This window comes from Vicugna pacos, unplaced genomic scaffold, assembly GCF_048564905.1.
Source record: "Vicugna pacos unplaced genomic scaffold, VicPac4 scaffold_106, whole genome shotgun sequence".
In the NCBI taxonomy this organism is placed as follows: Eukaryota; Metazoa; Chordata; class Mammalia; order Artiodactyla; family Camelidae; genus Vicugna; species Vicugna pacos.
Genome location: NW_027328786.1, coordinates 1 through 144,179, shown reverse-complemented (window position 1 = coordinate 144,179; position 144,179 = coordinate 1). Strand labels below are relative to the sequence as shown.

Below are 144,179 nucleotides of genomic sequence, written 5' to 3'. Positions count from 1 at the left end.
TCCGCTGCCGCCTCCCAGGAGCAAGCTCATCTGGAGACCCGCGTCCCGCCTCTAGGGCAGCAGAAGCCGCCCCTGGCTCCGCCTCCGGGGAGAGCGGAGCGAATTGATCGGCTCCCCCGCGGCAGCCTCCCTCCCCCCGTGGGTCCCGCACCTTAACGGCCCCGCCCCCACTCCGCACTCAGCAAGCTGAGTGGGACAGGAGTGTCCGGCGACCTGGGGAAGAAGAGGCCGCTCCCAGGCCCAGCAGCCGGGACAAGGCAGCTATTCCACCCGTTCGCCTGGGGTAGGCCCGCTCCGCCCCTCTGCCGCTGCCACTGCCTTCTGACCTAACCGCCCCACCTCCCAGGAGCAAGCTTACCTGGAGTGCAACATCTGGCGAATCTCCGGCGGCCAAGCCCCACCCCAGGCCAGGCTGCAGGGAAGAGAAGAAATCGATCGGCTTGCCCGGGGAGCCTCCCAACCGCCACCGCAGCAGCCGCCGCCCAAAAGCATTGCAATAGCCCACCGGGGTCAGGCTGACTGCAAGGATGTGCACTTGCCTTCTTATCCTGGCCAGGTCCCTGAGCACCTCCCTGCATCCCTACACTCCCTGCACCTCTGCACCCCTGCTACTCTCTGCAATTCTGCATCCCTCCACCCCCACATCCCCTGAAATGCCTGCGCCCTCCACAGCCCCTGCACCCCTGTCACCAGTTACACTTTTGCACTGCTTACACTCCTGCACCCCTGCATGTCCCACACACCACCTCTTGGGCCTTTGGCAGAGTCTCTGCTGTTAGACCAATGCACAGTGACTCACTCTTTGCCAGTATATGATGCATCAGTGGACGTCAGGGGTTGCCTGCAGGAAGGTACATGTTCCCGGTCACTAGCCTGGGCCACTAGGGTGATCTCTGTGAGGTCACCCAGGACGGGTTCAGAGATGCTGTTCTCTGGGAAGAGAGGAGTTGAAACCGGTCTTGAGGGCAGAGCTGTGCTCACCAGGCCGTCCACGCTTCATGTTTTACACAGGGCTTCGGAGAAGTGAAATGGATCCGGCCAAGTAATACCGGCCTGCTGTGAGCCCACCTCAGTCCTGGGCTCTGAGTCAGACCGACTGGCTCCCACACTCAGGGCCCAGTTTGGGCACCTGAATGGTCCCTTTGAGGCATCCCAACAGTTCTCAGGATGAAGTCTGGCTGCTTCCACCCCATGGCCCTCCCTCCTACTGTGCTGGCCTCAGGAAGGTTCCTTATATGGGGAAGAAGGCAGCCCACACCCTACCCCACCCCTCACCTTTCTCTAACCCAGGCTGGTGCTCTCTCTGCCCCTCAGAGTCTGGGAAGCCATCCCTCTTCAGTTATGTCCCTTCTGAGATGGACTTGCTTCCACTCAATTCTAGGCGAGGATGCACCATGGAATGCACTGGGTAAGAGAACCAAAATAAATAATTTCTTCTGTGAGGTTGTCTGTTTATCTACTGGGGCTGGGCTGTGTGTAGTTTGCTACAGCTATTGGTGTGAGAGGCTAAAACAGCCTGTGTGTCCTTGTTTTCATCTCCCCGCTGTCTTTGGGTTTTCCCTAGACACTCCTGAGACATTTACTTCTGTTAGTATTATTCCTGTTATTACACACGGGCCCTACTGACATGGAGGTAAGGTGTTGGGGGAGCGGGACAGAGCAGGGCATCTGCAGTCCTGTGATTAGTTCTCATTGAGCCTGTGCCCTGAGCTGTGACCTCCACAAGTGTGTCTCTTTCCCCCCACCCCAATTTGGGTGACACAGAAGGGATTTCCCTTCTCCCAGGTTGGTTAGGCTCTGGTAAAATAATTTCTCATTAAAAAAACAAACAAAAAACAACTTCCCCCAATGAAACAGAATGTTCTGGGTGTATTTCAATACAGTTATTTTCTCCTCTCCAGGCAGGAAGCATGAGGAGTTATCCTCTGACCTTCATTCTGAGAACAGGACATGGTCCTGGATGTAAAATACATGAAAAAGAGCATGGGGCCCCTCTGACTGGCCCCCTGGACTTGTCACACTCTGATTTCCCCACACTGAGCCTCCTGCTGGCCTCAGGGACCTGTTAAATCTGCCTGCCCCCAGGGTTCTTACAAAAGCAGGTTCTGCCTTGGGAGCTGTGACTCTCCAAGCCTGCCCGCTGTTCCCTTTGCAACCTCTCTGAGTTGGAAGCAGCTTTCCCTCTCAGTCTTCTGGGATCTAAGAAGAGCAGTGGGTTTGCAGCTCCCTCAGATCTGGTGTTATTTTCAGGACAGGAGGAAGAACTTCTGAGCTCCACACGAGCTGGACCAGAGGCTGGAATCCTCCCTTCCTCTGCCACCGTGCAATCAGTGGCTGTGGTTCTAGCCGAGTTTCTGAAGATGTGGACTTAAACACACATATCCCAGCCCCCACAGGAGCACACAGTCCCATAAATCCCCCTAGTTTCCACTGGTAACTATGGAGCGGATGGGGACACGGGTTTCGGGACCACAGAGGCCTGACTGCACGACTTGCTCCGTGGCCTATTTACGTGGTTGCTCCGGGCCTTGTCTGAAGTGGCTTGCTTACCACACCTGGTACGTGGGAAACACAAAATAAGTACTAGAACCTTCACTTTTTCTCCCTCCAGGGCCTTCAAACGTAGAAAGTAATAAGTGAACTCAGACAGCCTAGTCACCACAATGAGGTCCGTCCAGCCTGGCTCTCCTGAGTGATGGGCACTGACTTGCACCTTAACTCGGAACAGTAGGGGAACTGCCTTCCTCTAACTGGGCCTCTCCCCACACCAGGCACGCCCGCAGCTCAGACGGGGCCAGCTCCCCAACTGAGGTGTGTGCTGGTGGCTTCAGTGTGACCTGGCCCTGCCGGGACATGAACCTGCAGTGAGTGAGGTGGAGGGTCGGGTGGAGGGGGGTCCCTTCTGGGGTGGCAGGGGGCCCGGTAGCACCCCTCCCAGCCTGGTGCCTGGGGCTCCCTAACACCTCCTACAGCTCCTGGGTTGGCTCCGGTCCTGGCCACTCCACACACCCTCCCAGTATCTTTTCATTATGTCCCTTTTCTGCTTTTATCAGCGAGAAGTGGCTTCTGTTGCTTGTTCAGTGAAACAGTACATCGGGAAACCAGACTACTTCTAACATCAGTAAAATACCAACCTCGGTCAGCTCGCCGGGCAGACCGTGCAGCACAAAGGCCTGAACAGGGCTGTGCGAACGGCTTACGTGAAGGGTACTCAGCATCTGTCTTCAGAGATACAGAAGCTGATGGTTCAGGTAAAACCTCAGGGTGGGATTGAGGAATCCAAAGCTGGTTGGTTTCAAAGGCTAATTGGTCAGACCAGACCCCTGAGCTGTGGTCAGAAGCCTGGCTCACCGTCACGCAGACTCAGCGCCCTAAGTGCTGGGTGGGGCCGGTGCTGTTCCCTTTGTAGGCTCTCGTTGGGGATTCAGTGTAGCCCCTTAAATACAGCAGAAATTCCAGCCCCATTAGCCCCCAACCTGAGTGTTCCATGACACAAATCCCGGGAGTGTTTAATTTTCATCTTTGTTTAGGAGGATGAAGGTGGTTCAAGAGAAGACATAAATTCACACTTAGTGACACAAGGTCACAGCCAGTACTTCCTCCACGGAGAGCTATGTGCTCCCACAGTGGTGGCTGGGGGCTGGGCAGAGACCCTCTGCTTGTCCCAGAGGGACTCGCTCATCTGGCCACAACTCATGGGTTGGACAGAAGATCCAGAGGGTGACAGAGCATCTTTCCTGGGAATTTGGAACTGACACATAGAAATCAAGTTCACTCATCTGGAGTTTGGCGGAGGGGAGGGGCGGTGGTTGGAAATCAAATGAAACCAGAGCATGAGAGAAACTTAGAAGTGAAAGAGCGAGAGACAGAGAGACTGAGCTTGTGAGAGCAAATAGTCAGAAAGAAGGCAAACAATCAGGGGACAGAAGAATTCCAGCTCCTGACTGTGTAGTCTGTCCCAGCCCATCAATGACCCCGCGAGATGTTTAATAACATTCCAGTTTTGCAGATTAGGAAACAGGCTGAAAGAGGTGGGGGCTGGGTTTGGGGGCACAGTTAATTCAATTGCCACTGGACCCCACACTTCCCATTGCCTGAAGGCACCCTAATCCTCACTGGGACCCCTGTGGTCCCCTGACAGCCCAGCACCCTGATCAAAGGGACCCTGCGGGAGTGGGAACCCCTCTTGAGTGTGGAGAGTTCCCTGCCCCGAGATGCCATGCATCAGCAAGCTCCCGCTCACCCCAGGTTAACATCAGCCCAGCTGTACAGTCTCCCAACCCGCTTCCCTCCCTGCCAGGCACCCCCATCCTTACCACCGAGTGTACTGCAGGAATTCAGGCACAGGGATGCCCAAATCAACACGAGCCCATCGGCTATAGAAAAAGCAGACTCCCAGGCCCACCTGGGTTGCGAGGGGACAGAAGGTGTCCTCAACTTTCATGTGTCTAAGACAATCTTCAGCTGGAGGTTCTAGAGAAAAATAAAAGGTCCAAAACATAGTTCGGTGAGGAATTCCTCCAAGGACCTGACTCCAGTGTCTACAACCATGTGTACCTACCCCCGGAATTGGGGTGAAGGTGGATTATTGATCAGCACAACCCCTGGTGGCCCAGCTCCTTGGCTTGGCTGCCCAGAGGGGGCTGGGGGAATGGGTAAGGCCAGGGCACTCAGGAAAAGCACAGAGGACCTGAGCTCTCCCTTCTGCACTCGTAAACCCTTCCCCAAATCTCAAGGCATTGGACAGAGATCCGCCACAATAATGAGATGCTCCCATCTCTTCACTCACTCCTGTCGGTTCACTTACATGCTGAGCATCCACTGGGTCCCAGGACAAGACACATAGGATGGCTGATGGGACAGGCTTGGTCCTTCCCCCTGGAACCTGTTCAATCTGATCAAAGAATGATCACTCATAAAGAGTTTCTCAAAATTATACAGAGACCAAAGACCAACTGCAGAGTGAACCAAATTTAAAAATATATATGAAGATCCCCCAGTCTCCCCGCCTAAGGTTAACAGCATAAAGCAAAAAGTTCTTGCCTTTAATCAGCAGGGAAGTTGTCACCCCCTCTCAGGTGGAAAGGAGAGTTATTCTTTGAGCACGTCACAGAAGTGCTCCAGCGGATTGGACCAGGGCATCTACATTCATTCAGCAAATGTGTATAAGCTCCTACTACATACGGGAATCTCCTAACTAGACCGTTCCCAAGGCTCTCGGGCTTTATCAGTCAACAAAATAGACATGACTCCCCATCACTGGGGGCTCAGAATTTTAGCAGAGGAAACAGGCAGCATGTTGGGGTAGCAAGAGTTTGGAAAAATTTTTAAAAAAGAGTGATATGAGCAAACTCGGGTGATGGCGGTGGGGTGGGAGGCAGGCAGGAGAGAATAAGGCAATCCTGGCAGATCTCACGGAGTAATGAACTTGAAGCAGAATAGATCCGGAGGAAGAAGGAAGAGCCGGAGCCAGAGGCCCCCAGAGTGAGGGGGAGAGTGTGGGCAGAGAGGCAGAGCACGCCGGGTCCTGAGGCCTTTGTGACGACTTTGGCTCCTAATGACATGGTGACCCGTTTAGTGAGTTTTGAGGGGAGGGGTGATGTAGTCCAACTTATGCTTTTGTGTTTGTGTTTTTTGGGGGGAAGTAATTTATTTATTTTAATGAAATGTGCTGGTGATTGAACCCAGGATCTCAAGCATGCTAAGCATGCGCCCTACCACTGAGCAACACCCACCACCCCCAATGTATGTTTTTACAGGCTCCCTCTGACTCTGTGTGGATGAGAGATTGTAGGAAAGCAAAGATGGAAACAGAAGGCTATTGGTATCCAGGAAAGGCTGAAGGTGGCTCTTAGGAGGGCGGGGAGCAGAGAGCAGGTATTTAATTAAGACAGAATATCCAGAATTTTCTAACAAGCTGGATTTGCTGTCTGTGAGTGTAAAAGAAAGAGAGAGAAAGGACATGGTTCCAACATCTGGGCCTGGACAATGGGAGGGATGTCCTCTCCGGATGGGAAAGGGGATGGGAAAAGGTGGGGCTGAGCAGGTGGAAAGGGGCTGGTATCAGCTCAGTTCTTCAATGTCATGGTTAAGGGGTGTGTTACATATTGCCACAGAAGTGCCTAATAGGTAGAGGAATCTGTTTTCTTTTTCTTTTTAACATTTAAAAAATATAATTAAACATATTAATTGTATTATGTGAATGATTTGGGAATTTTGTTTCATGCCAAGTTATATGTTATATATAGCCAAATGGAGCATATATCAAAAAGGGGAGAAATGAGGGCTTTCACATAAACTGACTGTCCGTAACGTAGGTAAAATTTCAATAAAACCAGTCTTCAGGGCAAAAACCTCATCTCGGTGTTACATAAAAATAAATGAAAAACGACTATGTTGATGTACCATTATTTCATGTTACATAATAGCCCCAAACTAACAGTGTTTAACTATGAGGCTTGTAGAAATACTATTCGCTTTATTCACATAAATACAGAAGTGCAGAAATGTTCTAAGGTAGAATTAGCATCTTAGTGGAAATAATACATATTTGAGCATTTTACATGATATATATGTACTGATTCAAAATTTGGAAAAGTAATTTCATAGTAGAACATATGTATGAATGTGAAAGCAAGATGAATGAAAGGAAAAGAATGTGATGTGAGTCTCAGGGATAAAGGCTCAGATGGAAAGGGGAAATCAGGGAATTTTGGAGAAATCGAGAAATTGATGGCATGCCAATTTCCAAGGCTGGGTTGCTTCCACCAAAGGAATAGCAGAGAGAGAGAGGAGAGGCCCAGGAACCCACCCTGGGGAACACCCACAGTATATGTTTGGAAAAAACAGGAGACATTGGCAAAGGACCAGCCAGCAGGCCAAAAGCAGAAACAGACAGAGAGATGGGCTGGGGGTTGAGTGAAGCAGGAACACGGGGTAGGAGGGATGGAAGAGCTGGGTCAAATGCTGCCGAGGGGCCAAGCATGATGAGGAGTCAAAATTGACCACTATATTTAGCAACATGGGGTCACTGATGGCCTTGACAGGGCAGTTTCCATAGAGCGAGGGATCAGGCGAAAAGCCAGAATGGTTGTAAAAGGGGATGGCTCAAGAGAAGATGCAGACAGTGAGTTTAAACAACTCCTTAAAGATTTGCTGCAAAGACACAGGGTGGCAATTGGTGGGGGTGAATTAGAGTCAAGGAGTGCTGTTGGTTTAAGAGGATGGACGTTTATATACTGATGGTGCCAACTAGCAGGAGAACAAAATAGATGAGGCAGTGAAAGAGAGGATGGTTTTGGGAGTGACAACCCAGAGAAGATGGGAGGGATGGGGCCTCGGGGACTTTTGGAGGAACTGGCTTTCGATGCCACTTTTAATAAGCGGTGGGGCACCGAGAGTGAGGTCACAGACATCAGAAGGCGAGCGGATGTGCTGGGAGTTGCTTGTGAAATTTCTCTTCTGTTGGCTTGTTTGCTTGTTCAAAGTAGAAAACTAACCTTACCAGCTGAGGAACAAGGAGGAAGAAAGAGTTACTGGAGCCATGAGCAGAAGATAAGAAAGAGCCTTCCAGGGAGAATGGGACAGTAAAAAGGGCAGGGGGAGGCGGGGGAGTGCGCTCCCAGAAAGTTACATTTTCTCTTTGACGTCCCCAAATGTGTGACGTGTTATTACCCTTCCTGCTGTCTACAAAATAAAAATTAATTATGGTTCAGAGGAAATGCTATTTCATTCTAAGAGGCTGCCTGTTTCTCAGGAATGGTCATCTTAAACTGCAAATATTACAAACAATGTTGAAAAGATGAACCTGTGTACCTAAAATCCCCTATTTTCTATTAATCTGTTTACTACTTAGTTCCCCTATCAATAACACATAACAAATACTGCCATGATGGAGGTACACCGATGCTTAAAAGGAAATGAGATCTGTATCCTTTTGCTAAATTCCATGGCTTCCTTAATATGCAGTTCCACTTGGAATTTAGGAATGTCTGGTATAAGAAGTGAGAAACAGTTTGAGAAAATCCCGGCTCAGAATTATACATCACAACCACATCTCACAAGTATATACAGCCGTAAAAAAGTTTAAAAGCAAAACTCCGTAACTACTCTTAAAGACCTTTGCAAACCTGGGCCTGCCAAGATGTTTCCAAACTGGAAAGGAACTCCAATCTCTTGCCTGGTACCGGACCAGAGGCTGGCCAGCCTTTTCTGTAAAAGCGAGAGAGTAAATATTTTCAGTTTTGCAGATCATTTTGTTGTAACCATGCAGGTAGGCAATAAGAAAGCTAAGAGCACTGGGAGATAGGAAACAAACGGGCATGCCCACACTCTCCCTTCCACTCAGGGCAGCTTCTCTGTGGTGGGGAGCTTTGCCACAATCACTTGCTTCTTTTTTCCATTGGTTTCTTTGTTTCCACCTTACTGCTCGAGCTCAGAACTTCAGGTGGGCCTGGTCCTTCAGCATCCATGCAGAGAAGGCTGAGCGGGGTTGGGAACCCCACCTGATGGAGAAGAGAGATTACTGGGAGGGACATTGTGGAGGCCACCATGACACGAGACAATCACACCTTCCGGGGTGAAAGGGAATGAAGACAAGGGAAGGACACAGTAGTGGGACCCCTAGGTCGCCTGCCAGGCTTGTTCTCCCTCCACGGCAACCATGGGGGCCTGGGGGGTGTTGGGCTTCAGCTACGGTGATTAGGATGAAGGGACTCAATATAAAGGACCCTCCAACTCCTCACTAGGTTCCAAACGCAGCCCCTCTAAGTCCACCCTCTGAGTTTCTGGAACTCTGCTGGAAGAATACATGAGCAGGCCAGAACCAGAGCCCAAGCCAAACATGACAGGGGTCTCGTGGGGCTGTAACCCCATGCTCAGTGGTCGGGGACTCCTTGCAAATCTGCAGAAATCCCTGTTCCACCTCATTCCTGGGAGAAACCCCAGATCTCCTCCTGCTCTGTCTGTTCTTCTCTTGAGGCTATTGTCCTGGAGGGATGCTGAGTCCTTGAACCTGGTCCTCCAAACGTACATAAGCAGCCTGTTCAATAAAACAAATTATGCACTTTTTCACATTTGCCAGTTTTTTGATTCCAGAAAGGCTGTGGGACTCATTCTCACAGTCTCCTGTGCCCCCACCACATGGTGGCCCTCTGCTCATGTAAACACGATTTCCCACAACTGCACCCTGCCTCCCAGCTTGTCAGAGGGGAGTGTCCCACAAAGACACAGGTGTTTGTGAGGATCCTGTCCCCCAGCAGAAAACCTGCTCCTGGAGCCACGGTCAGGGATCTGGCCTCCTAAGCCGCTCAGCTCTAATTCAAAGCCTAAAGTGGGGGCCCCGAACATTGCTGAATGACTTTCTGAATCACCTGGACTGGAGGGGACTGATTTTCTTTCCAGGAATGGAGGTAGCGCAGCCTCCATTTTCAGGGCTGACCTTGACGATGGATCTAGTTCCCCCGACTGCAACACAGGAAGGAGTGGCCCTTCCATCCCACAGGTTGGAGACCCAACCCAAGGGAGTACTGAAGCAGTGCATTGCTGCCAGGTCCAGCATCCCTGCAGAGTGGCCTCTGCCCTTGAATGACCCCCTTCCCAGGGCCTTTCTTGCCCGGACACCACCACACCCCAGGCTGTGCCAGAGCTCTGGGGCTCTGCGTGTCCAGGGCACACAGGTGGCACCTGAGCCAGGTGTCCCCTGGGCCTCAAGGGAGAGAGGTCTGCTTCTGCATCAGGGGAAGGTGACCCCACAAGGCTGGCAGGACACTCTCAATATGGACCTCCAGGAGCCCTGGGAGCAGTTTCCCTGCAGGTGTTAAGAGCCATCATCAGGAGGGCAGGCCCCTCTTTGTGCAGACCATCCAGCAGTGCTGGGCCCACGTGCTGACCTCAGAAATCTACATGCCCCAGGATACCCCAGGCAACCTCACAACTTCGTCACTTGGTGACCTGGGTACCACGAGCTCCTTGGCCATCCCATGAGGGTGGTCCTTGCAGGCATGGTCTCCAGGTTCTCCTGTTGAGAAATCCCCCTGGGTTTCTGTGGTCACAGAGCAGACACCAGAAGATTCTAGTCCTGCAGTGACCCCCACAGCAGTCAGCTCCCCTGTGCATGTCCAGGGACAAATGACAGCAATTTATTGCCAGGTACCGTGATGAACAAGGGGGTGGGATTCCATACTAAGTTCAGGATCCTGGTAACTCACTCTGCACCCCAAAAAGCTTCCATGAGAAATGTGTGTATTGGGATGTCTGTGCCCCTAGAAGAGCTGTTCCTGAGGGTTCCTGGGACCCTCCAGCCCCTCTCAAGGTTCTCAGATCCTGGGTCTAAATTTCTATCTGCCTCTTTTGGTGTACGGCCACCTGTGTCTCGTGGTCATGGGTCACTTTATTGCATGACTTGGCATGTTCTTAGTGCTCGTCCTCCACCCCTGCACTAGACTCCCAAGATGTTCCCACTGACCCTTGGCTCCCTGGGTGGCTCGGGGGGCCCTAAGTCTGCACCCTTCACTCTCCTCCTCTACCCCCACCTCTGGGGCCACCCCTAGGTGGACTTGGAGGTGTTTGTAAATGAGTCTTACACAAGGACATGTCTGGAAAAAGCAGGACCCCACCCCCGGAAAACTCACCTGCTCCCTTCTCAGAAGAGGACCCCACAGCCCCACATTGCCTCCCAGGGGTCTACTCAGGACACAGTCCCCCAGTTCTGGACAAGGTGTCTCCCTGGAATCCTTGCTTCCAGGAAGAGTCTCTCTGTCCTTCTTCAGAGTTTAGAGGTGTTCCCATGTCCCTGACCACCAAGATGCCCAGCAGAGTCCCTTCAGTGACCTGGAGAGACAAGTAACTTATGTGGCCACAGGTCTCACAGGACACACCTGCTGGGACCCCAGGCTAAAGGGCTGTCCTTCTGCATTCTCAGGTGTGGCTCCCATGGTAACTTTTTGCAGGGGGCCCAAACGGGGAGTGTGGCCCAAAGCAGTTCATGGGGCTCTCTGGGCAGGGAAGACTTGGGCCAGGTGGCCTTGCCTGGTTTCCCTGCTGGGCCACTCTGAAAACCCCCGCTCCTCTGGCTGTGGCTGGAGGCCCCTCAAACCTCAGGGCGGGGCTCTTTCTCTCAGCCTCCACTGACTCCAAAGCCACGCTGGTGCTGGCGAGGGGAAAGAGCTTTCTTGCCTTCTTTTGGCCAAGTTGCCACAGGTGGATGCTGCGGGGAGCTGGAGAGAGAGGTAGCACTTGCTCAGATGTGAGTGGTTAAGCAATTTGACACCCTGTCAACTAGCCTTAAACATTGGAATGAGGTCTTTCCCGGTAAAGCTGGAAGTTACTTTCAGTAACTTGTCTAAAGATTTCTTTTTTTTTTCCACTTAAAGACTCATAAAACCTCTCCCAGGTCATTCCTGGTATGGACCATTATCCAGGGATCAATCAGGAAATGCAGGAGGAGAGGGGTGGGGGTGGGGGAGAGGGGAGGTTAGATCAGAGCCCACGGAGAGGAGATGCCCCTCCCAGGAGCCTCACACTGGGCAGTGGCTTCTGGCATCCAGCTCTCCTGTTCTCAGGCCCATTCCATCTGCGGGGTTTTCCAAAAACATAATGGTGGAAGGGCCATGGAGGACACCTAGAACTTCCAGAATAGACAGGGGGAGCAGAGTTACCATGCTGGCCCTGGGTTTGGAGACAGACCTGCAGTGGAGACCACAGGCTTCTGAGAAGCCAGTTTCGAAATAAAGGCAGTATGCACTGGAATACCCGGCTCGAGAGAGTGCTTTATCATAGACATGTAATTTACATAGTTCTCACCACTAAATTCTGTGTTCCCAACACGCTACATGAATGACGGCTTCAACACACATTCATTTCTGAGATGTGAAAAAGTGTAGAGCCGCTCTTTCATCCTGCATAATGGGCATGGCTACACTTAAGAACACTTACCAAGATTTCTCAGCAAGAGCCAATTTCGAAATAAAGGCAGTTTGTGCAGGAAAACCCTGTTGGAGTGAGGGCTTCCCCATACACATGTAAGTTATAGAGTTCCCCTCACCATGAAACGCTGTTCCCAACATGCTACATGCATGAAGGCTTCGACACACATTCAGTTCTAAGCTGTTAGCATGTGGAGAGCCGCTCTTTCATTCAGCACAAAAGGCATGGTTACACCCAGGAAGATTTACCCAGATTTCTCAGCTGCTTCCTTCAGCCAGATTCAAAATAAAGGCAGTTTGTGCTGGGAAAGCCTGTTGGAGCGTGTTCAGAGCTGTTTCGGGCTCTGTCCCAGCTGGAGGGTGCAAAGCCCAACCTCCAGAAAGAGGGACCAGGACCCCACCCGCCAGGTGGTGTTGCCTTTGTAGGGGAACAGTGATCTTTGGGTAAGATATATTGCGGCTCTCTCTAAAAACTGCTTTGACTTAAGTTTGCATCCTAGTCACCAGTTCCAGGACAACAGAAAAGGCATACCCTACATCCCTTTGCACTCAACTCTTCCCAAAAGAGCAAATATTTGTCCATGAAAATACCAGCTGCTCTTCTAAGGCCCACTAAATACCCAGCAGTGTGGGCGGTGCACTCTTGATCAGGGACAGGTGGAGAGGGAACAGCGGTCCTCCAGCAGGCTTGGCCTGGTGTGGCAGCTGCGCTGTGGGTGCGTGGTGGGGAGGGAATGCAGGGAATCCTGTTTGAGGGGCCTCTGTGCACGCCTGCATTATAGTCTGAGGTTTCATACAAAGGCTCCAGGCATCCTAACTGGTCAGATACAGCCCCCACCCTTGGGCTGGAACCACCAGGAGATAAGTACCTGTAACAGGGACGGTGCCTGGTGTGGGGAGAGGTCATGGGACCCTCCGGGGGCAGGGGCGGTGGTGCTGGGGAAGGCAGGGGATGCAGTGAAGGGTGGAGGGAGCAGGGTCCTTTGCTTGGGGGTGCGAGTTTTTGGGAGACCACAGGGAATGGCACACATCATCCCCACCCTATACCCCAAATTCCTAGCCCCGCCAACACAGGGGCTGCTCTGCACCCTCTCAACGTGGCTCTCCTGTAAGACCGCACCCAACCAGGCATCTGGCACCCTGCCCTACCTCCCCTCTTGGGACAGATCCCGTCTTCTTGGAAACTGCCTAGCAGCGCGTATTCAAGGCCGGCACCCGGCCTGGCAGATCTGCACTTCAGGTGCCCTACCTGGCCAGCCGTGCCTGCCTGGGCTCAGTCCTCTATCTTGCCCACCGGTAGCCTGGGTCCACTTCCGGTGCAAGCGGAGGCCGCGGAGCCCAGGCTGAGCCCTGCACAAGGACAGGTGAGGGTGCCCCCGCCCCGCTGCCCCGCCGCGGCGCCCACTGTTGGCAGCATTGCCCCAGCCTCCGGCCGGTGCCACCTGCAGCTGAGGACCTCCGCGCAGCCCCGCCCGCCCCGGCCCCGCCCAGCTGCCCCATAAGCCTCCCCCCACCCCCGTCCTGGCCGCACCCTTGCTCCCATTGGCTCCGAAAGTTCTGCCCTTGCACGTCTAGCCTCGGGAGGACGCAGACGCAAGCGCTAGGGGAGGGCCCCGCGGCGTTGCCATGGATAAAGACGCCGCGCTCCTCGCGGGCTGGCGTGCGCTTCTGGGGCAGGCAGCGGGCTCCGGAAGTGTGCAGCTGCCCGGGGCCATGGCGGTGTTTGCTGCTGGGGATGGCGGCTTGCTTGGCCGGGCCACTAGTTCTGGCCGCGTCAGTCGGCGGCCGACATCCTTTCTGGGGCGGCGTCTCACAGACGGTAAACGTACGGCAGCGCCGTTGGCGGGGCCAGTGGACATGGACCGGGGTGGGATCCGGGTTGGTGTGGCGGCCGGGGAGGGCTGAGGTCATGATGGCAGCCCTTCGTGGTGAAACAATAAAATGAATAGCCATTTTCACAAGACCTCTGAGTAAATCTACTAGGGAACTTCATCCTGGACTGAGGAAGAGGACTGGGGAGGAGGGGGCATTCAGGGGCACAGAGAACCATGGGCCACCTGTCCCACGATGGACTTTAGACTCACCCTCACCCTTCAGGAACTACTAAATACACACAGACAGAGTGCTATGGACAAGATTTTTTTTTTAAACAAATCCCTGAATCCCTAGCAGGTCTTGTTTCTACCCATACACAAATGGCTTATGTGCATAATGTTTCACAAAAGCCTTAAAATATTATCACCCCAACTTGACACATCAAGAAACTGAGGTAGAGAAGTTTATCACATTCTACAAGATTAGAGAGAGGCCACGTCAGACACCGTATTTAAATCCAAGCCCCTGCTCCAGTGCTCACACTAGAAAGTGTGACATACTGCCCCTTTCCTGCCCTCTCCCTGCAATCAATCTCTGAAGAGTCTTTCCTGTGTCACCTGGAATCACAATCACATTCATTTTCCACAAAGAGCTATGTCACTCCTTGGAGGACTTTTCAAAATCTAAAGGGTTGGTTTGAGAGGAGAGATTTGCATTTTCTGTTTCTCAAAGGAAACATGGCTTTAAAAGAAACTGAAAAGTAGTTATCTAGTCTAAGCCCTCATTGTGCAGAGAAAAAACCGGAGGCTCAGAAGAGATGAGGAAAGGGCCTTATTAACAAATATTGCCTCAGTGCAGCACCAAGCCAGACCTGGCACTTCTAGGGGAGGATCTGGAAGGCCCAGGAGAATGAGTGCTAGAAAACAGAAAGAGAAGAAGCATACAAGGCCCCGTCTCTTCACCACCATAACATGAATTTCCACCAAATTACCCAGAATGGGTGCAGCCAATATTAAGTTTGTCAAAAGAGGTTATAGAATTCTCAACCATAGTGGAAATTCCAACATTTACTGTGCTTTTTTCCCAGTTCAAGCATCAATTCAGTGGGCACTCTGTACCAGGGACTACACGAGGCCTGGGGTTCTCCCAAATACAGATCTCTATTACCACGTGTGCAAACCACATTAAGGCCACCAGAAGAAAAGCGCCCACAGATAAGATGGAATTACTGAAACTGAAAGCAGCAAAAGAGCATATATTACTAGGAAAAACGGTGCTCCTAGTAATGGACACATGGACATAGAATGCAAACTGTGTTTAGCAGGCAGGAAAGGGGGGATTAACAGATACAAATTAGTAAATATAAAATAAATGACAAGGACCTGCTATATAACACAGGGAACTATATTCAATTTCTTGTAGTGATTTATACTAAAAACAATCTAAAACATATATATATACATATGCATATGTTTATAACTGAATCTCTGCTGCACACTTGAAAATAACATTGTAAATTGACTACACTTAAATAAAAAATAATTTTAAAAACTAAGTAAAAATAAATGCAACGCCATTAAGAAAAAATAAAAGAACTCTCTAATCCCCTTAACTGTAGGTGGTCGAGAAATCTAGCTGCAAACACCAAGTCCACTGGATCACTCCAGCACTGGCTGTCACTCTTTCTGACCATCAGAGAGTCACTTGCTTCACTGAGGTTACTTTTCTCTTCTGTGAAAGGCTACAGTTGCAACTAACGATGTATAGAATCTCATCATTCACAAGCCCAAAAAGTAGTGAGAACTTCACATGGGCCAGGCTCTGGTCAGATGAAAAGTTAGGGTCCCAGATATATTCATGGGTAGAAGAAGTTTATGCCATAAAGTTATAAATTCTTCCTGTTTTGATAGACAGATTCATTTCAATTCTGGTTAGAATTCCTACCAGATTTTTCTTGGAATATAACAAGTTAATTTATGGTCAGGAATAGCCAAGAAATTTCTTTAGAACCACCACTTGGGAGGGGTGGATAGGTCATTCATTTCCACTGCTCTTTCTGAAGTGATGAAAACGTTCTGGAATAATAATGGATGCACCACTGTGAATATGCAAAAAGCTGCTGAATTGTACCATTTAAATGGATGGAATTCATGGTTTGTGAACTATATCACAATAAAACTGTCCTATGAAAATTATTTCTTGACAATTATTTTTCAGTTTATACACTAGTCTGTCCCACAATTTAAGAAAAACAAAAAACCTAAACAAGCCAAACTATGCCAGGAGCACTTTAGGACTGCAATATGCCTGGGTCTCCAAGGCCTCTGGTGGTGCTGTTCCTGTTAACACACAATAGCTGGGCTGGGCTAGTTAGGGACTGTAACTATCTTTTGAAAATCGAGGATCACTCCTTTCACCCTGGGAGAGGGAAGGAAGGAGGATGTCACAGCCTCATGCCTTCAGCACATTTTTAACAGAACCAAGCCCTGCTTTCACCACTGCAATCCCTCTCACTATAAAAACACGTGACATCAACAAGCACCGCCATCATAACACCTGAAAGTGTTCAAGGTACTTACCTGAGGCAGAAACATGGAGGGGGGAGACAGAACCTCGCTTAGCAGTGACGCTCCCTTTTCCCGACTCCACCAGGAGAAGCTGGGCGTTAGAGCCGGAGGCTTTCAGCCCAGGTAGCAGCGCCCACGCCACAGAGCTGGTCCTCAGGGAGCGGGAAAGGGAGAGCAGGGCAGCCCCGGGGTCGCGGGGCAGGGAAAGCGGGGAGGGGGACGCGGGCTGCAGCCTCGCTCGGAGGACAGCTCCAGCCACAGTCCCAGGCGCCCGCCCCCGTCCGGGTCCGCAGACCCCGCCCGCCCGGGACACAGCCCGCACAGGGGCGGGGACGGGCGGCTGAACAAGAAGAAGAAGCCCGGGAGGAGAGGACTAGCGGGAGGGAGAGGGGAAGGGGACGCCAGCCGCGGACTGAGGGGATCCCGGCTGGGTGAGAGATGGCAGGTGCACACCAGGCCCTGGACACTGTGGCCGGGACGCCGGGGCAGGTGGCGCTGGCAGAGGGGTCTGGCCTGAGCAATTCATCTGAACACGGGCTGACTAGCGCCCTTGGGGTCTGTGACAGGCGGACCGCCCTCCCGCAGCCGCCTGACCCCTTTCCCAGGAGCCCCCCACCTTGCACTTCCACAGTCAGAGGCCCCGACCCCAGGCAGGAACCAAAGGCCTACCGGGCGACGTAGTTGAGAAGCCTTTGGGCCCGATCCCCGGCTCGGATATGGAGCTCCCAACCAGCGGACCACTTGGCACTGACTGCGCATGCGCAGGAGGGCCAGCGATCCTCTCTGGGTTCTGTGAGAGAAGGTGGGACAGCGAGGGAGGGAGAAGATGGGAGCGGGTGGAGAGGACGGGAAAATTGGAGGGATACAGATGGACAGGATGAGCAGAGAGAAGGAAGGGATCTGGAGAAGGGAGGGTCTTAGAGGAGTTGGAGAAAAAAAGCTTTACCTCTGGGGCACCCCTAGGCGGCAGACCTGCCTCTGTACCCTTCTGTTACCCTTCAAGCCCCGCAGCTCAATTTTACCACCGTGATCCAACCCTCCGTCCGATGCTTCTGCAGAAACCCTAGGGAGATCACACCCGTTGCCCCCATGCGGAGCTGGGTTTTCTGTTGCTCTGAGAACCAAGCACCCGCAGGTGTTGTCGCTCAGAACTACCTTGGGAAGCGCACATATTCCCCTTTTACACGCTGGGAAACAGGCAGGCAGGATATCTGCCTTAGCTCCACTGTCCCAGGTGTTGGGCTGGCGGGGAGCGGGATGGTACAAGATCAGAGCCCCAGACAGAGCAGACTGCCTGAGTGTTGGTGCATAGTCCCCATCCCTCCTGGGTAAACCATACCCCACCCTAGTGGAAACATCAAGGGCTCACAGTAGTTCCCTGGGTGTGGGAGAGCTGTCCTCATGTGAAGGAAAAGTCCAGCTGGGCTAACAAGCTAAGTCACAAATCTAAGTGTGATAAGTGTCAGTTTACTGATCTAAATTCTGCTGGGCTATCTCGTAAATCTGAAGTTTAGTGTCAGTTTATTGGGCTAACAACCTAACTCGTAATTCCAAGCTCAACAAGTGTCAGTAATGTGATCTGTTACAAATTGATAAGCTCCAGTGTACTTATTCCTTGCTTTTTGTTCTTTGAGCCTTATTGGCTAAGCCCCCTTACTTGTAACTAAGCCTTTAAAACCTCATGTGCACGTCTTGGAGGTACTCAAAACTTCGGAGCCGAAGCCCCTCTGAGCCCACCGGCATAATAATTCTGAGTACTCCAACACTCCGATTGGTGCTTTTGTCTTGGCTGGCCTGTTTCCATAACACTCAGCTCCAGTGCCCAGCTTTCTAGGTAGATAGGAGTGTTACCAAGTCGAAATTAATTCTCCTCAGTGCAGGACAGGCCAATAATTTGGGAGACCAGATGTTGGGGCATGGAATAGCAAGTTTCTGTAGACCTAGATGGCAAACTAATGTCCTGGAAAACCATCTCCCCAAGTCACAATTCAGGCTCCTTTCCTATGTGCTTGGTTAGTGCAAACTTCTTAGTGTAGGAATTCCTTCTTGTTAGAATCCTTTCTTCTTGCAGCTATCTGCGTGGGTCAGATCCCTGTAAACCTCCAACAAAAGAAACGTAATTTTCTATTCTGCAATTTGCTATCTTTTAATGAATGAAAAAGTGTTAAATATCCTTAAAGGTCAGAGCCTTCAGAATAGGGTCTCCTGTTTATTTCAGGCTCTAGGCAACATTGTTTTACAAGCAAGATGAAGCCTAGGTGACAGAGCATAGGGTTAAATTCAAAGGAACAAATCTAATATGGAGTCAGATTTGTTCTGTTATATTACCCGGCCAGATGCCACTTGAGGATTTAAACCCCTTTAAGTTAAAAATAACTAAAATTTTAAAGGAATTTACATACATAGGTGGGAATGTGCAAAGCATATCTGGAAAAGCACCCAAAGGATAGTAAACAGAGGCATCTCCAGAGAGGGCTGAAAGAACAGAGGATGAGGGAAAACATCTTTCACTTGTGTATTTTTGTTCTCTGAGTTTTTTTTAAACCATTCCCTTGTATTTCTTTTTCAGATAAAACAAATGTGTAATGGAGCAAAGGAGTAATTAGCTTAGCAAATACAGCAGCCATGGAATCACTAGTCATCACTTTTGATTTAAGCCAGAAAGCATTTTTTGACTCTCTCCAATGTGCTCTGTCCTGTTTTAAGACTTCTATTAATATTATTATTATTATTATTATTATTATTATTATTATTATTATTATTATTACTACTACTATTACTACAACTACTACTAATATTACTATTACTATTATTACTATTATTTTATGAAATAATAACACGGTTTACCTCACCCCTGCCCATGGCTGGTGGAAAACCAACCGAGTTTTTCTTGAGTTGTTTTCCAAGGAGTAGAGATGAGTTTATAAACAGAACACATCTTCAGGGTAATACAGGCAGAGTGCTTTTCCAGCAGGCCAGAGAGCTATGAAGTGTTTTCAACAGAGGCGCCCAGAAGCTGAGAGAGAAAGCCTCCAGGACACTACAAAAAGCTGCCCAAACTGCCGTCTCCATGGTACTACTGAAATAGGAAAGAACAAATCTGACTTCATATTTGATCTGTTTCTTTGAATTTAACAAAGCCAAGTTAATATCCTCCGGTCTTTTCATGGGTTATGATGTCACAGAGGAAACGGACAGGTCAACAAGGAACCACTCTGCCGTGATCCCGGAGCCGGGGAAAGGGATGGGCTGCAAGATGTATGAAGCAGCCGCAACTGTGCCCGTGCTTCTAGGCAGGTATCCAAAATCGCCTCGACAAGGTGTCAAACATTTGTGCCCATGCCCTCATCAACAGACATGTATTAAAGACAAATGGAAACATATAAAAGGCCAATACCCTTGCTGGGTACACCGTCCAAAGAACAAAGTCTCAGTTTGACAACTGGCCATCTCGGTTCCATGGGATTCATTCTTGGAGAACCTTAAAAACCACTCTTCTGTCCTCAAGAATTGCTGCATATTTGTCCTATCTTTGGCTCAGGGATGGAGCACGTTCAAGTGAACTTTAATGTCTGCACAGATTTGACTGTCTTTTTCCAGGTTCACTTGTCCATTCCAAAGAGGCTTGAGCTATGTCCATCTTCCGTAAGATCTATTCCCTCCAGTGACAGCTCATTGAGCCTGCAATTAAAAGCCAAGTGAACAAGACTGTCCTCAGCTAAAAAGTTCACCCACCCTTCACTGTTTTCTTAATCTCCTCTCCTGGCTAATTGCAACAGACTAACACCTCCCTCCACCGAGATACCCAACTATGTCATTTTTCTCCCCAAAGGGAAAATAAGGTCCATAAAAGAGGAGACAACTCCATAGTCACCTCTGAATTCTTAGCATATAGTAATGTCAATAAATACAACTCAGATTATTGTTAGTTTCCTTTAAAACCTTTCTGGTTATTTGAATGAGACCTTGGAAGAGAGGTGTTTGCTGTCCAGTATCTTGATCCACAAGACTCTGGAGGCCTTTTTCGGAATAGCTGTTCACTGATTCATTCAAAACACAACTTATCAATCAAGGAGTAGCTGTGGTTTTCTGCCAGGAGTTTGTGGTCACTCTCATGCCAGAACAGCTTTAAACTATATCCTTAATTTGGATTTGTTATTTTTCCCCTCTTCCACCAAAATTGACTTTTCTTACTTTCTTGTCTTGAGGAATTTTTTTTCCTATTTCACCCTTTAGTAAAGCAAGATTCTCAGGATGGGCTTGGCCCATTTTATGATCACCCATCCAACTCCTAGTGTGAGAGGTCTGGGGCTCACCTGCTTCCCTCCTGTCAAGGCAACTGAAAATCAGTTCAGGAGCCAACCAGCACACCACGGCTTCTAACGCTCACGTATCTCTCAGAAACCCTGCTTTCTCGTTTGTCTTGGCTTCTGAGAATTTTCCCTCACTTTCTTGACAATGAGTTGTGCAGCTTGAAAGATGAGGTAGGAAGGTTTTATTTCTCAATCAGCGTTTTAAGGAACTTGTGTAATGAAGGTTTTCAGGAGTTTCTAGAACCCTCCATTGCCGAGACAGAAAACACACTAGACATTTTCTAAATTTAGTTCTCATGTGCATTTTTTCTTTGCTTTTTTTTTTTAACTGCTAACAGACATTTTTTAATTAAAAAAAAATAAGGCCCCAAAAAGAATAGAACACTGAAGGGGCAAACAAATTAACGGGCAAAGACAGAAAAATGATAACTACTCTACAAAGTTAATATAATACATACACTATGTATCAGATCAGCAATTCTCAGTAACAGCTAATTGAAACATGACCATGAGGTAAAATTTCTCTCCTGTCAGGACATGGCCAACAGAAAATACAATTAAACCAACAAACTAATATCCTAAGTCTGGCGAGGTACAGAAGTCTACAAGCTAAATGTGTCTTATTCTAGAAAAGAGGGAGTCTCACCAGCTCTTTTCTGTGGAGCCTGAGCCCACGGGAGGATGGTGAAGTGAGCTCTGTAAGTACACAATTAGCAAAGTGAGTGATGAATAAATAGACGTGAGCTTTGATGACAGGGATAATACTACTATTCGTTTGTCCTTTAAAGTATGACTTCACGTTCAGTGATCAATACTTCAGCGTCCTTAGGAGTTGAGATTTTAGGAAAATGCACAACCTGGGCTCAGATCTCCTCTTTAAGCTCGTGACACTGCAGTTAGTTGTCTCAAAGGCAGCTCCAACTCCACATGCAAAGAGTTGACTTCACGGTGTTCCTCCCATAGCCGTCCTTACCAGGGCCCCTGGTCGGGGGGTAAGGTCTCCCTGCGTCTCCCAACTCAGGCCCATCACTCACAGATGTGAATGGACCCCTCCTTCAGGGACCAGATATCCTCAGACTCCGAGTCCCACTACCCTCAACTGACCTACCAGATACTCACTGGCACTCACTCAGCACTGACTCTCTGCTGGAGACCACGCTGCACACTGCACAGTGTATCTCACTGGATCTCCACAATAGTCCTGGGAATTGGGTACATCACTGCTTCAATTGATTAGATAAATTGTTTCACTTCCTTGCGTGCGTCCTTCAAACTGACACGGCTACTAAGCCACAAGCCTGGGCCTGAAAACCACTTGAAAATTGGACACTGCTACACCTCGCAGCCACCCTACTCTGACTCATCACATCATCTCCTGCCAAGCCTTCTAAATGTTTCCAAACATTCTAGAAGACAAATATGAACTATGAGAGCACCCCACTCTCCTACTTAAAATCTGTCAATGATGGTTCACTCCCCTTAGGAGAAAGCCCAACCAGGCCTGAGCACAGCCTAAGGCCCCAGCATCCGCTTTCCCTGCACGGCCGCGCCGCCTCACCCACCACGCAGCTCTACACGTGCCGTGTCTAGGACAGGGATGCTGACTCCGCACAACCCAGGGCTTGTCTCACTCGAACAATGATCACCTTCTTCAGTGTTCATCTTCTTCATTGCTGACTCTCACAAAAATGTTTTCTCATGATGAATCAATATCTTTTTCCTTACAACTGCCCATCATTAATAATGAGCTCCTCCCAAAAGAGAGAAGACCTAATTCTCAGTCTCCTTATATGTAAAGTGAGAATAACAAGGAAATATGTGAGGTTTCAAGAGAAATAATATTCATGTGAGGCTGAGGGACAATTCCATCATACAGTAAGCATTCAATATGTGCTTACTTAATATTAATAAGAATATATTGCATTCTAGCAACCTTCAATCAATGTTTTATGACTTTGTCCAACAGACTACTGACAAACTGTTGGACGAACCACTTTGAGCAGATCAGCACAAGCATACTGGGAGAGGTAAGTGCTGACTCCAGTTACAGCTGCAGCCACCCAGCACTACGGGGCGGGGGCAGTTTGCTCAAACTCTTACATGTTGCTTGAGCATTTAGTTCTCATTATAGAATAAAGACAGTTGTTCTTTAGTCAAAGCTCCTGAAACATAAATCTTCAAAGATTGATGCAAATTAGGTTTCAAGTACAACACTCTCACTAGAATTTATTTGAAAATTATAGTCTTAGCTACTCCGCACATCAAAAGGGCATAATCTTAATGTATCTGACTAAATACACTGAAAGGGTTGTTTAAAAGTAATTAAGAAGAAGCCATTCAGAATAAGCTCTCAGTATCATCTGCACAAAGACCCACCCAAGGGTCTCATTTCTCTCTTCCACATAGGTGTTTTCAAGTAGCTTACCTTGGGTCTTGGTTTCTTATAACACGGGGCGGGGAATAGTTGTGGATAGATTTATGTAGCAAATATATACCAAGGGTATTTGTTGTGAAGGAATTCTACAAATAAGAAGATTGATACATAGTCCCACCCATAAGAAATTCAGCCTTTCCATTTACAACAGCATTAAAAATAAAGTGAGAGATACATTTAACAAAAATTTACAAGATTTGTACATTGAACTTTTTGAAGTATCACCAGAATAAATTTTAAAAGATCTACATATATGGAAGACATCCCATTTTCATGGAATGATTGACAATATTATTAAAAATGTTAAGAATCCTCAAAGTGAACTATATATTCAGTGGAATCCCTATCAAAATTCCAGCTGACTTCTATGCAAAATTGAAAAACTGATCCCAAAATTCACATGGACGTGCAAGGGGCCCAGGACAGCAAAAACAACCTTGAAAAAGAAGAGTAAAGTTGGAGGACTCACTTTAAAGTGTACTAAAATGCTATAGTACTAAGTCAGTATGATACTGGCATAAGTTTGGATAAATAAGTCTAAGAGACACAATAAAAACCCACGGGGAAAAACTTACATTTACAGACACTTTTCCACTAGGGGGCCAAAAACACTCCATTGAAAGAATAGTCTATTCAACTAATGGTTCAGGGACAGCTGGGTATCTGCAGGCAAAAGAATCAATCTGGAATCTGAACACCCATATTTTATATAACAAATAAAATTAATTGAAAATAGATCACAGACAGAAATGTAAAAATTAAACCTATAAACTTTCTAAAAGAAGACACAGTATAAATCTTTGTGGGCCTAGGATAGGCTTTGGTTTCCTAGATACAAAACCAAGAGCACAAGTGATAGAAGGAAAAAGCAGATAAACTGGACTTCATCAAAACTAAAACCTTTTTCTTACAAAGGACATCATCAAGAAAGTGAAATGACAGGGGAAAAGGGTATCTCAAGTCAGAGAGTGCGTGCTTTGCAAAAAAATAAAATAAATCTTTACATCAAACTACCTCCCTTGTAAAGAAATTGTTTTAATGTTTAAAAAAATATAGTTAAAGGACAATGTGCAGAATAGAAGAAAAATTTTGCAAAGCATGTATCTAATAAGAGAGTAGTATCCAGGATATATAACGAATGCTTACAACTGAACAATACAAAAAAATACACCCAATTTTTAAATTTACCACGAATTTAAATAGATATACAAATGGCCAATAATCATATGAAAAGATGCTCAGCATCACTAGGGAAGTCAAAAACAAAATGAGATCTCATTTTACACCCACTAGGATGGTTATAACCAAAACATGGACAATAACAAATGTCGTTCAGGAGGCAGAGAAACCTCATATGCGGCCAGGGGAAAGGAACAATGTTGCAGCTTCTTTGGAGAAGTCTGGTATTTCCTCAAAAGCTTAGAGTTATATGTCTCAGCAATTCCACTCCTACATATAGAGTCATCTCTCAATATCCTTGGGGGGTTGGTTTCAGGAACCCCACACCCTGGATACCATAATCCAAGGATGTTCAAGTCCCTTTACAATCAACCATCTGGATTCATGTAGTGGAAACTACAGATATGGCGGGGCAAATGTACAGCCAACAGAATGAAAACATATTCTCATAAAAAATTTCACATCAATATTCATAGCAGTATCATTCAGAGTAGCCAAAAGTTACTAACAATATCCATCCATCAATGAACGGATAAACAAAATTACCAAGAATAGGCCCACAAACTTTTGGTCATTGAAACTTTGACAAAGGAGGTGAGAACATACAATGGAGTAAAGACAGCCTCTTCAGCAAATGGTGTAGGGAAAACTTAACAGCTGCATGTAAATCATTGAAGTTAGACTACTCCCTCACAGAATATACAAAAATGAATACAAAATGTGTTAAAGACTTAAACATGTAGACAAGACACTATAAACCTCTTAGAAGCAACCATAGGCAAAACATCTGACATACATCTCAGCAATGTTTTCCTAGAGCAGTCTACTCAAGCAATAGAAAAACAACCAAACATATACAAGAGGGATCTAATTAAACTTACAAGCTTTTGCACAGTTATGGAAACAGTAAGCAAAACAAAAAGACAACCAACCTATGGAATGGGAGAAAATATTTACAATAAATGAAACTGCTAGGGGCTTAATTCCCAGAATATGTAAACAGCTTTTACACTTAATAAGAAAGAAAAACAAACAATTCAATTCAAAAATTGGCAGAAGTCCTAAAGAAACATTTCTCCAATGAAGACGTACAAACGGCCAGTAGCCACATAAAAAATATTCAATATCATTATCAGAGAAATGCAAATCAAAACTGCAATCAAGTATCACCTCTCACCAGTCAGAATAGCCATCATTCAGAAGTTCACTGACAATAAATACTGGAAAGTCTGCGGAGAATTGGGAACACACCTACACTGTGGTGGGGATACAGTTTGGTGGAGCCATTGTGGAAAAGTGTATAGATGTTCCTCTAAAGACATAAAATTGACCTCCCAGATGACCCAGCAATCCCACTCCTGGGCATATATCCAGAAGGAACCCTAATTGAAAAAGACACCTACACCCCAATGTACACAGCAGCACTATTTACAATATCAAGACATGGAAGCAACCGAAATGTCCACTGAGAGATGACTGGATAAAGAGGTTGTAGCATATTTGTCCAATAGACTACTATTCAGCCATAAAATAATAATAAAATAATGACATTGGCAGCAACATCAATGGACCTGGAGAATGTCATTCTAAGTGAAGTAAGCCAGAAAGAGAAAGGAAAATACCACATGAGATTGCTCACATGTGGACTCTAAAAAAAAAAATAGAAAGAAACAAAAAAATAAATTTATCTACAGAACAGAAACAGACACAGAGACATAGAAACCAAACTATGGTTACCAGTGGGGAGAGGGTGTGGGAAGGAATAAACTGGGAGTTCAAGATTTGCAGATACTGAGTATGTAAAGAATAAACAGCAAGTTTATACTGTATAGCACAGGAGAATATATTTAATATCTTATAGTAACTTATGTTTAAAAAGAGGATGAAAATGAATACAGGTAGGTTCCTATTTAGCTGAAGTGTTGTGCTGTACACAAGAAACTAACACAAAATTATAAACTAACAAGACTTCAATGAAAATATTTTTAAATAGACCAAAAACGAAAACAAAGGAAAAGGATATTATCAAGCAAAAAGAATAAAGTACTGATTCAGGCTACAATTATGGATGAACCTTGAAACTTTATGCTAAAATAAGCCAGACACAGAAAGCCAAATAGTGCCCTTTAAAGTGAACTGTATCTAAGCGTTTATTGTACTACTCCTGTAAATTTTCCAGAGGTTTGAAATCTATCAATATCAAAATAAAATGTATTATGCATTAAAAACTTAAAACGCTTCCTCACAGGAGGGCTTTGATTATTAAATGCAGAAACGCATATAAAGCTCTTGGAAAAACAATTTGCACGTCCACACACAGTCACTGCTGTCACTGCCACTCAGAGGGTGGTGACAGCGCTGATGAGAGCTGCCTCCACTCGCTCCCCTGCAGAAAGGAGTGAAGGCCTGAGCTCTGACAGGCAGGGTGAGCGTGAACCTGAGTCATACACAGCCACGTTCCAGACTCTGCGTTACCCAACTTTCTTATACAAACTGCAACATGTAATGTAAACACGCTAGAGGGATGTATCTTACAACACAGGGAATACAGACAATGTTTTACAGTAACTATAAATGGAGCATCTATTGTACACCTGAAACTAATATCATATTTTAAATCAGCTATATTTTTATGAAAAATTAAAAAATATTTTTAAAATGCTATCACTTTAATATTCAATTCGGTTTTTAAGTTACTACTAAACAGCTCAGAATGTATAAAAGCATTTAATTGTGCTGTTTGCTTACATATTTATTTACATTCAGCCTCTTGCTAAAAGAGAATTTAAACAATTCTGTTAAACACAGCTTAACAACCATAACAACAAAAGGCAAAACGGAGAGTGAAGAGAAAATGGAGATTCAATACTTAAATGAAACCAGGGGGAAGTAAACTCATAAAAATGGATTCCATGAAGTCAGGGCAAGTGTTAAGGCTGACTAGAAATTCAGCTGTAGGATTCTTGGCAGCGAAACCAAAAAGAAAAGATGATGGGGCGGGTGGTAGAGCGTGTGCTTAGCGTGCACGGGGTCCTGGGTTGAAGCCCCAGGGCTTCCACTAACAGGTAAATACATCTAATTAACTGCCCCCCTATAAGATCACCAAAGAAAAGAAAAAGAGAAATTTCTTTCCCAAAGAACCCTGATATTAAATTTGGATTAAATATTAAAAAAAAGAAAAAAAGAAAAATTCAAAAGATAAGTGACACTGAAGGAAAACCACAGCTGGCCTAACAAGCTAAGTCACAAATCAAAGTGTGATAAGTGTCGGTTTCCTGATCTAAGTTTTGCTGGGCTACCTGGTATATCTGAAGTTTAGTGTCAGTTTACTGGGCTAATAAGCTAACCCGAAAATCCAAGGTCAACAGTTGTCAGTAACGTGATCTGTTCCAAATTGATAAGCTTCAGTGTACTGATTCCTTGCTTTTTGTTGTTTGAGCCTTATTGGGTATTAGCCCCATACTTGTAATTAACCCTATAAAACCTCATGTGCACGTCTTGGAGGTGCTCAGAGCTTTGGAAAAGAAACCCTTCTGAGCCCGCCAGCGTAATAAATCTCAGTACTCCAACCCTCTGTGTGATTCTTATTTCTTGGCTGGCCTTTTGTTTCCATAACAACACAAGCGATAATGCCCGTGAGATAAATCTGGGGAGGCTGCTGATAAGTCGCCATGTCTCACGTGGGAAAATCTGAAACATCCTTCTCACCACTCAGAGTCATCATAAGCCCACACCACACCTCCTGCCGTTAAATGCAGGAGCACGGTTAGGGCCCGGCCTTTGCTGTCTTTGTGTCATCACAGTGATACAGGATGGAAGGGGGAAGAGCACAGCCATTCAAGGAAGGCCGCAGCAATTGACATCAAAATGGTGAAGGATTCAACCCCCAATAGGCCTTGAGGCTCAGGATGAAGAGATTTAACTTCTAGCAGATCTTGAGATTCAGTAAACATCCATTGTAATAGTAACCTGGTGAATAACATGCCCCAGGCACCATGGCAGTCCCAATGATAGCCACAAAAGGTCAAAGGGTGGGAAATGGCCAACTCCCTGGGAATCCTAGCCCCTTGCCCTAAGGCTGGCCCTTCTACTTATTAGCATATGAAACCACCAAGCCCAAGAAAACAAGCAACACAGCGCCACCTCGCGGTCACCACTCTCTGTCCCACTTTGGAGAAGACAGACCTTCTGTCTGTGGGGTGTGTACCTACTTCTAATCTGTGCATGAAACCCCCACACCTCGTGACGTTTCTCTTGCATTTCAATGTATCTGTCTGAATATATATACCTTTACTCAACACTGGCTTGCTCTTGAATTCTTTACTGCATGAAGTCAAAGAACAAAATCTGGTGGGGCACATCCCAGGGGCTCAACGAAAGCCTGGGACACAGCCCTTCTCATGCCCAACGTTTTTTATTCTTGTATCAACAGGACTGGGCTGTGAAGTGACGTCTGAGGCCCCAGCTAAGGGACAGAACCAGCTTCCAGGGTTCCAATTTGCGGGCAGCCTCTCCCCCAGCTTGGGCCTTGGGGTCTGCCCGGTTCTCTGTGTTTCTCTGTTGTGCTGACTCCCCAGCCATACAGCGTACTCCTAGGCCTGTCCCCACAAAACCCTTCTCTCCAAAATACAAGCACGTCATGTCACAATCCTCTTGTTCAACCAGGAAATGTTCAGCCCACTTTTTTCCTCCCCAATAAATTACCCAACTGTCCTCCCTCCCATCACATCACTTCTTTCTTTGTGAGAACTCTGCACTCGCCACACCCCATCATGAACACAGGTGTCTTGCTGGCTGTGACCGAGATGTTTCTTTCTCACACAGCAAGCGTCCTTTCACTTTCCCCTTGTTACCTTAAAAAAGCCTTTCCTGAGTCACCCACCCCTCTGATTATGAACTCACAATGTGCTGAAGTTGCAGTCACTATGTGCATACATCCCAGTTTTGGCTAGGTTTCCATCACAAGATCTTCATTAAGGAGCTGCATCAAGAAGTTATACAGGGTATTCTTACATCAGAGTGGAGGAACCTGCAAAAAATTTAAACGGCTTTGAAGAGAGTGTTAACCAGGGACAGAGATGTCGCGGGTCCTAGTCAAAAGTGTCATGAGGAAAAATGTTCTCCCAAGGCTCAGAGTGGCTTCTGAACACAGAATCCTCAGGGAGGAGGTGACAGGCAGTGATTAGGGTGGGTGATACAGGTTACGCTCCCCCAGCTGGGGAAGAATAGGTTTTTTTCTTGTTTTCCAAACAATTTCTTACTATCTTTTTCTCTTATTGCCACATACCATTTCCTACGAATTAAGCATATCAATGTCAGTCACTTGGGCCACTTGGGAGAAGCTACACGATGCCATTCACAGGGATGGGGCATGACAGCCACACCAGTCTAGGTTGAAAGACCAGTGGGGGTATTTGCAAGGTAATCACGGGCATGCAACAAACTCCCCAGCTTCAATGACCTCATCTCAAAGCTGGGGTCAATAAAACTACCAAGCAAATTGCGTGAAGATTATGGCCAATGTTTACTAGGTAAGTGCCCGTGAAAGCTGCCGCTTAATGGGGAATGAGTACGATCAATGAGGCCCTGTCTACCTGCCCACATGCGCCCTGCCTTCCTGCCTTGCTGCAACAGCAGAACTTGTTTAGCTGAGATGAACACCCCCAGAGCAGCCCAGACGGAAAAGCTCTCAGCTCTGCACGGCGAGACGTGTTCCTTTCCTTCTCAGAGCTGATCACAGTTTGCTGTCGTCTGTTTTTATGTTTATCCCTTTTGTAACTCCCTCTCCTCCGGAGTTTTTGCTCAAGCAGCACAGGGCCAGGTGTGTCTTGGGTCCTGCCGGATATTCTGGGCAGGGAAACAGCCAACTCCATATCTGGCTCTGGTGCTGAACGGAGAGAGCAGAAGGCCCAGGGGCCCATGCTGAACTGAGGCCCCTGCACCCAAAATTATGGTCTGACCTTGGGCAAATTACACAGTCTTCTTTACCCTGAGATTCCTCATCTGTCCATGAAAATAACTGCCCATGTCACACAGAGTTACAAGTATTAAAGGAAATCAACAAATTCACAACCTAGCCAAGGGGCTACAAGTGCATCCTCAACAGACAAATGCTGCCTTTACGGCTCTGACGCACGCTAAGCGGGGCGGCCCCACACAGTGAACACTGCTAAGTGCCAGGGTGTTAAATGCTTCATGTGTGCTATAATACTCTTTAGATCTTACAACAATCCCAGGAAGAAATGAATATTATCATGCCCATTTCACAGATTCACCAACAGGTTGAGAGTATGCATTCTATTCCAAGGTCCTATGGTGAAGAAATGGCAATTTAAACCGGAATCTGGGCCCAGGCCTTGGCTCCATCTCTCTCCCATCCACCTGACCACTTGCCTATGAATTCCACCTGTCCAATATAAAAGTTTGCAGCCGGCCATCTCTTAAAAGCAATGTGTGCCACCGTTTGTCAATGTTGTTTAATTACCATAAACTGTTCTCAGAAACCACTACAGTAAAGAAAGTTGGACTTAAGGAATTCTGCATTGCGTTCTCCTGCAATGTGCAGGATCCCTTTCCTACACCTCCAAATCCAAGTGTATGCTTCCTCCGTGTTTATGTTTGCACACGGCTTATTAAAGCAGAAGGTATCTGCAGTAATTCCATCTCGGTTGCTTTCCAAGTTTGCAGATTATCCATATTCGGTCTGTGAACGAAAATACTACAATGTGAATGAGAATACTGCAACCATGTCAGTAAACAAAGAATACTGATACCAAGTCATTAAAGGCTTCCGCCACTCCCCGGCGAGGACAGGCCTGCAGCCCAGCCACTGCAGCAACTCACAATGGTGCCCTCTGAGCAGACTCAGAATAAGAAAGGACGGGCTACTGGCCCGAGATAGCTAGGTGCTTGTCTAAAAAATGAATTCAGTGAGTCCTAATATTTGCTTCCTCCCATTCATACAAAATCACTAAATTCTTGAACTTGAGATACCTGGCTTTCTTTAGATAACAAGTAATCTTTTATTGTTCCAACAACCTGGTCTTTGTTGTAAAGCTCCTATATATCCTAGCTCTTCCTCAACCTCTTGGGAGCAGTCCCTCAGAGAGTTCTGAGAGACGGTCATCCTGGCTCGAGTCCTCCCGCCAAATGAAACATAACTCTTAACTTTTAGGCTGCACGTTTATTTCAGTCAACAGTTTTGGACACCATGAAGCACCACAGCAGATTTCTCTCCACCTGAACTCTCCAAGTAACCAGAGCCTTGGTACCAGCAGTGGCCCTTTGTGCTCATCCGCCTCCTCGGGGGGTCCAGATGAATTTGGCTGAGTCTCTCCTGGTTCTCAGATCTCACATATTGGTTGATGATCCTAAGTTTTATCTGGCGGTGTATCCAGGTACGTGGCCCTCCAGTTGAAAGAAACTGAGGTGAATTACCCACCCAGTGGAGACATCCCGAGTGGGTCCAAGTTGAAAGACACTGGGTTCAGGACTGAGTGGTTAGGTAAGAGGCTGGTCTAATGTTTTCCTCAATTTGGTTACCTCCATTGAATTTTTCAGGATAAAAGTAAAACTCTTATGAGGAAACTTTCAACTCCAAATTTTGGACCATCCTCCTGGCTGGTAACAGCATTCTCGGGTGACAGGGAATCTTCCAGGAGTGGTAGACACAAAGACTTCATGCCACAGAGTTGTCCCTGTGGGAAATCTTACTAGCAAATTTATTCTGAGAACCCGACCTTACAATGGGGAATAGAACTTTCAAAAAAAAAAATAAAGAACAGAAAAGAAAAGAAAAAGAAATGACAGATTGCCAGTCTCCAAGTAAAACCCCAGCCAGATTTATGTACATACAAAACTTACAACATTAATCGGGAATAAGAAAAAAAAAAACTCACTCTGGAAATAACCAGGCCTGATAAAAACATTTTTTGGCATTCTGAACTTATAAAAACAAAATCCCCTTTAGTGGGAACTTGGATTTCTCTTCCTGTGTCCTTGAAATGTAAACGTTTTATCTTTCTCTGGATGTTTTAAGTGTGTGCATGTAAGTATATATATGTTTAGTTTAGTTTTTAAAGGAAACCTTGGACTCTGCCATACAAAAGGTTCAAGTATTGTGTACATACGGTGGCCACGCAAATAAATTGGGATTCTAAGCAATTCTTTGATTGTACCAATTTTCAGATATTTTGCCATCTTAAACTTTGTTGCATCAGCCTGGACCACAAAGGCTTTAAGCTTTTGGAGAGTAAACCTTTGAATTTTATTTAGGCAACACCCCGACTCTCATGTGGAAGGGCCTCTTCATCTTATTGGTTTAAAATCACTATATATATATATATATATATATATATATTTATTTATATATATATAAATTGATGGCCATATGATGGATTTTTTAATTTGGAAAAACTTTTTAATTGGTGAAAGTTTAAAGAGATCTCATTATAAACGGCTGTTTTATTGGTACCTATTAAAATAAAGTTTAAATGCAGAAAAATATATCTAATGGTTAACCTAAGAACTCAGATATAAAAATATAACTGGTTTGAAAAGCTACATTTTTGTTTTTCCTTTCTGATAAATGTTTCTAGAGATGCTAATAAAAACTTAGTATAATTAATGTTAATTAGGTTGAATAACTGGAAAAAGGATTGTAAAAATGTCAAAAAAACAGATAAGTGGCTTATCCCAAAAGGATAAATATTTTTATATGGTTATTTTGAATGAGATAAATAAAATGGACATTTTTGGATTTACATACAGGGTTTTGATACTACACTACGTAAAGTTAAAAAAAAAGGGCCAAAGAGTTCACCTACTCCCCCCCAACATTAAAGTTCATACAAGTCCGTTTTATTTACCACAGTTTAAAATATATTTATATGTAGACTGAAATACTTGATCAAGGATTGGGACAACAGACCAATTAATGAAATTAAAAATCGAGAAGGGCCTAAGCTCTTTGGCTGAAACTTGGGCATCCTAGAGACTTCTATAAAATTATATACAATGTACACCCACAAAAAAAAGGTTTCTGTCACTCCTTCTAGAAATAAGAATTATTGATTAAACTTAATAAATATAAAAATTAAAGGTATAAGATTTAATAAAATTGAGATAAAAGTTTGTGAAATTGGTATATTTAGATGGTCTTTATATAAACCTTTTGCTTATGTTGTGGGATAGATATGTTTCAGTGGAAAAACGCTTCCCCTTCTTGGTATTATAAGGCTGGGCACATGTCTATCCCTCTGAAAATATTAATTGAACAAATTAAAGGAAACCAATATAGTTACTTGAGACGTCCAATATAACGTAAATCTAAAAAGTAATTTGAGTAGCTAAAAAAAAAATATAGGTTTACCCTGGGTTTAACTTATAACTCAAGGAAAAGAGACCTTAATAAATGTCTTATGCAAGCTTTGGAAGACAAAATAAAGAAAACCTTAGTTTTAAAACATGGAATTCTTTGTTTACAGCTCTTCTCACTGATACAAAAATGCCAATTAAGGAGATAAAATTGGGTCTGGGTGACAGAGCAGTTATCTGGGGACCTGGAAGAGAGTGTCTTTGTCTTGCAGATCAGAAATATAAATACAACAAACAGTGACCTAGGACTGAGCCTAATTAGCTCAACGAAATAAAACTTGAGGCCATGAAATTTTTGGCATTTTAGAACTCAGAACTCTGACGGGTCCTTCAGACTTTGTGAGGAAATCTTAATTATCTGTTTCATAAATAGTAAGCCTTAGTGATTTGAGCAAGCAAATTCAGCTTACTCCAACTATTATTATAAATATAAGTAAGTTTTAAAGTGAAGCTATGAGATCTCTAGCTTTTGTCTGTTTATAAGCCTGCATACAGATTATAGAAGTGAGATATTTCTACTGCTAAAAAAAAAAAATTTCGAAGTCAAAGAGCTCTGCTTAATTGATGTAAAAATATAAGAGCTTAAAAATTAAGTATTTTTAAAATAAAAACTTAACAAATTGACTTTCAGTGTCATGTGAATTGGAAAATATTCAATATTAAGGTAATATTTGATATTGTTTAGTTTAAGTATGTTCTAATAAATATAGACATCTTTAAAATCATCCATCTTAACTATAATACCTTTACTGTACCTAGGTTTAATGAAAGTCAAATAAGATCCTGTTATATCTGTTGCAGATTTGTCAAAAAAAAAATAACAGTAATGTGCTGTGGTAAAATTTTAAGTAAATTAAATGCAAATGAGATGAGAGCTTTGGGTAAATATTTAAAATATATTTTTAAAATGTATGCTTAAAATAATCTCTAAATGTTTGATATCTTTAAATTCTAGAGTTGTGCTAAATTAAGTTAAATGACAAGATTTTATTAAATATCTATGCCATTTTCAGATAAAATAAGATTGAAAGATGAATTACTTAACATTTAACTTCCTCTTACAGTGAAACTAAAGGTGTTTAGAAATATCAATAAATGGTTGGTGTCACACAGAAATAGTCTCTATTAGTAAGGGAATGATCTCAGTATCCTAGGAAAGTAATATAAATGCGTAAAGGAAGATGTAAGAATGGAATAATACTTTGTTAATGAAAAATAGTGACTTTCTCCTGAAGCTGGTTACCTCTGAATGGAAGACAAAATAAGGGACACACTAATATAAGTATAGAAAGCTGTGGAAGGCTTGTGGAAAAGGAACCCTGAGGAAAGTTTTGTACGTGGTCAGAATTGGCTAAGTTTAGAATCAAATTGGGCAACGTAAATGAATCTTAGAAGTTAGCTGGAACAAGATTAGATTTGGTTTTCTCTCTGTTAAGAGGAAAAAATTTTCTTAAAATATTAATCCACCTTCAGTAACAGATTGTAAAACTTCTTATACCACTTAGCTGATCTGTTCTGCCTTTACTTTTGACATATTTTCTTGTTAATGAATTAGTACTACATTACAGTGATCTATATGTTTATCTGATCAAGTGTTCTGAAATCTTTCAAAAAGCTCCCCAAATATAAAATTCTAATTAATTAAATAAAAATTAATTTAATTAATTAAAATTCTTTTAATCTCCAGTTAAGTTTGGGATGCTACAGAAGGCCCCTGAAACATCCCAAAGAGAGATTTTTAACTATAAAGTTTCATTTGGCATTTTAAATAACATGGAATTGTCAAATGAATCATAAAACTTCTAAGGTTATATTGAATGAGAAATATTATTAATATAGGTATTGTAGAAATTATATGGACTCCCTAAAATTCTGGTTTATCTGAAATGTTACCAGTGATAATTATGGGTATAGTGAACAGGTTTCTTTATTGATTATAGTGTAACGGTGTTTAACCATGCTTTTAAATCTTTTGTCATTTATAGACAGTTAATTGTTTTCTTCTGATGGTTTTGCAAAATGCTTTCTCTTCAAGGAGATTTACTGATTTCTAATAAATTTCAAACTACAGCACTGAACTAAACTGGGTAAGACATTTTAAAGTTCTAATGAAAACTCTCATTAAAAGAATTAGTTACATGGGACTGATTAACCAGCTGAATATGGTTATAATTTTTGATATTGTTTGAAATACTACTGCCTTTTAACCTGTTTCCCAGACATAAAGAATCCCTTCTCCTTAAGCTAGTTATGGTTCACAGCAATTTGATAAATTATAACTATGTATACAGACTTGGAACAGTTATCTTTTCTCTCTATCTGATCCCTCAAAAGACTAAAAATACTTAGGTCCCCAGTGGCTCTATCAGACAAATTAGGGAGATCATCTCCTAAGAGATATAGGAGTATAAAGGTATTTTAAAGATTTTAAAGAGAAAAGAATTTACCTAAATCTGTAAGGCAAAAATCCATGAAAAGCCTTGACGTGGCTTTCTTGGCCTTAGAAAACCTTATTAACATTCTACCCTGAGACTCCGTATTAAAACTTCCAACACAGTCAATTTAAAAAGCCTATATGATCAAATAATCAGATTTAATTTGTAAAGAAATTAATCTTGATTTGGCTATATTTGAGAAAACTGAGGGTAACTTTAGAGAGAAAAAATTATATTTTAGTTGATATTAAATTCTAGTTTTGTTAATTGAGGTCCATATTTACTAAGACACTTCCCAGATCATTCCTTGCTGTTATGTCACACTGCTGTACAGTTTAATTGAATTATGAAAAGAATACTCTAGGTTTGATTCTGAAGCTCATTAATCTATCCTTGGGTAAAATTCCAATGCCCCATGACCTGCAGCCAGGGGATTATACATACTGCAACAGGCATGACTTAAAGAACTGTCTCCAACCTGAATGGAAAGACCCTTTTTCAGATACTCTTAACTAGACCATACACACCAAAGCTGAAGGAAACGGAGTCTCGGATTCATTTCCTATCTGAAACAGCCCCTGCAGTGCACTGGCTTATAGAGCGCTGCTCACCTTAAAACAATGCCCAAATGGAGAAAAAGCTTCCATACCAGGATGAGAAGAAGACGACATCTGAGCTAGACTGCTGACCCAAGACACCGGACCAGGACTGTATACCAATTACTTTGATAATTTCTCCAACCTTTGATTATGAACTACTCCAATTGTTAAGTTTATGATAAATTACCTATATCTAGTACTTCTGTGTTACCTTGGTGGGTTTCCCTACTCCAAGGCTCTAACTAGGTAGCCCTCAGAAACATTATTCTAAAAAGAAATTATAGTTCTGTTTAGGCCACTGTTGATCTTACAAGGTGGGAGATTTCAACTGGCCAATTAATACCTGCTCTGACCCTGACCATAAATATGAACTTTCTCATAGGATCAAACTCAGAAACACAAGCAAAATTTTAACCCAAAAATACAACTTCTCGACTATTAAATTCTTACTCGTGACTTTATTAACGTTACTAGCTGTATTACTTATATCCTGTCTATTTTATAAAATTGTTGTCTATTACATTTCCCAATGTGTAACTAGGCCCACAAGATGGATGATGGCTAAACATCTTGAAGAAACAGATAAAATTTATAACCCTGAATAAAATAAATATAATAGTGTGATTCTATTTATGGGAATGAGCAAAGATGGGTAAACACTTCCTGGATCATAATAGAGTAGTAAGACAGGTGATCCAGAGAACTTTTAGTATCAACAGGGCCTGATAAAAAAAACTAACACCTTGAATGGCAACTCAGAAGATTCTTCACCTGAACTAGGAATGAGCCATCCTAGCAACGTGGGACAAAATTGGTCATGAAATTTCTCTCAAAATATTGGTCGAATTTAGGACCAAGGGGGAACACTGTGAATGAAAATACTACAATGTGCATGAAAATACTGCAACCATGACAGTAAACAAAGAATGCTGAATCCGAGTCATCAGCGGCTGCTGCCAAACCCCAGCGAGTACATGCCTACAGCCCGGCCTCTCAGCCACTCACAGTGGTGCCCTCTGAGCAGACTCAGAGTAAGAAAGGACAGGATACTGGCCCTAGATAGCCAGGGGCTTGCCAAAGGAATGAATTCAATGACCCAAATGTTTGCTTCCCACCATACATAGAAAACCACTAAATACTTGAACTTGAGATATCTGGTTTTCTTTAGATAACAAGCAATATTTTATTGTTCCAATTACCTGATATTTGTTGTAAAGATTCTATTTATCCTAGCTCCTCCCCTACCTCTTGGGAGCAGTCCCTCAGAGTGATCTGAGAGGCTGTCATCCCGGCTCGAGTCCTCCAGCCAAATAAACCAAATCCCTTAACATTTAGGCTGAACGTTTATTTCAATGAAGTCCCAGAATAGACACAACTCATCAATTCTGTAATGGAACACACTGAATCAGGAACCAAAAGCGTGTTTTAGTCCAGAAAATCTCCAGGTTCCTATTTCTTCCTGTCATTATACAATCCCTCCAGAACTCATTACTTTGCTGTCTGCTCCTCTGGCAACCAAACTCAGAGAAGAGTCAACTCAGCAGAGCACCATGCTGGGGAGAACCCCCCGCAGAAGCACTGCAGGCTGCCGTCCCTCCCGCACGCTCTGCTGACCCTTGGTGTCCTCCGTGGAGACCAGGCCAACACAGCTCTTCCCAACAGCTGCAAAGTCGCTCACGTTAAATAAATCATTTTATTTTATATGATATTTTACGTATATACCCATCTCTGAAAACAGCTTTGCCAGAAGCCCAAATCTTCAACATTAATCTGCAAAGGCAAATCAGGTCCCCAAGGGAAAACAAGTCTTAAGACGACGCTAAGGCCTCCAAAGTCCTCTCCACGACCATGAACCAAACTGCCTGCAGGTCTGCAGCTGCAGGAGGCTACATGTCTGCTTTTAAAGCAACCCCTTTCTGCCCTCGGGTGCTACAATGCCCTTTTATGCCCTCCCATCACAGGGCAAGAGCAGCCGCTGCAGAACCTTGCAGGGCAGCACTGACAGGACTGGACAAAGGGGATCAGAGTTAAACAAAGCATTCTGATGACACGAGCTTGTCACTGTGTCTCTTTACAGATGTAGACATATATAGAGAGAAGTGGGGTGATATTGCTCAAAGTCACACAGCTAATAAGTGGCAAAGTATATAACTCTGCTCCTCCCTCCTGTGTGACGCCCAACTGGGACAACCACAGGGTTCTCTCGTGGCTGCCTGAACAGTCTTTTCCTATCACTCATGACACACAATAGTGTCTGAACTTAGCCTGCATTTGCAGCATCTTTTCCCTCCAGTTTCTCAGGAACAAGGCTGTTCGGGCCTGTATGAATTCCGGCTTCCTGAAATCTCCGTGCTCAGGCTGGTCTTGCCTGTGCATCCGGCCCGCTGCTCAGAGGCTCTTCCTCCCCTGCAGGAGGACGTTTCTAATCTTCACAGGGACACAACCTCAGGGGAGCTCTCCTCTCGCCCTCAGCATGGCAGGTGTCCCAGGCCTCATCCCGAGCAGCCCCGTTAGGACGGTGTCTGCCCAGCTCTGCTAGTCAGATCAGCAGCCTCACTGCCAGGGATTATACCCAGGTCACACTGCAAACCTACTGCCCGCCTCACAGCCCCCAGCCAGCAGGTCACCTGGAAGTCACAGCAAGTGCCCCACCCAATCCAGAAGTCTCTTCTTTTGCCAGCACCACTGATGAATGGTTTCCAACCTTCGGTCAGTTTCGCACAAAACAGCACCTTCAACTGTGAAATGGGTGGTTTTTCTTCTGCACCTCATCCTTACTGGAAACGTAAAGGGAAACCAAAAGGCCTTTTCTCAACCCTTTTCTGATGAAACCCTCCCACCCACAATACTCATATGCTCAAGAGCTTTGGATCCACATGATTTTCTTTCTCTTAGGCTAAGTGGCTCAAAAAACTAAGGGATTCTTTCTCCTTTGAGGGTATTAGCACTCAGTTTCTCGGCTTTAATCTGTTTTTGTCTCTCTCTTCAGTGACCCTAGCAGTTGCCACCTCTTACTCCCTTCAGCAGCCTCCCTCCCAACTTCTAGTCTAGGAAATCAGCTGTGATGAGGGGCATGGGGGCAGTCACAGAAGATGCAACTAAGGCACAGAGAGGCTACATAATTTGCCCAAGAAATCACCTTGAACCACCAACAGAGTGTGTCACGTCCCTCTGTTTAACTCTAATGCTAAGCAAGTTAACTTTTTGTAGATTATGTTTATAAACAGATGAGGTATGAAAATACATACAAGGACACACATCAACTCTAAGATATTCATTAACTCCACTATTTTGTTTCTATTTATTTTATTTCTATTAAAAAATTAAGAACCCCTGCAGTCAATATAGCAAAATGTTACTGGGTTTTAAATCCAGAATATACAGGGGTTGTGTCATTACTCATTCTTGTATGTATTTTCACAAGACAAAATGATTTGAAAGTCTCTCTCCCCGCCCCCTACTCACTGCTGGCTCTCACCAGAGCTCCCAGACCACACATCTAACAGCCTTTCACTTTACCCACAGCTGAACTCATCAGTTTTCCCCCAGAACTCCCTCTGCTGCTTTCCCTCCTCAGAACACAGCAGGACCATTATTTAACTCATTAATCCACCCAGAAACCTGGGCCTTACTCCATCCTACCTTCACAGAAATCATTGATCCTTTCCTCTTTACCATCTAAACATGCCTTCAATCTGTTCGCTTTTACCCACTGACCGTCCCACCGCTCAAGTGGAAGCCAACAACACTGCCCACCTGGACTCATGAGTCTCCCAAGTGGCCCCACAGCCACTCTCCCCTACTTGAGACAAATGTGATTGTGTCTCTCCCACGCTTTTGGACTCATTTCAGACCCACTGTTCTTAGAAGAAACTTCAATTTCTTCACCTGGTGAAGGTCTTTGCCATGAAACTGTCAGCTCAGGAAGGGCAGGACACACCCTCGTCCCTCGGCTCCACCATCTGGCAGAGCATCAGCTTGGGAGGATTGAGTTCTTAGCAAACTACTTCACTTATCCATACAAATCCATGGTAGATTAGAAAGATTTTAGATGTTGAGCTTGACTATTAATTTGGGGATTTTGCACTGGCAACCTGCAAGTATATATTCCAATTATTGTGTCTTCTTAAAACCATAGCCAGATTAAAGGAGTATTTGTGGAATGTCTTCGGAGTAAAAGGGACTGTACTTTTACAGATTTTATGTTTTAAAATATGAACAACCCGGACAGGGTCAAAAATAGTACCGCCTCACAAGTGACAGAAGACAGGTGAGACGCATATAGCAACAGGTCACAAAGATGGTAAGAGCAAAGTTGTTTCTCCAACCCCCGAAAAAATTCCTCCAAGAACTGAAAACTCAGAAATTCGGAAGGACGGCTTGGATGCATGCTTCTAACTGAGTCACCGGCATTCTTACACTGCAGGGGGAAATGGAGGCCCTCAGCCAAGAGCACAGTTGTTCCTGTCATGTATCCCAGGCCGTGCCTCGGGGACTCAGTGTACTGTAGCAGTCTGGCCCCAGGTGAGGACCCGCAGCGTGGCCCAAGCAAGCAGGAGGGGCACTGTGCTTGAGAAATCCCATCCCCCATGGGGGCAAGAGGGGCTGGTGGGGTTGTGTGAACCTATAAATGCTCATAGAAATACACCTGCATACATTGAAGTGATAAAATTAAAAGTAGCAGGCTATTTAACAAAATTTCAATTGTCAGTGTTAATTTTACCATTCCATTCCGCTTGTCCCCTGCACTCTGAGACAGGCTTAGGCTCTCTCACACATGCAGCTCTGATGCAATAGTTGTGAAGTTATTTTACTTTGCTGCAAGTGTCTTCGCTCCCAGTGTCACTGTGACAGTCGTCTCTTAACACAGTCAGATATCTTCCTGGATCTCTCCCTGAGTTCCTTGCTCCTGCTTCTCAGATCCTGAGATAAAGAACAGGTGAAGGCACTTGACTGGAAAAGTCAATGTGGACTTGACCAAAGTCCTCAGTGACCCCCTAGGTGAGTGCTGCCCACCCCTTACCTTCGATTCTCAAGGTTCTGCCCAGGGTGACATCCAGCCAGGAGAGAGTCCTGGGCCCTATTAAAAGCTGTGTGGCTTGGGTGCAGGGAAAGCTGCAGGAGCTGGTTCTGTAGCCGGTCCCATCCACACCTCTGCTCCTCTCTCTCCCGAGGCAGCGCTGCCAAGCCCCCAGGCTCCCTGAGCTTCTGTCTTTCTCTTCTACTCTACTTCAAGCCCTTTTCCTCTTCCTTTATTCCCTGATTATCCCTAGCTGGAGTGATTTTTCTATCATAGAATCTGAAAAAATTTCCTGCAGCTGAAAAAGAGGTGCCAGAGGTCAACGCGCATATGGTGGTTCCTGAATAGAGCCCCTGGTTAGGGGGACCCTCACCAACACTCATGGGGCATCAGGCATGTTGCACCACCAACAAGAGTTTGCTGTGACACCAAGGCACGCACAGCATCCCTGCTCACTAAATTGTAGTTGTAGTCCTTTATTAAGAAGCAAAAATAAAAAAATTGCTCATGTTTCTTACTAAAATTATTTATGAGGGAGAAAAAGAAATTGTAATAGAAAGAACAAATTTCACTCCATGTTAGATGTGTTCATTTGGCTTTAATCCTGTACCTTGTTTTCTAGGCTCAGACTTGCTATCTCTGCACCTTTTGTAAAAGAAAGTTGCCTTTAGCCTGAAATATCCAGGAGGGTCTATTCTCCGGGCTCTGACCTTTAAGGATATTTGCTCTTCTACACTTATGTATAGATGGCAAGTTGTAAAATAGTGAATAACCTTTCTTTTTTTTGGAGGTTTTACAGGGGCACCATAATTTGACCCACATGGACAGCTGCAGGAACAAAGGATTTCAAGGACAAACAATTCATACAGCAAGAAGTTTGCAACAACCAGCCACATCCCCGCCGCTTTTTAGTATAAAAGGAGACTGAATTCTGCCCTGGGGAAGAGAGTTCTACTGGATAACAATATGCCATTTTCTGGGTCTGCCAGCTTTACAAATAAAGTCTCTTTTCCTTACTCCAACATCTCATCTCCCGATTAATTGGCCTGTCATGCAGCAAGCAGAACGAGTTTGGACTTGGTAACAAATTGACTGCCTTAGAGGTAGTATGTCTCCACTGTTTCCTCATTTCCAGTATTTCACAACCTATCAATTTTATATGCTTTTTAACAACATGAACAAAAAACCTATTACAAGGAATTGATTCCACAGAAATAAAATTATTTCTACTCCTTCAAAACTTTTTTCTTTTCTATTTTATTTTGTTTTGCTTATTGAAAAGAAAATAAATTCAAATCTTTTTATTTCACGTATTTTTATAACTAGATATTGTAAATACTACAGATATTTAAATTGCAATAAAAATTGTTCATATATTAGTATAAAGATATATACACAATCAATGCAGATTAGGAAAGGAGTACATATTTACTAAAAATCCACTGCACATCCAGTCTTTTACAAGCATATCCTGGAATATAAGCTCTATTATCCAGGGTCCCCCACCCCCAATCTCACTGCGGAGTCCCTTAGTAATCAACTACCAAGGCACCAGCATAGAACCATGAGATCACTATTTTAGGTATAAATGAGAGTATTAGCTCATTCAATTCTAAAACAGAAACCTTAAAATAAATACTGAACTTACTTACAGATAAACAAATTTGGACACAAAAAGTACAGTTTCTCCCCAAATTCACAAAGATAATAACTGGTAAAGGCAAGATTTGAACTCATCTGCCTTGAATATAAAGCTAAGTTGGAAATCCCCTTCAACTGTGGAGGACCAGCAGCACAGCCTGTCACCCTATCTTTGTTCAGATCTGGCTTTAGACAGCCTGAGACAGCACCCCTTCCTATGGAACTCGAGGGCAAACAATAACAATAAGGATTTTATATTCTGTAGTTTCTTAGGTCTCAATTATATAAAGTGTCAGCAGGTCAGCAGAAAACTCTGGGAAATATGAGTGGGTCCAGAGCTTTTTGCTGATAAGAAACTCAATCTATCAGGACAGAGTGACCTTCCCATGAGAGGCCTCATGGACATAAACTAAAGGCAACTGAGCAATGAAAACTAGCAAGAACATGGAACTCAAGCAAGAAGGATCCCTACCATCCCCTGCCCAGTTGCCTCTTCACCTTTGTGGACAAGACGGCAGAAGGTCCATGTTCTTGTCCAAGTTACAACATCATGGATTCTCACCCATATAATATTACGACTCTATGCTGTCTTAAGTCCTTTCCAACTAAAATATGATGACACCAATATCTCAGCGGAATGTCTATGTCTCCACTTTCTCTCTTCTATTAGGAGACTATATCTATGGCCACAAAGCCGAAATTCAATTAAAAACACCATGCACGAAGCCTGGTGAAAGTCTGTGTAAGAGACATTGTTCTCAAGCTCAGTGAGTGAAAACTCAGAAAAAGTGGTCCTTATCCCTCTGCAAGTGGAAGGTAGCCTGATTGTGTGTGTGTATGTGTGCACACGTGTGTGTGTAAATCAAATACAATGTATTGTGGGATGTGCACAGATTTTTTTTATGTTACTCTCATTTCATGAGGATGAGCCAACCTTTAAAGTAATTTGAATCTACTATTCTGAGAGAGTCTCAGGATCTTTTGGTGGAGGATGGGAAAGGGGAAAGGAAAGGAGGAAAGAAGTAAATGAAGCAAAGCTGTAAGTATACTGCTAGGGAAAGGCAAGACATTAATTTTGTTCCTACTTGCATCACACACAAATTAGGGACTGGCTTTCCCACATGTCTTGTCAAGCACTGAGTTGCAGAAGAACAGGTGACAGCCCATTTCTCACTGAGCTTGTGACTGTACGTGGCATCTTATAGACACTAATTATTTAACCTGATCAAACAATCTGGCAGCAGGCTGTAATTCTCCTATTTTGAGAGATAAGAAAACAGGAAGTGAAATAGGGTATATAGCTTGACAAAAGTCAGAGGACAAGTAAACTAAAGAGGATGAATTCAAACTCAGATCTGAATGCAGAGTCTGATCTTCCCACTCCGAGGGCTGGAAATTCCTTAACACACAGGGTCCCCAGCTCCTCTGCTTTGTTCCTGGCACCAAGCATTTCCCATGGCGATATTCTCCAGTTCTCAGACACAGCGCTCTGTGCAGCCAATAACCTCCATTCGACCTTGATCATCTACCTGTCACGCCCACCAGGCTTCACCAGGCAAGAAAGCTGGCTTTCAACTGCATACAAAGCCACCCCTGTTTTATCCTGGACTCTTCAGCGGCTTTTCCAGCGTAAACACAGCCATGAAAGTGCTCACAGTTTGTACATGAGCCACACTACCTCTCTCCATCTCTGTCCCCACCTATACTACTTTGCTATGACCATTTTGAGAATCTTGGAAACAAATTTTTAAAAACAGAAAAGAAAGGATTCTGTAACAAGTACTTAATACTTACAATTTTAAATGAGAAGTTACAAAGTGAGTATTTACAAACCGAATCTGCCTTCCTAGGTGTCAGTTTTAACAGTTAAAATATACAATAGCAAAAAATTCTGACTTAAATAATTAACAAAAACATCAACAATAATCTGGAATAAACTCAAAAATAATGCCCATGTTGTACATGGTGGAAGTACAGGACTGTACTGTGGGGTAAAGTAAGAGGTGTGAAAGTAGAGACATCAACATTTTGTATGGAGGAAAGCAGTTTTGTAAAAATGTACGTTCTCCTAAAGATAATTCAAAAGTACTAAAAAATCCCACGACAGCACTTCTTTTTTTTTTTAACTTGAAAAATTATATTAGAATTCTTCAGGAATAATAAAGTCATAATACTAACCAAGAAAATTTGGGATCGAAAAGAGAATCAAAAAATCGCACTGTCAGATATTAAATAAATGTTTACAATATGTAAGATATAGTGCTAGTGTAAGAAAGTAAGATTGATAAAAATAAACCATGAGCTCAAAAAGAGACTCTAGTGTACATAAGTATTCTTTACAGGTGGGATTTCAAGTTAAAAAGCAAAGTAGGAATTCAATAATTGTCTTGGGACAATCAGAGAATCCCCTGGAAAAAACAAATTCTATTCCAGTCATAATGACCGCAAGAAAAATTACAGAATGTGATGTGAATATTAGAAAGTACTAATAACAGCGAATATAATTCTTTGCTCATATTAATTCAACTTCTCTTCACTATAACAAGTACCATCATCATCTCCATCTTAGAGATTAAAAAAACCTACAGAAGAAATTTATACCATTATAAGAAAGTATTTCTAAGAATAATATCAGGAATAAAACCCAAAAAGAAGACATTTACAATCTTAAGATTATTTTGGGCCACAACAAAAATGAACCTACTGAACAAAATGAAAGGCAAAATATGACAAGGAAAAGCTCTCTGATACATGTTGATGAAGACAAGGGGTTAATGTTCATAATATACATAGAGCTGTCACAAAGCAACAAGAAGCTGCCTCACTTAAATGTGTGCAAAGGACAAAAGAGATCATTCACTTTTTAAAAGTCAGATGGCTAATGAGTGAAAAATGCTCAATACCTCACTGGTCATCAAGTGCAAATTAAAACAATGAAAAAGTACTTTTGCTCATCATATTGGCACATATTTTTAAAAGATATTCTAGCTAGTGTCCATCTTTGAGAGAACAAACTGTGAGCGATCTTTTGGAGGATGACATGTCAATGGATATGTAAACTCTGAAAAACGTGTGTACACACAGGCTGAACTCCACATTTTGGAATCGTTTCATTTAGAAAAATTCAGTTCAAAAAGATGTACTTATCAGAGCATTTACACAGCACTGTTTACAATGGTGAGAAGAAAAGCTGAAGTGAAATCATATCCAGCGATAGAGAATTGGTTACATAAGTTATTCTACATCTTTTCATGCCCCACAGGAGAAGGAATTTCTTGATTCACTTGAAAGGAGCCTGTGATTTATGTAGTTGTCACATCCAAGGACTAAATTTCCAGAAAACTTAACGAAAATAATACTCATACAAGATCACAGGAATGTTTGTATAAGAAGTATGCCAGTCAAACACCCTTTCTGACAGTGGAAAATGGAGAAAACTTAAGTGTCCACCATCAAGACAATGATGCGGTAAATCACGGTGAGCTGTGGGCACTAAAGTTCCGGTGTTTCGGCGTGGTCCAAGGCCTTGTCCACAGTACGCTCCCACGAAAGGTGTCCTTACACAAGAGACCAAACCTGCATATCAGGAAAACCCTCTACTCTATCTGAAAGGACCGGGTGAGTCTGGAGAGAGAGGACGTCTGTGATATATACCTGAGTGAATAAACCGAGCTGCAGAAAACATATAGTATGGCCTTATTTTTCAATAAAGCATATATACACACACATAGACATAGATTTCTCATATACGTGTATGTATGTGTTTATTTATATGACATAGGCATAAAGGTCATGAAATATATACTCCACATTGTCAGCAGTTTTTACTCTCAGGAAAAAAGGGGAAGGGATGTAGGGGACTTTCGGTACCACAACAGATCTCTTTTCAGAATTTCAGTTAAGTATACTTGGAATTTAAAAGTTTATTTAAGTCCAAAGTAAAATGGACGAGGACTCCACAAGACAGAATGCTATACTAGTCATTAAAAATCATGCCAGGGGAGATAGAATATTGTAGAAAAATGTGTAATAAGCCGAATGGAAAATGGAGGTCTCCAAACAGTATACAGGCACACATTGCTCGCTGGTTTTTATGACAGAGGTAATACACACTGATGAAAAGAACAGAAAATAGATGTTAATGTGTTAATTATTATCTCTGAGTACTGGCACCAGGATAGATCCATTTGACCCTTTTTTCATACATTTATATTAAATACACACTATTTTTCATCTGAAAAATGCATTTTTAGATGTCTAGTACCACACATTGGAAAATTACACGAGTACTTACAGGAACAAATAACTAGGAGACACCGCAGCAGCGTCACAAAGTGTAGAAAGGGCGATCCTGAATAACACCGCGCAGTTACATAAGGACCCACAAAGTGAGAGCACCTGCTGTAACAGGGCGCGGCCCCCTTCCATTTGTCAGATGTGTCTTCAGGGCTGAGGCAGTTCTGAGCACGGCCAGTGTCAGTGCTGGTGTCTGGATGGATGCCACTGGAGGTGAGGGCACCTGCAAGCCGAGAGGAAGAACAGAAATCATCCTCTGCTTTCTCTGTCTTCTTTCCTTGTTACTTTTAAAGAGAGGCGGAAATAAGATAAACTGGATCTTTCCTACTGAAATTTCAGTAATGAAACCATTTTTAAAGTGATCACAACTTATATTCTGCCTATGACTGTCTTTTCAACAAAGCATCATATTTATAAAAGGTTAATTAACTCAGTTAATTAACTCCCTGTTGAAACATTCTAGTAAAGAGCATGAACTGCAGTATGTAAAAGAACCACACCTGCAGTGACTAGCTCAGCTGTCTTGACGGCAGTGCAGTCAGCCCCCACCATCCCGTGGCCCTGAGCTCCTGATGCTGGTAAGAGAGCGCGCTGCTGCCTCAGATGGAAAGAAAAGGTGAAAGCATTTTCTGAAATCTACAGCACTGACAAAACATAACTGATAAATCCCAGGCTCCTTTGAGGCTGTCATTTTCCGTTTCTGGCCAACACCCGTCAATGAGCAGAACCACCCCATTCCCGAGTCATGGGACTCACGTGGGCAGAAGTTTTGGAGAAATTTCCAGGTATAGAATGTAAACCAACTATACATAAAACTCTGAAAAAGAAAAGATGCAATAATCTGATTTTGGAAGACACTAAAATATTCTCCTAAGCCTTAGTACTTGGAAAGGCTGGGCTTCTACTAAGCCACTTATTTATTTCACAGCCAATGAGCATCTCCCACAAACCCTGTTTCCCTGTGTCTGCTGGGAGCTTCAGGCACATTGATGTTGTCTATCTTATAAGTCACAAGGCAGAGGCGTGTGTCTCACGCTGGCAACTCTCACACAGGCTCAACTCCTAGCCTCACTGTATGAACTTGGCCCCATTTTCTCACCTGTTTATTTGGTACCTGTTCTTCTGTAAGCTGCCTGAAATGCTTATTGAAACAAGTCAGAAGAATGAGTGGGTAGAGAAATGGACAGATGGACAGGTGAGAGATGGGCAGAAAAACAGAGAGTCTCCAAGAGAAGGGGAGCAATCAAAATTACCTATGCAAAACCCTCTTCTAGTCAGGGAAGGAAACCACCACGGAGAAGTGTGAAGAGGCAGGTTGCTTAGGACTGTTTCCTGGATTCCATGAAAAGTCACACCAAGAGATGAGAGGGTAGAACTATAAATAATAAAAGAAAAAATCATGCATGTTTGAAAGATATATCTACATTATGTACTTTCTAAAGAATAGAGTCAAATTAGCAAGGCCCAATAACACAATCCTTGGGTATATACAGAAGTGAGAATCCCATCTCCAATCTGCAAGGCATCCCTTTGGAGCACTGAGAGTCTACACGGTGCAGTCATAAAGCCATCACCGCAAAAGCGATGCTATCCTGCACTTACGAGGAAAGAGCAGCTGTGCTCGGTCTGCCTACACGTGTCTTTTACACCCCTCAGCACCTCTACGGGGGAGGGACGCCTAGCGAGCCCCATCTCTGCAGGACAGAAAACAAGTCCAAGAGAGGCTAAGCCGACCTACCAATTCTCCATCTCACAGGACTTGTCACTCCAGACCAGGACTCGAACTCGGACCCACGTTTGTAACCACAGTACTACCGTATTTTATGTGCTTTTTGTGTGTATAATACATTTGTTTCTGGCATGAAAGGGTATTTAATAAATGATCGGTTGTCTTGTCTATCTCATTAGTTCACAATCTTTATATTTTTGAATTGTACTCTTCCCCTGGAGAAAGGAACGGAAAGAGCGGGGGTCAGAATGAGGTGGGGCTCCATTCTTTATCTGTTGCCTCATCTCATCCAAGTCCCCAAACAGGGAGAAAGAGCAAATGTTCTCTTCATCATTTAAAGAGAGGGCTCCAGTGACGGTGACTTACTCAACCCCAAAACCAAGTCTGGGGGAAGGGCACATGCAGCAACGAGAGCAGTATCACCTGTAGGAAGGCAAAAAGAGCTCAGGGGATGGCTCAATGGGTCAGCCTGATTTCATTTCAATCGATAATACAATAGCACACTCTAAAAAAACTAGAATGCAATGGATTTCCTCTTTCTTGACATCTAGCAAGTTTCCACATCTCACATGTAACATTATCACGAACTAGTGAAAGGAAGAGTCCACAGACAAGGAAAATCAATGCCACAGGCAGGCTGAAACACAGGCTGGAGGAAAGGAAGGGAAAGGGCATAGTAAAGAAGAGGGGAAATTCTGGGAAAAAGACATCATCACAAGGACTCTCAAGCATCATCCAGCAATCATATAATCATTCTTTCAAGAGAGAGTTACTTAGGTCCTATTTTGTGCAACATTGTACAGTGGGCGAAGCAAGAGCACAGCGTCCATGGTGGCAGCAAGCTGCGGAGCTCCAATACACTTCTGATCCCGGTACCTTGCACACTTGTCCTCAGTATAAAGGCAAAATATATAGTAAAATAATCCAATGTAAACTCTATGCAATGCTGAAAAAAATTAAAGAATACCTAAATACCTGGACAGACACACCACGCACATTCCTGAATCAAATGACAGCATTCTTGGGATGGCAGTGCTCCCCAGAGCGATCCATATATTCAACGTGGACTCGATCACAATCCCAGTGGGTTCCTCTGCAGAAACTGACTATCTGCTGCTACAATTCATATGGGAATTCGAGGATCTCAGTAACCAAACCGTACTTGAAATAGAAGAACAGTTTGAGAGGACTTGTAATTCTCAATTTCAAACCTTACAACTGTATCTCCAGGTGAGATTAGAGGCCATTTTTAAGTTATAATTGTGTTTATCCTTATTTTCTAAATTCTGTACAACGAATATACCTGTTAGAATAAGAAATTTAAAAAGTAAGGTATCTTTTAAAACATGCAAACCTATTCATTCATTGGGAAAAAAATATTTTGACTATAAAGAAGTAAACAAATATCTAGTGAAAAAGGACTATTTAAAAACAAGAGTGCATTTACATTTTTTGTAAATTGGAAACTGGAAAGCACAAACACATCAAGTTTCTAGGGAGAGTGTTGCAACATATTAATTGTTATTTCCAAAATTCTAATTGAACAATGAAAACTCAAGAAAGAGAAAATCTTGATTGACAGCCAACTGCAAACACATGGAGAGCAAAGGCCTAGAAATCACAGTTCCTTTAACTCTGCTACTAACTCAATAGGAGAGGAAATTCCTCAGTGAGGGGACAGTGGAATCCCATGCATAAGACAGGATACACAGTACAAACTGCACTAGAATTGGGGGTGATTTCCATAGAAGAATTCTAAAGTTACAACATTGATGAAAAACTATAAAAACACTGACAGACAGATTAAAACACACAGTCATATATATTATATAAAAACATATGAAGTCTGCCCCCATGTTGCATAGAAATACAAACATATTTGTTCATTTATGGGCACTGATTACTTTATCCCAGGTAGAATATTTCAACTAAAATAGATAATCAATAATACACTCCTCTTGTCAAAACTAGTTGATAAGTTACTCTGCTATGTATGCATAATGTGTCTAAGATAGATTTAAAATTAGTGAAAAAGATTTTTGTATGGTTTCTTGAACCCTTCTCAAAACACCAAGCTTAATTTTAAAATAAATCTGAGCAGTATTTCTATATGATCTTTTCCCTTGTGAAATGAACAACACAGTCTGTTGTCAAAATTCTTTCCTTACAATGATTCACGAGCACCGTATACTCACAAAACTGCTGGACAGCAAGGCACTATCCAGACACTGTGACAAATCAAATGAAACACAAGGAAGACAGTGACCCTATTCTGCAGGGCTTATAATCTGTTCCAACACCGGGTTTTTATTTGATTTGTTTGATTGGTTAGAAAAATAAAATCACTCAGGTACATTCTTCTTTGAGCATTATGTAAATCATGACTCTCTTTTTAGTGTCATGAGCAGGAAAGACTTGAGTATGAATTGATTAGATCAACTAGGCACAATCATCGCTGGAGCCTGTGTAATAAATAAGTACATGAGATCTAAAATAAACCTACACAGATCTCTGCAAGGAAAATGAAGAGGTGAGTTCCCCAATGAGAAAACAAACAATCAAGAAATCAAAAAAGGAAAACTTTTTCATTAATGATTCCAGGCAGTAGTGGAGCATGGTGGTGAAGATCACAAATGCTGGGGACAAACATGAGGGTCTGAAATCCCACAGCACTGGGTAGCTGTGACACTGATATTTCAGTGAAATTTTCTGCACCTCAGTCTCCTATCCATAGACTGGGGACAGCCACAGCACCCATCTCCTAGAACAGTCTTAAGAATTAAGTTATTTTTTATATAAAAGTTTAAATAAAATACCTCAGATTTTAAATATTACCCCAAAAGCTCAAGGAACAAAGAAAACAGTGATAAATTGGAGTTCATCAAATGTTAAAAATTTGCTTCAAAGGACACCATCCAGAAGGTGAAAAAACATCAGAGAGGAGAAAATTTTTTCAAATTATTTATCTGATTAAGTATTTGTATCTTCAAATAAAAGAAAAAACTCCTACAACTCAACAAGAAAAAGAGAACTCAATTAAAATGTGTATAAAGTATCTGAAAATGTATTTTTCAAAGAAAATATACAAATGGCCAATAAGCACAATCAAACGATGTTCAATATCATTAGCTGTAAAAGAAATCAAGTCAAAACCACTAGGAGAAACCGCTTCACACTTACTACAATAGGTTATAATAAAAAAAATGTGTAACAAGCACTAATGAAGACACAGAGGAAGCGGAGCGCGCAGCCCTTGCTTTTGAGGATGTAACACAGGGTGGCCACTTTAGAAAACAGCCTGGCAGGTCCTCAGAGAGTTGAACATTTGGTTTATGAATGACCCAGCATTTCTGCTCTCTGGTCACACAAGTAAGAGAACTGAAAACAAATGTCCACATAAAAATTCCTACAGGAGTATTCACGGCGCCATTACTCTTCACAAACAAAAAGCAGACACAACACAAACGACTATCACCTGATGAATGGGTAAACAGTAGGGCCCAGATATACAGTAGAATATAATTCAGCAATAGCAAAGCATAGAGTACTGACCCAGGCCACAACCTGGAAATACATTGAAAAAGTTACTCAGTGTGAAAGAAGTCAGTCACAATAGACAGTTCCATTTACATGAAATAACTTGTTTTACATGAAATGTCCAGCACAGGCACATCCATAGAGAGAGAACAATGGCTGCCTGGGGCTGGGGGAGGATGAGGAAGATGGGAATGACTGCTTGTGCATACAGGGCTTCCTGTTGGGGGATGAAAATATTCTAAGATTGACTGCGATGCACAATTCTGGGCTTTGAGTAAAAACCGCTGCACATTTTAATGGGTGAATTGTATTAAAACTGTTAAGGACAAAAGCACCTAGGGCCAGAACCTTCAAATAGTAAATGCAAATTGCTAACTTTTATTACAGGAAGAAGAAACTGCCCTCAGCATGAAAGCAGGAGATCGGCAAATATGGGTTAACAGAATTGGACAAGAGCATTTCACTTGAAAGAGTTGCTGAGTGTACACGAAATATTCAGAAATAGGAAAATCAGCTTGACATCACGAAGAAGCATTCTGCTTCAAATGCAGATCAAGGATTCGGCAAGCCCAGCTGCTAGAAATAACCAGAGAAGAAACCTGGTTCTTACAACAAGCACCAGAGCCAACAAGGAAATGGTGGTGAGGAAAGCAGGCAGCCAAAAATCTGGAACAGTTTGCTACAAATAATTTCTCCACTGAAAATTCAAAAATAAAATGAAAGTGATGCAATGCTGAGCTGGCCTCACGTTAAAGGGCTTCCTCTGCTGCTCGACAGTTCTGTAACCCCGAATGAGAGACTCAGGAGAATCAGCATGGCTCCTGGCAGTCCCCAAGTGACTGCCCTCCAGCACGTTTACCACCATCACATCTGCCAGGGTTGTATTGCAGAGAAGAGACCAACTTCTAAAAGGCACAGGAAATGTTTACCAGGGAAGAAAAGGCTGCTGTCAGTCCTGGGACAGAGGCAGTGTGAGCAGAGGCCAGAAGGCTGCAGGTGAACTGGAGCAGACCTGGGGCAGGAAGGGACCACGGAAGAGCAGATCTCAATTTTCTACTCTCTCTCCCTAGAGGTAGGAGAGATAAAGCCTGCATCCTTCTCACCTGGAACTGTGGGTTCTGGCTGGCAGAAGTCTTACGTACAGGGAATGAATACTCAAGACTCTGTGGAAAAAGTCACGAAAGAGAGAGGGCGTAGGGACCCAACTCCACGAGCCTCTCAAATGATCCCATATTTATTGTGTATAATCAAAGGAAAACGTCATTAACAGTTGTGTGATAGTAAGCAGGAACTTGGGGAAAGAAGGATGAGACAGAGATTGTAGAATCCACCATGAGTACAAAGGCTTAGTGTATCTTTAGGTAAGTCATGGGGTGAGGGGAATAAGATACATTCTTTAGACATGTGAATTACAAAGCAGACCACCAGACCAGCTAGGTCCTTGCTTGGGGGATAATAGAGTATCTAACTGCACACAAGCCCAGCCTTTATAGCTGTGGGCCTGGGTCATTGCTTTGCGATGAGCAGAGTGCTATCTAAAACATCATCTACGCAAGCAAAGCATTATCTCTGCTTTTTAAGGCAAGGAGACAGGAGTGAGGATGCACAGGCACTTGCTTGCAAAGCAGTTACTAAGCATACGTTTTCTTCTTAAATTTGACAGGCGGCTGGGGTCTGTTACAATTTGTTAACCCAATCATGGGCTCCCACATGGAACCATTATGGAGGACACCCTAAGGTGACAAATCCTGGCTCTGGGTCTTTTCCTGCCAGCTTCAGCCACTCTAGCAGAGTCTAGGCACATTCCTGAATAATGATCATACAGAACCACCCACACTGTTAACTCCTGGTGCTTGAAACTTAATTTTAGCTCTACACAACTTAACGTAGAAAAGTTTCAGAAATAAAAGATATTATATTTACTTTATATCTCATCATAGGACTGATTTTTCTGATTGCTCTAAGCTGCTTCTTCTTGGTAAAGCACCTAATTCTGCAGGTGAATTCAGTACTTTCTTTGGGCATAACTAGCCAGTTTGGGCTCGCTAACTTCTATTGGTCAAATACCGATACACTTAATTGATTTCATTGTTCATCAATTTCAGCTGGGAGCAGAGGGAGTGTCACTCTGTTCCTCAGCCCACCCTCAACCCTTATCATCAGCAACTCAGGCCTCCGGAAACCAAAAAAAGCTTTTGTTTCCCTTCTACAGTTTCAACAAACCCAACAGGATACATAAGCCTGGAGAAAGAATTCAACACAAATGTTAAAACAAAAATCAATAAACCTGAAGCAACTCCATCTCCGAATCATGATACACAATGACATGAGATTAAGTGTGTCAGGCCCAAAGCATGGGTGAGCCTGACCACCTGATTTCTATTCTTCAAAGGAAGGAAAGTTTTCCTATTTTTTATTATCACTCTGTCATTGTTTCTGATTAAGCCAAAAACTAGTTTATGAAATAATTAAGCATTGAAATAACAGATTTTTGTTGTATCAATTACAGAAGGCATTCAGAGGTGTTAGGAAAAACCACCTCTGTAAAAAATGCAAAATTTCTTCCACTGTGAAGAACACGTATACAAAATGCAACAGAGAATTCAAGCTCTTGTGGAGAGGAGCAAAAGCCACAGAATCAAAGCAAAGTCATTACTATGAGTCAACTCAAAATTCACTGGACAATCATGTTCAATGCATTCAATGAAATTTAAAGGCATACTGCAAACCATACACTTAATGATCTGCAGGCTAGAGGAAGAATTTCTCTCTTTAACAGACAAGAGTAATCAATAGGGTGCCCCACCAAACAAGGACCAAAGAACAATCAGGTTTTTAACAGTTCTGATATATCAGCATTTTCTAAAGATCAAAATCCAGAAATATTAAACATTGATTCACACCACAATGAAACAAGCACTTAAAAAAAAAGAAAAGAAAAGAAGCACATAGAACATGTACATAGATCAATGAGAATTTCTTGAGACGCTGGAAGAAACAGGCTATAGTCTTTTACTTGAGAAATAAAACTACTTTTAAAGATAAATGCTAAAACACATTTCATCATTCATGTTGCCTTGAAAAATCTGAGGCACTTGTATCTGATTAGAAAAGCAATTCTGAGTAATAGTGTGTTACAATTCAGAGCCAGTTTGCTTTAGAAGAAAAGAGAAAAGAAAAGCTACCGTTTCTCATATACTGCACAAAGTGTGAAGTGTCTCCCTGCCTCTTTCTCCTCCCGTTTTCTAAGCTCATGCTTCCCAACCCTTCTGAAACAAGTATGAGAACCTCTTATTCCCGCCAATATGCCAAATGACAAAAGAAAATCAATTTATTTGTGTAAGTATATGCTTAAACCTTGAACTGGAAGAGAAAGATATCAGAAGTCTATATGGAACTTATTTCTACATTCCTGAAATCACACACACAAACGTTCACACAGACACAGACACAGACACATACCCCCTGGATTACTGGGAAATTCACAAACTTAGGATTTCCATCTTCTAGAAGATAACTTTGTAGTTAGTTTAAAATACAAAACTGTCAGCTTTGGAAAGCCTTGATCACCTGCTAAACCATCCAAATATCAAAGAGACCCAATTAGCCTTCTCGGTAGAATGTAATTTCCCATGATGGCAAAACATACCCTAAAAAGTCCTGGATCTAAGTCTCGTGTTTATCACTAGCTATGATCGTTTTTAAGCACATTAACAGATTCAGAAACTTATGTCTCAACAGCATTTATTCTTATTGAAATAGTATACGTGTTCATTTGCCTATACAGAGACCAGGTCCCATGATGGAGTTTAAGAGCTATTTTGTGTATTGCAATATTTATTTTTAAGTGCAGAAAAGGAGGGTGGGTATTACTCAGTTGTAGAGCACCTGCATAGCATGCACAATGTCCTGGCTTCAGTCCCCAGTATCTCAAAAAAAAATAAATAAAATAAGGGCATATTTAAAAATGAGTAAAGTTATAAAAAAATGCAGACTAAAAACCACTGCAATCTAGGAGACACAATTACAATAAAAAAAAACAAGAGTTTCTATCAATTATTGGCTATTTGCCAATCGCAGAGACAACCAGAAATCACACCTGATAACCATCACGTGTGATTCTCAGCAACCCTACTAAGTAGACACGGATGGGAAACCAGGCTCTGCAGATGAGGAGACGGAGCTCAGAGGAGCCGGGGACGCTGACCGTCCTGCTTCCCGTGACACCACATCAGCCCAGGGCAAGCGCTGACGGAGCTGCAATGAGGGGACACCCAGCTGCATGGAACCTTGGGGCACTGGGGAGTCCCAGAAAACACTAAAAACTGTTCCGTGAAAAACCAGCTCAAATATAATACACTGTGCCACATTCTTTAAACAGGGAACATGAGTGAGACCTTTTTGATGCCTCCGTGTCCTTTCTGCCATCGTCAGTTACTTGCCCTCACAGCGTGACCAGTGATGAACTGGACCCCATATGAAGCGCACTCAGATGGCAGAGCATTTGAAGCTGTTTTATGAAGTTTGTAAGACTCTGTCTGTGCCTCACACAGGCGGTCATCCATCACTTCTCACCGGTGTGGATGAACCACCTGAAATCACTCCTTTCTGCTTTTTAAAATCCCTTCATCTACTCCAGACTTTTCAATAGCAAAGAAGCAGCTAAACCACAGACAGTGGACAGCTTTTCACCAAATTTCTTGAACAGCCCATCGGACTACCTGGAAGCCCTTTACTTTTATTAAACCCACTTCCAGGTACTTCATCATTTTCGGATTGGTGGACTTGGCCTCTGACTGAGCTACTCAGAGAGCTCCCAGCCTCACATCCGTGAGAGGACCCTGCTGTTGGGAGAAATCAGTGAGAAAGGCGTACATCCCCCAGTCATGTCTGCATGGCTAGAAGTGCCACAACGTGCTAAAAATTTATACCATCATAACCCCTGGGCTCCCATGGACTGGTTTCACATTAACCAAACTCATGAGACACTGATGCAAGAAAACCAGAAATTTAACTTATTAATGTAACAGAAGATGTGAAACTATGAACCAGACTGCAATATCAGAGTTCAACCATGAGTATATGTTCTCCTCCACGGCCCAAACACGGGCAGGCAGTCACATGGCAAGTGTGGACAGAAGCAGAGCAGGAAGGATTTCTAGATGAATTCAATGGACTAAATTTCTGTTATACCAACAGATCTGCTGCCTGGAAAACAATTAATTCTAATCACGGTGCACTCTTCGTGGACAGTTGCCGAGACACGACTGTGAGCACCTGTGTAACTCTCCTTTCCCTGTCCTTTCTGGGCTAATTGATGCACAGACGTACAGAAATCGAGGGATGCAGATACATCTAAACACCCAAAGCCCATTCTGGGAGCCACAATACCATACAGCCAGGGTTAAAATACTTGCTCTGCCACTTACTAGTTCTGTGACCTTGGTCAACTTACCCTCTGTGTGCCTCAATTTCCACACTGTGAAACTGGGATAACAATCAAACCTTCCTTACTCGCTTGTTGAGAAGATTGAAGGATTCATTTCTGTAAAACGCTCAGAAAAGAATGTAGCACATTTTGGGTGCTCAACAAATGTCAAATTAATATTACAGTGGTTTACAAGTCTCCTTCCTAATCATCTTCTGTGTTTCCTGGCTAGACTAATACCCAAAGGAAATTCTTATTTCTCCTTTTATAAACTCATGGGATGAACCCTTCTGTTCCATCCCACCACCTGTTTAAACTGATGGAAGGGATACCTCCTCCCCACTCCTCTGGGCCATGCAGAGTGCTACTCCCTTCACAGCCCTGACCCCTGGCCCACAGCTAGCCCTCCTCACATTAACAGATTGAGTTGTGATTCCGGGGAGACAAGCAGGGCATGTGAAACCCTTCCTTTCCCTCCAGTGTTGACTACCCTAGGGAAGCACCCTGGATGCTCAGCTCCATTGCAGAACAGCCCTGTGCATGATGGGGCTCATTCTCTCAAGGGAAGGCTTGCTGTGGCCCAGAGATACCTGGGACAGGGTGAGTCTCTACTTCTGGGACACAGTATCATGACACTCATTTATCCACAGCCCTGAAGTTCATGGAGAACGTGGCTTCATCAGTAACAAAGAAGACATTTATCGCCTGCCTACTCTTTTGTGTCATCTCTCAGTTGGCTGCTGGAGACAACATGTGTATAAGTATTGGTTCCCCTTAGGCCCCAACATATATGAAGTAACAAAAATTTCTGTGGCTTAACGTTGGTCCAGGGCGACTGTGTAACAGTTCTGACTCTGCTGATGCTAAATTATGGGTGTAGGAATTATGGAACGTCCTCAAATATCTTTCATCATAAAATCAGCTTTTCTTATTTTCTTGTTTCTTTGTAATTACCAAAGACTATAAAATGATGGCTGCACACAAAACAGCAGCTAAAGTTTATGAGCTCTCTTGACATACCCACTGTGGTAAACATGTTACATAATTACTAATTCTCACAATTCTACAAAGCAGATATGAGTGTCCCCTTCTCACAGACGAGGGGAAAACTCAGAACGAGCTGACTCAGGATCACATGGTTCAGTGTCAGCACGTGCAGGCAAACCCAAGTCAAGAAACTACACCCCATCATATATGTACCAAATCAACTCCCACCAATTAACACACAGCGGCGGGGTCAATACTCAGGGAACTCAACACACCTTTCAGCTTTATGGTGCTCCAGAGGCAGCTTCTAGCTGTTTTATAATATCCCGGCTCACTGGTTTCTAACACTAGAAGAAAAGCCCGATTTTGCCATTGTTTGCACAGCAAGTCTGAAATGTTCACAGCGAGATAAAAGAATAAAACTATGATATAAGCAGAAAAAATTTTCCAGGTAGAAAGACATAATGGACGTTGTGCTATTCTGAAGCATTAAGCAAAGGAATCAAAATAAAATCACATTGTTTAAGCCTTATTTTACAAACAGAAAAATTAAGACTGTAAAAAGTTGCAACAGCGCCACCTATGGCTAAAAAGACCTTCCAGGTTGCCGGGAAACATGCAACACAAAAATTGACTGTAAGATGAGAAACGAGAATCAGATAACTAGAAGCTTATGTAGCATATACTGCACTTTGCTTTGGGGGGATGGAGGGGTATTCAGTATTTAATCTGATATTGCTAATACTCCTAAATATAAACAAAAGACATAGGCTCATGGAAGCTCATCTTAGAAGAGGAAAGAATCCAGTCCAGCCACTTCATTTTACACGAGGGGAGACTGAGACCTGAGATCTGTCCTCCTGGCAATCAGCAGCAAAGCTCTCCTAGGTCTCATGTCTTGCACTGTAGTAAAAACCAACAGAACTGTACTACGCCTATATTCATAAAAGTCACGTCTGTATTTTTCCAACAGTAGGTAATCTAAGTATCTTGCAAAATACTTCTCAAAGAGCCAGGAAATCATAGAAGGGTATTGAAATACAAAAACATTTATTTACATATTAAAACAGCATGAGCTTTATTCTCTCTATTAAAAAAGTGACATGTCAAATCAAAATTTTGAAATTTTAAAACCTGAAAAGAGTGCAGAAAAAAATCAAAATTTTCTTTAGTCACAAAAGAGAGAAGCTTATTCCCTGATAATAATCAATGTGGATTTTTCTAAACTTAATGGTTCTGGTCAGAATCCCGAGAAATTAAATGTCTGATGGATGGTTACACGGCAACATGAATTCTGAGCTTACATTCTGTGTAAATAATCTTCAAGGTCGTCTGCTTAAGGCAATTTAAGTAGTCCCTGTCTCACTAGAATGACACAGATTTCATTAAAGCTTCATACTGCACTTAAAAAAAACAATCCTAGTTACTTTAAGCCATATTAATGTATATCATATATACACATATTGAATATGCATCAGAAATAAGCTACCCTTTTTAGTATTCAGAGTTGATACTTCTAAACTATCAGTCACTGTGAAAGCGCATTTTTATTAAGCACCTCTACGGTGCTTTGTATACAAGGCGTCCAGCTCTCACAGTCAGACAAGGTAAACCATATTACTCAAATTTCACAAATGACGAAATATACTTAAGCCATGTAAACAACTAAGATATTCATCATCAGGAAAGAAAAGAGTAAGGATTTTACTTACAATACTCACTGACAAAGTTTTCTTTCATACTAAGACTACATAAAACAAATTCAGTGTTTGGAAATTTTTCAGTAAATAAGCACCACTAGAAAAAACAAGTAACATCATTAGCAACAGTTGGACTTTCAAAGACCACTTCTCTCTTGCACAATAGTTATTTTAAATGTTTTGTTTTTAGTTCTCACAAAGCACTAAATTAAAAAACTATTTCCTTTACAGTCATTACCTGAGAATAAAACATTTGTGAAAATGTACAATTTTAATTTATGCCACTCTGCCTCTCATTCTCACTGGTGTCTCTCCTTTGAAGACCTCATCAGGCTGAGATAGCTAAAATCGGTCATTTATGGGCTCACAGGAGTTCGGGAAAACACTCAACGGGAAGCTGATTAGAGGAGCAATTGAGAATTCATCCTGTGCAGCCTGGATTCCAGCATCGAGCTAGCCACCGCCAGCTGCGTGTCATTTGGGGCAAGCTGACCCATCTCTCAATCCCTCAGCTACAAAAAAGGAGACACTGATACCTACAATCAAACACTTGCTATGAAGTAAAATATGAGCAAAGCATTTTAGCCTCAGTTAGGCGTCCACTCACAGCGAGTTTGGTCATTATGATGATGAGGATGGCTGTTAACAAATTAAGCTCGACCAAACAGGAGAAATCACCTTAAAGGAGAAACATTTTAAGTCCATGAGTATTTCCTTTTGGGTGGACTGTAGAATATTCTATAGATTTTTTTTTAATAAACCAAATTTTGTCCATTAATTGTAGATTTACAGGTTCATGGACAAGTCTCCAGAAAAATAATTAGAGGCCTCTAACCTCTGAAAATTAAGATGTAAATTTAAAAAAAAAATCAGGGAAGAGATTATACCTCATTTGGGAGAGTATGTGCTTAGCATGCATGAGGCCCTCAATTCAGTCCCCAGTAACTCCATCTAAAAACTTTGTTTTTTAAGAAATAGAGAATTAAAGCAAAAGGATGGAGGAATACGGAAATTTTTAGAGACTCATCTCAGATTTAAGATAGGGAAGAAACCATCCAATTCTCAGAAGAAATCTTGAGGACTATGTAAACTGGATCTGAGATGTCTAGTCTTTTAACATTATTCATGAAATCATATTACCAAGTCTTAAAACTACCTGATAACCCACAGTGGTGATACTGATCATAACAGCTACCATCACGTATCGAGCTCCGGCTAGGACTGCTCTGTTCTGACATCTCTACCCCTAAGGCCTCACCAGGCGGAGAGCACTAAATTCGGTCATTTATGAGCATCTCGTGTAAGTCCTCCATTTGTGCTTCTCACTCTCCCCTCACCAGCTCCTCTGAGGGAAGCACTGTTATCATCTTCCCCACCCGCAGATAAGGCCACTGAGGCACAGACACTAAACCCGTTCCAGGCCACATTGGAATTAAAGGACGTCTGTATTTCTGCTGTTTTGCTTTCGACAAAGGAATCTGAGATATCAATTCAAAGCAGACTGTTAAATAATCAAGTCTGTCAGGTCTTCACCTCAAAGAGCAGATACTATAAATTCCTGATGTAGGATGAGGCTGCCGTCACAATCTGACTCAGCTTGAAATTAATATCCAAGATGAAGCAGCGGATACACGTAAATATTCACGATTGTCAAGTCTGCCCACGGGTCTGGGCCCTTCACTGCCTGAAAGGGGGTGAAATCCCCACCCGTGTCTGGGAGGGAAGCGCGGCTCTTCCCGGGCTCACCCAGGCTTCATAGGCTATTTACCCCCACAGACTAGCCTCAACGGTTAAAAGCTCTCAAGATTTTTACACCAGGCAAAACTGAAAGACATTTCTGTAGATGGAGCACTTTCTCAGGCTTAAATTTTTTTGCCTACACTCAGCCAGAGGGAGAAAAGAAACAGGACTCTACAAAGTCCTGACCCTCACCACTCACAGGAGTAGAATGACCACAGCAGAAGATGGCCCTTCACATTGCAGGATGTGAACAAAATAAAGATGCCCCAACAACAGGCACTCCCAGACACAGCGCTCAGCAGTCTTCTGCACAATCACAGTTGTGCAGCCCTCAACACCTTCTATTTCCAGAACACTTCATCAGCCCAAAAGAATCCCCCTATCACTAGCATTCACTCCGTAATCCCCCTCCACCCAGCCCCTTCCAACCATCACCTGCTCTCTGCCTCTGCATGTGCCTTTTCTGGGCTTTTCAGATCACTGAAATCAACAATATCTGGCCGTTTGTGTCTGCTTCCTTTCAATTAACATGCTGTTAGCAAGGCTTGTATATTTTGAAGTGGCATCAGCATCTCTTTATTTTTTATTTTTTTTGGAAACGTTAAAGATTATTAGAAGGTGGTAAGTACTATCAAAAAGAGTAGAGTGGAGCATAAGTGATTGTGTTTCAAAGGGAAAAGTGTGGGTTGAACAGTCAGGGTGGACTTCCCAAAACAGGTGGCATTTTTCATTTTCCTCTTTTTTTTTTCTTTTTTATTCACTCTTACGTGTGAATAATGTTCCACTACATGGAGATACTACATTCTGTTCATCCATTCAGCAGCTATGTATGGACGAGGTCCAGAAGAATGAGTGTAAGGGGTGACTAGCATGGATGGCATTTAAGCAAAGGGCAAAATGTGTTTTCAAAAAAAACCAACAAACAGAGGCGCAAGGAAATTCAGTGCGTTTCTGAGCAAAGTGCTTGCTTGCTTCGGCAGGACTACCGTGCAGGGCTGGGGCGGATATTGGCAGGAATCACGGTGAGGGAGTCACCTGAGAAGACATCCCACTGCAAGCAGCTCAGCCAATCCTCCTCCCTCATCCTGTATTGTTAGAGCAATGTTTCTAGGTTACTCTTATTTCAATTAATAGCATTTAACTGCACGTCTGATCATCACCATCAGACCACATTACCTCCAAGTCACAGAAAATCATTCACTGACCGGAGCAGCACCAGGACATAATGGTGATGGATTAGGGAGTCCTGCAGCATTCCAGCCTGCAGGCACAAACCCCACATGTGCCCTGGTGATGTCCAGAAAATAAAATGCATGGAAATATCTCACTGCTGGAACACGACATCTGCCCTCAAATTGCCCGAAAATCATGCTGGCAAAGCACTACTCAACCTTCTCAGTACAAAAAAAAAAAAAAGCTAAGAAGGCAAATTTAGGCTCTTCCATTGAAAACCAGCAGCCACCACTGCCAGTATTTGAGCTGGAATGCTCCTGACTTTGAAAACCACTGCGCAGTTACTTTTCAAACGTGAAACTCATATATATATACCACGTAGATGATATTGCAGTAGGATTTTTCTTTTCAAAATTTCCAGTTGCAAAATTAGCACAAGAAAGTTTATGTTTAGGCTTTAAAAAAAGTCAATTATCCTCCATTTTCTTAATTTTGAACTTATTATTATTTTATAAATGGAGCTATGGTGCGTATTTAAAACCTTTTGATTTCTGAAAACAAGACGTTTATGACCTCACTATTTCAGAGCAAACTTTAATGATTCTTTGAGAGGTGGGGCCTGGGGTGCTCACTAACAGCTCTTTAAATACTGACAAGGATGTGCTATTAAGTAATACAAAGGCTCTAAGTCCACATTAGCTCAGAAAGCAAAGAAACCACACCAAAGACTTCCTTAAATATTTTATATATTCCTATTCTTTTGAATATTAAAGCTCTTAAAACATATGATTTTTTTTGAAAAAGACAACAGCTGTAATAATTTTCCTCTCACCAAGAAAGCAATCTTTATCAGGAATAAAAACCCCTATGGAAATCGAAATGACAGGACGTTTCTAGCTAAGTGAACATCCAGATCTGAACACAAACCTAAATCCTATCAGATCTCACTCGAAGGAGCTCTACAAAGGCCTGGGCAACCCTGGAGATTAGCTCTTTTGTTCCAAATGTTGGCTGAGCTAAGATAATCACACTAGGCATGGAAAGAGAGAAGAGGAATGTCCACCTGGCAGCCTCCATCAGTTTTCTTCCAGCCACAAGGTGCCTCTAGGGCAGCCCCGCTAACAAGTCCCCCATAAGAAAAGCCGGCATCCACACTGCCCCTGCCGTCCCCAAGTAGCCCCGAAGCCCATATCCCAGCCTGTGAATGGTCTTCAAATGATCCCCCAGTTGGTGGCACCCTCCACCTCTTCCCCGCTACACACACACACAAAGCCACGACAGCCTTCCCAAAGCACAAATTTGATTACATCAACCCCACTTCAAACAGTTCAGAGGCTCCCTGGTAGAGTTCTAGCCCCACCCAAGACCCTGCTCGCCCAGCCTCATCTCAGTACATAGGTCCCCAGTGACCTCAGGAGCCCCCTGACCTGCTCCTACTTCCCACTTGCCTCCAGGTTCATTTTGACTGTTTCCCAAGGAAGCCTTCCCTCCCTCCAACCTCCACAATTTGTTCCTCTCTTCCTAGAACATTCTAGGCTAACTGACAACGCTAAGCTCTCAAGAAGCAAATACATTTTGCTTATTTATGTGGCTACACTCTCTCTCCCCTAGACTCACTGAAGTGCACGTGTTATGAATAAATGAATGACGGGTTGGATCTCAAAGGGACAGACATACCTGCTCTCGCCCGTCCCGACCCTTTTGTCTGTAGTATATCAGAAGCAAAACCAGAAGTACCTTTCCTGAGGGTCACTTCTGTTGACACCCTTCACTGCCTACTGTGTCAGTTCTAGTAAAACTCAACTTCTTCCAAAGCCCTACATCCCGGACTCTCTCCAGTGTCCTCCCCAGCAGGGGCTCCCTCCACCCTGGACCGCACAGGGCACTCTCCCCGGGTCCCCACGCCAAAAGCCTCCAGGCCTCTGCCCGGGCTGCCCCTGCGATCTGAGACACATTCTTGACTCCTTCTCCTGGCTGACTCTTACTCTGTCCTCACAACTGAATGTACAGCCCATTTCTTCCAGGAAGTCCTCTCTGATAATGTCCTTTAGGTCTTGTCTGGGCTCTATCTATAGCAGCAGTACATGGTGACCAACTGGGTGTTTGCCCGCTCCTTTGAGACCACGAACACTTGGGAACCACGTGGGAAGGAGTGAGAGATTACAAGACAGGTGGGGGAAGCAAAAAGCAGAAATCACAGTCCAAGTCCCAAATTCAAGGATACTTTCTCAGAAAAAGTTATAAACTATTTCACACGTGTGCAATTTGGCTACTATTTTTGTGGCTTGTGGACAGCAAGAACTTGGTGTTCTAGCCCAAAACCCAGGTTACATGCAAAGAAATGTATATATTCTTATCCAAAGGAAACCAGAGCTGCTCAACAACAGTTTTCAGTTAGAACTGAAAGGAAATTTGATAAAGGCAATCTCTCTCTCTCTCTTCTTTCTTTTCTGGAATCATATAATTTTAGAAGTATTTGCGTGACTAACAGACGGCTACAGCCCGTGATTCTGCACTGAAGTGTTTGGGGCTGAGGAAGCCCAGATTACATTCACTCTGTAAATGCAATCACACCAACACACTGATAGGTGCCGTGAGTGGTGGAGCTGATGTTCCAAAGCAGGCAACATTATTCTGTAAGAGAACTCTAAATAGAAAGTAAGAAATGCAATGTCCTGTACTCAATTTCATTTGCTATATGGGCCATTAACTGATAGTATATTTTGACTAATGAAACCCAAAAATAAATTGTCAACGTCGATTTTCTTCATCTGACCGTTTTATGCTAACATCGGATATTAAACTCTCACTCCATATGGAAAGCTCAGGCCTATGCTGCAGCACAGATACATCCCGAGGAAGAAAGCCGACCAAGGGAGAACTGGAGAGTTTCCCTTCAGAAGCTGCAAAGTCTGGTTTTGCACCTGTACACCATTTGCAACCACGTCATCATCAAAGGAGTTAGACGTTACCTCTCTGGGGCGAAAATCACTGCGTGCTTCAGAACCATCAAAGAATGCTGAGCTTTGTGAAACAGTCCAGAGGCGCTTAAATCATACTTTTTCTGAAAGGCTCCAAAACTGACCCACTTCACCATTCCAGGTATAACAGGGAAGTACTGGAAACAGTAGAGAGAACATGCCCTTGAATTCTGACAAGGCCCTGCTTGAATCCTGCTACAGCATTTACTAGTCACTAAATGGACCAATACTTTAACCCCTCTGAGAAGGCTTCCCAATCCCCAAAAGGGGGCTGTCAGCGCCCACCTGGGAGGCATGGATGTGAATGCAACACGCAAGTAGGGCGGCCGACTGGTACCTGACACGGGGCCTGGCTAGTTTCCCTCCGCTGCCCTTTTCCCCCTTTAAACTTGCACTGTTCCCCCGGTAACGATCAAGCCCCCGGAACAGACTGCCCGTATCTTCTGTGTATCCCTGGATACATGCCTTACCCTTAGGAGGCCAGAAAAACAACTGCCTCCTCCCAAGTCACTAACAATGTTCTTAAGAGTCTGGGTATTTTTAACTCTATTTTTCAGGGAGACTATTCCAGAATTTTGCAAGCACCATTCTCCAGGTTGGCTCCCCTCCCAGTGCCCATCCCTTCTCACCTCAGATCCTCTGTCTGACTGCCTTCTGTTCATGGGAAAGCGAGTCCGGTAAGGTGGGGCTCCCTAGACCTCCCTCCCTCCCTCACAGGTGATTGTGACTAACTTCTCCCCATTCCTCACTGCAACTCTAGCATCTGAGGAGTCTACCCTCCCGTACCCTGCAGACTCTGCACCTTCCCAAGACGCACACGTGGCCACGACCCTCCCTTCAGATTTCTTCCTGGCTGGCCCTGCCCAGCCCCTGGCCCCTTAAGGATAACTGGCATTGCTTTGAAAATGGCAAACGCCACTGACTGACACACCAGAGCTGTATGGTCTGGGCTTTCCTCCAACCAAGACACAGCCCTGCCCCCCCTCAGCCTCAGTCTGCAGCTCTCGAGATGATCTAATTCACATGCAAGGCTGTGAACACCAGCTAAGAATGACGACTCCCAACGTGTATCTCTAGTCCGGCTCCTTCACCTGAGCCCCAGGCTCATCGACCCGAGTGCCTCTTTGAAGTCCTAATTTGGATGACAAATGGCATCTTAAAAATGCCTCATGTCCACCATTTACTCTGGAATTCCATTCCTGTCAGGTATCTCCCAGACTCCCCATTTTAGTAACAGCCCCAGCACCCACCGAGGTGTCTGAGGTCACATTCAATTTCCACTGTTCCCTCCCCCAGGCCCTGCCCTGGAATCAGTCCTGTTATTTCCATCAATAAGCCCATCTCAACTGTAGTTCTGTAGGGACCATGGCCGGAAACACACAAGCTCACAGCATGGTGCACTAACAGTCCTCCGTAGGGTGCTCCCAGGAGGTGGAGGCATCTCCTGCTGCTGTTCACCTCAGAAGGCAGTGGATTCTCACACAGGATGTCCAGGAGAAGGGACTCAAGGTTCTCCCATGGTCTGAGCTTTGAAGGGCCCGAGGTCTGGGGGAGCTCCTAATTAGCAGACACACTTGCCAATGAGCAGATGAGGATGGGGGAATCCACACAAGGCTGTTATCACTTCAACTCATGGGCTCTCAGGAGCCACGGGAAAGGCCTGTGTCCAGTGTACAGCCCAGCCATCACAGATCCCAGCCTGCATTTGCCAACCCGGACAGCCTAGACTCCATCTACTTGCGACACTTACTTCTGTTCTGTTCCCCACCCAGAATGTGATGGACTCATTCAGATATTCTGGCCTGTCTCAAGAGAGACAAATTCAGTGAAAAATGAAGTGTCCACATTTGGACCCGAGCATGAAAGGAGAAACAAGGCCTCATGGTCAGCATGATGGTGGTGACCAAACCCTTCCACCGGGTGAGATGAACCATGGTGAGGGTGAGAATCCAGGGTCCTAGGTCGGCCAAATCATCTTCCTTCATGGTTGTCTGGGGTGTTGGAGACTGACTACCACAAACTAACGACACGGCTGTCAGTGGTGGATGTCAGCTGCAACAGAAACGGATTCAACTCTTTACTGCCAACATGGGTTAAAAGTAAAGGCCGGGGCAGGGAGGTCTGCACGGCTGCTGAGGCAAACCACAGACCCAGCTCTGAATGCCCACTGGCTGGAGCAGAGAGGAAGCTACGGCCCTTTTAGCTGTCCCTGTGTCCAACAGATCCAGGTGAGCCAGCTACTTAGGAGAAGGTCATGTTGTCCTGATACCCAGAAAAACCAGCCTCGTAAAGGGAACAAATAGTGTCATGGATTTTAGACCCAATTCTGCCCCTTTATGAAGGCAAAGTAAAGTAAATGGCACGGGGAAGTTGAATGCAAAAAAAAAAAATTAAAGAACCAAACGGTGACCGCTTCCTCCAACAGCGTCCCCTGCAGCTGTCACCTCCGTGGCGGCCACTTCATCATGACGGCCAGGAAGCGCCGTCATGCACGTCACACAGCGACAGCCAGGAACCGCGTGCCGAGCACGTTTGTGTAAAAGCAGGAATCGAGCAAAATGCTGCAGAGTTTGACCTTACAAGTTTAAATACTCCATGAAAAGAATCCCTGAGCACCCGACAAAATCAATTCGCATCTTACTTCTTCAAAACAATCAAACAAATTTAATAAGGGCGCATTTGTCACCAAATAAAAGGAGGACCAAACATGTTCCTCAAAAGCAAGGATTTCAACAGGTATCAAACACCAGTGGGTGATGAGCTAACAAAGCAAATATTCCAAAAAATTAGAAAATAAAAATGACTAAGATAATATATGGATCAAAACAGCTGTTAAGTTGTTGCTTTTTAAAGTGATGGAGACTGTACGGAGGGCAATCTGGCTATTTCCAATGCAGGGTGTGCACAGCCCACATTTTCAGAAGCAACAACATGCTCACTGGGCAGTACAAGTGAAAAAGGAGTAAAGAAAAAGGAAAAGAGGAACAAGAGAAAATTAGAATCACACAAGAACAAAAATGATTTTGACTGCATGTACAAGAATTTATGTGAGTGTGTGAGGCCAGGGACACGGGGATGGTGAGGCCCAACCTCACCTCCTGCTCAAGGGAAAGCAGGGGCCTGAGGGGAGCGGCGCTGCCGGGGGACCACAACGTGTTCAGCTCCCCTAACCAAAATTCGACCTACAAGCGTCTAGGCAGCTTTTGAGCTACAAATTGTTGTCGCATTTCAGTCTGGACCGTTTTACTCACTTCCACCAAGAGTAGCAGGAGAGAATGAGGCTCTGCTCCTGCACCAAAGCATTGTTTAAAAAATTAATGACTGTGGAATAGTAAAAGAAACAATGGAGTAAAAGTGACTGGAGGAGAATGTGCTTGACCCTAGCTCACTGGCCGCGTTATCTCAATGACGTTCAGATGCTGGCTGAGCCCTTATGGTACCACAATAGACAGACCCACAAGGAGGCAGGTTTAATGCGCTGAGCCACTGTGGGCTAAGTACACATCCGGCTACTCCGCCAAGTCCCAAGGGCAGACTTCAAAGGCAAAAACAAGCTGGCATTCTCTGGTGGGTCTGCAGACTCAGAGACAAGCATTTGTTGAGCAAAAATATCACCAGTGCCTCCTATGACAAAAGAAGTGGCACTGGCGTGGGGGCTGGGGCAGGGCTCCAGGCTTCCACTGCTCACTCACCACTCTGCCCAGGGGGAGAAGGTGGTCCCTGCTTAGGTTTCGCTGATGCACCTACCTTGACTAATGTCTGGGGCCTCAGCAGGAGTTGACAGGTGAGGTGAACAGAGCCAGACTCTGTGTAGCACGGTGCTGGGAGCTATGCCCTCAGCAGTGCCCAGGCTCCTAAACATGTCAACTCATCTCCAAGAAGCAGATGGGGAGTGCGAGCATATAGATCACAGGGCCCTGTGAGGACAAGTACAGATCATGGCCACGACATGCCTCTCCTCTTCCTTAAGCCATAGAGGTATTTCCGGGGAGGAACAGAAAATTCATCCAGAGCCTGCTAGGTGGGCTCTCGCAGGTGGGACTAGTGTCCCCTGTGCTTCTCACTCACAGGGCTGGTCTAGACATTCTTTTTATCAATTCTCTAGCATCTTATCCTCCAACTTACCAACAACCAGAAAGTAGGATCTGATCTTAGGTAAGTTCAAGAATCACAGAGCACCACCTCCAAAGCGGGCCCGGTAGCACATGCCAGGTCTTCTGACCGCCACCTGTGGGACCACCATGAGCCCTCTCCAGACTCAAGGACCGAGGCCGTAGGCCGGGGGGACACAGCTTCCCTCACTCACCCCCGCAAAGGGGGACCACGTCTCGGCAAAGGCATCTCACCCTCTTCAGCCCGAGGGACAACACGATAGATATATGGGGAAACAGAGCAGAAGGTGGGGGGTAGGCAGCCCAGAAGAGCTCATCTGTACTTCCGAGGCAAAGTGGGGCCATTGACTTAATCACAGGGACAAAGTGGGAATGAACATTTCCCTGCTCTGTCCCATACACCGTGATACGCCTTTCCCTGCATAAGGAGTTCATTAGGAAGTCCCTGGCGGTGTTTCTGATGTCCTAACTTGGCATGGTGGCTGTCGGGCAGGAAGAGACGGCCTGAGCTGAAAAGGTGCTGGGCCTGGGAGGCAGGTGACAGCGGCTCCAGCCGCAGCTCAACCAGCGCCTCGTTCTGCCTCTCGGGGCTCAGCATCTCATCTATAAGCAAAGGGATGAGCATGTACCAGGACAGGCTGCCCAACAGAAATGAAATGAGAGCCATGTAAAGAAAGTTTCCCAGTTGCCACGTTTAAAATTTGAAACAAAGAAACAAACCAACAAACAAAAAACAAATACTAGAATGTGATTTTAAGAACAGATCTTACTTAATCTACTGTATGTAAAATACTATTTTTTTGACATGTAATCAATATAGGAAGTAAAGAGATAGTTTATGTACTTTTACTAGACAAGCCTCAGCGTCTGATGTGCATTTGACCTACAGCACATCTCAGCTGAGTCCAGCCTCCTCCCCAGTGCTCCTAGCATCAGTGGCTTTGGCTACTTTATTGGACAGCAACTCCAGGGGTCCCACCATGTTCCTGGCTGTAAAGCGGGAGTAAGTGTCCACACTAACCCTAAAAGGATCTCTCTGAAATAAAGGCGGATTCACTTTGAAATGTCTGGAAACCGGCGGGCTGCACCTCCCTCCCCCCTTGGCTACAAGATTGACTTCTTCCTTGCTGATCCCTTTCTGGATGTAGGGAAGCAATCCAGCACACAGCCAAGGTGGACTGGCTTCCAGGTAAACTTACCTGCTGTCTGTGTCCAGTCCCATGAAGTCCTCCTTCTCAAACGGGATGTAGGGGAGGGGGATCTTGTCCCCAGAATTCTTGGGGCCACCATCCAGCCACTTGGACTTGAGCAAGATGAAGAGTGACTCAGTGAAGTCCTCGATCCTCTTCTCCACCACCCTGCAGTACTCTTAGATTGAAGGCAACGTCGGTGCGCGTCTGCTCGGCTACCTCCCCATGCTGCACAAAGACAAAAAGCTGAGAGTCATTAAGCGATGTGCCATACAGCTCCTCTGCATGTGGAGCTTCTCGAAGGCCTTGGCAGAGAGACATTCGGTAATGGTGAGAAGGCCCACGACCTTGGGGTGTTTCTGGAAGACGCTCCACCGATTCTCGGGCACATAGCGGTGCCTGTAGTGGATACAGAGTGTCCACTGGGAGCCACAAGGGCTGATATGGCTCACCGAGGTGAGTAGCTGATAGATGCAAAAGAAATTCTCCTCTGAGATGATCTCTATGGATTGGACCACAACGGGACGAGTCTGGTGGTCCTCAGCACACTGCACGTAGTCAGGGATGCTCATGTTGCAGGCCCTGCCGAGAGGGGAGAGGAGATCGAGGTACATTCTCTGCTGTGTGCTACGGGCCCATCTGGGTTGCGGTGACCTGGTGTGTACCAGCCAGAAGACAAGGGAAGCCAAAGCAAATCCAAGGGTACAGTTTGTCCTCAGAGTCTGCATATGGCTACTGTAGCTCGGATCACATTACCCAGCTTTTGGTCTAGGCTTCCTGCCTCTGCAGAGAAAGGTCATTTCTTATTTTCTATTTCCAAGCACTTAGCAAGGCCCTGATGCAAAGTCACTGCTCAAAAATGCTGAATAAAGAAATGAACAAAGGAAATGCTTCCCCAACCCCCTTCAGCAGAATATAAAGAGAAGGACCACAGTAGGATCAAAAGATCTGGATTCCTATTCAATTTATTTGAACTCCTAAGCTTCATAATAATGGATAAGAAAACTTGCCTTGGGGTAGAGGGTACTGTTCATTGGTGGAGCACATGCTTAGCATGTACGAGGTCCTGGGTTCAAACCCCAGTACCTCATTTTAAAAAATCAAACAAATAAATACACCTAATTTCCCTCCTGAAAAAGTATTTTTTAATTCAAAAGTCAAAAAACACCTTGCAATTGACACAACATTGTAAACTTGACTATACTTCAATTAAAAAAAAAAAGCCTTGCCTTACAAGAATATATCTGGATTACGGATGTTTGAAAATGTAAAATGCATAGGGTACCACCTGCATAAAAGGAGGTGACTGTACACATGTTCTAACCCTCCTTTATGAGTTATACTTCCTTTGGGGGGGTTATAACCTCTCAGAGCTAATTTTCTCAGATTAAAAAATATAAACATTACCTGATTCTCAGTACTGCTGAAGAATCAGATAACTCTATGAAAGCATCTGACCCACAGAGTTTACTCAATAAATGTTTGTTGAATGAATGAATAAACAAGCAAAGTGAATGCTGCTCCCTGCCACAAACCATCATAATGGTACTGCCTGGAAATCCCAAGCCCACGTTCACCCGACTCTGCATTAACAATGTGGGTGACCTGGACAGGCCTGCGTGCTTCTCGAAGCCCCAGTTTAATCGTGAATAGAAATAAGGGCAATAACACAAACCTCAAATTGTTAGTGAGTCAGTAATGAATTGTACCCCAACACTGCAAGATGGAACCATTAAGAAAACTGGGCAAAGGGCCCATAGGCCCTCTCCATATAATCTCTTACTACCACATGGGAATCTACATTACATCTCAAAATTAAAAGTCTAATATTTTAAAGAGGTTATCGAGGTTAGGTGAGCTCACTGTCTCAAATAAGGAACACACAGTACAAATAGGACAATGCCCAGCCCATGAGATACACTCAGTTAACATTCCCACTGAGCCCACTAGTCCCTCCAACTTCAGAGCAAGAGGATGGGTCCTCGTGGCAACAGGCCACAGCACCTGAAGCTAACAAAGCTAATGGTGTCCACTTAAAAGAGCCCCTGTCACCACCCTTGTTCTAATTTTCTATTTGTAATTTTTTTCTTTTCATTAAATTGGAACTCCAAATTGCATAGAATTCTTACCAGATATCATGATGGCAGCCCTTCAAAACCTGACCACAGAGATCATGATGGCAGCCCTTCTTGGTGAAACAATAAAATGAAAAGCCATTTCCACAAGACCTCTGTGTAAATCTACTAGGGAACTTCATCCTGGACTGAGGAAGAGGACTGGGGAGTAGGGGGTAAACAGGGACACGGAGAAATATGGGCCACCTGTCCCACAATGGACTTTAGACTCACCCTCACCCTCCAGGAACGTCTAAATACACACAGACAGAGTGCTATGGACAAGAATTTTTTTTAAACAAATCCCTGAATCCCTAGCAGATCTTGTTTCTACCGAGACACAAATGTCTTATTTGTATAATGTTTCACAGAAGCCTTAAAATATTATCACCCCAACTTGACACATCAAGAAACTGAGGTAGAGAAGTTTATCACATTCTACAAGATAAGAGAGAGGCCACGTCAGACACCGTATTTAAATCCAAGTCCCTGCTCCGTTGCTCACACTAGAAAGTGTCACATACTGCCTCTTTCCTGCCCTCTCCCTGCAATAAATCTCTGAAGAGTCTTTTCTGTGTCACCTGCAATCAAAATCACATCAATTTTTCACAAAGAGCTATGTCACTCCTTGGAGGACATACCAAAATCTAAAGGGTTGGGTTGAGAGGAGATATTTGCATTTTCTGTTTCTCAAAGGAAACATGGCTTTAAAAGAAACTGAAAAGTATTTATCTAGTCTAAGCGCTCATTGTGCACAGAAAGAAACGGAGGCTCAGAGGAGAAGAGGAAAGGGCGTTATTAACAAATATTGCCTCAGTGCAGCACCAAGCCAGCCCTGGGCACTTCTGGGGGAGGATCTGGAAGGCCCAGGAGAATGAGTGTTAGAAAATAGAAAGAGAAGAAGAATATAAGGCCCCGTCTCTACACCACCATACCATGAATTTCCACCAAATTACCCAGTATGGGTGCAGCCAATAGTAAGGTTGTCTAAACAGGTTATTGAAACCTGGAATTCTCAACCATAGTGGAAATTCCAGCATTTACTGTGCTTTTTTCCCAGTTCAATCATCAATTCAGTGGGCATTCTGTACCAGGGACTACACGAGACCTGGAGTTCTCCCAAATAAAGATCTCTATTACCACGTGTGCAAACCACATAAAGACCACCAGAAGAAAAGCGCCCACAGATAAGATGGAATTACTGAAACTGAAAGCAGCCAAAGAGCATATATTACTAGGAAAAATGGTGCTCCTATAAATGGACTCATGGACATAGAAAGCAAACTGTATTTAGCAGGCAGGAAAGGAGGGATTAACAGATACAAATTAGTAAATATAAAATAAATGACAAGGACCTGCTATATAACACAGGGAACTATATTCAATTTCTTGTAATGAGTTATACTAAAAACAATCTAAAACATATATATATACATATGCATATGTTTATAACTGAATCTCTGCTGTACACCTGAAACTAACATTGTAAATTGACTACACTTAAATAAAAAATAATTTAAAAAATAAGTAAAAATAAAAGCAATGCCATTAAGAAAAAATAAAAGAACACTCTAATCCCCTTAGCTGTAGGTGGTGGAGAATTCTGGTTGCAAACACCAAGTCCACTGGATCACTCCAGCAATGGCTGTCACTCTTTCTGACCATCAGAGAGTCACTTGTTTCACTGAGGTTTCTTTTCTCTTCTGTGAAAGGCTACAGCTGCAACTAACGATGTATAGAATCTCATCATTCACAAGCCCAACAAGTAGTGAGGACTTCCCATGGGCCAGGCTCTGGACAGAGGAAAATACAGGGTCCGAAATATATTCATGGGTAGAAGAAGTTTGTGCCATAAAGACGTTAATTCTTCCTGTTTTGATAGACAGATTCATTGCAATTCTGATTAGAATTCCTACCAGATTTTTCTTGGAATGTAACAAGTGAATTTATGGTCAAGATTAGCCAAGAAATTTCTTTAGAACCACCACTGGGGAGGGGTGGATAGGTCATTAATTTCCACTGCTCTTTCTGAAGTGATAAAAACGTTCTGGAATAATAATGGTTGCACAACTGTGAATATGCTAAAAGCTGCTGAATTTTACCATTTAAATGGATGGAATTCATGGTGTGTGAACTATATCACAATAACGCTGTTATATGAAAAAATATTTCTTGACAAATATTTTTCTTTTTATACCACTAGTCTGTCCCACAATTTAAGAAAAACAAAAAACCAATACAAACCAAACTGTGCCAGGAGTTCTTTAGGACTGCAATATCCCTGGGTCTCCAAGGCCTCTGGTGATGCTGTTCCTGTTAACACACACTCGCTGGGCTGGGCTAGTTAGGGACTGTAACTGTCTTTTTAAAATCGACGGTCACACGTTTCACCCTTGGAGAGGGAAGGAAGGAGGATATCACAGCTTCATGCCTTCAGCTCATTTTTAACAGAACCGAGCCCTGCTTTCACCACTGTTAATCCCTCTCACTATAAAAACACGTGACATCAACAAGCACCGCCATCATAACACCTGAAAGTGTTCAAGGTACTTACCTGCGGCAGAAACACTGAGGGAGGAGACAGAAGCTTGCTCAGCACTGATGCTCCCTTTTCCCGACTCCACCAGGTGAAGCTGGGCGCTACAGCCAGAGGCCCTCAGCCCCGGGAGCAGCACACACGCCACTGAGCTGGTCCTGAGGGAGGGTGAAAGGGAAAGGAGGGCAGCCCTAGGGGGGAGGGAAAGGGGGGGTGCGGGCTGCAGCCCCGCTCGGAGGCCAGCCCCAGCACCAGCATAAGCCGCCCGCTCCCGTCCAGGTCCGCAGACCACGCCCACCCGGGAAACAGCCCGCCCATTGGTGGGGACGGGCAGGCGGCCGAGGAGAGGAAGCCCGGGAGGAGAGGACTCGCGGGCGGGAGAGGGGAAGGGGACGCCAGCCGTGGACTGAGGGGATCCCGGCTGCGTGAGAGGTGGCAGGCGCACACCTGGACCTGGACAGCTGTGGCCGGGGCGCCGGGGCAGGTGGTGCTGTCAGAAGGGTCTGGCCAGAGAAATTCAGCTGAACACGGGCTGACTGGCGCCCTTGGGGGCTGTGAAAGGCGGATCACCCTCCCGAAGCCGCCTGAACCCTTTCCCGGGAGCCCCCCACCTTGCACTTCCACAGCCAGAAGCCCCGGCCCCAGGCAGGAACCAAAGGCCTAACGGGCGACAGAGTTGAGAAGCATTTGGGGCCAATCCCCGGCTCGGACATGGAGCTTCGAACCAGGGGACCACCAGGCACCGACAGCGCATGCGCAGGAGGGACATGGATCCTCTCTGTATTCTGCAAGAGAAGGTGGGACAGCGAGGGAGGGAGAAGATGGGAGCGGGTGGAGAAGAGGGGAAAAGTGGAGGGATACAGATGGACAGGAAGAGCAGAGAAGGGATGGGTCTGGATAGGGGAGTGTCGTAGCGGAGTTGGAGAGAAAAAGCTTTACCTCTAGGGCACCCTGAGATGGCAGACCTACCTCTGTACCCTTCTGTAACCGTTCAAGTCTCGCAGCTCATGTTTTACCTCCCTGATCCAGCCCTCCATCAGATGCTTCTGCAGAAACACTACGGGGATCACACCCGTTGCCCCCATGCGGAGCTGGGTTTTCTGTTGCTCTGAGAACCAAGCACCCGCAGGTGTTGTCGCTCAGAACTTCCTTGGGAAGAGCACATATTCCCCTTTTACACGCTGGGAAACAGGCAGGAAGGATCACTGCCTTAGCTCCACTGTCCCAGGTGTTGGGCTGGGGGGAGTGGTGTGGTACAAGATCAGAGCCCCAGACAGAGCAGACTGCCTGAGTGTTGGTGCATAGTCCCCATCCCTCCTGGGTAAACCATACCCCACCCTAGTGGAAACATCAAGGGCTCACAGTGGTTTCCTGGGGGTGGGAGAGCTGTCCTCATGTGAAGGAAAAGTCCAGCTGGGCTAACAAGCTAAGTCACAAATCTAAGTGTGATAAGTGTCGGTTTACTGATCTAAGTTCTGCTGGGCTATCTCGTAAATCTGAAGTTTAGTGTCAGTTTATTGGCCTAACAACCTAACTCGTAATTCCAAGCTCAACAAGTGTCAGTAACGTGATCTATTACAAATTGATAAGCTCCAGTGTACTGATTCCTTGCTTTTTGTTCTTTAAGTCTTATTGGCTAATATCCCCTTACTTGTATTGAAGTATTTAAAACCTCATGTGCACGTCTTGGAGGTGCTCAGAACTTCGGAGCAGAAGCCCCTCTGAGCCCGCCGGCATAATAATTCTGAGTACTCCAGCACTCCGATTGGTGCTTGTTTCTTGGCTGGCCTGTTTCCATAACACTCAGCTCCAGTGCCCAGCTTTCTAGGTAGATAGGAGTGTTACCAAGTCCAAATTCATTCTCCTCAGTGCAGGACAGGCCAATAAGTTTGGAAACCAGATGTTGGGGCTTGGAATAGCAAGTTTCTGTAGACCTAGTTGGCAAACTAATGTTCTGGAAAACCATCTCCCCAAGTCACAATTCAGGCTCCTTTCCTACGCGCTTGGTTGTTGCAAACTTCTTAGTGTAGGAATTCCTTCTTGTTAGAATCCTTTGTTCTTACAGCTATCTGCGTGGGTCAGATCCCTGTAAATCTCCAACAAAACAAACGTTATTTTCTATTCTGCAATTTGCTATCTTTTAATGAATGAAAAAGTGTTAAATATCCTTAAAGGTCAGAGCTTCAGAATAAGCTCTCCTGTGTATTTCAGGCTCTAGGCAACAATTTTTTACAAGCAAGATGAAGCCTAGGAGACAGAGCATAGGGTTAAATTCAAAGGAACAGATCTAATATGGAGTCAGATTTGTTCTGTTCTATTACCTGGGCAGAAGCCACTTGAGGATTTAAATCTCTTTAAGTTAAAAATAACTAAAATTTTAAAGGAATTTACATACATAGGTGGGAATGTGCAAAGCATATCTGGAAAAGCACCCAAAAGATAGTAAACAGTGGCATCTCCAGACAGGGCTGAAAGAACAGAGGATGAGGGAAAACTTCTTTCACTTGTGTATTTTTGTGCTCTGTCTGAGTTTTTTTTTTAACCATTTGCTTGCATTTCTTTTTCAGTTAAAATAATGTGTAATGGAGCAAAGGAGTAACTAGCTTAGCAAATACAGCAGCCATGGAATCACTAAGTCATCACTTTTGATTTAAGCCAGAAAGCATTTATTGACTCTCTCCAGTGTGCTCAGTCCTGTTTTAAGACTTCTTTTATATTATTATTATTATTATAATACTATTATTATTTCTAGTACTATTACTATTACTATTATTACTATTATTTTATGAAATAATAACATGGTATACCTCACCCCTGCCCATGGCTGGTGGAAAACCAACTGAGTTTTTCTTGAGCTGTTTTCCAAGGAGTAGAGATGAGTTTATAAACAGAACACATCTTCAGGGCAAAACAGGCAGTGTGCATTACCAGCAGGCCAGACAGCAATGAAGGGTTTTCAATAGAGGCGCCCAGAAGCTGAGAGAGAAAGCCTCCAGGACACTACAAAAAGCTGCCCAAACTGCCATCTCCATGGTACTACTGAAATAGGAAAGAACAAATCTGACTCCATATTTGATCTGTTTCTTTGACTTTAACAAAGCCAAGTTAATATGCTCCGGTCTTTTCATGGGTTATGATGTCACAGAGGAAACGGACAGGTCAACAAGGAACCACTCTGCCGTGATCACAGAGCCGGGGAAAGGGACGGGCTGCAAGATGTATGAAGCAGCCACAACTGTGCCCGTGCTTCTAGGCAGGTATCCAAAATCGCCTCGACAAGGTGTCAAACATTTGTGCCCATGTCCTCATCAACAGACATGTATTAAAGACAAATGGAAACATATAAAAGGCCAATACCCTTGCTGGGTACACCGTCCAAAGAACAAAGTCTCAGTTTGACAACTGGCCATCTCGGTTCCATGGGATTCATTCTTGGAGAACCTTAAAAACCACTCTTCTGTCCTCAAGAATTGCTGCATATTTGTCCTATCTTTGGCTCAGGGATGCAGCACGTTCAAGTGAACTTTAATGTCTGCACAGATTTGACTGTCTTTCTCCAGGTTCATTTGTCCATTCCAATGAGGCCTGAGCTAAGTCCATCCTCTGTAAGATCTAGTCCCTCCAGTGACAGCTCATTGAGCCTGCAATTAAAAGCCAAGTGAACAAGACTGTCCTCAGCTAAAAATTTCACCCACCCTTCACTGTTTTCTTAATCTCCTCTCCTGGCTAAGTGCAACAGACTAACACCTCCCTCCACCAAGATTACCAACTATGTCATTTTGTCTCCCCAAAGAGAAAGTAAGGTCCATAATAGAGGAGACAACTACATAGTCACCTCTGAATTCGTAGCATATAGAAATGTTAATAAATAGAACTATGATCATGGCTTCTTTCCTTTAAAACCTTTCTGGTTATTTGAATGAGACCTTGGAAGGGAGGTGTTTGCTGTCCAGTATCTTGATCCACAAGACTCTGGAGGCCTTTTTCAGAATGGCTGTTCACTGATTCATTCAAAACACAACTTATCAATCAAGGAGTAGCTGTGCTTTTCTGCCAGGTGTTTGTGGTCACTCTAATGCCAGAACAACTTTAAACTATATCCTTACTTTGGATTTGTTATTTTTCCCCTCTTCCAACAAAATTGACTTTCCTTATTTTCTTGCCTTGAGGAATTTTTTTTTTCCTATTTCACCCTTTAGTAAACCAAGATCCTCAGGATGGGCTTGGCCCATAATATGATCCCCCATCCAACTCCTAGTGTCAGAGGCCTGGGGCTCACATCCTGCCCTCCTGTCAAGGCAACTGAAAATCAGTTCAGGATCGAACCAGCACCCCAGGGATTCTAAGGCTCGCATATCTCCCAGAAACCCTGCTTTCTCATTTGTCTTGGCTTCTGAGAATTTCCCCTCACTTTCTTGACAATTTGTTGTGCAGCTTGAAAGATGAGGAAGGAAGGTTTTATTTCTTAATCAGCATTTTAAGGAACTTGTGTAATGAAAGTTTTCACGAGTTTCTAGAACCCTCCATTGCCGAGATAGAAAACACACTAGACATTTTCTAAATTTAGCTCCCATGTGCAATTTTTCTTTGTTTTTGTTTTCTTAACTGTTAACAGACATTTTTTAATTAAAAAAAAATAAGGCCCCAAAAAGGATAGAACACTGAAGGGGCAATCAAAATTAAAGGGCAAAGACAGAAAAATGATAACTACTCTACAAAGTTAATATAATACATACACTATGTATCAGATCAGCAATTCTCAGTAACAGCTAATTGAAACATGACCATGAGGTAAAATTTCTCTCCTGTCAGGACATGGCCAACAGAAAATACAATTAAACCAACAAACTAATATCCTAAGTCTGGCGAGGTACAGAAGTCTACAAGCTAAATGTGTCTTCTTCTGGAAAAGAGGAAGACACACCAGCTCTTTTCTGTGGAGCCTGAGCCCACGGGAGGACGGTGAAGTGAGCTCTGTAAGTACCCAATTAGCAAACTGAGTGATGAATAAATAGACGTGAGCTTTGATGACAGAGGTGATACTACTATTCATTTGTCCTGTAAAGTATGACTTCCGTTCAGTGATCAATACTTCGGTGTCCTCAGGAGTTGACATTATTCGAAAATGCACAGCCTGGGCGCAGACCTCCACTTTCAGCTCGTGACACTGCACTTAGATGTCACAAGGGCACCTCCAACTCCACCTGCAAAGAGCTGACTTCACGGTGCTCCTCCAATAGCCATCCTGCCCAGGGCCTCTGGTCGGGGGCTAAGTTCTCCGTGCCTCTCCCAACTCAGACCCATCACTCACAGATGTGAATGGACCCCTCCTTCAGGGACCAGATATCCTCAGACACCGAGTCCCACCACCCACACCTGACCTACCAGATACTCACTGGCACTCACTCAGCACTGACTCTGTGCTGGGACCATGCTGCACACTGCAAACGTTATCTCACTGGATCTCCACAACAGTCCTGGGAATTGGGTACATCGCTGCTTCAATTGATTAGATAAATTGTTTCACTTCCTTGAGTGCGTCATTCAAACTGACACGGCTACTGAGCCACAAGCCTGGGCCTGAAAACCACTTGAAAATTGAACACTGCTACACCTCGCAGCCACCCTACTCTGACTCATCACATCACCTCCTGCCAAGCCTTCTAAATGTTTCCAAGCATTCTACAAGACAAAAGTGAACTACGAGAGCACCCCACTCTCCAACATAAAATCTGTCAATGATGGTCCACTGCCCTTAGGAGAAAGCCCCACCGGGCCTGAGCACAGCCCAACGGCCCAGCATCCGCGTTCCCTGCACGGCCGCGCCGCCTCACCCAGTACGGAGCTCTACACGTGCCTTCTCTAGGACAGGGATGCTGACTCCGCACAACCCAGGGCTTGTCTCACTTGAACAATGATCACCTTCTTCAGTGTTCATCTTCTTCTTTGCTGACCCTCAGAAAAATGTTTTCTCATGATGAATCAATATCTTTTTCCTTATAACTTCCCATCATTGATAATGAGCTCCCCCAAAAGAGAGAAGACCTAATTGTCTGTCTCCTTATCTGTAAAGTGAGATTAACAAGGAAATATGTGAGGTTTTATGAGAAATAATATTCATGTGAGGCTGAGGGACAATTCCATCATACAATAAGCAATCAATATGTGCTTAATTAATATTAATAAGATTATATTGCATTCCAGCAACCTTCAATCAATTTTTAATGACTTTGTCCAACAGACTACTGACAAACTGTTGGACGAACCACTTTGAGCAGATCAACACAAGCGTACTGGGATAGGTAAGCGCTGACTCCAGTTGCAGCTGCAGGCACCCAGCACTATGGGGTAGGGGCAGTTTGCTCAAGCTCTTACATGTTGCTTGAGCATTTAGTTGTCGTTATTGATTAAAGACAGGTGTTCTTTAGTCAAAGCCCCTGAAACATAAATCTTCAAAGATTGATGCAAATTAGGTTTCAAGAACAACACTCTCATTAGAAATTATTTGAAAATCATAGTCTTAGCTACTCCGCACATCAAAAGGGCATGTTCTTAATGTATCTGTCTAAATACACCGAAAGGGTTGTTTAAAAGAAATTACGATGAAGCCATCCTGAATAAGCTCCAGTATCATCTGCACAAAGCCCCACCCAAGGGTCTCATTTCACATTTCCACATAGGTGTTCAGGTAGCTTAACTTGGGTCTTGGTTTCTTATAACACGGGGTGGGGAATTGTTGTGGATAGATTTAAGTAGCAAATATATAACTAGGGTAATTGCTGTTAAGGAATTCTAGAAATAAGAAGATTGATATATAGTCCCACCCATAAGAAACTCAGCATTTCCAATTACAGCAGCATTAAAAATAAAATGAGAGATACATTTAACAAAAATTTACAAGATTTGTACATTGAACTTTTTGAAGTATCACCAAAATAAATTTTAAAAGATCTACATATATGGAAGACATCCCATTTCCATGGAATGATAGACAGTATTATTAAAAATATTAAGACTCCTCAAAATGATCTACATATACAGTGGAATCCCTATCAAAATTCCAGCTGACTTCTTTGCAAAAATTGAAAAACTGATCCCAAAATTAATATGGACGTGCAAGGGGCCCAGGATAGCCAAAACAACCTTGCAAAAGAAGAGTAAAGTTGGAGGACTCACTTTAAAAGGTACTAAAATGCTATAGTAATAAGTCAGTATGTTGCTGGCATAAGTTTGGATAAATAAATCTATGAGACACAATAAAAACCCACGGGGAAAAACTTACATTTACAGACAGTTTTCCACTAGGGGGCCAAAAACACCCCATTGAAAGAATAGTCTATTCAACAAATTGTGCAGGGACAGCTGGGTGTCTGCAGGCAAAAGAATCAATCTGGAATCTGAACACCCATATTTTATATAACAAATAAAAATTAAAACAAAGTAGATCACAGGCAGAAATGTAAAAATTAAACCTATAAACTTTCTAAAAGAAGACACAGTATAAATCTTTGTGGTCCTAGGATAGGCTTTGGTTTCCTGGATACAATACAAAGAGCACAAGTGATAGAAGAAAAAAGCAGATAAACTGGACTTCATCAAAATTAAAACCCTTTTCTTACAAAGGACATCATCAAGAAAGTGAAATGACAGGGGAAATGGGTATCTCAAGTCAGAGAGTGCTTGCTTAGCAAGAAAAATAAAATAAATCAGTACATCTAACTACCTCCCATGTAAAGAAATTGTTTTAATGTTTAAAAAAATATAGTGAAAGACAATGTGCAGAATAGAAGAACAATTTTGCAAAACATGTATCTAATAAGAGAGTAGCATCCAGGATATATAACGAATTCTTACAACTGAACAATACAATAAAACAGACCCAATTTTTAAATTTACCACGAATTTAGATACATATACAAATGGCCAATAAGCATATGAAAAGATGCTCAACATCACTAGACAAACAAAAATCAAAATGAGATCTCATTTTGCACCCACTAGGATGGTTATTACCAAATCACGGACAATAACAAATGTCGTTCAGGAGGCAGAGAAACCTCATATGCGGCCAGGGGAAAGGGACAATTGTGCAACTTCTTTGGAGAAGCCTGGTATTTCCTCAAAAGCTTAGAGTTATATGGCTCAGCAATTCCACTCCTATATGTAGAGTCATCCCTCAATACCCTTGGGGGGTTGGTTTCAGGAACCCCACACCCTGGATACCATAATCCAAGGATGTTCGAGTCCCTTTACAATCAGCCATCTGGATCCATGTAGTGGAAACTACAGATATGGAGGGCCAACTGTACAGCCAACAGAATGAAAACATATTCTCATAAAAATTTCACATCAATATTCATAGCAGTATCATTCAGAGTAGCCAAAAGTTACTAACAATATCCATCCATCAATGAACGGATAAACACATTTACCAAGAATAGGCCCACAAACTTTTGGTCATTGAAACTTTGACAAAGGAGGTGAGAACATACAATGGAGTAAAGACAGCCTCTTCAGCAAATGGCGCAGGGAAAACTGCACAGCTGCATGTAAATCAATGACGTTAGACTACTCCCTCACAGCATACACAAAAATGAATTCAAAATGTGTTAAAGAATTAAACATATAGACAAGACACTATAAACCTCTTAGAAGCAACCATAGGCAAAACATGTGACATACATCTCAGCAATGTTTTCCTAGAGCAGTCTACTCAAGCAATAGAAAAACAACCAAAAATATACAAGAGGGATCTAATTAAACTTACAAACTTTTGCACAGCTAAGGAAACAGTAAGCAAAACAAAAAGACAACCAACCTATGGAATGGGAGAAAATATTTGCAATAAATGAAACTGCTAGGGGCTTAATTCCCAGAATATGTAAACAGCTTTTACACTTAATAGAAAGAAAAACAAACAATTCAATTCAAAAAATGGCAGAAGTCCTAAAGAAACATTTCTCCAATGAAGACGCACAAATGGCCAGTAGGCACATGAAAAAATGTTCAATATCATTATCAGAGAAATGCAAATCAAAACTGCAATCAAGTATCACCTCTTACCAGTCAGAATAGCCATCATTGAGGAGTTCACAGACAATAAATACTGGAGAGGCTGCGGAGAATTGGGAACCGTCCTACACTGTGGTGGGAATGCAGTTTGGTGGAGCCATTGTGGAAAAATGTATAGAGGTTCATCAAAAGACAAAACCTTGACCTCCCAGATGACCCAGCAATCCCACTCCTGGGCATATATCCAGAAGGAACCCTAATTAAAAAAGACACCTACACCCCAATGTTCACAGCAGCACTATTTACAATAGCAAGACATGGAAACAACCGAAATGTCCACTGACAGATGGCTGGATAAAGAGGTTGTAGCATATTTGTCCAATAGACTACTATTCAGCCATAAAATAATAATAAAATAATGCCATTTGCAGCAACATCAATGGACATGGAGAATGTCATTCTAAGTGAAGTAAGCCAGAAAGAGAAAGGAAAATACCACATGAGATTGCTCACATGTGGACTCTAAAAAAAAAAATAGAAAGAAACAAAAAAATAAACTTATCTACAGAACAGAAAGAGACACAGAGTCACAGAAAACAAACTGTGGTTACCAGAGGGGGGAGGGTGGGGGAAGGAATAAATTGGGAGTTCAAGATTTGCAGTTACTGAGTATGTAAAGAATAAACAGCAAGTTTATACTGTATAGCACAGGAGAATATATTTAATATCTTATAGTAACTTATGTTTAAAAACAGTATGAAAATGAATGCAGGTATGTTCCTTTTTAACTGAAGTCTTGTGCTGTAGACAAGAAACTGACACAACATTATAAACTGACTAGACTTCAATGAAAATATTTTTAAATAAACTAAAACCAAAAAAAATGGAAAAGGATATTATCAAACAAAAAGAATAAAGTACTGATTCAGGCTACAATATGCAAGAACCTTGAAATTTTATGCTAAAATAAGCCAGACACAGAAAGCCAAATAGTGCCCTATAAGGTGAACTGTATCTAAGCGTTTATTGTACTACTGTAAATTTTCCAGAGGTTTGAAATCTATCAATATCAAAATAAAATGTATTATGCATTAAAAACGCTTCCTCACAGGAGGGCTTTAATTATTAAATGCAGAAACGCATATAAAGCTCTTGGAAAAACAATTTGCACGTCCACACACAGTCACTGCTGTCACTGCCACTCAGAGGGTGGTGACAGCGCTGATGAGAGCTGCCTCCACTCGCTCCCCTGCAGAAAGGAGTGAAGGCCTGAGCTCTGACAGGCAGGGTGAGCGTGAACCTGAGTCATACACAGCCACGTTCCAGACTCTGCGTTACCCAACTTTCTTATACAAACTGCAACATGTAATGTAAACACGCTAGAGGGATGTATCTTACAACACAGGGAATACAGACAATGTTTTACAGTAACTATAAATGGAGCATCTATTGTACACCTGAAACTAATATCATATTTTAAATCAGCTATATTTTTATGAAAAATTAAAAAATATTTTTAAAATGCTATCACTTTAATATTCAATTCGGTTTTTAAGTTACTACTAAACAGCTCAGAATGTATAAAAGCATTTAATTGTGCTGTTTGCTTACATATTTATTTACATTCAGCCTCTTGCTAAAAGAGAATTTAAACAATTCTGTTAAACACAGCTTAACAACCATAACAACAAAAATGCAAAACGGAGAGTGAAGAGAAAATGGAGATTCAATACTTAAATGAAACCAGGGGGAGATAAACTCATAAAAATGGATTCCATGAAGTCAGGGCAAGTGTTAAAGGCCGACTACAAATTCAGCTGTAAGATTCTTGGCAGCTAAAGCAAAAAGAAATTGATGAAGGGGCGGGTGGTAGAGCATGTGCTTAGCGTGCACGGGGTCCTGGGTTCAAGCCCCAGGGCCTCCACTAACAGATAAATACATCTAATTACCTCCCCCCCAAAAGAACCCCAAAGAAAAGATAAAGAGAAATTTCTTTCCCAAAGAACCCTGATATTAAATTTGGGTTAAATACTTAAAAAAAGATAAAAAGAAAAATAAAAAATATAAGTGACACTGTGAAGGAAAACCCCAGCTGGGCTAACAAGCTAAGTCACAAATCTAAGTGTGATAAGTGTCGGTTTACTGATCTAAGTTTTGCTGAGCTACCTGGTAAACCTGAAGTTTAGTGTCAGTTTAATGGGCTAATAAGCTAACACGTAAATCCAAGGACAACAATTGTCAGTAACGGGATCTGTTCCAAATTGATAAGCTTCAGTGTACTGATTCCTTGCTTTTTGTTGTTTGAGCCTTATTGGCTAATAGCCCCATACTTGTAATTAACCCTATAAAACCTCATGTGCACGTCTTGGAGGTGCTCAGAGCTTTGGAAATGAAGCCCCTCTGAGCGTGCCAGCGAAATAAATCTCAGTACTACAACCTTGTGAGTTATACTTGTTTCTTGGCTTGCCTGTTGTTTCTATAACAACACAAGCGATAATGCCCGTGAGATAAATCTGCGGAGGTTGCTGTCAGGTGCCCATGTCTCACGTAGGAAAATCTGAAACATTTTTCTTACCATTCAGGGTCATCATAAGCCCACCTCACACCTCCCACCTTTAAATGCAGGAGCACAGGTAGGGCCCGACCTTTGCTGTCTCTGTGTCATCACAGTGAGACAGGATGGAAGGGGGAAGAGCACAGCCATTCAAGGAAGGCCACAGCAATTAACATCAAAATGTTAAAGGATTCAAACCCCAATAGGCCTTGAGGCTCAGGATGAAGAGATTTAACTTCTAGCAGATCTTGAGCTTCAGTAAACATCCATTGTAATAGTAACTTGGTGAATAACATGCCCCAGGCAACATGGCAGTCCCAATGCTAGCCACAAAAGGTCAAAGGGTGGGAAATGGCCAACTCCCTGGGAATCCTAGCCCCTTGCCCTAAGGCTGGTCCTTCTACTTATTAGCATATGAAACCACCAAGCCCAAGAAAACAAGCAACACAGCGCCACCTCGCGGTCACCACTCTCTCTCCCTCTTTGGGGAAGGCCCACAATGTGTGGAGTGTGTACCTACATCTAATATGAGCATCAAACCCCCACACCTCGTGAAGTTTCTCTTGCCTATCAATGTATCTCTCTGAATAAATCTACCTTTACTCAACACTGGCTTGCTCTTGAATTCTTTACTGCATGAAGTTAAGGAACAAAATCTGGTGGGGCACATCCCAGGGGCTCAATGAAAGCCTGGGACACAGCCCTTCTCATGCCCAACGTTTTTTATTCTTGTATCAACAGGACTGGGCTGTGAAGGGAGGTCTGAGGCCACAGCTAAGGGACAGAAGCAGCCTCCAGGGCTCCAATTGGTGGGCAGTCTCTCCCCCAGCATGGGTCTTGGGGTCTGCCCGGTTCTCTGTGTTTCTCTGTTGTGCTGACTCCCCAGACATACAGCGTACTCCTAGGTTTGTCCCCACAAAACCCTTCTCTCCAAAATACAAGCACATCATGTCACAATCCTCTTGTTCAACAAGGAAATGTTCAGCCCACTTTTTTTCCTCCCCAATAAAGTACCCAACTGTCCTCGCTCCCATCACACCACTATTTTCTTTGTGAGAACTCTGCACTCGCCACACCCCATCCTGAACACAGGTGCCTTACTGGCTGTGATTGAGATGTTTCTTTCTCACACAGCAAGCGTCCTTTCACTTTCCCCTTGTTACCTTAAAAAAGCATTTCCTGAGTCACTCACCCCTCTGATTCTGAACTAACAAAGTGCTGAGTTTGCAGTCACTATATGCATACATCCCAGTTTTGGCTAGGTTTCCATCACAAGATCTTCATTAAGGAGCTGCATCAAGAAGTTTAAAGAGGCTATTCTTACATCTGAGTGGAGGAGCCTGCAAAAAGTTGAATGGCTTTGAAGAGAGAGTTAACCAGGGACAAAGAAGTTGCAGGTCCTAGTCAAAAGTGTCATGAGGCAAAATGTTCTCCCAAGGCTCAGTGTGGCTTATGAACACGGAGTCGGCGGGGAGGAGGTGACAGGCAGTGAGTAGGGTGAGTGATACGGGTTACGCTCCCCCAGCTGGGGAAGAAAAGGTTTTTTCCAGTTTTCCAAACAATTTCTTACTACCTTTTTCTATTATTGTCACATACTATTTCCAACGAATTAAGCATATCAATGTCAGTCATTTGGGCCACTTGGGAGAAGCTACACGATGCCATTCACAGGGCTGGGACATGACAGCCACACCAGTCTAGATTGAAAGAACAGTCGGGGTATTTGCAAGGTAATCACGGGCATGCAGCAAACTCCCCAGCTTCAATGACCTCATCTCAATGCTGGGGCCAAGAAAACTACCAAGCAAAGTGCGTGATGATTATGGCCAACATCTGTTTATTAGTTAAGTGCCCGAGACAACTGTCGCTTAATGGGGAATGAGTACGATCAACGAGGCCCTGTCTACCTGGCCACACGCGCCCTGCCTTCCTGCCTTGGTGCAGCAGCAGAACTTGTTTAGCTGAGATGAACACCCCCAGAGCAGCCCAGACGGAAAAGCTCTCAGCTCTGCACGGCGAGACATGTTCCTTTCCTTCTCAGAGCTGATCACAATTTGCTGTCGTCTGTTTTTATGTTTATCCCTTTTGTAACTGTCTCTCCTTCGGAGTTTTTGCTCAAGCAGCACAGGGCCAGATGTGTCTTGCGGCCTGCCGGATATTCTGGGCAGGGAAACAGCCGACTCCATATCTGGCTCTGGTGCTGAACAGAGAGGGCAGAAGGCCCAGGGGCCCATGCTCAACCGAGGCCTCTGCACCCAAAATTATGGTCTGATTTTGGGCAAATTATACAGTCTTTTTACCATGAGATTCCTCATCTGTCCATGAAAATAACTGTCCATGGCACATAGAATTACAAGGATTATAGGAAATCACCAAATTCATAACCTAGCCAAGGGGCTGCAAGTGCATCCTCAACAGACAAATGCTGCCTTTACGGCTCTGACACATGCTAAGCGGGGCGGCCCCACACAGTGAACACTGCTAAGTGCCAGTGGGTTAAGTGCTTCATGTGTGCTATAATACTCTTTAGATCTTACAACAATCCCATGGTGAAATGAATATTATGCTCATTTCACAGATTCACCAACAGGTTAAGAGATTTTGAATTCTATTCCAAGGCCCTATGGTGAAGAAATGGCAATTTAAACCGGAATCTGGGCCCAGGCCTTGGCTCCATCTCTCTCCAATCCACCTGACCACTTGCCTTTGAATTCCACCTCTCCAATACACAAGTTTCAGCCGGCCAGCTCTTAAATGCAATTTGTGCAGTTTGTCAATGTTGGTTAATTACCATAAACTGTTCTCAGAAACCACTACAGTAAAGAAAGGTGGACTTAAGGAATTCTGCATTGCGTTCTCCTGCAATGTGCAGGATCCCTTTCCTACACCTCCAAATCCAAGTGTATGCTTCCTCCCTGTTTATGTTTGCACACGGCTTATTAAAACAGAAGGTACCTGCAGTAATTCCATCTCGGTTGCTTTCCAAGGTTGCAGATTATCCATAATCAGTCTGTGAACGAAAATACTACAATGTGAATGAGAATACTGCAACCATGACAGTAAACAAAGAATACTGAAACCAAGTCATTAAAGGCTGCCGCCACCCCCCAGCTAGGACAGGCCTGCAGCCCAGCTGCTACAGCAACTCACAATGGTGTCGTCTGAGCAGACTCAGAATAAGAAAGGACAGGCTACTGGCCCGAGATAGCTAGGTGCTTGTCTAAAAAATGAATTCAGTGAGTCCAAATATTTGCTTCCTCTCACACATACAAAAGTACTAAATTCTTGAACTTGAGATACCTGGCTTTCTTTAGATAACAAGCAATCTTTTATTGTTCCAACAACCTGGTCTTTGTTGTAAAGCTCCTATATATCCTAGCTCTGCCTCAACCTCTTGGGAGCAGTCCCTCAGAGAGTTCTGACAGGCTGTCATCCTGGCTCGAGTCCTCCCGCCAAATGAAACATAACTCTTAACTTTTAGGCTGCACATGTATTTCAGTCAACAGTTTTGGACACCATGAAGCACCACAGCAGATTTCTCTCCACCTGAACTCTCCAAGTAACCGGAGCCTTGGTACCAGCAGTGGCCCTTTGTGCCCATCCACCTCCTCGGGGAGTCCAGATGAATTTGGGTGAGTCTCTCTAGGTTCTCGGATCTCACATATTGGTTGATGATCCTAAGTTTTATCTGGCGGTGTATCCAGGTACGTGGCCCTCCAGTTGAAAGAAACTGAGGTGAATTACCCACCCAGTGGAGACATATTGAGTGGGGCCTGGTTGAAAGATAACAGGAAATATCCACCTTGAGGATATGTCCAAAGTGGGGCTGTTGGAAACATATGAGGAAAATACTCACCCAGTGGAGACATCCTGAGTGAGTCCAAGTTGAAAGACACTGGGTTCAGGACTGAGTGGTTAGGTAAGAGTCTGGTCTAATATTTTCCTCAATTTGGTTACCTCCATTGAATTTTTCAGGATAAAAGTAAAACTCTTATGAGGAAACTTTCAACTCCAAAATTCGGACCATCCTCCTGGCTGGTAACAGCTTTCTCGGGTGACAGAGAATCTTCCAGGAGTGGTAGACACAAAGACTTCATGACACAGAGTTGTCCCTGTGGGAAATCTTACTAGCAAATTTATTCTGAGAACCCGACCTTACAATGGGGAATAGAACTTTCAAAAAAAAAAATAAAGAACAGAAAAGAAAAGAAAAAGAAATGACAGATTGCCAGTCTCCAACTATTACCCCAGCCAGGTTTATGTACATACAAAATTTACAACATTAATTGGGAATAAGAAAAAAAAAACTCACTCTGAAAATAACTAACCAGGCCTGATAAAAACAATTTTGGCATTCTGAACTTATAAAAACAAAATCCCCTTTAGGGGTAACTTGGATTTCTCTTCCTGTGTCCTTGAAATGTAAATGTTTTATCTTTCTCTGGGTGTTTTAAGTGTGTGTATGTATGTATATGTATGTTTAGTTTATTTTTTAAAGGAAACCTTGGACTCCACCATACAAAAGTTTCAAGTATTGTGTACATATGGTGGCCATGCAAATAAATTGGGATTCTAAGCAATTCTTTGATTGTACCAATTTTCAGATATTTTGCCATCTTAAACTTTGCTGCATCAGCCTGGACCACAAAGGCTTTTAGCTTTTGGAGAGTAAACCTTTGAATTTTATTTAGGCAACACCCCGACTCTCATGTGGAAGGGCCTCTTCATCTTATTGGTTTAAAATCACTATATATATATTATATTTGTATATAAATTGACGGCCATATGATGGATTTTTTAATTTGGAAAAACTTTTTAATTGGTGAAAGTTTAAAGAGATCTCATTATAAACAGTTGTTTTATGGTTTCTATTAAAATCAAGTTTAAATGTAGAAAAATATATCTAATGGTTAACCTAAGAACTTAGTTAAAAAAATAAAACTGGTTTGAAAAGCTACGTTTGTGTTTTCCTTTCTGATAAATGTTTCTAGATATGCTAATAAAAACTTAGAATAATTAATGTTAATTAGGTTGAATAACTGGAAAAATGATTGTAAAAATGTCGAAAAAAAAAATAAGTGGCTTACCCCAAAAGGATAAATATTTTTATATGGTTATTTTGAATCAAATAAATAAAATGGACATTTTTGGATTTACATACAGGGTTTTGATACTACACAACGTAAAGTTAAAAAAAAAAGGGCCAAAGAGTTCACCTACTCCCCCCCAAGATTAAAGTTCAAACAAGCCCATTTTACTTACCACAGTTTGAAATATATGTATATATAGACTGAAATACTTGATCAATAATTGGGATAACAGACCAATTAATGAAATTAAAAACTGAGAAGTGCCTAAGCTCTTTGGCTGAATCTTGGGCATCCTAGAGACTTCTATAAAATTATATACAATGCACACACACACAAAAAAAGGTTTCTGGCACTCCTTCTAGAAATAAGAATTATTGATTAAACTTAATAAATATAAAAATTAAAGGTATAAGATTTAATAAAATTGAGATAAAAGTTTGTGAAATTGGTATATTTAAGTGGTCTTTATACAAAACTTTTGCTTGTGTTGTGGGATACATATGTTTAAGAGGAAAAACACTTCCCCTTCTTGGTATTATAAGGCTAGGCACATATCTGTCCCTCTGAAAATATTAATTGAACAAATTAAAATAAACCAATATAGTTACATAAGCCGTCCAATATAATGTAAATCTAAAAACTAATTTGAGTGGCTAATAAAAAAATACAGGTTTACCCTGGGTTTAACTTATAACACAAGGAAAAGAGATCTTACTAAATGCCTTATGCAAGTTTTGGAAGACATATTTAAGTAAGCCTTAAAGTTTTAAAACATGGAATTCTTTGTTTACAGCTCTTCTCACTGATACAAAAATGCCATTTAAGGAGATAAAATACGGCCTGGGTGAGAGAGCAGTTCTCTGGGGACCTGGAAGACAGTGTCTTTGTCTTGCACATCAGAAATATAAATACAACAAACAGTGACCTAGGACTGAGTCTAATTAGCTCAACGAAATAAACCTTAAGGCCAAGAAATTTTTGGCATATTAGAACTCAGAACTCTGAAGGGTCCTTCAGACATTGTGAAGAAATTTTAACTGTCTGTTTCATAAATAGTAAGCCTTAATGATTTGAGCAAGCAAATTCAGCTTACTCCAACTATTATTATACCTATCTTATAAGTAAGTTTTAAAGTGAAGCTATGAGATCTCTAGCTTTTTTCTGATTATAAGCCTGTGTACACATTATAGAAGTGAGATATTTCTACTGCTAAAGAAAAAAAATTCAAAGTCATAGAGCTCTGCTTAATTGACGTAAAAATATAAGAGCTTAAACATTAAGTATTTTTAAAATAACAACTGAACAAATTGACTTTCAGCGTCATGTGAAATGGAAAATATTCAATATTAAGATAATATTTGATATTGTTTAGTTTAAGTATGTTCTAATTAATATAGACATCTTTAAAGTCATCAATATTATGTATAATACCTTTACTGTACCTAGGTTTAATGAAAGTCAAATAAGATCCTGTTATATCTGTTGCAGATTTGTCAAAAAAAAATGAAAGTAATGTGCTGTGGTAAAATTTTAATTAAATTAAATGCAAATGAGATGAGAGCTTTGGGTAAATATTTAAAATATATTTTTAAAATGTATGTTTAAGATAATCTCTAAGTGTTTGGTATCTTTAAATTCTAGTGTTGTGCTAAATTAAGTTAAATGACAAGATTTTATTAAATAGCTATGCCATTTTCAGATAAAATAACATTGAAATACGAATTACTTAACATTTAACTTCCTCTTACAGTGAAACTAAAGGTATATAGAAATATTAATAAATGGTTGGTGCCACACTGAAATAGTCTCTATTAGTAAGGGAATGATCTCAGTATCCTAGGAAAGTAATATAAATGCGTAAAGGAAGATATAAGAATGGAATTATATTTTGTTAATGAAAAATAGTGACTTTCTCCTGAACCTGGTTACTTCTGAATAGAAGAAAAATAAAGGACACACTAATATAAGTATAGAAAGCTGTGGAAGGCTTGTGGAAAAGGAACCCTGAGGGAAGAGTTTTGTACATGGTCAGAATTGGCTAAGTTTAGAAACAAATTGGGCAACGTAAATGAATCTTAGAAGTAAGCTGGTACAAGATTAGAATTGTTTTTCTCTCTGTTAAGAGGAAAAAATTTTCTTAAAATGTTAATCCTCCTTCAGTAACAGATTGTAAAACTTCTTATACCACTTAGCTGATCTGTTCTGCCTTTACTTTTGACGTATTTTCTTGTTAATGAATTAGTACTACTTTACAGTGATCTATATGTTTATCTGATCAAGTGTTCTGAAATCTTTCAAAAAGCTCCCCAAATATAAAATTCTAATTAATTAAATAAAAATTAATTTAATTAATTAAAATTCTTTTAATCTCCAGTTAAGTTTGGGATGCTACAGAAGGCCCCTGAAACATCCCAAAGAGAGATTTTTAACTATAAAGTTTCATTTGGCATTTTAAATAACATGGAATTGTCAAATGAATCATAAAACTTCTAAGGTTATATTGAATGAGACAATATTATTAATATAGATATTGTAGAAATTATATGGACTCCCTAAAATTCTGGTATATCTGAAATGTTACCAGTGATAATTATGGGTATAGTGAACAGATTTCTTTATTGATTATAGTGTAACGGTGTTTAACCATTTTTTGTCATTTATAGACAGTTAATTGTTTTCTTCTGATGGTTTTGCAAAATGCTTTCTCTTCAAGGAGATTTACTGATTCCTAATAAATTTCACACTATAGCACTGAACTAAACTGGGTAAGACATTTTAAAGTTCTAATGAAAACTCTCATTAAAAGAATTAGTTACAAGGGACTGATTAACCTGCTGAATATGGTTATAATTTTTGATATTGTTTGAAATACTACTGGCTTTTAACCTGTTTCCCAGACGTAAAGAATCTCTTCTCCTTAAGCTAGTTATGGTTCACAGCAATTTGATAAATTATACCTATGTAATCACACTTGGAACACTTATCTTTTCTCTCTATCTGATCCCTCAAGAGACTAAAAACACTTAGGTTCCCAGTGGCTCTATCAAACAAATTAGGGAGATCATCTCCTAACAGATATAAGAGTATAAAGATATTTTAAGGATTTTAAAGAGAAAAGAATTTACCTAAATCTGTAAGGCAGAAACCCATGAAAAGCCTTGACGTGTCTTTCTTGGCCTTAGCAAACCTTAACATTCTACCCTGAGACTCCGTATTAAAACTTCCAACACAGCCAATTTAAAAAAGCCTATATGATCAAATAATCAGACTTAAGTTGTAAAAAATTAATCTTGATTTGGCTATATTTGAGAAAACTGAGGGTAACTTAAGAGAGAAAATAAATTATATTTTAGTGGATATTAAATTCTAGTTTTGTTAATTGAGGTCCATATTTACTAAGACACTTCCCAGATTATTCCTTGCTGTTATGTCACATTACTGTACGGTTTAATTGAATTATGAAAAAGATACTCTAGGTTTGTTTCTGAAGCTCAGAAATCTATCCTTGGGTAAAGTTCCAATGCCCCATGACCTGCAGCCAGGGGATTATACATACTGCAACAGGCATGACTTAAATAACTGTCTCCAACCTGAATGGAAGGACCCTTTTTCAGGTACTCTTTACCAGACCATACACACCAAAGCTGAAGGAAACGGAGTCTCGGATTCATTTCCTATCTGAAACAGCCCCTGCAGTGCACTGGCCTATCGAGTGCTGCTCACCTTAAAACAATGCCCAAATGGAGAAAAAGCTTCCATACCAGGATGAGAAGAAGACGACATCTGAGCTAGACAGCTGACCCAAGACACCGGACCAGGACTGTATACCAATTACTTTGATAATTTCTCCAACCTTTGATTATGATCTACTCCACTTGTTAAGTTTATGATAAATTACCTATGTCTAGTACTTCTGTGTTACCTTGGTGGGTTTCCCTACTCCAAGGCTCTAATTAGATAGCCCTCAGAAACGTTATTCTAAAAAGAATTTATAGTTCTGTTTAGGCCACTGTTGATCTTACAAGGTGGGAGATTTCAACTGGCCAATTAATACCTGCTCTGACCCTGACCATAAATATGAACTTTCTCATAGGATCAAACTCAGAAACACAAGCAAAATTTTAACCCAAAAATACAACTTCTCGACTATTAAATTCTTACTCGTGACTTTATTAACGTTACTAGCTGTATTACTTATATCCTGTCTATTTTATAAAATTGTTGTCTGTTACATTTCCCAATGTGTAACTAGGCCCACAAGATTGATGATGGCTAAACATCTTGAAGAAACAGATAAAATTTATAACCCTGAAGAAAATAAATATAATAGTGTGATTCTATTTATGGGAATGAGCAAAGATGGGTAAACACTTTCTGTATCATAATAGACTAGTAAGACAGGTGATCCAGAGAACTTTTAGTATCAACAGGGCCTGACAAAAAAAAACTTACACCTTGAATGGCAACTTAGAAGATTCTTCACCTGAACTAGGAATGAGCCATCCTAGCACTGTGGGACAAAATTGGTCATGAAATTTCTCTCAAAATATTGGTCAAATTTAGGACCAAGTGGGAGCACTGTGAATGAAAATACTACAATGTGCATGAAAATACTGCAACCATGACAGTAAACAAAGAATGCTGAATCCGAGTCATCAGCGGCTGCTGCCAACCCCCAGCGAGTACATGCCTACAGCCCGGCCTCTCAGCCACTCACAGTGGTGCCCTCTGAGCAGACTCAGAGTAAGAAAGGACAGGATACTGGCCCTAGATAGCCAGGGGCTTGCCAAAGGAATGAATTCAATGACTCAAATGTTTGCTTCTCACCATACATAGAAAAGCAGTAAATACTTTAACTTGAGATATCTGGTTTTCTTTAGATAACAAGTAATATTTTATTGTTCCAATTACCTGGTCTTTGTTGTAAGCTTCTATATATCCTAGCTCCTCCCCTACCTCTTGGGAGCAGTCCCTCAGAGTGATCTGAGAGGCTGTCATCCCGGCTCGAGTCCTCCAGCCAAATAAAACAAAGCCCTTAACATATAGGCTGAACGTTTATTTCAATGACGTTCCAGAATAGACACAACTCATCAATTCTGTAATGGAACACACTGAATCAGGAACCAAAGCGTGTTTTAGTCCAGAAAATCTCCGGGTTCCTATTTCTTCCTGTCATTATACAATCCCTCTAGAACTCATTAATTTGCTGTCTGCTCCTCTGGCAACAAAACTCGTAGAAGACTCAACTCAGCAGAGCACCCTGCTGGGGAGAACACCCCGCAGAAGCACTGCAGGCTGCCTGCCCTCCTGCACGCTCTGCTGACCCTTGGTGTCCTCCGTGGAGACCAGGCCAACAGAGCTGTTCCTAACAGCTACAAATTCGCACACGTTAAATAAATCATTTTATTTTATATGATATTTTACGTATATACACATCTCTGAAAACAACTTTGCAGAAGCTCAAATCTTCAACATCAATCCCCAAAGGCAAATCCGGTCCCCAAGGGGAAACAAGACTTAAGACGACGCTAAGGCCTCCAAAGTCCTCTCAAGGACCGTCAACCAAACTGCCTGCAGGTCTGCAGCTGCAGGCTGTTACATGTCTGCTTTTAAAGCAACCCCTTCCTTCCCTCGGGTATTACAGTGTCCCTCTATGCCCTCCCGTCTCAGGGTAAAAGCAGCCGTTGCAGAACCTTGCAGGGAAGCACTGACAGGAGTCGACAAAGAGGATCAGAGCTAAGCTAATACTTCTGATGACACGACCTTGTCACTGTGTCACTTTACAGATGAAGATATATATAGAGAGAGGTGGGGTGATATTGCTTAAAGTCACACAGCTAATAAGTGGCAAAGTCTATAACTCTGCTCTTCCCTTCGGCGTGACGCCCCAGCTGGGACGCCCACAGGGTTGTCTCATGCCTGCCTGAACAATCCTCTCCTGTCACTCATAACCCACCACAGGGTCTGACCCTAGCCTGCCTTTTCAGCATCTATTCCCTCCAGTCTCTCAGGAACAAGGCCGTTTGGGCCACTGTATGACTTCCGGCTCCCGGAAACATCAGTGCTCATGCTGGTCTTGCCTGTGCATCCGGCCCGCTGCTCAGAGGCTCTTCCTCCCCTGCAGGAGGACGTTTCCAGTCTCTGCAGGAACACCTCCTCAGGGGAGCCCTCTTCTCGCTCTCAGCACGGCAGGGCCACATCCCGAGCTGCCCCATTAGGACAGTGTGCGCCCAGGTCTGTTAATCAGACCAGCAGCATCAGAGCTAGGGATTATGCCCGGGCTACCCTGCAAAACTACTGCCCGCCACACAGCCCCCAGCCAGCAGGTCACCTGGAAGTCACAGCAAGTGCCCCACCCAATCCAGAAGCCTCTTCATTTGCCAGCATCGCTGATGACTGGTTTCCAAACTTTGGTCAGTTTCGCACAAAACAGCACCTTCAACTGTGAAGCAGAGGGTTTCTCTTCTGCTCCCCATCCTTACTGGTAATGTCAAGGAAAACAAAGAGGCCTTTTCTCAACACTTTTATAATGACACCCTCCCACCCACAATATTCATATGCTCAAGAGCTTTGGATCCACGTGATTTTCTTTCCCTTATGATAAGCGGCTCAAAACACTGCGGGATTCCTTCTATTTAGAGGGTATTTGTACTCAGTTTATCGGCTTTAATCTGTTTTTGTCTCTCTTCAATATCCCTAGCAGTTGCCACCTCTTACTCCCTTCAGCAGCCTCCCTCCCAACATCTACTCTAGGAAATCAGCTGTGATGAGGGGCCCTGGGGCAGTCACAGACGATGCAACTAAGGCAAAGAGAGGGTCCATAATTTGCCCGAGAAGATCAGCTTCAACCCCCAACAATGTGTGTCACGTCCCTGTGTTTAACTCTTATGCTAAGCAAGATAACTTTTTGTAGATTATGGTTATAAACAGATGAGGTATAAAAATACATACAAGGACACACATATACTCTAAGATGCTCACTAACTCCACTATTTTGTTTCTACTTATTTCTATTAAAAAATATTAAGAACCTCTGCAGTCAGTATAGCAAAATGTTACTGGGCTTTGAATCCAGAATATAGAGGTGTTAAATGTGTCATTACTCATACTTATTTGTATGTTCACAATACAAAATTATTTGAAAGTCCCTCTCACCTCCCCCTACTCACTACTGGCTCTCACCTGAGCTCCCAGACCACACATCTAACAACCTTTCACTTTACCCACAGCTGAACTCATCAGTTTTCCGCAGAACTCCCTCTGCAGCTTTCCCTCCTCAGAGCACAGAAGGACCATCATTTACCTCATTAATCCACCCAGAAACCTGGGCCTTACTCCAACCTGCATTCACAGCCAGCCTTCATCCTTTCCTTTTTACCATCTAAACATGCCTTCAATATGTTCGCTTTTAAACACTGACCGTCGCACCGCTCAAGTGGAAGCCACCAACACTGCCCACCTGGACTCACGAGTCTCCTACGTGGCCCCACAGCCGCTCTCCCCTACTTGAGACAAATGGGACTGTGCCACTCCCGCGCTTTTTGGACTCTTTTAAGACCCACTCTTCTTAGAAGAAACTCCAAGTTCTTCACCAGGTGAAAGTCTTTGCCATGAAATTGTCACCTCAGGGAGGGCAGGATCCGCCCTCTCCCCTCGGCCCCGCCCTCTGGCAGAGCATCAGCTTGGGAGGACCTGCTGAGCTACACCAACCTGTATTCTAAACCTGGTCTGAGTTCTTAGCAAACTGCTTCACTTATCCATACAATTCCAAGGTAAATTAGAAAGATTTTAGATGTTGAGCTAGACTATTGATTTTGGGATTTTGCACTAGCAACCTGCAAGGACATGTTCTAAAGATTCTGTCTTCTTAAAACCACACCCAGGTTAAAGGAGTATTTGTGGAATGTCTTCGGAGGAAAAGGGACTGTACTTTTACAGGCTTTATGTTTTATAACATGAACAACCCGGACAGGGTCACAAATGGAACCGCCTCACAAGTGACAGAAGACAGGTGAGAGGCACAAAGCAACAGGTTGCAAAGATGGTAAGAGTAAACATGATTCTCCAACCCCCCCCAAAAAATTTTTGAAACAACCAAAAATTCTGAATTTTAAAAGTAAAAGAGTATCATATAGAGAAATGAAATAAATAATGCTCTTCATCAGGGTTTCAAGATCTCACTCCAGAGTTTTTAGCAGGCCATACTGAATCCTAGCACAGAAAAATCAAATGGACTTGTAGTGAGAAAGTTCCAGGAAAACTGCAGTAATTCCTCCACTTGTGTAAGGACATACACTCACCTGCTGAAGGTGAATGTAAACCGCATTCTGGATAAATTCGAAAGCTTCCAGGCTCCGCTTCTGGATGCCAAGGACATGGACAGCTTGGAAGCATGCTTCTAACTCAGTCATCGGCATTTTTACACTGCAGGGGAAACGGAGGCACCCAGTCAAGAGCAGAGATGTTCCTGTCGTGTCTCACAGGCCGTGCCTCGGGGATTCAGTGCCCTGCAGCAGCCCGGCCCCAGGCAAGGACCAGCAGCGTTTTCCACCCAAGCAGGAGGGGCACTGTGCTTGAGAAAGCCCATCTCCGATGGGGGCAAGAGGGGCTGGTAGGGTTCAGTGAACCTATAAATGCCCACAGAAATATGCCTGCATTCATTCAAGTGATGCAAACAACTGTAGCAGGCTATTTAACAAAATTTCAATTGTCAGTGGAAATTTTGCCATTCCTTTCCGCTTGTCCCCTGCACTCTGAGACAGGCTTAGGCTCTCTTACACCTGCAGCTCTGTGCAATAGTTGTGAAGTCATTTTACTTTACAGATACCACGGTTCTGCCCAGGGTGATATCCAGCCCAGAGAGGTGGCCCAGGCCAATTTAAAGCTATGTGGCTTGCGTGCAGGGACAATTACAGGAGCTGGTTCCAGAGCCAGGCCCCTCCCCACCTCTTCTCCCCTCTCTCCCGAGGCCCCACTGCCAAGCACTCAGGCTCTGTGATCTTAAGTCCTACTCTTCTACTCTACTCCAAACCCTTTTCCTTTTCTTTTTTTCCCCTAATTATTCCCAGCTGGAGTGATTTTTCAATCTCAATATCTGAAAAAATTCCTGCAGCCGAAAAAGAGGTCTCCAGAGGTCAATGCCCATATGCTGGTTCCTGAAGAGAGGCCCTGGCTACGGAGACCCTCACCAACACTCACGGGGCATCAGAGATGTTGCAGGGTCGGCCACCCCCTACAAGAGTTTGCTGTCACCCCAATGCCTGCACAGCATCCCTGCTCACAAAATATAGTTGGTACACTTATCGGTTATTAAGAAGCAAAAATACAAAATTGCTCGTATTTCTTACTAATATTATCTATGAAGCTGGAAACGGAATTGTAATAAAATGTAACAGTTTTTACCCTATGTTAAATCTGTTCCTTTGAGTTTAAACCTGTGCCCTGTTTCCTAGGCTCAGACATGGTAGCTCTGCACCATTTGAAAAAGAAAGTTGCCTTTAGCCTGAAATCTGCAGGAAAGCCTATTCTCCTGGCCCTGATCTTTAAAAATGTTACCTCATCTGCACTTCTGTAGAGATGGCAAGTTGCATAATAGAGAATAGCCTTTGTTTTTTTGGAGGTTTTACAGGGGTACCATGATTTGATCCACATGGACAGCTGCAAGAACAGCGGATTCAAAGGAAAAACAATTCATAAAGCAAGAAGTATGCAACAACCAACCACAACCCCCCCCCTTTTTAGTATAAAAGGAGACTGAATTCTTACTTGGGGAAGATAGTTCTCCAGGACATCAGTCTGCCGTCTTCTGGGTCTGCCAGCATTGCAAGTGAAGTCACTATTCCTTGCTCCAACACCTCATCTCCCAGTTTATTGGCCTGTCATGCGGCGAGCAGAACGAGTTTGGACTCGGTAACAAAATGACTGCATTGGAGGTAGTATGTCTCCAATGTTTCCTCGTTTCCAATATGTAACATGCACATCATTTATGATCTAGTGCAAATAATTCATCAAAGACAACCACAAAAAGAAACTATACTCACCTAGCTATCAACACTGAAGTCACAACCTGTCAATTTTATATGATGTTGAACAACACAATGGAAAAACCTAACATAGGGAGTTGATTCCACGGAAATAAAATTATTTCTACTCCTTCAATACTTTTTCTTTTCTTTTCTATTTTATTTTGTTTTGCTTATTGAAAGGAAAATAAAAGTCAAGTCATTTTATTTCACGTATTTTTGTTATAGTTACATTCTTTAAATACTACAAAGAGATTTAAACTGCAAAAAAAATTGTTCATATATTAGTATAAAGATATATACACAATCAATGGGGATTAGGAAAGGAATGGACATTTACTAAAAATCCACTGCAATCTTGTCTTTTACAAGCATATCCTGGAATATAAGCTGTATGATCCAGGGGGCCCCATCCCCATTCTCACTGTTGAGTCCCTTAGCAATCAACTACTAAGGCACCAGCATAGAACCATGTGATCAGTATTTTAGGAATAAATTAGGGAATTAGCACATTCAATTCTAAAACAAAAACCCTAAAATAAATACTGAACTTATTTACAGATAAAGAAAATTGGAACCAAAAAAGTAGTTATTTCCCCAAGGTCACAAAGCTAATAACTGGTAAAGACAAGATTTGAACTCATCTGCCTGATTCTAAAAACTAAGGTGGAAATCCCATTCGACTGGGGAGGGTCCAGCAGCGGAGCCTATCACCCTATCTTTGTTCAGATCTAGCCTTAGACAGCCTGAGACAGCACCCCATTCCTATGGAACTTGAGGGCAAATGATAACAATAAGGATTTTATATCCAGTAGTTTGTTAGGTCTCATTTATATAAAGTGTCAGCAGGTCAGCAGAAAAACTCTGGAAAATATGAGTGGGTCCAGAGCTTTCTGCTGATTAGTAACTCAGTCTCTCAGGACATAGTGACCTTCCCATGAGAGGCCTCATGGACATAAACTAAAGGCAGCTGAGCAATGAAAACTAACAAGAACCTGGAACTCAAGCAAGAAGGTTCCCTGCCATCCCCCACCCAGTTGCCTCTTCACCCGCATGGACACGATGGCAGGAGACCCAGATTCTTGTCCAAGTTACATCATCGAGGATTCTCATCCATAATAATGTATGACTCTATGCCACCTTATGTCCATTAAAACTCAAATATGATAACACCAATATCTCAGCAGAATATCTATGTCTCCACTTCCTGTCTTCTAATAGGAGAATATTTTTATGGACAAAAAGCAGAAATCCAATTTAAAAAACCATGCACGAAGCCAGGTGAAATTCTGCTTAAGAGACTGCTCTCACGCTGAGTAAATGAAAACTCAGAAAAAGTGGCCCTTCTCCCTCAGTAAATGGGAGGTAGCCTGATGTGTGTGTGTGTGTGTGTGCACGTGTGTGTGTGTGTAAATCAAATACAATGAATTCTGGGATGTGTACAGTTTTTTTAAGTCACTGTCATTTCATGGGAATGAGCCAACATTTAAATAATTTGAATCTAGTGTTCTGAGAGAGTCTCGGGTTCTTGGTGGAGGAGGTGAAAGGGGAGAGTGAAGGAGGAAAGAGGTACATGAAGCAAAGAAGTAAGAATACTGCCAGGGAAAGGCAAGACGTTAGTTTTGTTCTTCCTTGCACCACATACAAATTAGGGACTCGCTTTCTGCTGATGACTTATCGAGCACTGAGTTGCAGGAGAAGAGGGGACAGCTCATTGCTCACTGAGCTTGTGACTGTACGTGGCATCTTATAGACACAAATCATTTACCCTGATCAAACACTCTAGCAGCAGGCTGTAATTCTTCTGTTTTGAGAGACAACAAAGCAGGAGTTCAAACAGGATGCATAACTTGACAAAAGTCAGAGGTCCAGTAAACTAAAGAGGATTAATTCAAACTCAGATCTGAATGCAGAGTCTTATCTTCCCACTCCCAGGACTGGAAAATCCTTAACACAGGCTCCCCAGCTCCCCTGCATTGTTCCTGGCACCAAGCATTTGCCATGGCAATGGTCACCATTTCTCACAGACACAGCGCTCTGTGCAGCAAATGACCTTGATCAGACCTTGATCATCTACCTGCCACGCCCACCAGGCTTCACCATACAGGCAGGAAAGCTGGCTTTCAAGTGCATACAAAGCCATTCCTTGTCTAACCTGGGCTCTTCTGTGGTTTCTCCAGCCTAAAGGCAGCCATGAAACTGCTCACAGTTTGTACATGAGCCACACTACCTCTCTCCATCTGTCTCCCCACCTATACTACTTAGCTATGAACATTTTGAGAATCTTCGACACAAATTTTTAAAAACAAAAAAGAAAGGATTCTGGAACAACTACTTAATACTTACAATTTTAAATGACAAATTACAAAGTGAGTATTTACAAACCGAATCTTCCTTTCTAAATTTCAGTTTTAAGCGTTTAAAAATATAATAGCAAAAAATTTTCACTTACAAAATTGACAAAAACATAAACAATAATCTGGAATAAGTTAAAAAATAATGCCCATGTTCTAAATGGAGAAACTTCAGGGCTGTACTGAGGGGTAAAGTAAGAGGTGAGAATGTAGAGACATCAACAAATTGCATGGAGGAAAGCAGTTTTGTAAAGATGTAAGTTCTCATCAGAATAATTCAAAACTTACTGAAAACTCCCATGACAACTCCAATCTGATTTTTTTTTAACTTGAACAAAATATTTTGGAATTCTTCAGGAATAATAAAATCATAATACTAGACAAGAAAATTTGGGATGGAAGAAAAGAAATAAAAAAAAATTCAGACTGCCAATTATTAAATAAATTTTTACAATATGTAAGTTATGGTGCTGGAGTAAGAAAGGCAGATTGACAGAAGGGAACCATGAGCTCAAAAAGAGACTCTAGTGTACATAAGTATTTTGTAAAGGTGGGATTTCAAATCAAAGAGAAAAGTATGACTTCAGTAATTGTCCTGAGACAATCAGACAATCACCTAGAAAGAATAAATACTATTCCTCTCATAAGGACCACAAGATAATTTACAGACAGTGATGTAAATATAAAAAAGTACTAATAACAGCAAATACAACACTTTGTTCTTATTAACTCAACTTACCCTTACATTAACAAGTACTATTATCATCTCCATCTTAGAGATTAAAAAAAACCTACAGAGGAGATTTATTCCAGTATAAGAAATTATTTTTAAGAATAATTTCAAAGATAAAACACATAAGGAATACATTTATTATCATAAGAATATTTTGAGACACTACCAAAATTAAAATCCTCCTAAACAAAATGAAAGGCAAGAAATGACAAGAAAAAGCTCTGTGATACATGTTGTTGAAGACAAGAAGTTAATGTTCATAACATACAAAGAGCTGTCACAAACCAACAAGAAGCTCCCCCACTTAAATGTGTGCAAAGGATAAAAGGAATCATTCATTTTAAAAAAGTCAAATGGCTAATGAGTGAAAAATGCTCAATACCTCACTGGTCATCAAATGCAAACTAAAACAATGAAAAAGCACTTTTGCTCATCATATTGGCAAATATTTTTAAAAGATATTCTATCTAGTGTCCATCTGTGGGAGAAGAAACCATGAGCGACATTTTCAGAGGACGACATGTCAATGGATATGTAAACTCTGAAAAACGTACGTACACACTGACTCAACACCACTTCTACGAATCGTTTCCTCTAGGAAAAAACAAATTTGGTCCAAAAAGATGTACCCATCAGGGCATTTACACAGCACTGTTTACAATGGTGGGAAGAAAAACTGAAGTGAAATCATATCCAGCAATAGAGAATTGGTTACATAAGTAATTGTGCATCTTTTCATTCCCCTATGGAAGGAATTTCTAGAGTTACTTGAATGGAGTCTGTGATGAATGTAAATGTCACATCCAGGGACTAAATTTCCAGAAGCCTTAACTAAAGGAATACTCATAAAAGATCACAGGAATGTCTGTACAAGAAGGATGCCAGTCAAATATCCTTTCTGACAGTGGAAAATGGAGAAAACTTAACTGTCCACCATCAAGACAATGATGCGTTAAATCACGACGAGCTGCGAGCAATGAGGGAGCCGGCATTTCGCCGTGGTCCAGGGCCTTGTCCACAGCATTCTCTCACCAAAGGTGTGCGTGGGAAAGAGACCACACCCGCAAATCAGGAGACCCCTCCACTCTATCTGAAAGGACCGGGTGAGTCTGGAGTGGGAGGACGTCTATGATATACACCTGAGTGATTAAAGCGAGCTGCAGAAAAACATATAGTATGGTCTCATTTTTAAATAAAGCATATATACACACACGTATACATGGAATTCTCATATGTGTGTATATATGTATGTCATAGGCATAAAGGTCATGAAACATATATATCAAATTTTCAACAGTTTTTACTCTTCGGAAATAAGGGGAAGGGAGGTAGGGCCTTCCTCTACCACCACAGTTCTCTTTTCAGTATTTCAGTTAAGTATACTTGGAATTTAGAAGTTTATTTAAGTCCGAAGTAAAATGGACAATGCCTCCACAAGACAGAATGCTATACTGGTCATCAAAAATCATGCCAGAGGAGATAGAATATTGTAGAAAAACATATAAAAAGCCGAATGGAAAATGGAGGTGTCCACACAGTAAACAGTCACAGAGTGCTCTCTGGTTTTTTATGACAGAGGTGATCCACACTGATGAAAATATACGTTAACGTGTTAATTATTATCTTTGAATAGCGGGACAAGGATAGCCTCTTTTGCCCCCTTTTTCAGAGTTATTATTTTAAATGCACATTCTTTTTCATCTGAAAAAAAGCATTTTTAGGTGTGTAGTACTATGCATTGGAGAATAATACAAGAATACTTAGAGAAACAAGTAACTAGGAGACAAAGCAGCAGCATCACACAATGTAGGACGGGCGATCCTGATTAACACCACGCAGTTACATAAGGACCCACAAAGTGAGAGCACCTGCTGTAACAGGGCGTGGCCCCCTTCTATTTGTCAGCAGTGTCTTCAGGGCTGAGGCAGTTCTGAGCACGGCCAGTGTCAGTGCTGGTGTCTTGATTGATGCTACTGGGGGTGAGGGCACCTGCAAGCCGAGAGGAAGAACAGAAATCATCCTCAGCCTTTTCTGTCTTGTTTCTTTGTTACTTTAAAAGAGAGCCATATATAAGATAAACCGTGTATCTCCCCAAATGAAATTTCAGTAATGAAACCGTTTTTAAAGACTTCACAGCTTATATTCTGCCTATAACTGTCTTTTCAACAAAGATCATATTTATTAAATGTTAATTAACTCAGTTAATTAACTCCCTGTTGAAACATTCTAGTAAAGAACATGAACTGCAGTATGTAAAAGAACAACACCTGCAGTGACTAGCTCAGCTGTCTTGACGGCAGTGCAGTCAGCCCCCACCATCCCGTGGCCCTGAGCTCCTGATGCTGGTAAGAGATTACGCTGCCGCCTCAGATGGAGAGAAACGGTGAAAGCATTTCTTGAACCCTACAGCACTGACAAAACATAACTGACAAATCCCAGGCCCCTTTGAGGCTCTCATTTTCTGTTTCTGGCCAACCCCCATCAATGAGCAGAACCACCCAATCCCCGAGCCATGGGACTCACGTGGGAAGCAGTTTTGGAGAAATTTCCAGGTATAGAATGTAACCAACTATACATAGAACTCTGAAAAAAGAAAAGATGCCATACTCTGATTTTGGAAGACACTCAAAATATTCTCCTAAGCCTTAGTAGCTGGAAAGGCTGGGCTTCTCCTAAGTCACTTATTTATTTCACAGCCAGTAAGCATCTCCCTCAAATCCTGCTTCCCTGTGTCTGCTGGGAGCTTGAAGCACACTGCTGCTGTCGATCTTATAAGTCACATGGCAGAGGCATGTGTCTCACGCCTGCAACCCTCACACAGGCTCGCCTCCTAGCCTCACTGTCTGAACTGGGCCCCATTTTCTCACCTGTTTATTTGGTATCTGTTCTTCTGTAAGCTACCTGAAATGCGTTTTGGAACATGTCAGAAGAAGCAGTGGGTTGAGAAATGGACAGATTGAGAGGTGAGAGATGGGCAGACAGAGAGAGAGACTCCAAGAAAAGGGGAACAAATAAAATTTCCTATGCAAAACCCTCTTCTAATCAGGGAAGGAAACCACCACGGAAAAGTGTGAAGAGGCAGGTAGCTTAGGACTGTTTCCTGGATTCCATGAAAAGTAACACCAAGAGATGAGAGGGTAGAACTTTAATAGTAAAAGAAAAAAAGCACGCATCCTTGAAAAATATATCTACAATATGTACTTTCTAAAGAATAGACTGAAATCAGCAGGACCCAATAACACTATACTTGGGTATTTACAGAAGTGAGAATCCCATCTCCAAACCACAAGGCATCCCTTCAGAGCACTGACAGTCTACATGGGGCGGTCATAAAGCCATCACCGCAAAAGCTATGCTACCCTGCACTTACGAGGAATGAGCAGCTGTGCTCAGGCTGCCCACACGCGTCATTTACACCCCACAGCACCTCTACGGGGGGGACGCCTAGCGAGCCCCGTCTCTGCAGGACAGAAAACCAGTTCTGGAGAGGCTAAGCCGACTTACCAGTTCTCCATCTCACAGGACTGGTCTCTCCAGAGCAGGACACGAACTCGGACCCACGATTGTAACCATGGTACTACAGTGCTTTGTGTGCTGTTTGTGTGTATAATACATTTGTTTCTATCATGAAAGGTTATTTAATAAATGATCGGTTGTCTTGTCTATCTCATTAGCTCACAATCAATCTTTATACTGTTGAATTGTACTCTTTTCCCCTGAAGAAAGGAACGGAAACAGCGGGGGTCAGAAAGAGGTGGGGCTCCATTCTTTATCTGGGATCTCATCTCATCGAAGTCTCCAAACAGGGAAAAGGAGCAAATGTTCTCTTTATCTTTTAAAGAGAGGGCTCCAGTGATGGTGACTTATTCAATTACAAAATCAAGGCTGGGGAAAGGGCACATGCAGCAACTAGAGCAGTATCAGCTGTAGGAAGGTCAAAAGTGCTCATGGGAGAGCTCAGGGAGCAGCCTCATTTAATTTCAATCAATAAAACAATAACAAACTCTAAAAATACTGGCCTACAATGGATTAGCTCTTTCTTGACATCTAGCAAGTTTCCACAGCCCACATGTAACATTATTGGGAACCAGTGAAAGGAAGAGTCCACAGACAAGGAAAACCAATGCCACAGGCAGGCTGAAACCCAGGCTGGAGTTTAGGAAGAGAAAGGGCATAGTTAAGAACTGGGGAAAGGCTGGGGAAAAAAATCATCACAAGGACTCTCAAGCATCATCCAACAATCATATAATCATTCATTCAAGAGAGAGTTACTGAGGTCGTATTCTGTGCAAGATTGTACAGCGGGTGAAGCAAGAGTGCAGCGTCCATGGTGGCAGCAAGTTGCGGGGCTCAAATACACTTCTGATCCCAGTACCTTGCACACTTGTCCTCAATATAAAAGCAAAGATAATTAAAGTAAAATAATACTCTGTAAACTCAAAGCATTGTTGAAAAAAAAAGTTAAAGAAGACCTAAATACCAGGACAGACACTCCACACACATTCCCCTATCAAAAGAAAGTGCTCTTGGAATGGCAGTGCTCCCCAGAGCGATCCGTATATTCAACGTTGTCTCGATCACAATCCCAGCGGGCTCCTCTGCAGAAACTGACTATCTGCTGCTACAATTCATATTTGAATTCGAGGATCTCAGTAACCTATACGTACTTGAAAAAGAAAAATTTGAGAGGACTTATAATTCTCAATTTCAAACCTTACAACTGTATCTCCAGGTGAGATTAGAGGCCATTGTGAAGTTATTACTGTGTTAATCCTTATTTACTAAATTCTCTACAATGAATATTACTGTTACAATAAGAAAAATAAAAAGTAAGTTATCCTTTAAAACATGCACACCGATTCATTCATTGGGAAAAAATTATTCTATCAATTAAGAGATAAATATCTATTGAAAAAGGACAACTTAAAAACAAGAGTGCATTTGCATTTTTCATAAATTGAAGACTGAAAAGCACAAAGACGTCAAGTTTCTAGGGAGACCAATGCAACATATTAATAGTTATTTTCAGAAATTCTAATTTAACAATGAAAACTCTGGAAAGGGAAAATCGTGACTGAGAGCCAACTGCAAACACATGGAGAGCAAAGGCCTAGAAATCACAGTTCCTTTAACTCTGCTCCTAACACAATAGGAGAGGAAATTCCTCACTGAGGGGACAGTGGAATCCCATGCATAAGACAGGATACACAGTACAAACTGCACTAGAATTGGGGGTGAATTTTTTAGAAGAATTCTAAAGTTACAAAATTGCTGAAAAACTATTAAAACACTGACAGAAAGATTAAAACACACAGTCATATATATTATATAGAAACATATGTAGTCTGCTCCCATGTTGCATTTAAATACAAATATATTTGTTCATTTATGGGCACTTATGACTTTATCCCTGGTAGAATATTTCAACTAAAACAAATAATCAATATAACACTCCTTTGTCAAATCTACTTGATAAGTTACTCTGCTATGTAAACATAATGTGTCTAAGATAGATCTAAAATTAGTGAAAAAGAGCTTTGTATGGCTTCTTGAACTATTCTCAAAATTCAAAGCTTAATTTTAAAACAGATCTGAACAGTAATTCTATATTACCTTTCCCGTCGTGAAATGAACAACACAGTCTGTTGTCAAAATTCTGTCCTTACAATGATTCACGAGCACCGTATCCTCACAAAACTGCTGGACAGCAAGGCACTATCCAGACACTGTGACCCAACAAATGAAACACAATGAAGACAGTGACCCTATTCTGGAGGGCTTATAGTCTGTGTCAACACCAGGGTTTTATCTGATTGGTTTGATTGGTTGGCAAAATAAAATCAATCAAGTACTTTCTTCTTTGAGCATTCTATAAGTCATGACTCTGCTGTTAGTGTCATGAGCAGGAAAGACTTAAGCATGACTTGATTAGATCAACTAGCAACAATCATCACTGGAGAGTGAGTAATAAAGAAGTTAACTGATAGCAATGCTTCTCCCTACATGAGACCTAAAATAAATCGACACTGATATCCGAAAAGAAAATGAGAATTTGAGGTCCCCAATAAGAAAAAAATCTAACAAGAAATCAAAAAAGTAAAGATTGTTTCATTAACGTTTCCTGGAAAGATTGGAGCATGGTGGTGTTGAGCTCAGATGCTAGGGAAAAACATGAGGGTCTGAATTCCCACAGCACTGGGTAGCTTTGACACTAATATGTCAGTCAAATTCTCTGCACCTCAGTCTCCGATGCATAGACTGGGGACAACAACCGCACCCATCTCCTAGAACGGTCCTAAGAATTAAGTTATTTTATATATACAAGTTTTAATAAAATACATCAGATATTAAATATTACCCCAAAAGCACAAGGAAAAATGAAAACAGAGATAAATTGGAGTTCATTAAACTTTAAAACTTTGCTTCAAAAAACACCATCCAGAAAGTGAAAAAACAACACTCAGGAGAAAATTTTTTCAAATCATTTATCTGATAAGGAATTTGTGTATCAAAAAAAAAAATTCCACAGCTCAACAATAAAAAGGCAACTCAATTAAAAAATGAAAAAAGAATCTGGAAAGATATTTTTCAAGGAAAATATACAAATGGCCAATAAGCACAATGAAACGGTGTTCAATAACATTAGCTCTAAAGGAAATCAAGTCAAAACAACTAGGAGAAACCACTTCACATTCACTACAATAGGTTAAAATCAAAAAAAGATTAACAAGCACTAATGAGGACACAGAGGAAGCGGAGCCCGCAGCCATTGCTGGTGAGGATGTAACACAGCGTGACCACTTTGGAAAACATCCTGGCACGTCCTCAGAGAGTTGAACATTTGGCTTCTGAATGATCCAGCAATTCTACTTCCTGGGCACACAAGTAAGAGAACTGAAAACAAATGTTAACATAAAAACTCCTACAGGAATATTCACCATTACTTTTCGCCATTAATTTTCAGAGCCAAAAAACAGAAACAACCCAAATGTCTATCACGTGATGAATGGGTAAATAAAGGGGCCCAGCCATACAGTGAAATATTATTCAGCAATAGCAAAGCATAGAGTACTGACCCAGGCCACAACGTGGACAAACATTGAAAACGTTACTCAGTGTGAAAGAAGTCAGTCAAAATAGACGGTTCCACTTACATGAAGTGACTCGATTTGCATGAAATGTTCAGCACAGGCAAATCCACAGAGACAGAAGAGTGGCTCCCTGGGGCTTGGGGAGGATGGGGAAGTTGATAATGTCTGCTTATGCGTACTGGGTTTCCTGTTGGGGGGAAGAAAATATTCTAAGATTGACTGGGATGCACATTTCTGGGCATAGAGTAAAATCCGCTGTACATTTTAATGGGTGATTTGTATTAAAACTGTTAAGAACAAAAGCACCTCGGATTAGTACCTTCCATAGTAAATGCAAATTGCTAACATTTATTACAGGAAGAAGAAACTGCCCTCAGCATGAAAGCAGGAGATCAGCAAATATTAGTTAACCGAAATTGGACAAGAGCATTTCACTTGAAACTGTTGCTGAGTGTACAAGAAATATTCAGACATGACAAGGAAAATCAGTTTGACATCACGAAGAAGCATTCTGCTTCAAATGCAAATCAAGGATTCGGCAAGCCCAGCTGCTACAAATGACCAGAGAAGAAACCTGGTTCTTAAAACAAGCACCAGAGCCAACAAGGAAATGGTGGTGAGGAAAGCAGGCGGCCTAAAATCTGGAACAGTGTGCTACAAATAATTTCTCCACTGAAAATTCAAAAATAAAATGAAAGTGATGTAATGCTGTGTTGAACTCACGTGAATGGGCTTCCTGCAGTGCTTGACAGTTCTGTAACCCCGAATGACTCAGGAGAATCAGCATGGCTCCTGGGAGTCCCCAAGTAACTGCCCATCAGCACGCTGACCACCATCACACGTGCCAGGGTTGAATTGCAGAGAAGAGAGCAACCTCTGAAAGGCACAGGGAATGTTGACAAGGGAATAAAAGGCTGCGGTCAATCCTGGGACAGAGGCCCTGTGAGCAGAGGCCAGAAGGCTGCAGGTGAACTGGAGTGGCCCTGGGGCAGGAAGGGACCACAGGGGAGCATATCTCAATTATCTCCTCTCTCTCCCTCGGGTAGGAGGGATAAAGCCTGCATCCTTCTCACCTGGAACTGTGGGTTCTGGCTGGCGGAAGTCTTACCGACACGGAATGAATTTCTCAAGACTGCGGAAAAAGGAAAGAAAGCGAGAGGGATTAGGGAGCCAAATCCACGAGTCTCTCAAATGCTCCCATATTTATTGTGTATAATCAAAGTAAAAAGTCAATAACAGTTGTGAGATAGTAGGCAGGAACTTGGGGAAAGAAGGGATGAGACAGAGATTGTAGACTCCACCATGAGTACTAAGGCTTAGTTTACCTTTAGGGAAGTCATGGGCTGAGGGGAACAAGATACATTTTTTAGACATGTTCATTACAAAGCAGACCACCAGACCAGCCTGGTCCCTGTTTTGGGGATAATAGACTATCTAACACCACGCAGGCCTGGCGTTTATAGCTGAGGGCCTGGGTCATTGCTGTGCAATAAGCAGTGTGCTATCTATAACCTCAAATATGCAAGCAAGGCATTGTCTCTGCTTTTTATGGCAAGGAGACAGGAGTGAGGATGCACAGGTGTTTGCTTTAAAGCAGTTAATAAGCACATTTTTTTTCTTAAAGTTGACAGGCGGCTGCGATGTGTTACAACTTGTTAACTCAATCATGGGCTCCCACATGGAACCATTATGGAGGACATCCTAGGATGACAAATCCTGGCTCTGGATCTTTTCCTGCCAGCTTCGGCCACTCCAGCAGGGTCTAGACACATCCCTGAATAACGATCCCACAGAACCACCTAAACTCTTAACTCCTGGTGCTTGAAACTTAATTTTAGCTCTACACAACTTAATGTAGAAAAGTTTCAGAAATAAAAGATATTATATTCTTTTTATATCTCATCACTGATTTTTCTGATTGCTCTAAGCTGCTTCTACATGGTAAAGCACCTAATTCTGCAGGTGAATTCAGTACTTTCCTTTGGGCATAACTAGACAGTCTGGGCTGTCTGACTTCTATTAGTCAAATACCAATACACTTAATTGATTTCTTTGCTCATCAATTTCAGCCTGGAGGTGAGGGTCTATCACTATTTTCCTCAGCCCACCCTCTACTCTTTTCTCATCAGCATCTCAGGCCTCCTGAAAACAAAACAAAGCATTTGTTTCCCTTCATCTACACTTTCCACAAAGGCAACAGGAATCATCATGCCTAGAGAATGAATTCAACACAAATGTTAAAACAAAAATCTATAAACCTGAAACAACTCCATCTCCGACTCATGATACACAATGACATGAGAGTAAGTGTGTCAGGTACAAAGCATGCGTGAGCCTGACCACCTCATTTCTATTCTTCAAAGGAAGGAAGGTTTTCGTATTTTTTATTATCATTCTTTGTCATTGTTTCTGATTAAGCCAAAAAATTTTTTATGAAATAATTAAGCACTGCAATAACAGATTTTCGCTGTATCAATTACAGAAGGAATTCAGAGGGGATAGGAAAACCCACCTCTGTAAAAAATGCAAAATTCCTTCCCCTGTTAAGAACACGAATACAAAATGCAACAGAGAATTCAAATTCTTGTGGAGAGGACAAAAGCCACAGAATCAAAGCAAAGTCATTATTATGACTCAATCCAAAATTCACTGGACAAACATGCTCAATGCATTCAAATAATTTTTAAGGCACACTGCAAACCATTCACTTAATTATCTACAGGCTAGAGGAAGAATTTCCCTCTATAACAGACAACATAAATCAATAGGTTGCCCCACCAAACAAGGAACAAACATCAGGTTTTTTGCAGTTCTGATAAATCAGCAAGTTTTAAAGATCAAAATCCAGAAATTTTAAACATTCATTCACACCAGAATGAATCAAGCACTTAAAAAAAAAAATAACCCAAAGAAACTAAACACATTGATCACGTACCTGGATCAATGAGAAATTCTTGTACAGCTGGGAAAAAAAGAACAGTCTATAGACTTATACTTGAAAAATAAAACTACCTTTAAAGATAACTGCTAAAACACATTTCATCATTCATGTTGCCTTGAAAAATCTGAGGCACTTGTCTCTGATCAGAAAAGCAATTCTGAGTATTAGTATGTTACAATTCAGTGCCAGTTTGCTTTAGAAGAAAAAAGAAAAGCTACTGTTTCTCATCTTGCACAAAGTTTAAAGAACCTCCCTGCCTCTATCTCCTCCCATTTTCTAAGCTCATGCTCCCCAACCCTTCTGAAACAATTATGAGAACCTCTTATTCCCACCAATATGCCAAATCACAAAAGAGTATCAATTTATTTGTGTAAATATATACCTACACCTTGAACTGGAGGAGAAAGATTTCAGAAGGCTATATGGAACTTATTGCTATATTCCTGAAATCACACACATACACGTTCACAGAGACACAGACATATACAAACTGAATTACTGGGCACTTCACAAGCTAAGGACTTACAACTTCTAGAAGATAACTTTGTAGTTAGTTTAAAATACAAAACGGTCAGCTTTTGAAAGCCTTGAACATTGCAAAATCATCCAAATATCAATGAGATCCAATAAGCCTTCTCTGTAGAATGTAATTCCCCATGATGGCAAAGCAGACCCTAAGAAGTAGTGGATCCAAGACTCGTGTTTTTCACTAGCTATGATCGTTTTAAAACACGTAAACAGATTTAGAAAGGTATGTCCCCATGACATTTATTCTTATTGAGATGGCATATGTATTCAATTGTCTATGCAGAAAATAGGACCCATGATGGTGTTTAAGAAATATTTTGTGTATTGAAATATTTATTTTTAAGTGCAGACAAGGAGGGTGGGTATTACTCCATTGTAGAGCACCTTTTGTGCACGCACATGTTCCTGGCTTCAATCCCCTGTACCTTCATGAAAATAAATAAATACAAGTGCTTACTTAAAAATAAGAATAAATTTATATAAAAAAATAAATGCAGACTAAAAACCACTGCAATCTAGGAGCCACAATTATAATAAAAAACAAGTGTTTCTATCAAATATTGACTATACGCCAATCACAGAGACAACCAAAAGTCACACCTGACAACCATCACGTGTGATTCTCAGCAATCCTACTAAGTAGACACGGATGAGAAACCCGGCTCTGCGGATGAGGAGACGGAGCTCGGAGGAGCCGGGGACACTGACCGTCCTGCTCCCCGTGACACCGCGTCAGCCCAGGGCAAGCGCTGACAGAGCTGCACTGAGGGGACACCCAGCTGCATGGAACCATGGGGGATTGGGGAGTCCTAGAAAATACTCAAAAGTGTTCAATGAAAAACCAGCTCAAATATGTTACTCTGTGCCCCATCCTCTAAACACAGAACATGTCTGGGACCTTTTTGATGCCTCCGTGTCCTTTCTGCCATCATCAGTTACGTGCCCTCTCAGCGCGACCAGTCATGAACTGGACCCCATACGAAGTGCACTCAGATGGAAGAGCTTTAAAAGCTGTTTTATGAAGTTTGTAAGACTCTGTCTATTCCTCACACAGGCGGTCATCCAGCACTACTCACCGGTGCGGATGTACCACCTGAAATCACACCTTTCTGCTTTTTAAAATCCCTTCATGTAATACAGACTTTTAAACAGCAAAGAAGCAGCTCAACCACAGACAGTGGACATCTTTTCACCAAACGGACTCAAACAGCCCATCGGACTACCTGGAAGCCCTTTTCTTCTATTAAACCCACTTCCAGGTACTTCATCTGATTGGTGGACTCGGCCTCTGAATGGCCTACTCAGAGAGATCCCATCCTCACATCCGGGGGTGGGAGAGGAACCTGCTGCTGGGAGAAATCAGTGAGGAAGGTGGACATCCTCCAGCCATTTCTGCACGGGTAGAAATGCCACATGCTCAGAAATTATACCGTCAGCACCCCTCGGCTCCCATGGACTGGTTTCACATTAAGCAAACTTATGACACACTGATGCAAGAAAACCAGAAATTTAATTTATTAATGTAACAGGAGATGTGAAACTACAAACCAGATTGAAGTATCAGAGTTCAACCATGAGTACAGATTCTCCTCCACGGCCCAATCTCGGGCAGGCAGTCACATGGCAAGCGTGGACAGAAGCAGAGCAGGAAGGGTTTCTAGATTAACTCAATGGACTAAATTTCTGTTATAAGAACAGATCTACTGCCTGGAAAACAATTAATGCCAATCACGGGGCACACTCCATGGACAGTGGCTGAAACACGACTGTGAGTACCTGTATAACTCCACTTTCCCTGTCCTTTCTGGTCTAACTGATGCAGAGGTACAGAGATCCAGGGATGCAGATACCTGTAAACACCCAAAGCCCATCCCTGGGAGCCTGGAAACCAGATAGCCAGGATTTAAATCCCAGCTCTGCCACTTACTAGCTCTGTTACCTTGGCCAAATTACTTACCCTCTGTGTGCCTCAATTTCCACACTGTAAACCTGGGATAACAATCAAATCTTTCTTACTTGCTTGTTGTGAAAATTGGAGGATTCATTTCTGTAAAACTCTCAGAAAAGAATGTAGCACATTTTTGGTGCCCAACAAATTTCAATTTAATAAGAAAGTGATTTACAAGTCTCCCATCTAATCATCTTCTGTGTTTCATGACTATTCTGAGTCCCAAAGGAAATCCTTATTTCCCCTCTTATAAACTCTTGAGGAGCACCCTTCTGTTTCAAGCCACCACCTGTTTAATCTGAGGGGGGATTCCCTCCTCCCCACTCCTCTGGTCCATGGGAGACTGCTTCTCCCTTCACACCCCTGACCACTGGCCCACGGCTAGCCCTCCTCACACTAACAGATTGAGGTGTGAGTCCGGGGAGACAAGCAGGGCATATGAAAGCTTTCCTTCCCCTCCAGTGTTGGCCACCCTTAGGAAGCAGCCGGGATGCTCAGTTCCATGGCAAGACAGTCCTGTGCATTATGGGTCAGAATCTCTCAAGGGAATGCTCGCTGTGGACCAGAGTTACCTGGGACTGCGTAAGTCTCTAATTCTGGGACATAGTGTCATGACACTCACTCTCCCACAGCCCTGAATTTCATGGAGAACGTGGCTTCATCAGTAATAAAGGAGACATTTATCGCCTGCCTGTTCTTCTTTGTCATCTCTCAGTTGGCTGCTGGACACAACATGTGTATAAGTATTGGGTCCCCTTAAGCCCCAACATATATGAAGTAACAAAAATTCTGTGGCTTAACATTGGTTCAGGGCGACTGTGTAAATGTCCTGACTCTGCTGATGCTAAATTATGTGTATAGGAACTATGGAACCTCCTCAAATATCTTTCATCATAAAACCAGCTTTTCTTATTTTCCTGTTTCTCAGTAATTGCCAAAGACTATCAAATGATGGCTTCACACCAAACAGCAGTTAAGATTATGAGCCCTCTTGTCATACACACTGTGCTAAACACTTTACATAATTTCTAATTCTCACAATTCTACAAAGCAGAAATGAGTGTCCCCATCTCACAGACGAGGGAAAATCTCAGAAAGAACTGACTCAGGATTACGTAGCTCAGTGGCAGCGCGTGCACGCAAACCCAAGTCAAAACACCACACCCCTTTGTATATGTACCAAAACTCCTACCACCCATTGACACACAGCGGTGGGGATAATACTTAGGGAACTCAGTACACTTTTCAGCTTTAAGGTGCTCCAGAGGCCGCTTCTAGCTCTTTTATAAAATCCCGGCTCACTGGTTTCTAACACTGCAAGAAAAGTCCGATGTTGCAACTGTTTGCACAGGAAGTCTGAAATGTTCACAGCGAGATGATAGAATAAAACTAAGACATAAGCAGAATAATAGTTCCAGGTAGTCAGACATAATGGACATTGTGCTACCCTGAAGCACTAAGCAAAGGAATCCAAAAAAAAAAAAAACACGTTGTTTAAGACTTCCTTTACAAACAGGAAAGTTAAGACTGTAAGAAGGTGTAACAGCGCCACCTATGGCTTAAAAGGCCTTCCTGGTTGCCTGGAAAGGTGCAACACAAAAATTGCCTGTGGATCAGAAACAAGAATCAGATAACTAAAAGCTTATGTAGCACATACTGCTCTCCTAGTCCTCATGTATTGCACTGTAGCAAAAACCAACAGACCTGTACTAGGCCTATATTCATAAAAGTCATGTCTGTATTTTTCCAACAGGAGGTAATCTAAGTATCTTGCAAAATACTTCTCAAAGAGCCAGGAAATCATAGAAGTGTATTGAAATACAAAAACATTTATTTACATATTAAAACAGCATGAGCTTTTTTCTATTAAAAAAGCTGACATGTCAAATCAATGTTTTGATATTTTAAAACCTATTAAGAGTGCAGAAAAATAAATCAAAATTTTCTTTAATCACAAAAGAGAGAAGCTTATTCCCTGAAAATGATCAATGTGGATTTTTCTAAACTTAATGCTTCTGGTCAGAGTCCTACGAATTTAAATGTCTGAGTGTATAGTTACACGGCAGCATGAACACTGAGTTGTAACAATACACATTCTGTGTAAATAATCTTCAAGGTCGTCTGCTTAAGTCAATTTAACTAGTCCCTGTCTCAATAGAATGATACAGATTTCATTAAAACTTCATACTGCACGCACACACACACACAAAACCCTGAATCCTTGTTACTTTAAGCCACATTCATATATATCCATATTGAATATGCATCAGAAACAAGCCACCCTCTTTAGTATTCACAGTTGATCCTTCTAAACTATCTGTCATTGTGACAGCACATTTTTACTAAGCAGCTCTTGGATGCTTTGTATACAAGGCGTCTACCTCTCACAGTCAGACATGGTAAACGGCATCACTCAAATTTCACAAATGAGGAAATATACTTAAGCCATGGAAACAACGTACATATTTATCATCAGGAAAGAAAAGAGTAAAGATTTTACTTTCAATATGCACTGACAAACTTTTCCTCCATACTAAGACTACATACATAAAACAAATTCAGTCATTGTAAATTATTCTGTCAATAAGCACCACTAGAGAAAAACAAGCAACATCATTAGCAATGATTGGACTTTCAAAGCCCACTCCTATTTTGCACTATAATCATTTTTAATGTTTTGTTTTTAGTGCTTACATAGCACTAATATAAAGAAAACATAAACTATTTAAGTCATTACCTGAGAATGCAACATTTGTGAAAATGTACAATTTTAATTTATGCCGCTCTGTCTCACATTCTCACTGGTGTCTCTCCTTTGAAGGCCTCATCAGGCTGAGATCGCCAAAATCGGTCATTTATGGACTCACAGGAGTTCGGGAAACCACTCAACGGGAGGCTGATCAGAGGAGAAATTGAGAATGCATCCTGTGCAGCCTGGGTTCCAGCACCGAGCTAGGCACCGCCAGCTGCGTTTGATTTGGGACAAGCTGCCCAGCTCTCAATCCCTCAGCTGCAAAAAGGAGACATTGATACCTACCGTCAAACACCTGCTTTGAAGTAAAACATGAGAAAAACAGTTTAGCCTTTGGTAGGTGTCCACTCACAGCAAGCTTGGTCATTATGATGATGAGGATTACTTTTAATAAGTTAAGCTAGACCAAAAATTAGAAATCACCATAAAGGAGAAACATTTTAACTCAATAAGCATTTCCTTTTGAATGGATTGATAAAAGTTCTAATGATTTTTTTAATAAACCAAATTTTGTCCATTAATTTTAGATTTACCGGTTTATGGACAAGTCTCCAAAAAAAGAATTAGAGGCCTCTAACCTCTGAATACTAAGAAAGTAAAGTTTAAAAAAATTATGGGGGAGAGTATACCTCAGTTGAGAGAGTATGTGCTCAGCACGCATGAGGCCCTCAGTTCAGTCCCCAGTAACTCCATTTAAAAACTTTTATTTAAAAAAAAGGAGAATTAAAGGAAAAAGATGGAGGACTACAGAATTTTTTTAGAGAATCCACTCAGATTTAAGATGGGGAAAAAATATCCATTTCTCACAGGAAATCTTGAGAACTATGTAAACCGGATCTGAGTTGTCTAGTCTTTAACATTATTCATGAATTCATATTACCAAGTCTTAAAACTACCTGATAACCCACAGTGGTGATAGTGATCATAAAACCTGACAATACGGATCGAACTCCGGCTAGGACTGCTCTGTTCTGACATCTCTGCCCCTGAGGCCTCACCAGGCTGAGAGCACTAAATTTTGTCATTCATGAGCATCTCGTGTAAGTCTTCCACTTGTGCTTCTCAGTCTCCTCTCACCAGCCCCTCTGAGGGAAGCACTGTTATCATCTTCCCCACACGCAGATAAGGTCACTGAGGTACAGAAACTAAACCTGCTCCAGGTCACATCGGCATTAAAGGACGTCTGTATTTCTGCTGTTTTGCGGTTGACAAAGGAATCTGAGATATCAATACAAGATAGACTGTTAAATAATCAAGTCTGTCAGCTCTTCACCTCAAAGAGCAGATACTATAAATTCCTGATGTAGGATGAGGCTGCTGCCACAAAATGACTCAGCTAGAAATTAATATCCAAGATGAAGCAGCGGATACACATAAATATTCATGACTGTCAACTCCTCTCACGGGTCTTGGCCCTTCACTGCCTGAATGGGGGTGAAATCCCCACCCGTGTCTGGGAGGGTAGCGCGGCTCTTCCAAGTCTCACCCAGGCTTCACAGGCTGTTTCCCCCTACAGACTGTCCTAAATGATTAAAAAGCTCACAAGATTTTTACACCAGCCAAAACTGAAAGACATTTCTGCATATGGAGCACTTTCTCAGGCTTAAACCATTTTTGCCTACACTCAGCAAGGGGGAAAAAAGAAACATGACTCTGCAAAGTCTCTTAGCCTTACCACTCACAGGAGTTGAATGGTCTCAGCACAAGATGACCCTTCACATTACAGGATGAGAACAAAATAAAGCCGCCCCAACAACAAGCACTCCCAGAGACAGCGCTCAGCAGTCTTCTGCACACTCACGGTTGTGCAGCCCTCACCACCATCTATTTCCAGAACACTTCATCACCCCAATAGAACACCCCTGTCACTAGCAGTCACTCCACAACCCCCCTCCACCCAGCCCCTTGCAACCATCATCTGCTCTCTGCCACTGCATGAGCCAATTCTGGGCATTTCTAAGATCACTGAAATCAACAATATGTGGCTGTTTGTGTCTGGTTCCTTTCAGTTAACGTGCTGTTATCAAGGCTTTCCCATGTTGAAGTGGTATCAGCATGTCTCTTTTTTTTTGAAAATGTTAAACTTTATTAGAAGGTGGTAAATACTATCAAAAATAGTAGAGTGGGGTATAAGGGGTGGGGTTTCAAAGGGAAAAGGCCGGGTTGAGCAGTCAGGGTGGACTACCCAGAGCAGATGGCTTTTTTCATATTCCCCTTTATTTATTTTTTCTTTTTTATTCACTCTTATGTCTGAATAATATTCCACTAAATGGAGATACTACATTTTGTTCTTTCATTCAGCAGCTTTATATGGACGAGGTCCAGAAGAATGAGTGTAAGTGGTGGCTAGCAGGGATGGCATTTAAGCAAAGGGCAAGATGTGCTTTCAAAAAAAAAAGTGAACAATCAGAGGCACAAGGAAATTCAGTGCGTTTCTGAGAAAGTGCATGGTTGCTTCAGTAGGACTGCCATGCAGGGCTGTGGGGGATAGTGACAGGAGACACAGTGAGGGAGTCACCTGAGAATATTCCCCACTGCAAGCAGCTCAGCCAATTCTCCTCCCTCATCCTGTATTTTAGAGACATTTTTGCTAGCTTTTCTCTTATTTCAAGTAACAGTACTTTAGTTACACATCTGATCATCTGCATCAGACCACATTAGCTCCAAGCCACAGAAAATCATTCACTGACTGGAGCAGCTCCAAGACATAACATTGATGGACCAGGGAGTCCTGCAGCATCCCATCCTGCAGGCACAAACCACACATGTTCCCTGGTGATGTCCGGAAAGTAAAATGCATGGAAATATCTCACTGCTGCTGCACGACATCTGCCCACAAATTGCCCCCAAATCATGCTGGCACAGCACTACTCAACCCTCGCACTAACCCCACCAAAAAAAAAAGAGAGAGAGAGAGAAAAGAAAAGAAAAGAGAAGAAAAGAAAAGAAAAGAAAAGAAAAGAAAAGAAAAGAAAAGAAAAGAAAAGAATAAAGCTAAGAAAGCAAATTTAGGCTCTTCCATTGAAAACCAGCAACCATCACTGCCAGTATCTGAGCTGGAATGATCCTGACTTCAAAAACCACTGTGCAGTTACTATTCAAATGTGACAGACATATATGTATTTCACTTAGATGATATTACAATAGGATTTTTCTTTTCAAAATTTCCAGTTGCAACAATAGCACAAGAAAGTTTATGTTTCATTTTTTAAAAAAAATCAATTATTTTCCACTTTGTTAATTTTGAATCTATTATTATTTTATAAAGGGAGCTATGCTGCAGATTATAAACCAAATATCTGGCTTCTGCAAACAAGACCTATATGACTTCACTATTTCAGAGCAAGCTTTAATGATGCTTTCAAATTGGGGGCGCTCACTAACAGCTCTTTAAATACTGTCAAAGATGTGCTATTATGTAATGCAAAGGGTCTACCTACACATCAACTCAGAAACCAAAGAAACTACACGAAAGCCTTAGTTTATCATTTTAAAATATTCCTATTATTTTGAATATTAAATTTCTTAAAGATAAGAGATTTTTTGAGAAAGACATCAGTTGTATTAAATTTCCTCTCACCAAGAAAGCAATCTTTATCAAGAATTACTACCCCTATGAAAATCCAAAAGACAGGACGTTTCTAGCTAAGTTAACTTACAGATCTCAACACAAGCCTAAATCCTATCTGCTCTCACTTGAACGAGCCCAGCAAAGTCCTGGGCTACTCTGGAACTTAGCTCTTCTGTTCCATATGTTGGCAGAGCTAAGATCATCACACAAGGCAGGGAAGGAGAGAAGAGGTAAGTCCACCTGGCGGCCTCCATCTGTTTACTTCCAGCCACAAGGTGTCGCTAGAGCGACCCCGCTAACAAGCCCTCCACACAAGGAAACCCGGCATCCACTCTGCCCCTGCGGTCCCCAAGCAGTCCCGACGCCCCTCTCCCACTGGTGGCCTCCGAGCCTGTGAATGGTCTTCTAATGACCCACCCAGTTGGTGACACCCTCCCCCCCTTCCCCGCTACACACACACACACACACACACACACACACACACACAGCCAAGGCAGCCTTCCCAAAGCACAAATTTGATTACATCTCCCCCACTTCAAACCCATCAGAGGCTCCCTGGTAGAGTTCTAGCCCCACCCCCGACCCTGCTTGTCCATCCTCACCTCAGTACCAGGTCCCCAGTGACCTCAGGGGCCCCGTGACCTGCTGCTACTTCCCACTAGCCTCCAGGCTCATTTTAACTGTTTGTCAAGGAAGTCTTCCTTCCCTCCAACCTCCGCACTTTGGATTAGGTGCCCTGCTGTGTTAATAAAACATTTTAATCTAAGTCAACTTCTGACACTGCTAAGCTCTCAAGAAGCAAGTACATTTTGCTTACTACTGTGGGTCCACCCCCTCTCCCCTAGACACTCAGAATTGCGTGTTTTGTGAATAAAAGAATGAAGGGGTGGGACTCAAAAGGACAGGCAGAGCTGCTCTCCTAAGGGTCACTTCCTGCTGACAACCTTCACTGCCTCTTCTGTGTCAGTTCTAGTAAAAACCAAGCTCCTCCAAAGCCCTCCACCCCTAGGCCCTCTCCAGTGTCCTTCAAAGCAGGGTCACCCACCACCCTGGACCACACAGGGCAGTCTCCCCGAGTCCCCACCCCACAAGCCTCCAGGCCTCTACCCGGGCTGCTCCTGCCACCTGAGTCACCCTCTTGATTCCTTCCCCTGGCTGACTCTTACTCTGTCCCCAGAACTGAATGTAGAGCCAATTTCTTCCAGGAAGTCCTCCCTGATGATGTCCTTTAGCTCTTGGCTGGGCTCCATCTACAGCAGCACTGCTTGGCGACCAACTGGTATTTGTCCACCTGCTCTTATGAGACCATGACCTCTTGGAGGCCACGTGGGAAAAAGGAGTGAGGTGACAAGAGGGGTGGGAAGAGCAAACAGGAAAGTCGCAGCTCAAGTCCCAAATTCAAGGATTCTGTCTCAGATAAAAAGAATAAACTGTTTCATACGTGTGTCATTTGGCTATGATTTTTGTGGCTCATGGAAAACAAGAGCTTGGTGTTCAAGCCTGAAATCCAAGTTACATGCAAAGAAATGTATATATTCATATCCAAAGGAAACCAGAGCTGCTCAACAACACTTTGCAGTTAAAATCCAAAGGAACTTTGATAAAGGCAATCTCCCTCTCTCTCTTTATTTTTATTTATTTATTTTTTTTGGTATCATATAGTTTTAGAAGTATTTGTATAACTAAGTGATGGCTACAGCCTATGATTCTGCACTGGAGTGTTTGGGGCTAAGGAAGCCCAGATTACATGCACTGTGTAAATGCAATCACACCAACAAAATGACAGGCGCCCTAGTGGCTGAGCTGAAGTTCCAAAGCAGAGAACCTTATGTTGGAAGACAGCTCTCAGTAGAAAGTAAGAAATGCAATGTTCTGTACTCAATTTCATTAGCTTTATGAGCCATTAACAGATAGTATGTCTTGTCTAATGAAACCCCAAAATATATTGTCATCTTCGATTTTCTCCATCTGACTGTTTTATGCTAAATTTGGATATCAAACCCTCACTCCATACGGAAAGCTCAGGCCTTAGCTGCAGCACAGTTACATCCCGTGGAAGAAAGCCGATCAAGGGAGAACAGGAGAGTTTCCCTTCAGAAGCTGCTAAGTGTGGTTTTGCACATGTATGTCATTTACAACCACGCCATCGTCAAAGGAGTAAGACCTTACATCTGTGGGGCAAAAAGCACTGCGGTGGTTCTGAACCATGAAAGAACACTGAGCTTTGTGCAACAGTCCTGAGGCACTTAAAGCGTACTTTCTCTGAAAGGCTCCAAAACTGACTCACTTCACCATTTCAGGTACAACCGGAATTAGTAGAGAGAACATGCCCTTGAAGTCTGACAAGGCCCTGCTGGATTCCTGCTACAGCATTTACTAGCTGCTAAATGAACCAATTCCTTAAACCTCTGAGGAGGCTTCCCAATCTTCAAAACGGGGCTGCCACCGCCCACTTGGGAGGCATGGATGTGAATGCAACACGCAAGTAGGGCTGCCGACTGGTACGTGACACGGGGCCTGGCTAGTTTCCCTCCGCTGCCCTTCTCCCCCTTTAAACTTGCACTGTTCCCCCTGGTAAGGGTGAAGCCCCAGGAACAGACTGCCCGATTCTTCTGTATATCCCCGGATACATACCTTACCCTTAGGAGGTCAGAAAAACAACTGCCTCCTCCCCAGTCACTATCAATATTCTTAAGAGTCTGGGTTTTTTTAACTCTATGTTTCAGGGAGACTATTCAAGAATTGTTCAACCACCGTTCTCCAGGTTGGCTCCTCTCCCAACGCCCATCCCTTCTTACCTCAAATCTTCTGTCTGATTGCCTTTTGTTCGTGGGAAAGAGAGTCCGCTAGGGTGCGGACTCCCTAGGCCTCCCTCCCTTCATCACAGGAGAGTGTGACTACATTCTCCCAACTCCCCACTCCGACTCCAGCTTCTGAGGAGTTTCCCCTTCTGGACCCTGCAGCTTCTGGATCGTCCCAAGACGCGCACACGTGGCCAAAACCCTCTCTTCAGATTTCTTCCTGTGTGGCCCTGCCCACCCCCCAGAACCTTAAGGATAAATGCCATTGCTCTGAAAATCACAAACGCCGCTGACTGACACACCAAAGCTGCATGGTCCGGGCTTTCCTCCAAACCAGGCACAGCCCTGCCCCCCCTCAGACACAGTCTGCACCTCTTGAGATGAGCTGATCCACTTGCACGGCTGTGAACACCAGCTAAGAATGACGAATCCCAATGTGTATCTCTAGTCCGGCTCCTTCACCTGAGCCCCAGGCTCATAGACACGAGTGCCTCTTGGAAGTCCTAACTTGGATGACAAATGGCATCTTAAAAATGCCATATGTCAAAAAAAAAAGGCCTTATGTCCACCATTTACTCTAGACTTCGATTCCTGGCAGGTACCTCCCAGGCTCCCCATTTTAGTAACAGCCCCAGCACCCACCTAGGTGTTTGAGGTCACATTCAATTTCCACTGTTCCCTCCACCTGGCCCTGCCCTGGAATCAGTCTTGTTATTTCTGTCGCTAAGCCAGTCTCAAGTCTGGTTCTGCAGGGAGCACGATGGAAACCCACAAGCTCACAGCAAGGTGCACTGAGTCACAGTCCTCCGAAGGGAGTTCCCTGGAGGGGGAGGCATCTCCTGTTGCCAGTCACCTCAGAAGGCACTGGATTCTCACAAAAAAGGACCAGAAAAAGGACTCAAGGATCTCCCGTGATCTGAGGTTTGAAGGGCCCGAAGTCTGGGGGAGCTCCTAGTTAGCTGACACTCCTGTCAGTGAGCAGATGAGGATGGTAGGAACCCAGGCAAGTCTGTTCTCGCTCCGACCCCTTTTCTCTCGGGAGCCACGGGAAAGGCCAGTTGCCAGGGCACAGACTGGCCATCACAGATCCCAGCCTGCATTTGCCAACCCAGACAGCCTAGACTCCTACTTGCGACTCTTACTTCTGTTCTGTTCCCCCCCAGAATGTGATGGACTCTTTCAGAAAGTCTGGACTGTCTCAAGCGAGACCAAGTCAGTGAAGGATGAAGTGTCCACATTTGGACCAGAGCATGAAAGGAGAAACAAGGCCTCATGTCCAGCATGACGGTGGTGGCCAAGCCCTTTCCCTGGGTGAGATGAACCAGGGTCGGGGTGAGAATGCAAGGTCCCTTCACGGCTGACAGGGGTGTTGGAGACTCACTACCGCAAAATAACCACACGGCCGTCAGTGGTGGACATCAGCTGCAACAGACACAGAGTCAGCTATTTACTGCCAAAAAGGGGTAAAAGTAAAGGCCGGTGCAGGGAGGCCTGCACGGCTGCTGAGGCAAACCACAGACCTGGCTCTGAATGCCCACTGGCTGAAGCAGAGAGGAAGCTACGGTCCCCTTTAGCGGTCCCTGTGTCCACCAGATCCAAGTGAACCAGTTACGTAGGACAAGGCAATGTTTTCCTGATACTTAGAAAAACCAGCCTCATAAAGGGAACAAAAGAGTGGCATGGTTTTAGGCCCGCTCCTGCCCCTCTATGAATGCAAAGTAAAGTAAATGGCACTGGGAAGGTGAATGCAAAAAAAAAAACAAAAAACAAAAAACCGGTGACTGCTTCCTCCAACAGCGTCCCCTGCAGCTGCTCACCCCCGAGCCGGCCACTTCCTCACCAGTGACCGCCGGCCAGGAAGCGCCGTCACGCACGTCACACAGCGACATCCAGGAACCTCGTGCCGAGCACGTTTGTGTAAAAGCCAGAATCAAGCAAGGTGCTGCAGAATTTGACTTTCCAAGTTTAAATACTCCATGAAAAAAATCCATCAGCAGCCGCCTAAATCAATTCGCATCTCACTTCTTCAAAACAAATAAACAAAATTAGTAAGAGAGCATTTGTTACCAAATATAAGGACGAACTAACAGGTTCCTCAAAGCAAGGACTTTAACAGATATCAAACTCCAGTGGGTGATGTGCTAACATAGCAAAAATTCCAAAAAAGTAGAAAATAAGATGACTAGGATAATATACGAATCATGGCAACTGTTAAGTTTTTGCTTTTTATAGCGATGGAGACGGCACAGAGGGCGATCTGGCTATTCCAATGCAGGGTGTGCACAGCCCACATTTTCAGACCCAACAACATGCTCACGGGGTGGTATAAGGGAAAAAGGAAAATAGAAAAAGGAATAGAGGAACAGCCAAAATTAGAAACACACGAGAACAAAAATGACTTTGACAGCATTTACAAGAAATTACGTCAGTGTGATGAGGACAGGGACGCAGGGACGGTGAGACCCACCCTCACCTCCTGATCCAGGGAAGGCAGGGGCCTGAGGGGAGCGATGCTGCCGGGGGACCCCAACGTGGTCAGCGCCCCAAACCAAAACTTCACCTAGATGCGTGTAGACAGCTTTTGAGCTACAAAATGTGGTCGCATTTCAAGCTGGACAACTTTACTCACTCCCACCAAGAGGAACAGGGGAGAATTAGGTTCTGCTCCTGAACCAAAGCATTGTTTAAAAAATTAATGACTGTGTAAGAGTAAAAGCAACAATGGAGTAAAAGTCACTGGCGGAGAACGTGCTTGACCCGAGCTCATTGGCCACGTTATCTCACTGACGTTCAGATGCTGGCTGAGCCCTTATGGTACCAGAACAGACAGACCCACCAGGAGGGAGGTTTAATGCGCTGCTGTATTTTGATGCCGGCAGCCATGCCTGGTACACGAGTTTCTGGGTAAACAATGGTGACAGTGTCAACCACTATGGGCTAAGCACACATCCAGCTACTCCGCCAAATCCCAAGGGCAGACTTCAAAAGGCAAAAACAAGCTGGCATTCTCTGTTGGCTCTGCAGAATCAGAGCCAAGCAGTTGCTGAGCAAAAATGTCACCAGTGCCTCCTATGACAAAATAGGAGGCACTGGCGTGGGGCTGGGGCAGGGCTCCAGGCTTCCACTGATCACCCACCAGTCTGTCCAGGGGGTGAAGGAGGTCCCTGCTTTCATTGCACCGATGCACCTACCTTGAATGACGCCTTAGGACTCAACAGGAGGTGACAGGTGAGGTGAACGGAGCCAGCCTTGGTGTAGCACGGTTCTGGCAGCTATGCCCTCAGCAGTGCCCAGTTTCCTAAACCTGACACCTCATCTCCAAGGAGCAGAAGTGTAGTGTGGGCATGTAGATCACAGGGCCCTGTGAGGACAAGTACAGATCATGGCCACGACATGCCTCTCCCCTTCCTTAAGCCATAGAGGAATGTCCGGGGAGGAAGTGAAAATTATTCCAGAGCCTGCCAGGCACCACACGCAGGTGGGACACGGATCCCCTGTGTCTGTCATTCACAGGACTGGTGTGGATTTTCTTTTTATCAATTCTCTGGCATCTTCTCCTCCATCTTACCAACAACAAGAAAGTAGAATCTGACCTTAGAATCACAGAGAATCACAGAGCCCCTCCTGCACAGCGGGCCCGGCAGCACGTACCATGTCCTCTGACCGTCACCTGTGGGACCGCCATGAGCGCTCTCCAGACTCAAGGCCCGAGGCCGTAGGCCGGGGGGACACAGCTCACCTCACTCTCCCCAGTAAAGGGGGACCACCTCTCGGCAAAGACGTCTCACCCTCTTCTGCCCGAGGGACAGCTTGAAAGATACACAGGGAAACATAGTAGAGGGTGAGGGGTTAGGCAGCCCAGAAGTGATCGTCTGCACTTCCAAGGCAGAGTGGGGCCTTTGACCTAATCACAGGGACAAAGTGAGGACGAATTTTTCCCTGCTGTGTCCCATACACCGTGACACGCCTTTCCCTGCGTAAGGAGCTAATTCGGAAGCCCCTGGCAGTGTTTCTGATGTCCTAACTTGGCATGGTGGCTGTCAGGCAGGGGAGAGGGCCTGAGCCGTGCTGGTGCTGGGCCTGGGAGGCAGGAGACATCGGCTCCACCCTGAGCTCAACCAGCACCTCATTCTGCGTCTCGGGATTCAGAGTCTCATTTATAAGCAAAGGGATGAAACTGTCCCAGGACAGGCTGTCCAACAGGAATGAAATGTGAGTCATGTAAATAACGTTTCCCAGTTGCCACGTTTAAAATGTAACAAAAAAAAACCAAGTAACTGATTTTAAGAACAGACCTTACTTATTCTACTGTATGTAAAATACTATCATTTTGACGTGTAATCAATATAGAAAGTAACAAGAGAGTTTATATTCTTTTTACTAGACAAGTTTCAGCGTCTGATGTGCATTTGACTTACAGCACATCTCAGCTCAGACCGGCCTCCTCCCCAGCACTACTAACATCAGTAGCTGTGGCTACTCTATTGGACAGCAACTCCAGGGGTCCCCCCAAGTGTCCTGGCTGAAAAGGGGGAGTAAGTGTCCACACTAACCCTAAAAGGATCTCTCTGAAACAAAGGCGGATTTAGTTTTAAACGTCTGAAAACCGGCGGGCTACACCTCCTTCCCGCCTTGGCTACAAGAAAGCCCTCCTCCTTGATGATCCCATTCTGGATGTAAGGAAGCAATCTGTCACACAGCCAGGGTGGCCCGGCCTTCAGGTTGACTTGCCTGCTGTCTGTGTCCAGTCCCACGAAGTCCTCCTTCTCAAATAGGATGTAGAGGAGGGGGGTCTTCTCCCCAGAATTTTCGGGGTCCCCATCCAGCCACTTGGACTTGGGCAAGATGAAGAGTGACTCAGTGAAGTCGTCGATCCTCTTCTCCACCACCCGCAGTCCTCGTAGATTGAAGGCCACGTCGGTGTGCGGCTGCTCGGCCACCTCCCCATACAGCATAAAGACAAAGAGCTGAGAGTCGTAGAGCGTGGTGCCATACAGCTCCTCTGTGCGTGGAGCTTCTAGAAGGTCTTGGCCAAGAGGCAGTCAGTAATGGTGACAAGGCCCATGACATTGCGGTGGGTCTGGAAGTCACTCCATCCATTCTCGGGCGCATAGAGATAGCTATAGTAGATACAGAGTGCCCACTGGGAGCCGCACGCTCTGATCTGGCTCACCAAGGAGATTCCATTATAGATGCAAAAGAAATTCTCTAAGATGATCCCCACAGGTTGGACCACAATCAGGAGAGTCTGGCGGTCCTCAGCGCACTGCATGTAGTCAGGGGCGTTCATGTTGCAGGCGCTGCCGAGAAGGGAGGGTAAATCGATGTACATACTGTGCTGTGGGCTGCGGGCCTCACTGGGATGTGGCGACCTGGTGTGCACCAGCCAGAAGGCAAGGGAAGTCCAAGCAAATCGGGGATAAGTTTGTCCTCAGCGTCTGCACATGGCTACTGAAGCTCAGATCACATTACCCAGCTTTTGGTCTAGGCTTCCATCCCCTGCAGAAAAGGATCATTTCTTGTTTTCTGTTTCCAAGCACCTAGGCAGGCCCTGATGCAAAGTCGGTGCTCAAAACTGCTGAATAAATGAATGAATAAAGGAACTGCTTCCCCACCCCTCAGCAGGATATAATGCAAAGAACCATAGTAGGATCAAAATATCTGGATTTCAACGCCAATTTATTTGAACTCCTAAGGTGCAGAATAATGGGTAAGAAAACTTGCTTTGGGGAGGAGGGTACAGTTCAGTGGTAGAGCACGTGCTTAGCATGTTCAAGGACCTAGGCTCAATCCTCAGTACCTCATTTTAGAAAAATGAAACAAATAAATAAACTTAATTAACCCCCTCAAAAAATATTTTCTCCATTCAAAATTCAAAAAAAACCACCTTGCAATTGACACAACATTGTAAACTTGACTATACTTCAATTAAAAAAAAAACTTCTTGCCTTACAAGAATATATCTGGATTATGGAAGTTTGCAAATGTAAAATGCCTAGGGTACCACCTGCATAAGAAGAAGGAAGTGTACAAATGTACTATCCCTCATTTATGAGCTATTTTTCCCTTGGGGAGATTATAACCTCTCAGAGATATTTTTCTCATATTAAAAAAAAAAAGAAAAAGAAAACATTACCTGATTCTCCATACTGCTGAAGAATCAGATAACCCTATGAAAGTATCTGACCCACAGAGTTTATTCAATAAATGTTTGTTGAATGAATGAATAAACAAGCAAAGTGAATGCTGCTCCCTGCCACAGACAATCATAATGGTACTGCTTGGAAATGCCATGCCCACGTTCCACCCAAATCTTCACTAACCACGTGGGTGACCTGGGCAGACCTGTGTGCTTCTCTCAACACCAGTTTATTCATAAATAGAAATGAGGGCAATAACACAAACCTAAAAGGGTTAGTGAGTCACGAATGAATAGTACCCCAACTTTGCAAGATGGAACTATTAAAGAAAATTGGGCAAAGAGTCCATAGGCCCTCTCCATATTATCTCTTACAACTACATGGGAATCTACCTTACATCTAAAAATAAAAAGTCTATTATTTTAAAGAGGCTATTGAGTTTAAATCAGCTCACCGTCTCAAATAAGGAACACACAGTACAAATAAGAGAATGCGCAGCCCATGAGATGCACTCAGTAAATATTCCCACTGAACCCACTGGTCCCTCCAAATTCAGAGCATGAGGATGTGTCCTCTTGGCCAGAGGCCACTGCACCTGAAGCTAAAAAAGCTAATGGTCCCCACTTTCAAAAGCCCCTGCCACCAACCTAGGTCTAATTTTGTATTTGTAATTTTTTTTCTTTTTATAAAATAGAAATCCCCAATTGCATAGCCTTCAGGTCACCAAAACCTGACCACAGAGATCATGATGGCAACCCTCCTTGGTGAAACAATAAAATGAAAAGCCATTTCCACAAGACCTGTGTGTAAATCTACTAGGGAACTTCATCCTGGACTGAGAGGAAGAGGACTGGGGAGGAGGGGGCAATCTGAGGCACACAGACCCATGGGCCACCTGTCCCACGATGGACATTACACTCAACCCTCACCCTCCAGGAACTTCAAAATACACACAGACAGAGTGATGTGGACAATATATATGTATTTTTAAAGAAATTCCGACTCTCTAGCAGGTCTTGTATCTACCGAGACACAAATGGCTTATGTGTATAATGTTTCACAAAAGCCTTAAAACATTACCACCCCAACTTGACACATTAAGAAACTAGGGATAGAGGTTTATCACATTGTGCAAGATTAGAGAGATGCCACATCAGACACTGTATTTAAACCCAAGCCTTTGCTCCAGTGCTCACACAAGAAAGTGTGACATACTGCCCCTTTCCTGCCCTCTCCCTGCAATAAATCTCTGAAGAGTCTTTTCTGTGCCACGTGGAATCACAATCACATCAATTTACCACAAAGAGCTATGTGACTCCTTGGAGGACGTGTCAAAATCTAAAGGGTTGTGATGGGAGGAGAGATTTGAATTTTCTGTTTCTCAAAGGAAACATGGCTTTAAAAGAAACTGAAAAGCACTTATCTAGTCTAAGCCCTCATTGTGCAGAGAAGGAAATGGAGGCTCAGAAGAGATGAGGAAAGGGACTTATTAACAAATATTGCCTCAGTGCAGCACCAAGCCAGCCCTGGGCCCTTCTGGGGGAGTACCTGGAAGGCCCAGGAAAATGATTGTTAGAAAAAGGAAAGAGAAGAAGCATACAAGGCCCTGTCTCTACACCACCATACCATGAAGTTCCACCAAATTATCCAGTATTGGGTGCAGCCAAAATTTAGGTGGGCTAAAGAGGTTATAGAAACCTGGAAGTCTCAACCATAGTGGAAATTCCAACATTTACTGTTTTTTTCCAAGTTCAAGCATCAGTTCAGTGGGCGCTCCATACGAGGGACTACACGAGGCCTGGAGTTCTCCCAAATACAGATCTCTATTATCACGTGTGCAAACCACACACAGGCCCACCAGAAGAAAAACGCCCACACATAAGATGGAACTACTGAAACAGAAAAGAGCCAACCAGCATATATTGCTAGCAAAAACGGTGCTGCTAGAAATAGACTCATGGACATAGAAAGCAAACTGTTGTTAGCAGGCAGGAAAGGGAGGATTAACAGATACACATTAATAAATATAAACTAAATGACAAGGACCTACTATATAGCACAGGGTACTATTTTCAATTTCTTGTAATGAGTTGTACTAAAAACAATCTGAAAAACATTTATATACATATGCATAAGCTTATAACTGAATCTCTGCTGTACATCTGAAGCTAACATGGTAAATTTACAACACTTCAATAAAAAATAATTTTATATAATAAGTAAAAATAAAAGCAACGCCATAAAAAAAAAAAGTAAAAGAACACGGTAATCCCCTTAACTGTAGGTGGTGGAGAACTCTGCAAGCACCAAGTCCACTCGAATACTCCAGCACTGGCGGTCACTCATTCTAACCATCAGAGAATCACTTGGCTTCTACGAGGTTACTTTTCTCTTCAGTGAAAGGCTACAGTTCAATCTAATGATGTATTGAATCTCATCATTCACAAACCCAAGATTTCCCATAGGCCTGGCTCTGGACAGATGAAAAGATAGGGTCCCAGATATATTCGTGTGTAGAAGAAGTTTATGCCATAAAGACATTAATTCTTCCTGCTTTCATAGACAGATTCATTGCAATTCTGATTAGAATTCCTCCCAGATATTTCATGGAATGTAACAAGTTAATTTATGGTCAGGAACAGCCAAGAAACTTCTTTAGAACCACCACTGGGAAGGGGTGGATAGGTCATGCATTTCAACTGGTCTTTCTGATGTGATGAAAACGTTCTGGAATAATAATGGTTGCACAAATGTGAATATGCTAAAAGCTGCTGAATTGTAACATTCAAGTGGGTGGACTTCATGGTGTGTGAACAATATCACAATAAAGCTGTTATATGAAAAAATCCTTCTTGCCAATTATTTTTCCCTCTATACTACTAGTCTGTCCCACAATTTAATTAAAACAAACAAACAAAAAAAACCAAAACAAACCAGATTTTGCCAGGAGCTCTTTAGGAGTGCAATGTCCCTGGGTCTCCAACGCCTCAGGTTGTGCTGTTCCTGTTAACACACAATAGCTGGGCTGGACTAGTTAGGGACTATAAGTATCTTTTTAAGATCGACGGTCTCACGTTTCACCCTGGGAGAGTGAATGATGGAGGATGAGACAGCCTCATGCCTTCAGCTCATTTTTAACTGAACCAAGCCCTGCTTTCACCACTGTAATCCCTCTCAGTATAAAAACATGTGACATCAACAAGCACCGCCATCATAACACCTGAAAGTGTTCAAGGTACTTACCTGGGGCAGAAATCCTGATCAAGGAGACAGAAGCTCCCTCAGCACTGCCGCTCCCTTTTCCCGACTCCACCAGGAGAAGCTGGGAGTTACAGCCGCGGGCTCTCAGCCTGGGGAGCAGCGCCCACGCCGCTAATCTGGACCTCAGGGATCGGGAAAGGGAGAGGAAGGCAGCCCCGGGGTCGCGGGGCAGGGAGAGCGGGGTGGGGGACGCGGGCTGCAGCCCCGCTCGGAGGCCAGCCCCAGCCCCAGCCCAAGCCGCCCGCCCCGTCCGGGTGTGCAGACCCCGCCCGCCCGGGACACAGCCCGCCCAGTGCTGGGGACGGGTCGGCGGCCTAGGAGAGGAAGCCCGGGAGGGGAGGACTCGCGGGCGGGAGAGGGGAAGCGGACGCCAGCCGCGGACTGAGGGGAGCCCGGCTGGGCCAAGAGGCGCAGGGGCACACCTGGCCCTGGACAGCTGTGGCCGGGGCGCCGGGGCAGGTGGCGCGGGCAGAGGGGTCTGGCCCGAGCAATCCAGCTGAACACACGCTGACTGGCGCCCTGGGGGGCTGTGACACGCCGACCGCCCTCCCGCAGCCGCCTCACCCCTTTCCCGATATCCCCTCACCTTGCACTTCCACAGCCAGAGGCCCCGGCCCCAGGCAGTAGCCAAAGGCCTACAGGGCGACAGAGCTGAGAAGCCATTGGGGCCGATCCCCGGCTCGGAGCTGGAGCTTCCAACCCGCGGTCCAGCTGGCAGCAACTGCGCATGCGCAGGAGGGCCAGCGATCCGCTCTGGGTCCTGAGAGAGAAGGGGAACCGAGGGAGGGAGAATAGGGGAGGAGGAGGGGAGGCGGGGAAAAGTGGAGGGAGACACATGGACAGGAGGAGCAGAGGGAAGGCAGTTATCTGGAATTGGGAGGGGAATAACAGAGATGGGGAGAAAGCGTTTTACCTCTTGTGGCACCCCGAAGGAGGCAGCAGTCCTGCCTATACACCCTTCTCTTACCCGTCATTGCCCACAGCTCATATTTTACGTCCCTGGCCCAGCCCTCCAGCTAAGGTCTCTGCAGAAACCCTACGGGTATCATACCCGTTGCCCCCACAAGGAGCTAGGTTTACTGTTGCTCAGGGAACCAAGCACCCGCAGGTGTTGTTTCTCAGAACTACCTTGGGAAGAGTACATATTCCCCTTTTACACGCTGGGAAACAGGCAGGCACGATCTCTGCCTTAGCTCCACTGTCCCAAATGTTGGGCTGGCAGGGAGCAGGAGGTAAAATGTCAGAGCCCCAGAAGGAGCAGACTGCCTGAGTGTTGGTGTAGAGTCCCCATCCCTCCTGGGTAAACCACACCCCAACCTCGGGGAATAATCAAGGGCTCACCGTAGGCCCCTGTGTGTGGGAGAGCTGCCCTCAGTCCCAGTGTCCAACTTGCTAGGTAGGTAGAAGTGTTATTGAGTCCAAATTCATTCTCCTCAGTGCAGGACAGGCCAGTAAGTTGGGAGACCAAGTGTTGGGGCATGGAATAGCAAGTTTCTGTAGACCTAGATGGCAAACTAATGTCCTGGAAAACCATCTCCCCAAGTCAGAATTCAGACTGCTTTCCTATGTGCTTGGTTTTTGCAAACTTCTTGGTGTATGAATTCTTTGTTTTTAGAATCCTTTGTTCTTGCAGCTATCTCCCTGGGTCAGATCCCTGTAAACCTCCAACAAAACAAACGTTATTTTCTATTCTGCAACGTGTTATCTTTATATGATTGGAAAAGTGTTAAATACCCTTAAAGGTCAGAGCCTTCAGAATAGGCTCTCCTGTATATTTTAGGCTCTAGGCAACATTGTTTTACAAGCAAGAAGAAGCCTAGGAGACAGAGCACAGGGTTAAAGTCAAAGGAACAGATCTAATATGGAGTCAGATTTCTTCTTTTCTATTACTGTGGCAGAAGCCACTTGAGGATTTAAATCCCTTAAAGTTAAAAATAAGTAAAACTTTAAAGGAATTTACATACATTGGTGGGAACTTGCATAGCATATCTGGAAAAGCACACAAAGGATTGTAAACATTGGCATCTCCAGGGAGGCATGTAAGAACAGAGGATGAGGGAAAACTTCTTTCACTTGAGTATTTTTTGCTCTGTTTGAATTTTTTTAACCATATGCATATATTTCTTTTTCAGTTAAAATAAATGTGTAATGGAGCAAAGGAGTAACTAGCTCAGCAAATACAGCAGCCATAGACTCACTGAGTCATCATTTTCGATTTAAGCCAGGAAGCATTGATTGTCTCTCTCCTATGTGCCCAGTGCTGTTTTAAAACATTTTTATATTTTTTTTTATAAAATAATAACATGCTATTCCTCACCCCTGCTCAGGGCTGGTGGGAAACCAACTGAGTTTTTATTGAGTTGTTTTCCAAGGAGTAGAGATGAGTTATAAACAGAACACAACTTCAGGGCAAAACAGGCGGACTGGTTTTCCAGCAGGCCAGATAGCGATGATGGGTTTTCAATAGAGGCGCACAGAGGCTGAGAGAGAAAGCCTCCAGGACCCTACAGAAAGCTGCCCACAGTGCCTTCTCCATGGCACTACTGAAATAGGAAAGAACAAATCTGACTCCATATTAGATCTGTTCCTTTGACTTTAAACCTGTGCCCTGTTTCCTAGGCTTAGTCTTGCTGTTTCTGCACCTTTTGTGAAACAATGTTGCCTAGATCCTGAAATATACAGGAGACCCTATTCTCAAGGCTCTGACTTTGAAGGATATTATCACTTTTCCATTCGTATAAAGATAACAAGATACAGAATAGAAAATAACATTTGCTTGTTGGAGGTTTACACGGATCTGACCCAGGTGAAGAGCTGCAAGAACAAAGGATTCTAAAAACAAAGAATTCATACACCAAGTTTGCATCAACCAAGCATTCCCGCTTCCCCTTTTTAATATAAGAAGAGCCTGAATTCTGACTTGGGATGATGGTTCTCCAGGACATTGGTCTACCATCTTCTCCACTGGCTTTACAAATTAAAGCCGCTATTTCTTGCCCCAAATCCTTGTCTCCTGATGTGTTGGCCTATAATGCACGAGTAGAACAAGCATGGACTCGGAAACACAAACATACATTGAAAGTACGCATTTGGTATATTAAATGACCTGCTTCCACTCGTATTCCTGAGGTTTTCTTCTCTTGACCACTCCTACTATATTTATGAAAAACCTGTCATGTGGACACATTTCCTTCTCTAGCCACTACCCTTCCATGTAAAAACTGATGCCAAGAAGGCAATGGAAGTTGCTAGAAGGTATTACCTGGCCAAAAAAGAGCAGAAGTGGGTTCTGGCTGATGTTCAGGAGCAGGCCGGGGCACCTGACAAGATGTCATAAGTACGGATAGACAGCTGGGCACCAAAGGAGAAGCTTCTAAACTTCCATGAGGGACTTGGATAGGAAGGAACAGTCCCAGACTATAGCTCTGATCCCACCACGAGCTTCCTGGGCAAGGCTGGGCAAGTCATTTAAATTCTCTAGACCCGTGCTGTCCAACACGGGAGCCACCAGCCACATGCAGGATTATGATGTTATTCTGTAGCCAGACAGAATTATAAATAAACACTTTATTGCAAAGGGTCAGCAGGTATAATATTTAAAAACATTATTGGTTATCTTGCCTTAACAAGTTATTTTTGTATGTCTAGCTTTCTGTGGGTTGTAATGCCTGCGACTAATGTTTCCCTTACAGTGAGGTATTTTGAAATTATAAGTTACTGGACACAGTACACTCATATCACAGTTGAAAAAAACTGATTAAATAAGCAAGGTGATCTGACTTAGTAGTTATGAGCAGGGGCTCTGGGGCCAGCCTGCATAAGTATTAATTCTCACTCTCCCTCCAGGGAGTTCTGTGTGAATCTTGGACAAATTATTGTTGCTGTTGTTGTTGTTGTTGTCGTTGTCATTGTTATTGCTTGTGCCTCTTTTCCTTACCTTTTAAATAGCGAGGAAAATGTAGACTCTATCCCCTACAGTGTTGGCAGGATTAAATGAGTAAACGTCTGTGCTGCCCACTTCCCTGGGTTTCAGCATTCTCCAGGCAATCAGTGCAAAACACAGTGGCATTCTCCACTGTCTTCGTCAGTCTGGGATTCTGTAACAAATTACCGTGTGTCGGGTGGCTTAAACAACCAGCATATTCCTTATGGTTTGGAGGCTGAGGCTTTCAAGGTCAATGTATCTGGGAGAGGATTGCCAGCTCGAAGATGGCTGTCTTCCCACTATCTTCATGGCCCAGAGAGGAGAGAGAAGCAAGCACTTTGGGGCCCTGTATAAGAACACTAATACCATTCATGAGGGCTCTACTCTCATGACCTCATTTTATCCTACTAATCACCTCCCAAAGGCCCCGCATCCCTATATCATCACCCTGGGAGATGAGGTTTCGACATATGGATTTTGAGGGGATGCATTCAGTCCACACATCGGCTAACTCTCCCAAACATGCAGTCATCAAACCTGTAGCTAATTTCAAAATAATGTTTATATCTCTCTGCCCATTTCCATTCCTACATCTACTAACACTGAAGCCCTGCTACATTTTATTTCTTATTTTCCTTGTGAGGTTTAATTGATTCCTCTAACTCCAAGGATTCGCTCACTCCAGTCTGCTTGACAGCCCTGCCAGGTAGGTCTTCCTTAAAACACCTTCCCACTTCACCTGGTTGTTTTTTAGGTGCAAATGTCAGAATTCTCTCCACACCCCATCCTAGACCTTTAATCCCTTACACTACCACTCACTATGTTATTTTCCTATTACCACTGTAACAAATTCCCATAAGCTTAATAGCTTAAACCAGCACAGACTTATTAGCTTATGGCTGTGGGTGTCAGAGATCCAACACAGTTCTCATTGGGATAAATTCAAGATACCAGCAGGGTTCCTTCCTTCTAGAGGGTCTAGAAGAGAATGTTTCCTTTTTTTTTTCCAGTTTACAGAGGTCACCCACCTTCCTTAGCTTGTGCCCCTCAACTTCCTCCATTTTCATGGTCAGCAGCCTTTCTGAACATTGCTCCATCGCTACACCTCCCTCTGATTTTAAACTCAGCTGGGAAATATCCTCCAATTTAAGGACCCCTGTGATTACATTCAGCCCACCTGGACAATCCAGACTACTCACCCTATTGTCTCATCTCAGGATCCCCTTGTCCCATCCCACTCAGGCAGTATGTATGTGGCTGTGACATTCACCTTGTGTAACATTTCCTCATGAGCAATTTATGGTTCAAGGCACTTATAAGTGACTTTTTGTTTTTCTTCCTTATCCTTTCTACATTCAGTTTGTCTGGTGAGATTATATGAATCCATTTTATTTGTGCCCCTGCACTAATCTATAATAATGTATCATGGGTTTAAAGGCTAACTAATAGACAATTTAGGAGACAGAAATCCTCTAAGATTTTTAATACTAAAATATCTGTCATCCCTTTTGCCATGTACAGTAACATGTCACAGGTGGCTACCCTGTGGCCGGGGAGGGACATGATTCTGCCATCACACTCCCCTCATACTCACCAATGTGCTGATCAACTAACCAAGGATCTATGCTCTCCAATTCACTCACTTCCTCCTCCTTTGCATTGACTATCCTGTTCCCACCGCTTCCTTCATTCACCACATCAGGATTTCATGACCACATTCTCCCCTAAATGAAATGGGTATCTTGCATCTAATGTCTGACAGCTGTTCTTATTGTATATGCACACACTGACCTACACATAATCCCGTCCATCTCTTTATTTTCCTAGAATCTTCCAGAAGAATCAGTTCCATGATGATGATGATGATACTGACAATGATGACAGGGGCCTCTCAAGGATTCTGATAAAGAGGGAATCGATAAAGGGAGGGAATCATTGCAAAATTGCCCCAGAAACAGGCTTAAAGGTAAATAACTCTTATAGTGTTTAATGAAATTGACTAATATTTAACTATTTTTAAGACTTTATATCACTGAATTTAAAATTTTAACGGGAATTTTCATTCACCACTAACCAAGATTCAACTCTGGGACCAAAATCTAAGGATTTCTGTCTTCTAAAAAATTGTCCACTAGCCTTTTAAACACGTGATCCTTTTAAAAAGTTTAGTGCTGGGCTGAAAATAAGCAGGATTCATATAATCTCACGAGACACAGTGAATGTGGAAAGACTAAGAAATAAAAACAAAAAGCCATTCATAACGTCTTGAACTTTATGTTGCTCACAGGAGAAAATGTTTGCCAATGTGTGTGTCACATCAACATGACGACTGAGTGGGATGGGGAAGCTGATCTTCCTCATCAGTCATTTATGCTGATTTGTTAGATGTCAAAACAGTTTCCTCATTGAAATTGCTTCTAACAAGTATGGAAGAATTTAGGTTCTACCAAAAGCAGGCTAAATATTTTCCCCTGCTTTCAGGTCTCTGGACTGAATGTCCCCACAAGAAGGACATGGTTATGTTTCATAGGGAAGTCTTCCTGAGAAGCAACAGGCTTTTCTAGGGCAGAACTGCAGGGCCCCCCATGGAGGGCTGGAGGAGGTCTAGAGGGGACACTGGAAAAACAGCAG

At 43.2% G+C, this 144,179-nt stretch overlaps 1 protein-coding gene and 1 long non-coding RNA gene across 2 annotated transcripts in view; both read right to left on the bottom strand.

Moving 5' to 3' along the window:
- LOC140694867 (uncharacterized) overlaps nt 1-9,624 on the bottom strand; it is a 13,289-nt gene extending 3,665 nt beyond the window's left edge. Inside the window, exons 1-9 of the long non-coding RNA XR_012070510.1 lie at nt 9,372-9,624; nt 8,924-9,040; nt 8,326-8,504; nt 8,120-8,211; nt 4,808-4,894; nt 4,317-4,473; nt 1,276-1,404; nt 800-932; nt 359-412 (exon numbers count right to left, since the gene is read on the bottom strand). This is a non-coding gene — a long non-coding RNA (uncharacterized lncRNA). The remainder of the gene's footprint in view (nt 1-358; nt 413-799; nt 933-1,275; nt 1,405-4,316; nt 4,474-4,807; nt 4,895-8,119; nt 8,212-8,325; nt 8,505-8,923; nt 9,041-9,371) is intronic.
- Nucleotides 9,625-47,755: 38,131 nt separating this feature from the next.
- LOC140694865 (uncharacterized) lies at nt 47,756-141,719 on the bottom strand. The gene is made up of 17 exons (XM_072957890.1): nt 141,561-141,719; nt 138,965-139,125; nt 138,210-138,490; nt 137,606-137,684; nt 116,617-116,643; nt 114,755-114,813; nt 114,405-114,557; nt 113,745-113,868; nt 109,114-109,173; nt 108,858-109,015; nt 108,459-108,579; nt 103,247-103,356; nt 101,782-101,905; nt 76,844-76,983; nt 72,185-72,403; nt 48,852-48,973; nt 47,756-47,821 (listed from the first exon to the last, which is right to left on the bottom strand). The coding sequence occupies exons 2-7, from the start codon at nt 139,101-139,103 to the stop codon at nt 114,462-114,464; spliced, it is 681 nt and encodes a 226-aa protein (XP_072813991.1). The 5' UTR covers nt 139,104-139,125; nt 141,561-141,719; the 3' UTR covers nt 47,756-47,821; nt 48,852-48,973; nt 72,185-72,403; nt 76,844-76,983; nt 101,782-101,905; nt 103,247-103,356; nt 108,459-108,579; nt 108,858-109,015; nt 109,114-109,173; nt 113,745-113,868; nt 114,405-114,461.
- Nucleotides 141,720-144,179: the final 2,460 nt, after the last annotated feature.

Coding starts and splice junctions, on each gene's coding strand:
- LOC140694865 (XM_072957890.1), bottom strand. CDS start 139,103: ATGCCCCAACACTTGGTCTCCCAACTTACTGGCCTGTCCTGCACTGAG. Junction 116,644..137,605: donor GATCAGGATTTCTGCCCCAG/GTAAGTACCTTG, acceptor TTTTTTTCCCAG/CTGTACAAGAATTTCTCATT. Junction 114,814..116,616: donor AGAATTTCTCATTGATCCAG/GTACGTGATCAA, acceptor CTTTTTCCGCAG/TCTTGAGAAATTCATTCCGT.